The sequence below is a fragment of the Triturus cristatus genome, chromosome 7, assembly GCF_964204655.1.
Source record: "Triturus cristatus chromosome 7, aTriCri1.1, whole genome shotgun sequence".
Classification (NCBI taxonomy): domain Eukaryota; kingdom Metazoa; phylum Chordata; class Amphibia; order Caudata; family Salamandridae; genus Triturus; species Triturus cristatus.
Genome location: NC_140590.1, coordinates 478,509,695 through 478,653,873, shown reverse-complemented (window position 1 = coordinate 478,653,873; position 144,179 = coordinate 478,509,695). Strand labels below are relative to the sequence as shown.

General features: G+C 45.8%; 1 protein-coding gene across 2 annotated transcripts; it reads left to right on the top strand.

The window, feature by feature from the left end:
• The first annotated feature begins 33,007 nt into the window (after window positions 1-33,007).
• PMP22 (peripheral myelin protein 22) lies at window positions 33,008-126,014 on the top strand. Of its 2 annotated transcripts, XM_085616804.1 has the most exons (5): window positions 33,008-33,403; window positions 67,603-67,703; window positions 69,186-69,279; window positions 115,199-115,339; window positions 125,506-126,014. In XM_085616804.1, the coding sequence occupies exons 2-5, from the start codon at window positions 67,626-67,628 to the stop codon at window positions 125,673-125,675; spliced, it is 483 nt and encodes a 160-aa protein (XP_085472930.1). In that variant the 5' UTR covers window positions 33,008-33,403; window positions 67,603-67,625; the 3' UTR covers window positions 125,676-126,014. The 2 variants fall into 2 exon arrangements, with proteins under 2 accessions (XP_085472930.1, XP_085472931.1); XM_085616805.1 differs by lacking the exon at window positions 33,008-33,403 and having other exon boundaries at window positions 67,062-67,703.
• The last annotated feature ends 18,165 nt before the right edge of the window (window positions 126,015-144,179 follow it).

Genomic DNA, 144,179 nt, shown 5'->3' with positions numbered 1-144,179 from the left:
GCTTTCATTCCACCCCTCGCTGCTGATTGGTTAAGGAGCAAAACCAAAGGTGATGATGGACGGAGTGTTGAACATTGCAAGCACTCACCCACAGTCAACTGATCTGGGTTTAATCCATCATCATTCTTTAGCTCACTCCGCTACCCCAGTTCAGACATGGCCATATGCAAATCAGTCTGACCCTGTGCCTCATGGGAACCGTCCAGCCCGAACTGCCAAACCATGTCTTTCCTGGACCGCAAACAAGCATCCTGGGACGGGTTTCTGATGGATACAGATACATCTGCCAGTGGATTCCTCACCTTGTGAATATCCCCTGCGCCAGCATTCCACTGAACTTTTTTCCCCAGCTCTCTACGCCGACGTGGACGTCAGAATACCTCGACTCCGCTCGCGACTCCGTATGACGTCACCGGAGCCATAAGAGAGCCACGTCGGCGTGATGACGTCAGTTCCCTTTTTTACGCGCCGTCGACGCGTATCGGTTTTCCAGCATTCTCCTGCTACTCTGTTGTCTTGCAGTGGGTTACTGTTTCTGGATAAGCCATGTCTTCAACGAGAAAGTCAGGTTTTAAACCTTGTAGGGAATGTGGGGTCCACATGTCCATTACTGACCCCCACGAAGATTGTTTATGGTGCCTTTCATCTGACCATGATGTGGATGACTGCTCCTGTTGTAGAAATATGAACCCCAAGGCCCTGAAGGGGAGAGAGGCAAAACTCTTCATGGCCAAGGCGAAGAAGGAAAGAAGAAGTAGGAAAAAGGAGAAGTCGAGGCCGGAGTCATCGACTTCGCACTCTTCGAAGTCGAAGAAACATCGTAAGAAGAGGAAGCACAGCTGAACCTGCGGCGCCAGTGGAGGACACTTCGGCTCCGGTTCCTGATACTCCTCGACCGGATCCAGGGTCAAACTCATACCCGCAATTTCCCACTCCGGCTGCAGATCCAACGCATTTCCTCAATGCGATGTATGGGGTTTTTCAAAGGGCTGCCTTCCCATCCGGCGCCCCATCTGGTCCCGTGGGTCCAATGGCATACACCTTGGGAGTGCCGCAGCATTATGCTCAAGCTCCTTTTATGCCCTTCTTGACGATGGCTCCTTCATGGCAGTTCCGGCGCCGTCTGGAGATCCATCCCGACTTCGTCTGGATCGTTTGCCTTCGGAGCCTCCCTCGACGCTGTTGCCGACTCCATCTGCTCCACGCCCGGCGCCGCCTACTCCTCCGGCGCCGCCGACTCCACGTTCGGTGCCGCCGACTCCGCGTACGGCACCGCCGACGCCAGGTCCTCGGATCCGTTCTCGAAGAGAGGCTCAGAGGATTTTGGAGGATCAGCGTTATAGAGAGGAAGTGGAGGTTGGTGATGCAACTGATGAGTTTGAAGGCATTCAGGATGCTAGTGGACTTGATACTACTCCAGAATGGGAGCATTCTTCTACTAGTCCTTCTCCTCCACAAGAGTTGGCTCCTTATCATTCGGTCATCAGAAAGGCTGCAGAGTTACAGTTGCCCTCTGCGGAATATAAACCAAACCTTTTAACTGAAGTCCTACATTCTCCATTGTCTATTGTAGAGCCCTTGTTGCCCTTTAATGAGGCTATTTTAGAGCCAGTGATGGACGTTTGGCGCAAGCCTCTTTCTTCGCCTGCAGTATCCAGACAAGTGGCAAGGAGATACAGGGTGGCTCCAGGGGACCCGAGCTTCCTTTCTTCTCACCCTTCACCAGAGAGCCAGTGATGCAAGCTTCCTGCTCGAAGCAATCGTCAGGCGCCTTTCCTCAAGCACCAGCGGATAGGGATTCTAAAAAGACCAAACAAACAGCCAAAAAGGTCTTTTCATCTGGAAGCATGGCTCTTAAATCGACTAATACCACTTGCTTATTGGGGCGTTATGTTCATGCCCTGATGAACTCGATGAAGCTATTAGCCCCTAAGCTGCCTGAAGAAGAGAAGGCCTCTTTTATGGAGGTTGTTATGGACACTCAAGCTGCCGCAAGGCAGGTTATTCAGTCGGGTCTAGACACGGCTGATTCTGTGGCCAGAATTATGGGGTTTTCGATAGCAACTAGGAGGCAAGCTTGGCTTCATTCTTCCGGCTTTTTTGCGGATGTTCAGGCTACGTTAGTTGACTTGCCTTTTGATGGAGTAAAACTGTTTGGGGAGAAAGTCGATTCCGCCTTACAGAGGTTTAAAGATAGCAGGGTTACTGCGAAGTCTTTGGGTTTACAGACTCCGGCTAAGGGATTTGGCTTCAGAAAGTATAGAGGATTTGGGAGGTCTTCATTTCGTACCTTCCGTCAACCTCAACAACAGCAGCAGCAGAATCCTCTCTATAGGTCATATAGAGGAAGACAAAGGGGTCGGAGTGGTTCTGGCCGCAACCCATCTTCATTTTCTGCCTCCTCTGCTGCCAATGAAGCTTCAGGGAAGCAGCCCTAGATCCCCCATCCTAGATCATGTGAGACCTGTGGGGGGTCAGGTGTCCTACTTTCTGCGAGGTTGGAAATCGGTCACGACGGACCTTTGGGTTTTAAACCTCGTAGAGAATGGGTACGCCCTTCCCTTTCGGGAGTTTCCTCCCCCTTACCCTCCTTGCCAAGGTTTTTGCTCAGAGGACCATGTGCTTCTTCTGCAAAAGGAGGTTCTCGCATTGCTACAAAAAGGTGCGATAGAGGTGGTTCCAGAGCAGGAAAGGGGTCAGGGATGCTACTCCCGGTATTTCCTGATTCCCAAAAAGGACGTCAGATTGCGTCCAATCCTGGACCTCAGAGTCTTGAATTTTTACCTGAAGCAGGAGAAATTCAAGATGCTGACCCTTGCACAGGTTCTTCAAGCGTTGCAGCAAGGAGACTGGATGGTGTCGATCGACTTGCAGGATGCGTATTTTCACATCCCAATCCTGAAGTCACACAGGAAGTATCTCCGTTTTACGGTTGGGTCGCAACACTACCAGTTTGCGGTCCTCCCGTTTGGTCTTACTACCGCACCTCGAGTCTTCACAAAGGTGATGGCAGTGGTGGCTGCACATCTCAGGAGGTCGGGGATTCCGGTTTTCCCCTACCTGGACGACTGGCTTCTGAAAGCAGAGTCCCCAGAGATGGTGCAACATCATCTGCATGTAACATCTCAACTGTTATTCGACTTGGGTTTTTCGATCAATGTGCCCAAATCTCACCTGGTGCCCTCTCAGTGCAACCTGTTCATAGGGGCAGTACTGGACACTACTGTGTGCCGAGCATTTCCTCCTCCTCAAAGAATTCTCAACATTCTGGAAATGGTTCCTTTATTCCACATTGGAGCGGTTGTTCCAGTTCTGAAGGTCCTTCGCCTGCTCGGTCTGTTCGCCTCCTGCATTCTGTTGGTCAACCATGCACGCTGGCACATGAGGGCACTCCAGTGGTGCCTCCGCAGGCAGTGGTATCAGCACAACGGAGATCTCAGGCAGTCAATCAGGATCTCCAGAGAAGCTGCAGCGGATCTGTCTTGGTGGAGCATAATGGGGGAAATCTGTCTCAAGGAAAGCCCTTTCATCTTCCTCCATCGGTGGCCACAGTGATAACGGATGCCTCCACCCTAGGGTGGGGTGCTCATCTGGGGGATCTGGAGATCAAGGGTCTTTGGTCTCCGGAGGAAAGATTGTCTCATATCAATCTTCTGGAATTGCGGGCGATACGTTTGGCGCTCAAGGCCTTTCTCCCTTCCCTTCGCGGTGAGTCGGTTCAAGTCCTGACGGACAACACTACCGCGATGTGGTATGTCAACAAGCAGGGAGGAGTAGGGTCGTATCGTCTCTGCAGAGAAGCGTTACGGCTCTGGTCCTGGGCTCAGGATCATCGGATTTGCTTGATGGCGAATCATCTGGCCGGGGTGCTGAGCGTACGTGAGGACAGTCTCAGTTGGCAGTTCTCTGCCGACCACAAGTGGAGGCTTCATCCGGAGGTGGTTTGTCATGTCTTTCGGACGTGGGGGACTCCTCGGATAGACCTATTTGCCACCCACGAGAACGCACACTGCCCATCATTCTGCAGTCTCCAGTTTCCGTTTTCAAGGGACGTTGGGGGACGCGTTTCAGTTGAGTTGGAGCTCACATCTCCTTTACGTGTTTCCTCCCATACCCTTGATTCCTCGGGTTCTGAGGAAAATTCGCCAAGACCAGGCTCGGGATTGGCCAAGAAGGGTGTGGTACACAGATCTACTTCACCTTTCATCGCACCCTCCGCTCCGTCTCCCTCTCAGGGTAGACCTCCTCTCGCAGTCAGAGTGGCAGGTTCTTCATCGCCACCTCCGGAGCCTCCACCTTCATGCCTGGAGATTGAACGGGGCAACCTGAGTTCCTTCTCTCTCCCACGTGATGTGGTGGATGTTATTTTATCGGCCAGGCGACACTTCACCAAGTCCATTTACTCATATAGGTGGTCTAAGTTTGTTAAATGGTGTGGAGAGAGGTCCATTGACCCTTTAAAAGCCCATCTTTCTAATGTGCTTCAGTTTGCTCTTTCCTTGGCTCAGCAAGGCTGTGCTGTGGCCACGGTTAAGGGCTATTTATCAGCCTTATCGGCTTTTCTCTGTCTCCCAGATCAGCCATCTTTATTTAAATCTCCTATTGCTCTAAGATTTATCAAAGGCCTTACTAACAAGTTTCCACCTACTCCTTTCCTAATGCCGCAGTGGGACTTTAATCTTGTTCTGACTTTTTTGATGGGGTCTCCTTTTGAGCCCCTTCATAGCTGTCCTTTGAGGTTATTTTCCTTTAAAACAGTCTTTCTTGTAGCCATAACCTCGGCAAGGAGGGTGAATGAGCCTCAAGCTCTTAGTTCAAAACCCCCGTTTTTACCCTTACATGCTGAAAGGATGGTTCTTAGGACCAGGGATGCTTTCCTACCTAAGGTAGTTACTCCATTTCATCTGGGGCAGTCCATTACTCTCCCTGTGTTTTATCCACCTCCTCATCCTTCCAAGGAGGAGGAAAGACTTCACCGATTGGACCCAAAAGAGCTGTGAGCTTTTATTTGGACAGAACAAAGGACTTTCGTTTGGACGATCAGCTCTTCGTGGGCTATGTTGGACAGTCTAGAGGCAAAGCTGTGCACAAGCGCACTCTGTCCAGATGGATCATCCTGGCCATCAAGATCTGCTACGCCCTTGCTGGTAAGGTCCCTCCGGAGGGTATTAGGGCTCATTCAACTAGGGCCAAATCGTCTACTTCTGCCTTGGCCAGGGGTGTTCCTGTGGCAGACATTTGTAAAGCCGCGACTTGGGCCTCCCTCCATACTTTCGCAAAGCATTATTGCTTAGACTCTGAGATGAGGAGGGAGGGCCACTTTGCGCGCTCTGTCTTGCAGGACTTTTTGGTATAAGTAGGTAGACACCCTCCTCCAGGAGTGGGACTGCTGTGGGAATCTATTCACAAGGTGAGGAATCCACTGGCAGATGTATCCATCAGAAGAACAAGTTACTTACCTTCGGTAACGCTTTTTCTGGTGGATACAGTATCTGCCTGTGGATTCCTCACTGGCCCACCCGCCTCCCCGTTGTCCACCTTTGTATACTTTAAAGGATGCCTTGCTTGACATGTAGTTTTATCTGGTACACTTATAGGAAATGCTTTTGTTCCTTAGCTTTCCTTTTTGTATATGTACTATGTATATTTGTTTGAATATTGTATACTGTGTATACTTTGAATCTGTCGTTGGTCCACCTGTTCGCCTCGGAGGCACGAAAAAAATGGGTGGAACTGACGTCATCATGCCGACGTGGCTCTCTTATGGCTCCGGTGACGTCATATGGAGTCGCAAGCGGAGCCGAGGTATTATGACGTCCACCTCGGCGTAGAGAGCTGGGGAAAAAAGTTCAGTGGAATGCTGGCGCAGGGGATATTCACAAGGTGAGGAATCCACAGGCAGATACTGTATCCACCAGAAAAAGCGTTACCGAAGGTAAGTAACTTGTTCTTCGGGTTCCTAACCCTCATTAGCCAGGCTATCTTGAATCCAGTGGCAAAGTGAGCAAGGAACCCACGTCTGGGCATACCCTGCCAACATGGGGCAAACGAAGCAAAATCAAAGGGGATGATGGACGGAGTGTTGAACATTGCAAGCACTCACTCCCAGTCAACTGATCTGGGTTTAATCCATCATCATTCTTTAGCTCACTCCACCACCCCAGTTCAGACATGACCATATGCAAATCAGTCTGACCCTGTGCCTCATGGGAACAGTCGAGCCCGAACTGCCAAGCCATGTCTTCCCTGGACCGGAAACAAGCATCCTGGGACCGGTTTCGTGTTCATAACCCTCATCAGCCAGGCTATCTTGAATCCAGTGGCAAAGTGAGCAAGGGACCCTTGTCTGGGCATACCGTGCCAACATAGGGCGAACAAAGCAAAAACAAAAGGGTTGATGGACGGAGTGTTGAACATTGCAAGCACTCATCCCCAGTCAACTGATCTGGGTTTAATTCATCATCATTCTTTAGCTCACTCCGCCACCTCAGTTTGGTTAAGGAAGGCTTCACTCTCAAAAGCTTGCTTCTCAGTTGTGTTTTTACCTTCTATGTCCCACTTTCTCGTATCTTCTTCCTCCCCTGTTTTTTTGGCCTATTACGGGTATCCTTTCAAAAAAGTGTTTTTCCCTTTGTGTTTGCACACTCTTTAAGTTAAGGTTACTAGTTTGGGCTGGTTTGCCTCAGCTTGTGTTAAGTGTTGTGTTTACTTTGACCCACCCTGGGCACCGTGCTGGAGGTTTCAGCACGGCGCTCGCTATTGTGCATGCTCTCCTCTTCCACGACCATTTCTCCATGTCCTTACTACAACAATAACATTTTGCACTCAATGTGATGTGCTTTATTTACAATAGAAATCGATGGCTGTGTCATGTTTTAATTCATTTAATTCATTATTATGTATTTAAATACCACAGGCTGCATTCCAACATGACTGTGTTATACTGGTTAGATTTTGTTTTTTTCTCGCTGCCTTGGAGTCGGAGCTCCCACTAGAGATCACTCAGCCAATAGGAGGGCGTGTTTCAAAAGCCTCTGCAACCCGTAGCATCTGAAAAGCCTTTGGTCCTTCTAGTATGGTTACTCCCACTTTTGGTGCAGTCAGTATGTTTTTTTTTTTACTAGTCTGGCTGGGATCCTGCTAATCAGGACCCCAGCCACTGTGCTTCCTCCCTAAATTTGTCATGGTATGTACTTTGGCACCTCCACAATTGGCTACTGGTGTAGCCATATAAGTCCCTTGGCCTAATGGCTAGGGCGGTCGACCTCGAATCTGGGGAACTGGGTTCGAGTCTCGGCAATGACGCTGAACATCCTGTGATTCTGAGCAAATCACTTAATCTTCCCGTGCCTAACAAAAAAAATGAATGTGTCCTAATGTAACGCAACTGGTGCTATGTAAAGCGCTCTGATACCCGATTCGGGTCAAGTTCGCGCTATATAAAATTCTATAAAAAAAATAGTACTAAGGTACCTGGGGCATAGGTACACGAGGGGTCGCCCATGGGCTGCAGCATGTATTATACCACCCATGAGAGACCACTCACTCTGTGACTGCAGGCCTGCCATTGCAGCCTGTGTAAGCTGGTGCTAGCACCACTTGCAACAGATATAGGTTTCCTTATATCTGAAGTCATACAACAAAAACAGCTCAGCACACTTATAAATATAAAATGTAAACAATCCACAGTGAGATAAGTTCATAACACAGTTGTTTTCCCAAGCAGAGTCGATATGGTCTTTTGATTTTTGAAATTCATCCTTTATTCACATATTTTTTGCAACCGCCAACGCGTTTCGTCCACAATCGGACTTCTTCAGGGCTACAAAGAGTACATAAAAATACTATTTACAACATTGAACACACATTTTAAAATATAAGAACCAGATCGCTTTTTATTCACCCAATATCAACATGATTTATTCATTTATTATACTGGGAAAACATTTTGCATGTAGAGGGCGTACAAGGAATACATACAGTCCAAGTACCTTGTTCCCTTAATTAATGGATGGAGGAACAACCATATGTAAAAGAAAAAAGAAATAATATTTTGGTTTTATCATTTTGTTTGATTCTCATTCTTCCATAATGCTATTTCGAATATTAACATATCATACGGACCAGGCCAACGCTTAAATATATTACATCATCATAGACCACACCATGTACAAACATACACATACCTCACAATGTAAGCTTTATGTATTTTCATATATCCGTTGCCAATGCGTTTTACCAATTGATCTGTAAGAGTCAAGATATATGGACATTCATGTTTACTGGTCTTATGTGTGAACATACTATAATTGTACACACAGACACTTATTTTAGGTATAGCCAGCATTTGCAAAAGAAAAAATAACCTAGACACATTATGCGGCAGAGATACTATCCATATAGTAGGGAGAATTTGTTTAAATAACTTTCATTAAGACCAGTTATTATTGAACAACTTACTTGGAGATATGTGTATCCAAACACTGTATATGTACTTATTGCAAAGGCTCAAATATAAGTGTGTCCTAAAAAGGAATGTATACACAAGCAACGTGTCAGAGACCGCTCTAACCAAATATAATTTGTTCACAAAGACCCAACGTTTGGTCATTAGTCTTTGCATATATACATTCTATATCACTTGCATTTGTATTAGCATAGCAAACATCTTATGTGACCTGTAGCAATGCCTGTCACATTTAAACAGTACCCATGAACTGTGTTCTTCCCCTAATTAATAACATGTCTTGCTATAATAACCAAGAGGGGTCTTCATATAGCTTTTATTTTGACAAAATACTGGTAAAAGAGGCACCAAAAGCATGTGGTATGGTAACTATCTTATTCCATGTAAATCGTCAGACAAAACGAAGGGACAACAATTTCTTCCTTCTTCTTATAACCTACATTCCTTACAGGCAATCGTAGCAGTACGAGTTTGTATTTTGTTACCAAGTAAGTCAAAAATTCATAGTCTAAAAATACACGATCGTATACTGAGCCCGAGCTGCTTTATCATGCCCGGCCATTCAGGCACATAGCCACAACTTCAATGTATTCATTGAAGCCGTTTTGTCCGCCATCTTAGTAAAGTTTGAACCCCCGAATTAAAATAGAGAGGTTAGGTAAACAATGTTTAGTTCCCTCTTGCGAAACCTCCATACTGGCTACTCAAAATTAGTTATAAGGTACCCCACGTACTCACGGTGAGTAAATGCATCCGTCTCTGCGCGATCGTCTGGCTCGAAAGGAAATTCTCACAATGTCCCCACAGCCATGCCTCTTTATAGGTCACACAATTGGTAAATTAGCCAATTAGTGAAACATTAGTAGATTCAGTATTCTAATTTACGTCAAAAAAGTCACGTAAGTGTAGAGTCAGAAAAACAGTAAGTGCCATCTTGGAACGGGGCTATCGATCCCTCACACAGATATTCAAAGTCGCACAGCATATATATCATATCCAAAACATTTTTCGGGTAGTTTAAAAAAAAAACTCAGTTTTGTTCACGTTTGTAAATTTATTTAAAAATCAGATTAAAAAACATCCCGGCGCATCTTGTTGCGATTAGTGTCAAAACAGTAAACACAATGAACATATTGCCTATACATTGTTCCCAATTTGTGTAAGCATTTTATTGGTATACCTATGATCGTGTTTTTTTGGCATATCGGTCTATTATAAAAAAAACGATACTCCGCCACAAGTCACATGGTAAATGATGTCACCACCATATTGTGTTGAGAAAACAATAAGCGCCCTCTTGGAATGGGCTGTCGATCCTTACAAAAAATAATCAGGATCGTGCAGCATGTATGCTATATCCACCGCATTTTTCACATATTTTTTTTAAAAAACTTAATTTCATTTACGATATCTCAATTATTTTAAAAAGAATCCAAAATAGAAAAAATCGCTCAGCACATCATGTTTCGATGAAAAACAATAAACTCAACGATCATATAATTTAAACAGTATTCCTAATTTGTTTTATTGTTTTGTTGATGTACCTATAATCATGTTTTTTGGCATATCTCTTTGTTTTTTAATAACTGATTTTCCTCCATAAATCGCATGATAACTGATGGCACCATCATATTATATTGGACCCCCATTTTGTAATAGACTTCTTGACATCATAAGAGGCAGTCCAATGATACAGACTGTATGTAATACACACAATTAAAACCTACAGCAATATATAGTGTTATTTATAGACATATTCCAAAAAATACGCGTCATGTTTTTATATAGTGCTCACAAAAATAAATAAATAAAGTCACAACCTGTGACCCTACCATTTTATACTCAGCGTGATCAAAGGAATGCGTAATATGTAACGCATCCGGGCTTACAGCCAAGATGGATTTCTTTAGTATCTGTCGTATTTTCCTCCGAATACTCACAAACTTTGTTCTGAGCATGTGACCTCTACTCATGATGTTTAGTCACATAAGATTCATTACTTTTATTTGCGGTTTCCGTCATATCTGAATCGTTGTGTCCACATATTCAATTTGCAGATGTAACACACACTCGTGTACTGAATCCAATGCTAACCTCCCTGTGGACTTGGCATACACAAAAGGTCTCCTATAAATGTGGATTCGTGAGAGTACTAAAATTTAGATAACCCCCGATTTTAAACACTATGATTCAGTTAGCCCATATAACAATAATAGGAGGCCTCCTTTTGCCGTACTCTAGACACATTTTTGGGTGTTTTGTCTATTACACATACTTAAGTGTTAAAGATTATGCAGAAGAGCCTTGTAAAAAATAATGAAATTCATTATTAACATTCAGCCCTAATGTTACACATCGTAATTTACAGATCCACCGTGCCTCCATCTGCCTGAGTTGCAACGTCCGGTTTCCCCCTCTAACATTAATACCAATGCAGTCTTGCATGAAATGTAGTGTCCCTGTTGTTAGGGTGGACATCAACAATATGTTGTGCTACCGGATTCTTCACATCCCCATTCTTTATACATCTTACATGTTCTTGAATACGGGTTTTAAGACTCCTAATACTGCTTCCCACAGAGATATTATCACATGCACATATGATTACGTGTACGACATGTGTTGTTTTGCAGTTAATGAAGGACATAACTTGATGTTTCCTAAGACCATTGTATCGAAAAGATTTATTTTTGTTTAGTCCATACTTGCAAATCGAGCAGCCTCCACAGATATGGAAACCTTTTGGTTTTTCAGGCAACCAAGTTGACACTGATGTCTTAGGTGCCTTTACATGGCTCAGGCATAGAATATTCTTTATTGTGGACCCTTTTCGATAAATCACTTTGGGTTTCTTTGTAACAAAGTCAGATGGAAGAGTGTCTGTTTTGAGCCAATGCCAGTTTTTCCTAAGTATGTTGAAAATGTAATTGCTGTATGTCCCATACTCTGTTACAAAAGCACACTGGCCTAGAGTAGCATTGTTAACATCGTGTCTCTTATGCATCAGAGTATCTTTTCTTTTGCATTGTCTGATCTTACTTTCAGCTTTGTTGAGGCAATTAACATCATAGCCTCGAGCTAGTTACGTTTGGCCTTACAGATATTATTCTCAAAATTGACATCCTCACTACAATTTTGACGGATACGCACCATCTCACCATATGGTATGGCAGCAATCGTTGTTTTGGGGTGACAGCTAGCGGCATGTAGTACATTATTACAGGCAGTTGGTTTTCTGTACAAATCACTGTGGATCACCCGATCCTTCACATAGAGCCTGAGATCCAACAAAGTAATCTCCTCTTTGGAGCTACTTACGGTTAGTTTGATGTTACACATATTGTCATTAAGATAAAGAAAGTAATCACTGAGCTCAACAGAACTCCCTTTCCATATCAAAAAGATGTCATCTATATATCGTGTATAAAAGAGGATATTGTCAACCCAGTTTTTCGTGCCTGGGCCCCAGGCATGCTCCATCTCGTACAACCCCATAAAGAGGTTAGCATAAGATGGGGCAAACCTGGAGCCCATGGCTGTTACCTGTTTTGGAGGAACCAATCTTCCCCATGCATGAAGGCATTCTGAGTCAAAACCATTTCTGACATCACCAACAGCATCTGAGTGTGTTCCAGATGGCATGCATTACGTTTGAATAAGAAGTGTTTTAAGGCCTTCAGCCCATCTTCCAGCCCTATACATGTGTTATAAACTCTCCACATCCATAGTTACGAAAGTGAAGATACCATCTTCCCACCCAAAGTCTTCTAACTTACAAAGAAGTTCTCTGCTGTCCTTGAGATAGGATGGGAGTTTCTGTACCAAGGGCTGCAGAAAGGTGTCCACATACTAGGCCAGATGTTCAGTTGGGCCACCATTACCCGATATTATTGGGTCTGCCTGGTCATAATGAAAGTTGTTTAAACGAATCCTCCCTACTATAGGATAGTATCTCTGCCGCATAATGTGTCTAGGTTATTATTTTTTCTTTTGCAAATGCTGGCTATACCTAAAGTGTCTGTGTGTACAATTATAGTATGTTCACACATAAGACCAGTAAACATGAATGTCCATATATCTTGACTCTTACAGATCAATTGGTAAAACGCATTGGCAACGGATATATGAAAATACATAAAGCTTACATTGTCAGGTATGTGTATGTGTGTACATGCTGTGGTCTATGATGATGTAATATATTTAAGCGTTGGCCTGGTCCTTATGATATGTTAATATTCGAAATAGCATTATGGAAGAATGAGAATCAAACAAAATGATAAAACCAAAATATTATTTCTTTTTTCTTTTACATATGGTTGCTCCTCCATCCATTAATTAAAGGAAAAAGGTACTTGGACTGTATATATTCCTTGTACGCCCTCTACATGCAAAATGTTTTCCCAGTATAATAAATTAATAAATCTACTTGATATTGGGTGAATAAAAAGCGATCTGGTTCTTATATTTTAAAATGTATGTGTTCAATGTTGTAAATAGTATTTTTTTATGTACTCTTTGTAGCCCTGAAGAAGTCCGATTGTGGACGAAATGCATTGGCGGTTCCAAAAAATATGTGAATCAAGGATGAATTTCAAAAATCAAAAGACCATATCAACACTTCTTGGGAAAACAACTGTGTTATGAACTTATCTCACTGCGGATTGTTTACATTTGATATTTATACGTGTGCTGAGCTGTTTTCGTTGTATGGTGCTAGAGGAACCATTTAGGTTTCTTCTGGTTTCTCTATATTGGAACCTAGGGGATTGTGTCCCGAGCTCTTTGCACCTTGTTTTGTGTTTAAACCATAGGGACGTTAAGACTGGTGCAGGCATCTTTGCTTTGATCCCCATTCTCTTGCACTTTATATCTGAAGTCACTACGCTTAAAATCTATATGCCCCCCCTAAGGCAGGCCTTTCAATCCTCAAGGCAGGGGGAGGGTGCCCTGAATGAGCAGGACATTCCCTACAAACCCGGAGTCGATTCTCCAGGCTTTGTAAGTGTGGTCAGCCATTTTGATACATATAGTGGCCATGCGTCATTACGCGATGCCTAGCTATATATTGACTGTGCCAAACCTGGGCATGTTTGGTATCACACATGTTGGAATCATACCCCATCACCCTTACCAGTGTGGGAGGTATAATTCCATGCACAGGGGGACTCGTCCAGGAAGCCCCCAGTACTCCCGTTAACAGCCTTCATCAGCCCTGTGCTTTAAAAAGCCAGTCCATCAACCCATTCTTTGTACCTCAGGGCCTTACTTCACCCTCCACCCCATCAGCTCATCCTGAGGATCAACGACCCCCTACCCCGCCCAGATCTGTTGAAAGTAGCATTAACAATTCCCATCAGCTCTGTGCCTTAAAAAGCCTGTCCATCAACCAAACAAGGGTACCTCAGGACCCAACTTCTCCCTCCACCCTATCTGCACCTCAGGAAGATCTACGACCATTGCTTCATCCTAGATCTGCTGAAGAAAGCGTCAACAACCATCCTCCCTTTTCACTCACTACAGCGACTGCCTCTTCCAGAATTAGCAACGTTACACCACAACACCCTCCAATACCTAGCCCAAAAACTTTCCTTATCTGGAGGAAACAGACACTCAAGGAGCGCAAACAATCTACTTCTGAAACCTGCACGTTTCAAAAAGACTAAAACTTCCAACAGAGCATTCTCCGGGGCAGCACCAAGAATTTGGAACTTGCTGCCACCATACATCAGAAAAATCCCCGCTACGCCTCTCTTCAAAAAGGAAGCAAAATTATTCCGGATGAGCAAATTCCTACCTTAATTCCGCACAACCACTCAGAACAATTCCTCGCAATGTTGTTACTTTTTGTTACTTTCAGATTTTGTCTCTTTATACGAATCGTTCACCCTTTGAATGTGTTCACCATTCGCCTTATGTAAAGCGCTCTGATACCCTAACTTGGGTCTGGTTCGCGCTCTATAAAACTATAAAAATAAATAAATAAATAAGCCTTCCAAGGTCCGCCAGCAAGCTAGTTCTGCCGCCAACCCCAGACGCTATTCTGCTCTCCTGCTGCTGAGCTGGCCTTGAGCAGGTGAAAGTAGAACAATAGGTTTCCTGTCACATGTAATTACCTCCCAGACAGGACTTAGTGTATTGGGCTGTGGTGGGGACGCTTGCCAGATCCACCAGACTGCTTTGAAGGGCATGTTTTGTGCCTTACTTGCATACTCTAGTTAGAACCAGTTCTGGGAGCCCGTGGCTCCCACTCTGGTGTGAAACTGGAGAAAGAACATGGGAGTATCCTCCCCTCTGTCCATTCCCTCCTCTGGGAGTGACCCCTGAGTCATTCTAGCCCCTTTCTTAGGGTATAAAAGGGCTTACATGTGGGTGGGTCCTAAGATTCATCATGGGACAAGACTCAAGCCTGAAACCACGTCACTCTTTTCGACCATCTGAACACTTGGACTAAGCTAGACTGCATGAAGGGAGACACCTGCTGCTCTTGGTTTTACTGTTCTGCAAGTCTTCATCATCTGTGTTTGTGCTTCATCCAGGATCTTCAACAGACCTATGGGCATCAAGGACACCCGAAGTAATCTCCCTTGGAGTGAAGGAGTCACTCCCCTGCATCTGCAGGCACCTTAGTGAAGGTGACTGGTCTGCTGCTCCTGACGTCCCACGGACTTTGAAAGGCCCAGCAACACAGGTGGTGGTTATGCAACTCTCTTGAGGCCTGGCCTGTCCTCTCTCCAGTTTTGAGGCCAATATCCCTCGTTGGAACCGCTGAGAGCGAACCCCTGTGCACCATGTCGACTTGCCATTGCCAAGGTTAGTTGGCTCTGCACTAGAGAGATCTTTGGGCTACAAGAAGCTCCAACATCTCTTCCTGCCAAGATGTTTGTCCTCATCACATTCTCTGCACCGTGGGCCTTCATCTTTGGTGAGCTGCTCGAGGACCTTTTGTGATTCCTGTACCTTTGGCCAGTGGGTCCTCTTCAAGGGTCTTGCTTCAGTGGGCTCCCTGCTTGCTTGGGACCTGCTCTGACTCTCCTGCACCTTGTGAGTCCCTTGGACATTGCTGGTCCCAAAGTTGCTCCTTCATCGTTTTCCACAGCTGTTGCTGCTACCAATGCTTGTTGATGCTCCCACCGGACAGCTCGTGAAGGGCTCCTGGTCTTCCACAACGTAATCTGGTCCTCAGATCTGCAACAACATGGTCACTTACCTCACTCCTGCATCTTCCCTCAGCAGTGGTCATTGTTGTTCCGTGCCTCCTAGTCACCTCCAAGTGGCATAGACTCTGTCCCCTCCGCTTGCAGGTTCTTCTCTTCAAGAATCCACCCTTGGATTCCAGAAGACTCTTGCACAGTCTTCGCCAGCAGCATTATTTCTGAAGTCCTCTGTTGTGGTCTACAGAGGTTTCTGACATCACTTCGCACCTATGCACCCTGCTTCCCTGGTGTAGGGGGGTATCCACAAGTGGAGTGGGTCTCCAACCTTCCGGCTTCCACGGGGTTTCTTCAGGGTCCAGTGGGAGGGGTCCTTCCTCTTTAAAACTGCAACCACGACTTTCCCATTGACTTGCATTGATTACGATGCTGTGAGTCCACTCTGCACAAAGCCTCTGTGGGGTTCCTGGGTGCTTACCTTGGGCGGTTCCTTGTGTGCCCAGCACTTCTGAGTCTCCTGGTCCAAGTCCCGACTTCGGTCGCAGTTTGCATTCCACTTTCTTAGTATATGGTTTGGTCTCCCCCTGGAGACCACTGTGTATTGTGCTTACTTACCTCTATACAATTGAAGTATTGTGTGTATTTGTGTGGATATCTCCGGGTAGGAGATATACCAATGTGTTAGTGAGTGTTGTATAATAAATAGACATATTTTTATAAATACACTGTGTGGTTCTTTTTCATTTAATCTACACTTAATGATTAAATCTGATAACACAAGCTGCTTAACACTCCTTCTGGACTAAGCCTGAAGGCTGCTCTCCACAACCACCTCTTGAGAACTTTTTATGGTTGTCTAAGACCCCTAACATCACCATATGGGTTGTCTGGATTAATGCAAGGTGCTACACTTCAACAAGTGAGAATCATGTACTAAGCCAGCCTCCTACATCCGTGCACTCAGGCACTCCCCTCCTTCACAGCTAGTTGGTTTCCCTTCCACTGACGTCCAGGGTGTGAGTCGCTCACTCACACCCTGGACTCTTGTGTCCTGCCAGTGCGCCAGGTCCAGGAGATCCAAGGGCACCAAAGACTGAAGATACAAAAGTGATGGCAACAAAGCCAGTGAGTAGTTGAAGAACACCCAGGACCACTTTTTAACCTGCTGTTTTTTTACTTTTTAATTGCAACACAATGGTAATACGTGCTGTTTCCGGTGCTTGTTTCCGGTTCAGGGAAGACCTGGCTTGGCAGTTTGGGCTGGACTGCTCCCATGAGGCACAGGGTCAAGACTGATTTGCATATAGCTGGGTCTGAACTGAGGAGGCGAAGTGAGATAAAGAATGGTGATGGATTCAACCCAGATCTGTGACTGGGTGAGTGTCTGAAAAGTTTCAGCACTCTGTCCATCATTTACTTGTGTTTGCTTTGTTCACCCTAAGTTGGCAAGCTATGCCCAGAATTGGGTCCCTTCCTCACCTTGTATACAAAAGGACCTGTTCACAATGTGAACGATTATTTAATACATCCGTTTCAGTTGTCATAGGTTTTAGACACTCTTTTCAGCTTGCGATTATTTCGTCTAAGCTATTCAACGGTGTAGTTCACTCAAAAGAAGAAAGAAAGAGAGAAAATTTTTTTTGCATACGAGGTAAGTCAAAATGACTGTCAATGTTTCTAAAACTTATGTCTCCAACCCCCGAATATGGTGAAAAAAGAGTGAGGAGGAGTGTTGGTGCCTCACGGTAGCGCCACCAAGGAGGGTTAAGCAGGATGGTACTCGCCTGCTACCTCAAATTCTCATCATCAGCTACCAACACTCCAAAAGCAAGAAAATTGTGTAAAGAAACCGTTGATTAACTGTACAGGTGCTAAGGTGTGTGATAAAAGAAAACAGAACAAAGAACTGTGCTATAGTGTGTGCACCGTATCGAACCCCTTAGTGATATACACTGATATCGAAAAATTGAGCTAAATCACACTGGCTTGCATATTTTATTCTAAGCTGCGTGATTGCTCATATGTTCAAAATGCCGACATGTTTCATTGCCACTGGACAAAACTCACGGCAACTTCTTCAGGGCGTGGGGTCTGTTCGTTTCACCCTGCACCTCTGTTTGTCAATTAAAAACAGTTCAGGATATTGCCCACCATGGGCATACCTTTACCCTTGAGTCCTTGCGGTTATGTATACGCGTTCAAGGGTCCACTTATTCCACTCCACTCGTGAGTCGTGAAAGTGTTCGTGACTGGCGCACGCCAGTCACGAACACTTTCACGACTCACGAGTGGAGTGGAATAAGTGGAGCCTTGAACGCGTATACATAACCGCAAGGACTCAAGGGTAAAGGTATGCCCATGGTGGGCAATATCCTGAACTGTTTTTAATTGACAAACAGAGGTGCAGGGTGAAACGAACAGACCCCACGCCCTGAAGAAGTTGCCGTGAGTTTTGTCCAGTGGCAATGAAACATGTCGGCATTTTGAACATATGAGCAATCACGCAGCTTAGAATAAAATATGCAAGCCAGTGTGATTTAGCTCAATTTTTCGATATCAGTGTATATCACTAAGGGGTTCGATACGGTGCACACACTATAGCACAGTTCTTTGTTCTGTTTTCTTTTATCACACACCTTAGCACCTGTACAGTTAATCAACGGTTTCTTTACACAATTTTCTTGCTTTTGGAGTGTTGGTAGCTGATGATGAGAATTTGAGGTAGCAGGCGAGTACCATCCTGCTTAACCCTCCTTGGTGGCGCTACCGTGAGGCACCAACACTCCTCCTCACTCTTTTTTCACCATATTCGGGGGTTGGAGACATAAGTTTTAGAAACATTGACAGTCATTTTGACTTACCTCGTATGCAAAAAAAAATTTCTTTCTTCTTTTGAGTGAACTACACCGTTGAATAGCTTAGACGAAATAATCGCAAGCTGAAAAGAGTGTCTAAAACCTATGACAACTGAAACGGATGTATTAAATAATCGTTCACATTGTGAACAGGTCCTTTTGTATACAGTGTATTGAGTGGGGGATGACCTGTTCTCTGCCCCTTTAGCTCCTTATTGTAGACTGGCCTCCCTTCCTCAAGTAAATACAAAACGGTCTGCTATACCTACAATCTTTTAATTGTTGCATCTAAGTCAACTTTTGAAAACAGAAAAACCACTCTATCTAGACCATGCATAAATCATGATATAAAGCAATTAAGGATATTTATCTTTTTTTATTATTTTATTTTTCAACTTAATTGGAAGAAACTTGCTTGATAAGTACACAAATTAATATTATAAAGACAGTTTAACGTATGAAGGACAAGATGGTCCTACAAATCAATAATGCCCATGGGAAACCTAAGATATAAAATAGTTCAAAACTCTCATTCATACTCAATCATACCATACATCCTAGAGGGTAAAAAAGTGAACAATCTAATGGCCCTACGTGGTAACCTAATCTTATAAGGCGTAAACACACAGATGATCAATTAGATATGAATATTATACAATCAAGAATATCCAAACATGGAAAGAAGAATGGAAAAAACAAGGGACTGTTTTTTGAAAGATTGTAGAATCTTAATAAGTCTGTGTGAAGAAGAACAATTCAATTCAAAACGCCGACGCGCGTTTCGGTGTGACACCCCCTTTCCTGGGGTAACACCTTCTTCAGGGCATAAATTATTCAGATACGGTTTCCATGGGACCTATCAAATAATAAACATATAAATTATTACATTTAAGTTGAATAAGCACTGGTCTATACAGTTGAGTGGTTGAAAACCGAATACATGGTTTATGTTAGAAAGTTGCACACATCATACAGATCAATGGAGAAAATGAAAATTGAGAAATATAGAAGGTGGGATTTGTGAAAAAAACAATAAGAAAACAGTTTATGACAGATGTCAAAGAGTAATAAAATTCTTATTCCTATACACAAGGTAAATAACTCGGGGAAAGGCTACAAATGTGTGCTCATCAGAGGACATGCGGAAAATGTCCTCAGATTAAGTAGGACAAGTTCAGAGTTTCTTGCCAGGGGCATGAGTAGCAATAGGGTGAAATTCGTTCTCAAAAAGAGTTGATGGATCTAAGAATAAATAAAGGGGGGGATGATTGGTTCAGTAGTAGGGCCTGCTTGGAACTGATACTACATAACATAAGCCACAAGAAATAGGATAAATCTACCTGAGGCCAGCGAGTCAAAAAGTATCTTTAGTGGGTGCTTCTAGGCAGGTGAGAATTCAGAGTCTAAAAAAGGAAATACAAACAATGTCGTTGAGTCGTTCTGAATAAGACTCCAGATGGCAAACAAACTTGATTGTTTGGGTGAGCCACCTACTTGATAAACAAAGGAAAGGACTTGACTCCGCTGCTTAGGCCAGCCGTTGTATTGGGGTGAATGATGAGTAATATCGATGTTCCTTCGAGATCTGGGAGTCATAAAAACAAACAATTGGTGTTTAAAAAGAAAATAGAAAAGAGAAACATGAGTTTTAGAGGCACCTCTACTTGCATAATGCCTCCGGTTTAGAAACTTGCTCACCATAGGGACTCGATGGTTCGAGGGAAAACACCACGCTGCTCGAATGAAATATGTGGATTGAAATAATCACGCGGACTCGCCGTTAGCCGCGAATTCTAAAAATGAACAAACACAAAAAATGTTGGCGTTTATGGAAAGCGCGGAAGTTTCGAAAGCGCTTTAACTAGCACAATTGCACCATTCTTTAGTAAACGCTTACCGTAAAGACGTTTCTTGATAAGATGAAAAACCGGTCTCGACTCACTCGAGCAGCGCAGACAATGAAAGGCGCTTTATCCTCAAGGCTGGCACCTCGTAAAGGAAACAGCCACGTAGCTCTAGTCGGACAGGTGAGTCAGGCAGTAAAGCGGGCTTGCCGCGAGTTCTGAGCGTGAACAAAAAGCAATTGGTTTTAGCGGTTACGAGAAGTGCAAGGGATTTGAGAAAGCTTAAACTAGAAAGCTGCCACCGATTTTTAAAGCCGCTTACCGAGAATAATTCTTAGCCAGGTGATCACTCGTCTAAACTCGCTCGAACAACACAAACTGTTAAAGGTGCTCCTCCCTCAAAAAGACTCTCTCCGAGGAAAGAGAAACGAACAGCTTGAAGGTACTCAGCTGTTTAAGTACCATTGAGGGGAGTGCCCAAACTACGTCAAAGTGTGAGATGTAAGAGATGGCTATGGATTACACCAAAGAGGTCGGAACGGATTTTTCAAACTTAGTGTCAGCGGCTGATCACTTAAACGTATACTGACTATTATATTATGGTGCGTATGCTCAGAGTGTGACGAGTCAGGTCACAACGTTGGTAAAGAAGGAGTTCAACAAGTCAAACAAATATCGCTCAAATTGACAATATTAATTAAAAATCTGAATAAAATTTGACATGGTCCTACGACAATATAACAATATAGGATTAGTAAATCAAAGTGCGAAACAGATATAGCGTACAAACCACGATCACGACAAGACAGAGTTACGAAGCTTAATCTTCAGGAAGGCAGATAATTCACTATATCAAGAAGGTTATATGATTGCGTTTTCCCAAGGTAAGTCCTCGTTTAATCCCCGCGCTTTAGAGTCCAGAAGAAAAATCCAAAACACTTCTCGCTTCTTTCGAATGCGAGCGCTGTCGGTGCCCTTTTGCGTTCTAACCTTCTCTAGGATGGTCCAACGTAGTTCCTTGTCCGTATGTTTGGACTCCATCCAGTGTTTGACCAATGGGGCCGTGAGGTTGTTACGCCTGATGTTGGATTTATGTTCCCCTATGCGTATTTTGCATTCTCTGCCGGTCTCTCCCACATAGGGGATATCACAGGGGCATAAGATGACGTATATACAATTAGATGTTTTACAGTTTGTCATCTCTTTAGAGTTGATTGTCCTACCATTAATTACGAGACTGTCACCAACAATGGCATTCGGACATGCCTGGCAGCCACCACATTGATAGTGCCCTACAATGGGAGTGCTGCCAGTTATGGATCTCTGTGTCGCAATATTCCGTTCTGGTAGTTTAGCCCTCACCAGCATATTTTTGAGGTTTTTGTTTCGTCGGAATGCGAAAAGAGGTTTCGGGATCCTAGTTGTCTGGTTGTCTAGATTGAGCAGATGCCATTGGGAGTTGACAATTTGACGTATTTTGTGGTTTATGGGAGAGTGTTTGGTAACACATACCAGTTTTTCCATTTCATTTTCCTTCATTTTGGGGATGAACAACGTGTCCCGATTGTAGTATCTCGCTCTCTTTAGAGAATCCCTAACAAGCCTGTTGGGGTATCCTCTTAGTAAGAATTTCTGTTTCATAAGTTCTGAATGAAAGAGATAATCTTTGACTGAAGTACAGTTTCTACGGAGTCGTAGAAACTGACTGAATGGTATACTTGATTTTTGGCTGTTGGGATGAAAGCTCTTAAAGTGGAGCAAGGTATTCCTAGCGGTTGGTTTCGTGAAAAGTGATACCTGAAGTTGGTGGTCTTCATGTTTGACATAAACATCCAGGAATTCTAGTTTTTCCACACTCCTTTGTGCTGTAAAACGCAGGTTGGAATCTGCTAAATTAATCCAAGAAATGAATTCGTTAAGGGATTCTTGGTCACCGCTCCAGACGAAGAATATATCGTCAATGAAGCGTGACCAGTGACGGATGTTCTCGTAGAAGGGGGCGACTTCGTTGTAGATGTTACGGTCCTCGAAGTGCCCCATGTATAGACAGGCGACACTAGGCGCACAGGCCGCCCCCATGCTAACTCCCTGTATTTGGTGATAGAAATCACCATCAAACTCAAAAAAGTTTTCTTCTAGAACAATCTCCAAACATTGAATCAGGAATTTTTTGTTGTGTAGTGATGTCTCTGATTCAATTTTGTCTTTAACTGTTCTCAGAGCATCCCCTTGTGGGATATTCGAGTATAAGGACTCGATATCCATGGTAACTAGAATTTCTCGTTCAGGATCATATTGTAGACCCTCTATTTTAGAGATAAAGTGTCCTGTGTCCTTGACATAGGATTGGAGCGAAGTAACCAAAGGTTGTAGAAACCGATCAATATATTTTGAAAGTGGTTCTGTCGCCGATCCTATAGTGGATACAATGGGTCTCATTGGGGGGTCCTTCTGATTTTTATGAGTTTTAGGAACTCCATAAATAATCGGGATCCGGGTATGGGTGGGGGTAAGATATTCTGCTTCTTTTTCGCATATTTCACCCCTCTCTACTGCTGATACGACAACCTGAAGGATTCTACGTTTCAGTCTTGGTTCCGGATTGATGTTGATTTTTGAATAATGTCTAGGTGCCCCCAAAAGTGCATGCATTCTATCCTTGTAGTCACAAGTGTCAAAAATTACTATGCCTCCCCCTTTATCACATGGTTTCAATGTGATGTCCTTGTTGTTTTTCATGGTGGAGAGGGCATTGTTTTCTTCCCTAGTGATATTATTGGTGGGAAGAGGTACAAACGTGGTTATTTTTTCAATTTTGCTGAGGACGGCTTTCTCAAAGAGCTCTACTTCTTTACCGATTTGATCAATAGTGGGCGTAAAATTCGATGGTGGTTTGAGGCCCGAACGGTTACCATTGTCATTATGTGCATCTCTGTTCTGAAAAAAAATTTTGAGTCTGATTTTACGGAAGAACGCATGCATGTCCGTCATGAGTTCAAATTTGTTCATCTTAACTGAAGGGACAAAGGATAAACCTTTTGTAAGTAAAGCTTCAGTGGGATCATCCACCGTGTATGATGATAAATTAAACACTGGAATTTTCTCTATGTTCGCCAGTATTGGTTCTGGCGGGTCCTGATATATCTTTCTGGCTGAGCTGGTTCCTGGTATCTCTGTTGTTGGACTGGTTCCTGATACTGACTTCTCTGATGCGTGCCCTGATATTGATTGCGGTATTGGTTCTGAAATCGTGGGCGGAATCCGCCCCTTCGGTTCCCTAAAAAACGATTCTCAATCTGATGTCTCTCTGCGTCTGGTCTATATTGGGGGGTTTGATAAGATGGCCCCTCACTGTCTGAGTCAGTGGTATCTGAAAATGTTATAATGCGTTTGTTGCTCCACTGGGGGTTGGGGTTACCAGTCAGACTGTCATTTGTTGAAGAATAGAAGTTTTCAGATAGGTAAGGATAAGCCTTTTCCTGGGAGAACAGTCTGATATCCTTTCTTAGCTTCTCTGTTTTTCTTTTTAGTAGATATTCGCTGAATGAATCTAACTCTATCACTATCTCTTCTAATTTCTTCTTACCTTCCTCGAGGCCGCTTGATGCTTTGAGTTTGTCTTCTAGGTCCTGGATCTCCTTATTTAATAACTGGATTACCTCCCTTGCAGTTTCGACAATCAGGATCATCCAGTCCCTAGAGCATCTATTAGAAATCAGGGCCCATTTTTCAAGGAATTGCCTGATCTCCACAAATAAGCCTGGTATATTCCTAACTCTAAGGCCAATGGGAATAGTACCCGCTTTCAGATACTCCAACATAAAGTTGGCATGTGACTCAGTACGTTTTGTTTTTTTCTTTAAGTTGAATAGTTTGGTCCAATCCTCATTGGGGCCTTTAGAGAGTGAGAAAGGTCTATCTGGGTTAGGTGTTTGACCTATAAGGCGTGCATAGTCTTCGTCAGAAAATCCGAAGGTTTTGATACTGTCCATATGAAATTAGGGATAATAAACCGTTGGTTGAAGTAGGGGCAGATAGAAATAATAAAGAAAGGGTGAAGAAAGACTAAGAAAGAATAATCAGGCAAGTTCGGCGGGCTGAACTGGAGTTAGAATAGAGATAAAAGAAGTGTGTGCAACAATCAAAGACAATTTCAACAATACAATACTTCGAAAAAACCCCACAGCAAACAAGGCTGGGAAGGAAAAACCACTACAAAAGGGGAACCCCTAAAACAATAGAGGTAAAGCAGCAGGGGATAAATCACAAGTAAATACAAAACGGTCTGCTATACCTACAATCTTTTAATTGTTGCATCTAAGTCAACTTTTGAAAACAGAAAAACCACTCTATCTAGACCATGCATAAATCATGATATAAAGCAATTAAGGATATTTATCTTTTTTTATTATTTTATTTTTCAACTTAATTGGAAGAAACTTGCTTGATAAGTACACAAATTAATATTATAAAGACAGTTTAACGTATGAAGGACAAGATGGTCCTACAAATCAATAATGCCCATGGGAAACCTAAGATATAAAATAGTTCAAAACTCTCATTCATACTCAATCATACCATACATCCTAGAGGGTAAAAAAGTGAACAATCTAATGGCCCTACGTGGTAACCTAATCTTATAAGGCGTAAACACACAGATGATCAATTAGATATGAATATTATACAATCAAGAATATCCAAACATGGAAAGAAGAATGGAAAAAACAAGGGACTGTTTTTTGAAAGATTGTAGAATCTTAATAAGTCTTTGTGAAGAAGAACAATTCAATTCAAAACGCCGACGCGCGTTTCGGTGTGACACCCCCTTTCCTGGGGTAACACCTTCTTCAGGGCATAAAATTATTCAGATACGGTTTCCATGGGACCTATCAAATAATAAACATATAAATTATTACATTTAAGTTGAATAAGCACTGGTCTATACAGTTGAGTGGTTGAAAACCGAATACATGGTTTATGTTAGAAAGTTGCACACATCATACAGATCAATGGAGAAAATGAAAATTGAGAAACATAGAAGGTGGGATTTGTGAAAAAAACAATAAGAAAACAGTTTATGACAGATGTCAAAGAGTAATAAAATTCTTATTCCTATACACAAGGTAAATAACTCGGGGAAAGGCTACAAATGTGTGCTCATCAGAGGACATGCGGAAAATGTCTCCCTTCCTCACCTTGCCACTGGTTTCACGCTAGCCTGGCTGATGAAGGGTGTTACCCAGAAACCGGTCCCAGGATGCTTGTTTCTGGTTCAGGGAAGGCCTGGCTTGGCAGATCGGGCTGGACTGTTTTTTTTTTTTTAAATTATTGATAACGTAAAATAAAACAGAGACATAGCATTCTTGTTGTTACAGATACAATACACGAAAATCCACACTGCAAGACAGGTCTAGCAGCCTATAGTGCTCCGTATCCATATAATCACTAGACAGTTCACATCCATAGACTTATCATTACAGTTCAATGTTTTCCCCACCTAGTACTTAAACTGAGTTTGCAGCATCAACATAGGGCTCTTAAGCCAGGTCCCCCATTCAATCCTACTCCTAGCCACATATCTTGCATATCGTTCATCCGCATTATGCTTCAGGACAATTGGCACTGTGTGAGTTGTTTTTAAGTCTATTGCGGGGAGGTAATAACTCGCTGTAGTGTTCAGCTTGCGTGCTACTGTACGTCATGTCGTGGGTCCATCCCGTCAGGGTGGGGGTCGGGCCTCGGGACCAGCAGATCGCCACTCTACGTCTAGCCATAAGAAGCCCCATATCTACCAGGCACCAGATTCCCTTAGTTAAATTTTTGGAGTACCCCAGTAGAACGAGCATAGGGTCCAGGTCAAGTGGAGTATCAGTGACCTTGCCAAGTGTCTTTAAGATCAGTTCCCAGAAAGACGCTATCCTAGGACATAGCCAGGCCAGGTGATAAAAATTGGCCAGGTCCACTCCACAGTGTTCACACGCCTCAGAGTCACGTAACCCATATCTGCAGAGCCTCTCAGGCGTGTAATATACCCTAATTAAAAATGTGAAGTGTATCAGGCTGTGACGCCCGTTTGACGAGGTACGTTTCGTATTCTCGCGGCACTACTTCCAAGTTGTGTCGTCAATTGCTCGGTTCAGGTCTGTCTGCCATGCCAGTCAAGCCTTGGTATAGTGGTTGGTTCTATAGCCCTGCCCTATATAATAAATTCTTGAGACAATACGTACAGGCGATACAGCTTTGGTCAGATATGTGAGTGGAGCAACTTCAGGTGGTTCTTCCATTTCAGGACCCAGTATGCCCCTCAGTGAGTGTCTTACCCTGTGAAATTGAAATTGGGTCAGTGTAGTTGTCGTCCGCCCCTCCATACTCACATCCTCCCATGATATTGCTTTGCCTTCATCAAACAACTCCCCTATTGTGTGAATGTTGATAGCTTTCAGAGCCCTAATCACCCCTTTTTCCCTACACGGGGGTAACCAGTTGCACCAATCAAGCGGTGTCGCAGGAGAGTAAAGTATAGCGCCAGCTTGTAATTTCAGAAGGCAATGCCAGGCATGTGTTGTCGCATTAATGGAGTCAAGTATCCCTGTTCTACGATCATGAGGCTTGAACAAGAGCACCGGCAATGAAGTCGGGCCACTACCACCTTCTCGATCTGGGAATGTGGGGCATCTGTGGGACCGTGTATCCAGTGATGGGAATGAGCACTCTGCACAGCTCTATAGTACAGGTCTAGATCCGGCGCTCCCAGTCCATCCATGCTGTATGGGAGTATGAGAATCTCCCACTTGACTCTAGCATGTTTCCCAGCCCAAGCTAACCGCACCATCAGAGATGTCAGTACCCGAAAAAAGGAACTCTGGTGAACAATAGGAATGTTAGTGAATCAGAATAGTAACCGTGGTAGTACCACTATTTTCATAATAGAGATTCTACCCACAAGGGATAGGGGTAACTGTATCCACCTGTCCACATTATCTCCCAGTTTAGATATTGCTGTCCCGTAATTTTCTTTAAAAACCACTTCCTAGTCAGTATGCACTTTGATGCCCAAGTACCTAACTGGTTCTGTTGTCCAACCCAGGGGGTAGTCAGGTGTGAATTGGACTGTTTCTGCCGTAAGCGGAAAAATTAGCGATTTATTCCAATTCACCTTGAGGCCTGATCTGGTCCCAAACAGAATCACTTTGCGTAGCACCGTCGATAGATTCTGTTCAGGGTTTCTGACATATAATAAAGTATCGTCCGCATACGTGGATATGATCAGATTGTATGTTGGAAATCGTATGCCCCTGTGGCTGTGATATTCCCGCATCGCACATGCAAGGGGTTCGGCGACTAAGGCATATAACAATGGTGAGAGTGGGCACCCCTGTCTTGTGCCTCTAGTGATAGAAATAGGGTCCGTGACTAGATCTCCAATTTTAATCCAGGCTGTATGGGAGTTGTAAAACACACCCATCATTTGCAAAAAGATACTCCCGAGCGCCATTCTGGTCAGTACATGCTTCATGAATTTCCACTCCACGGAGTCAAGCACCTTCTTCATATCGAGGAAGACCGCCACAGCTTGAGTATCCCGTCGGGTATGTTGTGTAGCCCCAAATACGGTTCTAAGGTTATAAGTGAGGTTTCTCCCAGGGACAAAGCCAGCTTGTTCTGGTGATATCAGCAGTGGCACTAGGGGAGATAACCTTGTCACTAAGACCTTTGCGTAACTTTTAGTGTCTACATTGATGAGCGATAGTGGCCGGTAGGAGCTGCAGGCGGTTGGGGGTTTCCCAGGTTTTAGGATAGCAACAATTAGTGCTTCCCGCATAGTAGGAGGCAGTACGCCTGTTTCAATGATTTCCTCAAACAGAGTCTGTAGGTGCGGGACCAGTAGGTCCTTGAACTCTTTGTAGAATGAGACAGTAAGGCCATCTACCCCGGTAGGACTATTGGATTTCATTCCAGCTAGGACAGCAGTTATTTCTTCTACTTCTAGTGTGTGCATGAGGTATTCCCTGTGCCCATTCAACAGCCAGGGTAATTCGGGCTGGACTGTTCCCATGAGGCACAGGGTCAAGACTGATTTGCATATAGCTGGGTCTGAACTGAGGTGGCGAAGTGAGCTAAAGAATGGTGATGGATTCAACCTAGATCTGTGACTGAGGGTGAGTGTCTGAACAGTTTCAGCGTTCCGTCCATCATCTCCCTGTGTTTGTTTTGTTTGGAGTAGACAGCAGATCCACCAGTTCTCAGTCAACAGCTCACTGCTCCTTTCGGTAGCAGGATAGATGACTTCCCCAGGCCCGGCACCCAGTGTGACAATCTTTTTTGGTGCCTCCCCACCATGAACTCCCAACAAAAGGGCCCCTGATCGCTCCATAGCCCCTCTCTCCTATACATCTCATTTGTTTTAAAGCACTGGCAAAGGCTGGCTTTACTAATCCGCTCAGCTATCCACTTTAAATACAGATTTGTTCCTTGCAGCAGGCATATTAATCTGCACTACTTTATGGTGAGCCAAAACTGCCAGTAGACAAAAATCTGATCTCTCTCTAGCAGATTGTAGGAAGCTGGCTCTGTATATACTATACCAAAATAAGGTATAGTGTGCACAAATTCCAGTGGAACCCCACAGGTAGGCAGAGGTAAAAGTAGATCGCACCTTACTCTCTATTTGTGGCAGTTGTTGTACACACTCAATCAGCACATGATTCCACACACTCAAAGACTGAACTCAGACCAATTTTGTTTGTATGAACGTTTTGTTTAGTTATTTTATTTCTAGAACCAAGCCCCCAAACCTGGCACAGGTAAGTTAAAGAAATGCTTTGCAATATATAATGCAGTGTTTACAAGAGAATGCAAGTTCAAATGCAGTTGTTTGAAATACAGGTAAGTCAAGGTATTGAAATTACTGTACAGATTACTTTTTAGATTACTTTTTCTACTAAGTATGATATGCGTTGATATCACACTGGGACATTTCCTAGAGAAAACGTAAGTAAAATCAGTTTTGCACGATTGTTATTTTTCAGTTTTCCATACAAATCAACTCCACACTTATAACATTTTTCAGATAAAAACAGTCAATAGGTTCCTATGAAGAGAAATGAAGTTAACGGTTACCAGGGAAGTAATTTCTTTGGGGTTGAGATTCTGGGTTAGAACAAGGGTTCCCCCAGGGTCATGGATGCACTCTTGTTGCACCCTCAGCAGCACTAGGGTGGCATGGTGCAGAGTGTTGATGCCCGTGTTCGCCAATGGGGGATAGAGCACCTCTAGTTGGTGGCTGCTTATGAGCAGGCCACTGGGTTGTGGGAGCAGAGCTCCTGGTGTTAGGCTCAGGGCAAAGGGGGCTCCTGTTTAGCACAAAAAGTGCACCCGCAGCGGCTCAGGGGCGACTTGGTGCAGAGTGCTGTTTTGGCGGCTGGTGCCCTGTTGGTTTCAATGGGGAGTCTCAGGTTTCAAACAAGACTGCAGACTCGGGGACAGAGATCTTCTGGAGATGACCACTGGTTGGAGAGGTAATTTGGGATGCCTGGGGATGCTGGGACACCGTTGGTTGGGCCACCCAAGGCCATGGGGCTTCGGGTGCAGGGGTGTCTTTAGGCATCAGGTTTCTCATACCAGCTCCGGTTGCGGGTCGGGGGATCCTCCGGAAAGAGGCTGCAGGCTTCACTGGGAGATTAGAGGCAGGTCAGAGATCACCTGATCTTGGGTCAGAATGAAGGGAAAACCTCCTCGTGGTGTTGGGCCACTCGAACTCGGGCCGTGGGCGACGGGTGCAGAGTGGAGCTGACTCACGGATTTGGCCAGAGTCTGTGGGTGAACAAATCCGGTGTTCACAGGAGACAAAACCTTTTCTTTGGAAGGCATGACAGGTCCTCGGGGTTCTTGAGGTTGCTGGCTGCAGGACACATCGGAGTTTCGCTTCTGCAGTTTTGAGGTGGGGACAAGTCGGTAGGGCTGGGGCCAAGTCAGTGGGCATCCTCCTCTTCTTAGCTTCGGCACGGCTGTTCGGTTCTTCTTCTTCTCTTCTTGGTTGTTGCTTGTCTGAGGAGGCAAGGTTCAGGGGTGCCCCTGAATACTAGATTTAGGGGTGTTACAGGTAAGAAAAAGGTTGGGACCAATGGGTCCCTTCCTCGGGGTGGGTACACCCCCTATTATGCAACCCTCCTCACTCTGGTTGGCTGGGTCCCCCATTTGCAAGATGGTGGGTACTGAGAGTTGTGCTTCACCTCGCCTCCCCTACCTGAAGGGTGGGGTGGGGATGGCAAAGGTGGGCACACCTCCCTTTCTCATTTGGTTTTCCCACCTGTTCTCCCGCCCAAAGTGGGGGTCAGAACCGGTGGGGACCAGTTCCTGGAACCGGTGGGGACCAGTTCCTGGAAGCAGTAAAAGGCCTGGGGAAGCTCACAAAGGTGGCAAGCCTTTGAAGCTTCCCCTTCATGGACCCTGCCCATCCTGGGGGAGGATGCTTGGCACCTCGTCCCAGGATGTGCATTGTTTCAGGCCCCCGAGAGTAGCAGGCTTTCTACCCAGGGGTCCAGAAACATGTCTGGTGGTGGCAGCTGGGGAGCAACCACTCAACCTGGACACTAGAGTTAGGTCATTATTCAGGGGCCATATCAAAGATGCCCTCTGTGTGCAGGTTTCATTAAATCCCACACTGCCATCAGTGTGGGTTTAATGTGCTGAGAACTTTGATACCAAACTTCTCTGTATTCAGTAAAGCCTTTATGGTACTGTAGAGTTTGAAATGATGAACTCCCAACACCATATACTCTTAATGGCATTACTGCACTTAAAATCTCTAAGAATTGGCTTAGACACTTTAGGGGTACAGGGTTCACGCACCTGTACCCTCACCACTGTTATAGTGCCCCCAGCTAGAGGCGTGGCTCATCTATGCCACGGCAGTTGGTTGTAGGCATGGCACAGAGACATGTGTGCCATGTTGCCTCTTCACTTTGTTCTGCACCAAAACACGCAGCTTGCAAAGACAGTGTGTGAGTGTAAAGGTACAGGGCCTCTAAGGGTGGCACAATAAGTGGGTGGCACACTAAGTGCTGCAGCCTTTAGAGGCCTTCCCTGGTCACAGTGCCCTGGGTACCTTTAGTACCATTTACCAGGGACGGACCTGTGGCCAGAGAGTGACAATTGGGTTTGGTCTTCAATGCAGTTTTAGGGAAGGAACATAGGCCCTGGGTACCTGATTGGCAGGAGCCCAAGGCACACTCAAAGAACATCAACAGTTCAGCAAAAAGTTGGTGCAAACATGCAGAAAGAGGCACTTTCTCACACAGATACATTGATCTCAAGAGTTATCTTAACATTTTTATTGCTGCTTTTAAATCGTAAGGTATTGCTGAAACACAGCGCCTCCGCCTGATGTCAGCGTCCCCCCTTCAGGTCAACGTCCAGTGCGGCCGCACTGGTCGTACTGCCCTAAAGCCACCCCTGAACACCCCTCACGATACTTCAGCGCGTCGATGTCGATTTGCCTTGCTCTGTCGTAAATGCAGTGGGCCCTCAACCCATTTCCGATCGTCGATAAAATGTAAACACACGAATTCCAATGTTCATAAATAAGTCACCTTTATTTAGCAAGCATAAAGTAAGAACCGGGAGAGGATGTCGTCCGTCGGCTGCGCTGCCGCCTCTGGTGCAGGAAACCAGGGTTCGAGCCTCGAGGTCGCGTCCACATCCTGTGATTCTGGGCAAATCACTTAATCTCCCCGTGCCTGAATGTGTAATGTAAATACGGTGCTATGTAAAGCGCTCCAATACCTTCGGGTCGAGTTTGCGCTATATAAATATGCAACAAAAAAAAACATAGATGTTGCAGCACCCAGGATATTGTGCGGCATGGCTAAATACTTATAAGATCCCACAGGCGAGACTGATTGCATTGCAAATGCTTGTTTTCATTACAAAAGATTTCGCAAGCGCTATACAGGTGAATACTAAAAATGGACTACCACTTAGAAAAATGCAACAGCTGTGGGAAACAACTTTACTTGTTCATGAAAACTGGTAAGAGTATTGTGTTAGCAGAGCAAAGTTTTCATACATGCCATTTGCATCCCCACCCCCAATTTTGGTAATTTCCTTGATTCCCGTCAGAAGAAACCACGAACCAGGGGTATCTTTAGAATCCCCAAGATGTGGGGGAAAATGATGAAAATCTGTCCTGGATACCTTTGGTGGAAAAAGGTTATAAAGGGTTAAGCGTAAAATGGCTCAAACCTCAAAAAGGGCTCAACGACTGGGGGATGGTTAAAAGTCTCACCAGCTAAGGCGCCACAGTCGCATCAGGCGCTTCTGTCCAAGTATATTTTAGGTACACATCTTCATTTATCAATCACTGGCTCTGTTCGCAGTTGCTGTGGGGTTCCTTCTTGGAGCATGCGGTGCGTTCGTTAACTGCGTGTGCCATTCACATAATCGCGTAGTTTATGTGTACCAGACGTTCCATAAATAGTTTGAGGAGGAAGCTGTCGAATGCGGCGAGATATGGAGGAAGACTGCTCGGGGCCAGCATGCAGATGTTGTCAGATGATGCGCACAGTTAGGAAGCAGCATGGGCTGAACCACGTGGGCAGAGAGGGAAACACCGCCGTGCTGTTTTTGTGTGTCACCTCCGGGTTGCCATGCGCACAGCCTGGCAGCGATCAGAGCTAAGGAAGTCACATTCCAGAGCGTGATTTCATGCAGCCAGTGAGTCAAACATCAGAGTGAGTGAAAAATAACTTTTCTGTGTGGTGCAGCCTGACTGCTTTTTCCCGGCGGTTATTTATAGCAGCACAGTGTCCCCCCGCGCCTCCAGTTTTATACAGAGGACACACCCAACCGTCGGCGTCACCGGGGCGTCGTCCCCGACTGGCAAAGACGAACCGTATAACTCCTCAGCCTCTCACAGCCCAGGGAGCTCACTTTTGGATTGGCACTTGGACGGCGCGCACCCTGCCGCTTGGATCGAACCGGCCATTTGAATCGCCTTATCACCTCCAGTTCTCTGTGAGATTCGATTGCGCTCTTTGTGGGAAAGGAAGGATCGCGTTCCCAGTTGCAGGAGTCTCGCCGTGCACAGTAAGTCGGACCTCTATACTTCGCTCTCATTTTACCGACAGGGGCAATGTTGCGCTCACATCTGCTGAGAAAAGTTCTTGTGTGGTCCCGAAAGCTGATACACGACCACCAACCCCTAGGGCTTCGTTTCATAAAAGTTATCACTCCCTAAAAAAGAATAAAGAAATAATTTACCGACTGATACAGCGGCAGGCATTCCTTTTGGCATTAGAGTGCCTTGAACATGACAACATATGCGATTAATTACTTAGGCCACCTTGTGTAGCGCCTACCCCTAAATATTATCTTCAATGTGAGGTGTTAGCGGCTCGCTGGTTCGCATAGGATTGGCACTGCACTTCGCAACAGGACTTCTGTTCACTGAGCCTGCGCCCGCACTTCACAGTAACATTTTAAAATAAAGGGACGATATCGGCACTTCTCAGCAGAACTGCAGCACTTCCAATGGGGCAATAGTAGTGCTTTCTGCCCAGCGGTTATGTACTGCAGTGCTTTCAGTGAGGGCAATAGCATTGCTTTCTGCCCAGCGGGACTGTAGTGCAGCTCTTTCAGTGGGGGCAAAAGCAGTGCGTTCTGTCCAGCGGGGCTGTACTGCAGCGCTTTCAGTGGGGGCAATAGCAGTGCGTTCGCCCAGCGGGGCTGTACTGCAGCGCTTTCAGTGGGGGCAATAGCAGTGCTTTCCGCCCAGCGGGGCTGTACTGCAGCGCTTTCAGTGGGGGCAATAGCAGTGCTTTCCGCCCAGCTGGACTTTAGTGCAGCGCTTTCAGTGGGGGCAATAGCAGTGCTTTCCGCCCAGCGGGGCTCTAGTGCAGCGCTTTCAGTGGGGGCAATAGCAGTGCTTTCCGCCCAGCGGGGCTGTAGTGCAGCGCTTTCAGTGGGGGCAATAGCAGTGCGTTCTGCCCAGCGGGGCTGTACTGCAGCGCTTTCAGTGGGGGCAATAACAGTGCGTTCGCCCAGCGGGACTGTACTGCAGCGCTTTCAGTGGGGGCAATAGCAGTGCTTTCCGCCCAGCTGGACTGTAGTGCAGCGCTTTCAGTGGGGGCAATAGCAGTGCTTTCCGCCCAGTAGGACTGTAGTGCAGCGCTTTCAGTGGGGGCAATAGCAGTGATTTCCGCCCAGTAGGACTGTAGTGCAGTGCTTTCAGTGGGGCAATAGCAGTGCTTTCTGCCCTGCGGGACTGTTCTGCAGCTCTTTCATTGAGGGCAATAGCAGTGCTTTCCGCCCAGCTGTACTGTACCAAAGCGCTTTCAGCGGGGCAATAGTAGTGCTTCCCACCCAGCAGTAATGCAGCACTTTCAGTGGGGCAATAGCAGTGCTTTCCACCCATTGGTATTGTAGCGCTTTCAGAGGGGGCAGTAGCAGTGCTTTCTGCCCAGCGGAACTGTACTGCAGCTCTTTCAGTGGGGGCAATAGCAGTGCTTTCTGCCCAGCGGAACTGTACTGCAGCTCTTTCAGTGAGGGCAATAGCAGTGCGTTCTGTCCAGCGGGGCTGTACTGCAGCGCTTTCAGTGGGGGCAATAGCAGTGCTTTCCGCCCAGTAGGACTGTAGTGCAGCGCTTTCAGTGGGGGCAATAGCAGTGATTTCCGCCCAGTAGGACTGTAGTGCAGTGCTTTCAGTGGGGGCAATAGCAGTGCTTTCTGCCCTGCGGGACTGTTCTGCAGCTCTTTCATTGAGGGCAATAGCAGTGCTTTCCGCCCAGCTGTACTGTACCAAAGCGCTTTCAGCGGGGCAATAGTAGTGCTTCCCACCCAGCAGTAATGCAGCACTTTCAGTGGGGCAATAGCAGTGCTTTCCACCCATTGGTATTGTAGCGCTTTCAGAGGGGGCAGTAGCAGTGCTTTCTGCCCAGCGGAACTGTACTGCAGCTCTTTCAGTGGGGGCAATAGCAGTGCTTTCTGCCCAGCGGAACTGTACTGCAGCTCTTTCAGTGAGGGCAATAGCAGTGCGTTCTGTCCAGGGGGGCTGTACTGCAGCGCTTTCAGTGGGGGCAATAGCAGTGCTTTCTGCCCAGCGGAACTGTACTGCAGCTCTTTCAGTGAGGGCAATAGCAGTGCTTTCTGCCCAGCTGTAGTGTACTGAAGCGCTTTCTGCGGGGGCAATAGTAGTGCTTCCCACCCAGCAGTAATGCAGCAGTTTCATTGGGGCAGTAGCAGTGCTTTCCACCCCGTGGTACACTATCACTGGGCCAATAGCAGTGCTTTCCACCCATCGGTACTGCAGCGCTTTCAGAGGGGGCAATAGTAGTGCTTTCCGCCCAGCAGTACGGTTGCACTTTTAATGGGGCAACAGCAGTGCTTCCTACTCAGTGGGACTGCAGCCCTTTCAAAGGGGGAATAGCAGTGCCCCCCGCCCTGCGGGACTGCAGTCTTTCCAAGGGGCAAAAGCAGTGCTTTCCACCCCGTGGTACACTATCAGTGGGCCAACAGCAGTGCTTTCCAACCAGCAGAAATGCAGCATGTTCGGGAGTCAGTGGCAGTACTTTCCACTCAGCAGTAATGTAGCACTTTCAGTGGGGCAATAGCAGTGCTTCCCACCCAGCAGTTATGCAGCACTTTAAGGGGTCAACAGCAGTGCTTCACACCCAGCGGTAATGCAGCACTTTCAGGGGTCAACGGCAGTGCTTCACACCCAGCGGTAATGCAGCACTTTCAGGGGTCAACAGCAGTGCTCTCCATCGAGCTGGAACGCAGCACTTTCAGTGGGATAAGAGCAGCTGTGGCACTTCCCACCCAGAGGGACCGCAGAAAGAATGCTGGACAGTGCTGGCATTTCTTAACCGGAATGTGACGTTTGTTATGGGGCAGAGCTCACACTTCTGTCCAGAACTGCAGTGCTGGTCACTGTACGCCCGGCCACATCTTGTCAGAAGGACAGTGCACTGGGAAAAGACCGCCATTTGCCAGCATTCATTCAATATCGAGGCGCTCGGCTTTTCAGTGGGGTAGGGCCAGCCATTGTCAACAGCACCAACGTTCTTTAAATGGTCCACGAGTGCCCCTTCCTACACTGGGGCAGGACTGGCGTCTCTTCGAAGGGCTGCAGTACCGAAGCAGTGCGCGGTCTTGTGCTAGTCTCCGCCCTCCCGGTGCTTTTCATTGGATGATAAGCATGATTATCGACATGGCTGCAATGCGTTCAGTAGGGCAGAACCAACATTCCCCAGCACAACAGTACGTTACTCCTTGTCCGGCCCACTCCTAGAGTGCTCTCATTTTAATAGGGCTTTGAATGTATTTTAGGCGGACTGCGGTACTTTGAACCGGGCGCTGCGCACACCGCCAAGCAGGACTACGCCCTTGATTTGGACAGGAGTCCACCTCAGAAGATGGCGGCATTTTAAGGAGATAAGACAGCACAACAAGTGCCCACAGGACTACCGCACTCTTAAACAGGACCACGTAACACCTCTCGGCCGGTCTGCAATTGTATTGTATTGTAGGAATTGCACAGCGCTTACTGTCCCTATGGGGAACGCTATGATCGTGCCAGGACATCACAGATTCCATTTTAGAACCCGCAGCGCTTTAAATGGAAGTGCACCGACACCTCTGAGCAAGATTGTGCATTTGAGGCAGTAAAGACCTCTCTGGGCATGACTGCAGTACTTTCAACGGTCTAGTGCATACATTTCTGAGCACGATTGTAGCGCTTCGAAACGGACATTACAGACACTTAGGAGCAGAGCTGCAGCACTTTAGAGAGGACCAGAGAGCGACATCTCTCAGCAGGACTGCTTTAGCTTTCCTAGGAGACAGGCCTGGTTCTAGCGGGTGGGCCAAGTGGGCCAGGCCCACCCAAACATGAGCCTGGCCCACTCAAGAACCTTAGCCCTCGCAGCTGAGACAGCTTCCCGGGCACCCACACCGCCGCACCCCAGCACTTCACAGGTTTTCTAAAAAAGACCATTTATGTATTAATGAGGCTTTGTTTTTTTTCACCCCTTCTTAGAGCCCCTGCAGCTCCACTCTGCATATTGCTGGAAGAATCAGCCGCCCCCCCCCCCCCCCTCCGAAATTTGGCTCTAGTTGCGCCTCTGTAGCAGAGATACTCTGCTGTTTAAAATGCGGGAAGCAGTTATTTACCCGCATTTGGTGAGGACATTTTCCTCAAGGTGGGAAGTGGCGTATTTTCAGAAGATGCTTAAGATCTTCTCGAGGACTTTCTTTTAATTAAGAACCGTGGTTTGTGCCCACACTGCTGTAGCAAATGCTCATCTCTTAATGACGTTTAATAAACAGACTTGCTTTATTTAATTACAGCCAATCACTCGGTGAAAAGTGGAATAGTCTGTGATCTGTGTGTGGAAACCAAAACTGAATGTGTTCTCGTTGTGTAAAGTAACTGGTGCTCAGGCAAAGCACTCCAATAATATGGCAACATTAAACGTGAAATGTAGCAGACAGCGCCTTATAAATCAGATCACTCAAGATTCCAGGCACCTGTCCTTTGGATCGAGTCGCACCAGCAGCGCTATGTGTTTATGCCACAATTGAGAGCTCTGGAGCTGAGACTGAGGCCACTGCACTTTTCTCATAGTGCCTGCAGTCAGTCAAAAACGTGTTCAGAATACATGGCCATCCATCCTTGGCTTCTCGGCAGAGAGCACAAAGTGGTCACATACTCCTGTTGTAATTGCGAGTCTGTTGACATGGGCGTGATGGGACCCTTTTGAAGGGGCTACACAGTCTTCAAAATAATAAGGCTAAAGTAGAGTAAAATAAAAATGCAGTGCTTGCTTGCTACTTAAGACATCCCTAACTTTACGCCTCACCACTATGAAATGTCACTAGCTGCCACTGGCAGCGACATTAAGAAGGCCAACAGAAAATGGCCACTGAAATTTAAAACATTCCTCTGAACGTTATTTTTCTTCTTCTAGGAGTTGCGTGATTGGGACTGGGCTCTTTCTCACAGCCCCTCCCCCCCAATCACGCATCTCATTTAGAAAGGTGGGCTGTGTCCCTGCCCACTTGTGCAGGTAGAATAGGGGCATGGCGAAGGGGACAAATACTTTCTTTGACACAACTGCAAGACAACAGTAAAAATGTCCAGATAACTCTGGTGATCAATGATCCTGCTGGAGAGCAATCCTTTGTATGTTGGTAGTTTTGAAATGCAGATAAACTGTAGTTTATGTGGATAGCTCAGTAGGTTACTGCCTTGGTTACAGAGGTCCTTTTGTTACTTGCAGTTCAGAAGTTACAATCCTAACAGGACAGTGACCTATGAACTGTCATCAAAGAGCCGCATACAGACCTGAAAGGTATAATTAGAACTTATTTTTTTGTGTAGTTATTATTTCTCCTTTCTTTCATTATTCTAATGTTGCTATAAAGAGTTTGTTAGGGCAGACATACATTTTAATCAGTAAATCCCCCCCTCGCCCCCACACCACCACTGGCATATGCCTTATATCCTGTGTTTGTGCTTTTCCAGACCAAACTCTCTTAAAACATACTGCCCACCAGTATGGATGATATGTGATTCCTACTCCTGGTAATCCTAATTGGCTTATGTGAAATACCCTATAGGCTGATTTACATACTTGTATGATTGATTGTCTCTGCATAATCTGGGCACGATGTAAAGTACTGTGACACCCTACACTATGAGTAGCGCTATACAGCTAATGAAGTGCATATGAGAGAGGGGCTACGGAGATATGAGGGGCACTGGAGAGTGAGGGAGTCTGAGGATGTCATGAGGGGGAGAGGCTACAGAGAGATGAGGGCACTGGTGGAGGGAGGTAGGGAGGGAGTCTGAGGAGTAGGTCATGAGTTAGAGAGGCTATGGAGAGATGAGGGGCACTGGTGGAGCGTGGCAGTGAGGGCATCTGAGGAGGGGGTCATGGGGTGTAGGGGGGATACAGAGAGATGAGGGGCACTAGTGGAGGGTGGTAGTGAGGGAGTCTGAGGAGAAGGTCATGAGGGGGAGAGGCTATAGAGAGATATGGGGCACTGGTGGAGCATGGCAGTGAGGGCATCCGAGGAGGGGATTATAGGGGGAGGGGTTCTGGAGCAATAAGGAGCACTGGTGGAGGGTGGCAATGACTGAATCCAAGGAGGTGGTCATGGGGTATAGGGGGCTACAGAGAGATGAGGGGCACTGGTGGAGGGTGGTAGTGAGGGAGCCTGAGGAGGAGGTCTTGAGGGGGAGAGGCTACAGAGAGATGAGGTGCACTGTTGGAGGGTAGTAGTGAGGGAATCCGAGGAGGGGGAAATGGGGGGAGGGGCTATGGAGCGATGAGGGGCAATGGTGGAGGGTGGTAGTGATGGAATCCTGTGGCTTAGATTCTTTGTGCAGATGAAGCACTATTATAGTAGACTAAATCAAACAGAAAATGTGTTTTTAAATAAACTCTGTGTTGGGTGATAGGGGCCCGTGTGATGTTGGCGCTCACTCTTAGTGGTATTATCCTAATTCGTAAATAGTTGCTATGGTGCTCAAGGGAGGGGGAAATCACCCACACCCCGATATGTGACCCCTAGGGATCTACCTTACAAGTGACAACAAGCCCGAGCACTCATACATCAAATGATGTATGAGTGCTCGGGCTTGTTCTCACAGAAAATGTGTTTTGTACAGTGCACATCTAGTACACATGTATTTGAAGGTGCCCTCTTATGTGATGATGAATAAAGGAGGCTCAGGGAAATAAAGGTTTGGCTAGGATCACACAATTTGGTCAAGCATAGAAGCTAGAATTGATCCCAGGATTTCTAGTTTCACATTGTGCAGTTCAGCACCTAGATGGGTGTCTCATTCTCCTGTATTACTATTGCATTACAGATTGATGATTTATCTTTCATAATCTAACTATTTTAGCACATGAGAAAGGAGCTCACGGAAACCTATGTATGGATGAGTTTATAAGGGAGTTTTCAAAGAATAATAGAAGGCTACCTCTATGACTGGACTGATAGTTTTGAAATGGTCGGTGTGAAAACTGCTGGCAGTTTTCATAGAATACTAATTTCTCTTTTTTCAAATGCGTTACTGTTTTTCAAGAATTTGTAGCTTTGAAAATACATCGCAAAAGACTGACAAGAAAGTAAAATGTATCAAGTTAAATTTATGCAGAGAAGTAAGCGTTGGATAAATTGAAACAAGTAAATATCCAGCCTTTCTAATACGATGATGTCAAGGCTTTCGTGTGGTAATAGGGACTTCCTTAATCTTGAACTATTATAATATGCTTGGTATTCAAGTACTTGTATTGAAGCCTGGCCTGCTGAAATTCGAGGGTTTGCAGTAAGGTCCAGACATTGCTCTTACTTTCAAATAACTCTCCACATGCTCTGTATACACACAGAATCAATCTGTGGTATCATGGTGACTGTTTGCAAGTAGATATGATGTTATCTAGGGCTTGTAGACTACCTCTAGAAGCAACAAATTGGGCCCGCAGTGCAGGGGCGGCTCCTACACTAGGGCGGAGGAGCGTTGCCCCACGGATTTCTCACAGTGCAAGAAGCAGAAACATAAAAGGTAATAACTTTCAGTTATTACCATTTTATGTTTGGTTGCGGGTGGGCGGGGCTGCTCTTTGAGCAGGGCAGGGGAGGAGTGGTATGCCCACTTCTGAGAGCGTAAAGACTATTTGGTCGGCGCTCTGTGACCGCCCAAACCAGTCATGCACACTCTGTCCTTCTCCATGCTGATTAATTATAATTAATATTATTAAATTAAACCCCAGCGCGACACCCCCCAGCCCACCACCCCTCCCCCGTCATGCCGGCTGTGACTGCTGCAGTGGCCTCCCGAAAGCACCCTTGGCCTATCCAAATAAAAATTCCTGGAGCCGGGCCTGCTAGGAGAGCAGATATACCTCTTGGGAGCAGCAGCACTTCAAGCGGAGCAGCGCAGGCTTCTCTGGGCGGGACTGTTCGCCTGGAGTAGGACAGAGCAAGCACTTCTGGGCTCGAAGGGAGTGCTTTGAATCGGACAGCACAGGTACCTCTATGTAGGCCTCCGGTGCGTGAAAATACATTTCTGCTCAGGACTGCATTGCCAGGAAGAGCCCTGTGCAGACGTCTCCAAGCAGGACTTTCAACAGAACAGGCCTTTCCCCTAGTTTGATTTGATCTTGATTTGATTTAGGCATTTATAAAGTGCGACTATCTCTCCGAAGGAGCATCCTGGCGCTATGGGGAAGATAGGGTAGGCGGGAGTACCCATTATATGAGTGATGAACAAACTTCATCTCAGGATCTAAAGATCCAAGTCTTCAAGGCCTTTCTGAACTCGGTTTCTGTTTTCATCAGCCTTAAGTGCGTGGGCATAGGGTTTCTGGCTCTGGGTCCCAACGCTGCTACAGATTTTCCTCCTTTGGTTTTACACCTAAAGGAAGGGGACTTGGGAAGATTTGCAGAAGAGGATCTGAGTGTCCTGGCAGTGGTGTAGAGGGTGAACCTGGCTGAGAGAGATGTTGGCCCTAAATTCATGGATGCTCTGAAGGTGATTATAAATACCATGAATAAGATTATCTTGTGCATGGGCAGCCAGTGTAGGGTTTTCAGGGGTTAGCACTAAGCAAGCTGCAGCATGCTGTACTACTTGTAGTCTCTTGAGTACATATTTGTTTACTCCTGCGAGTAGGCTGTTGCAGTAGTCTAGTCTTGACAGGATGAGTGCCACTGCAACTGTCTTCCTTGCAGAGAGTAGCATAAAATTAAATAATTTTTTGAGGGTTTTAATTATGTAGAAACATGCCCCAGCCACCGTCAGGTCATTGAACAGTGGCACATTGTAGCACTGTGAAGAGTACAGTTCAGCCATCCATCTACTCGAATGCTCACTTGAATATGACAGTACCGACAGAAGGAATAAGGTATTTTTGAAGATTAGGACAGCACACACACCCATCAGCAGTACTACACTGTTTCAGATAGGACTAACGAAACACCTGAGTACAATACTCTTGTTAGAAGGGCACACCTACCTTTGTTTACAGCTGCAGTATTTTAACCTGGACAATACAGACACCCCCGAGCAATGCGTACTGATGACTTTCATTAGAACAGCCATACACCCCTGGGCGTGACTGTAGCACTTTAAATAGGACAGACCACATAGCTCTGAGCATGACTGCAGAACTTGGAATATGGAGATGCAGACACCTACCAGAGGGCCTGTGGTACTTGGAATATGATACCGGTGACACCTGTGAGCAGGACTGCAGTAATTGGAATATGACACATGTGATACTTGTGAGCAGGGCTGGAGTGCCTAGAAAATTACAGTGTTGACACCTCTGAGTGGGACTGCAGTGCATGTGAAAGTGTAGGTTCCTCAGAGTGGGACTGTGGTACCTGGAATATGACAGAGCAGGACTGTGGTACTTGGAATATGACACTGGGGACACCTGTGAGTAGGACTTCAGTATTTGTAATGTGATAATGCAAACACCTGTGAGCGGGACTGTGCTACTTGGAATATGAGACTGGTGACACCTCTTAGTAGGACTGTAGTACTCGAAATATGATGATGCAGACACCTGTGAGCGGGACTGTGCTACTTGGAATATGAGACTGGTGACACCTCTTAGTAGGACTGTAGTACTCGAAATATGATGATGCAGACACCTGTGAGCGGGACTGTGCTACTTGGAATGTGACACTGGGGACACCTCTGAGCAAGGCTGCAGTACTTGGAATATGACAATGCATACACCTGTGAGCGGGACTGTCGTATTTGGAATATGACACTGAGGACACCTGTGAGTAGGACCTCAGTACTTGTAATATGATGATTCAGACACCTGTGAGCGGGACTGCGCTACTTGGAATATGACACTGGGGACACCTGTGAGTAGGACGTCAGTACTTGTAATATGATGATTCAGACACCTGTGAGCGGGACTGCGCTACTTGGAATATGACACTGGGGACACCTGTGAGTAGGACGTCAGTACTTGTAATATGATGATTCAGACCACTGTGAGCGGAACTGTGGTACTTGGAACATGACAATGCACACTCTTGTGAGCAGGACTGCGGTACTTGGAATATGACACTGGGGACACCTGTGAGTAGGACGTCAGTACTTGTAATATGATGATTCAGACACCTGTGAGCGGGACTGCGCTACTTGGAATATGACACTGGGGACACCTGTGAGTAGGACGTCAGTACTTGTAATATGATGATTCAGACCACTGTGAGCAGGACTGTGGTACTTGGAACATGACAATGCATACACCTGTGAGTAGGACTTCAGTACTTGTAATATGATGATGCAGGCACCTGTGAGTGGGACTGTGGTATTTGGAATATGACACTGGGGACACCTGTGAGTAGGACTTCAGTACTTGTAATATGATGATTCAGACCACTGTGAGCGGAACTGTGGTACTTGGAACATGACAATGCACACACCTGTGAGCAGGACTGCGGTACTTGGAACATGACAATGCATACACCTGTGAGTAGGACTTCAGTACTTGTAATATGATGATGTAGGCACCTGTGAGTAGGACTGTGGTATTTGGAATATGACACTGGGGACACCTGTGAGTAGGACTTCAGTACTTGTAATATGATGATGCAGACACCTGTAAGCAGGACTGCGCTACTTGGAATATGACACTGGGGACACCTGTGAGTAGGAGTCAGTACTTGTAATATGATGATTCAGACCACTGTGAGCGGAACTACGGTACTTGGAACATGACAATGCACACACCTGTGAGCAGGACTGTGCTACTTGGAATATGACACTGGGGACACCTGTGAGTAGGACTTCAGTACTTGTAATATGATGATGCAGACACCTGTGAGCGGGACTGCGCTACTTGGAATATGACACTGGGGAGACCTGTGAGTAGGACTTCAGTAATTGTAATATGACAATGCATACACCCATGAGTAGGACTTCAGTACTTGTAATATGATGATGCATACACCTGTGAGTGGGACTGTGGTATTTGGAATATGATACTGGGGACACCTGTGAGTAGGACTTCAGTACTTGTAATGTGATGATGCAGACACCTGTGAGCAGAACTGCGGTACTTGGAACATGACAATGCATACACCCGTGAGCGGGACTGCGGTACTTGGAATATGAATATGCAGACAACTGTGAGAAGAACTGTGGTACTTGGAATATGACAATGCAGACACCTGTGAGAAGAACTGTGGTACTTGGAATATGACAATGCAGACACCTGTGAGAAGAACTGTGGTACTTGGAATATGACGATGCACACACCTGTGAGAAGAACTGTGGTACTTGGAATATGACGATGCAGACACCTGTGAGCAGGACTGCGGTACTTGGAATATGATGATGCAGACACCTGTGAGTTGGACTGTGGTACTTGGAATATGACGATGCAGACACCTCTGAGTAGGACTGCGGTACTTGGAATATGACGATGCAGGCACCTGTGAGCGGATCTGCGGTACTTGGAATATGGTGATGCAGACACCTGTGAGCGGGACTGTGGTACTTGGACTATGACACTGAGGACAACTCTGAGTAGGACTGCGGTCTTTGGAATATGAAGATGCAGACTTCTGTGAGCAGGACTGTGGTACTTGGAATATGACGATGCAGACACCAGTTAGCTAGACTGTGGTACTTGGACTATATCACTGAGGAAACCTCTGAGTAGGACTGCAGTACATGGAATATGTTGATGCAGACACCTGTGAGCGGGACTGTCGTATTTGGAATATGACACTGGGGACACCTGTGAGTAGGACTTCAGTACTTGTTATGTGATGATGCAAGCACCTGTGAGTGGGACTGTGCTACTTGGAATATGAGACTGGTGACACCTCTTAGAAGGACTGTAGTACTCGAAATATGAGGATGCAGACACCTGTGAGCGGGACTGTGCTACTTGGAATGTGACACTGGGGACACCTCTGAGTAGGACTGCAATACTTGGAATATGACAATGCATACACCTCTGAGCAGACCTGCAGACTTGGATTATGACATTGGTGAAGCCTCCGAGCAGGACTCCAGTATTTGGAATATGACACTGGTGACACCTCTGAGCGGGACTACTGTGCAAATGACTGTGCAGACTATTGTTAACTGGGTTGTGGTACTTGGAATATGATGATGCAGCCACCTCTGAGAAGGACTGCAGTACCAGGAATATGACAGTGATGACACTTCTCAGCAGGACTGTGGTACATAGGACAGTGCAGACACCTCTGAGCAGGGCTGCAGTACTTGGAAAATGAAACTGGGGCCAACTCTGAGCGGGACTGTCGTATTTGGAATATGACGATGCATACACCTGTGAGCAGGACTGTCGTACTTGGAATATGACACTGGGGACTCTTGTGTGTAGGACGTCAGTACTTGTAATATGATGATTCAGACACCTGTGAGCGGAACTGTGGTACTTGTAATATGATGATGCAGACACATGTGAGCAGGACTGCGCTACTTGGAACATGACAATGCATACACCTGTGAGTAGGACTTCAGTACTTGTAATGTGATGATGCAGACACCTGTGAGCGGGAATGTGGTATTTGGAATATGACACTGGGGACTCTTGTGTGTAGGACTTCAGTACTTGGAATATGATGATGCAGACACATGTGAGCAGGACTGCGCTACTTGGAATATGACACTGGGGACACCTCTGAGCAAGGCTGCAGTACTTGGAATATGACAATGCATACACCTGTGAGCGGGACTGTGGTACTTGGACTATGACACTGAGGACAACTCTGAGTAGGACTGCGGTCTTTGGAATATGAAGACACATACACCTGTGAGCAGGACTGTGGTACTTGGAATATGACGATGCAGACACCTGTGAGCTGTACTGTGGTACTTGGACTATATCACTGAGGACACCTCTGAGTAGGACTGCAGTACATGGAATATGTTGATGCAGACACCTGTGAGAAGGACTGCGGTACTTCCTATGACACTGGGAACACCTCTGAGTAGGAATGCAATACTTGGAATATGACAAAGCATAATTGGATTATGACATTGGTGAAGCCTCCGAGCAGGACTCCAGTATTTGGAATATGACAGTGGTGACACCTCTGAGCGGGACTGTGATACTTGGAAGATGATGATGTAGAAACCTCTGAGAAGGACTGCGGTACTTGGAATATGTCAGTAGCGACACTACTAAGCAGTACTGTGGTACATAGGACAGCGCAGGCACCTGTGAGCAGGACTGCAATACTTGGAATATGATGATTCAGACAACTCTGAGCAGAACCATAGTACTCTGCAAGGTAAAGTGCATGCATATTGTGGAGGCATGTAGAAATTGGATTTGGACTGAAACTCAGTGTGAACTGCAAGGTACTCATGGGCAAAACTGTACGACTTTGAATGCAACAGTGCAGACATTTTTGGGCAGAACTGCAATAATTTGGACAGGGCAGTAGGGAAACCTATGGGCATGAATAACGTTCCTTTGAACAAGTCTCCGATATAGCCTTAACCAGGCCTATTTGAGTTTGAATGGGACAGTAGAGGCATATTTGAGCTGAGCTGCAGTGCTTTGAATAGGACTGTAAGGAAACGTATATTCAGGATAGAACTGGGTAGAAACCTTTGGAAGGACTGAGTACTTTCAAGGGGTCAGTACTGAAAAGGGCAGTAACTCAATCTGTGTGCAGGAATGCAGAACTGTCAAACGGACAGCATAGATAGCACAGGGTCGGCTTTGGAACTAGACAGGGTAATTAGAACTGAACAGTTTACATTCATCTTGGCAGAATTTTAGTACTTAGAATAATACTTTAAAACCTTTCTGTGTACCTTTCCAAGTTTTGACTGAAGTAATTAGAAAAGCATTGGCAATGCCAAGTAGTCTGGCTTATAAATGCACTGTCAAGTCAAACCTAAAATCCATGCACGTTAATGACGACCATGCTCCCATCTGTAATGCTGCCAGAGAAAAACGCCATAAATGACCTAGTTATCTAAGACATTTTAATAGCATTACAATGGCATGGGTGTGCCGCTGAGAATTCAATCTCAGGAATCTGGATAAATAAACAGTGTGGAGGACAAGTACTTTTTTTGTTGAAGTACACAGCCTCTGCCCAATCAAAAGATGTACTCCTGGCTTCCAACATGTGGGCAGAGCCAAATCCTCTCTCCTGGTGATTCTCACATAATTGTCTGGTGACAGTTGTACTATCAAGCCAGAGCATAAAACAGCCAGTCCTGGTATCTTTAAACTGGACTGTATTTCTTTCAATGGGACAATACAAATGCCACTGAACAGAACTGCAGCACTTGGAACATTATTATTATTTATAAGTCTTAAAAAGTGCGCAGCTACTAAAGAAGGATTTCCTGCTGCTGAGCCAAGGAGAAGATTCATAGATTAATAGCATTAAACAGCCAGGTCTTTAGGCCTTTTTGTCAGACCAAATGTTACACTAGTCCCTTTCATGTAAAGCTCTCTGATACCCATTAGCCACACAAAACTTTATATAAATAAAATAAATGCAAGTAAGGAAGTACAATTTCTCAGAAGCATTGGGAGGAAGTTCTATACTTTTGGACCCAAAACATAGAAGGAGCTCCCTCCCATACAAGTAACTGCATCTCTGAGCAGGACTGCACAAATTAGGTCAGTGCTCATACCGCTGGGCAGAAAAGCAGTAAGTAAACATACCTTTAGTACCCATACCATTTACAGGTCTGCAGTAATTGACCAGTAGTAATTAGAACAGTTGTCTCCAGTGATACACCTCCTATCTGGTCCCAAATTCATATAATGTTCACAGGGATTTTGTGATTCCCTTGAAGAATTCACAACACTGAATTACTCTGGTCGTCTGCTAGATATCGGTGCCATCGCAAAATACTCTAAGAAACCATTGCCTATAAACTCTATGAGCCACAGAATCCCAACTCGTCATTAGGACCACTAACCAACATGGGATTATGTTGGATTATAATGAGTATTCAAACCTGACAGTCATATATGATTGTCCAACCCACCCAGAGACACACTGGATCCAGTGGGGACACAAAAAAAGGCCCACTCCAGTGGGGACACAAAAAATAATGCACACTCCACAGATCACCAAAGCTAAAATGCTCCCCGTAAAACAGTGTAACTCACCCCGACGCAAATAAAACACCAGAATAGAACTGCTGGGAACAGACCGTTCATACACAACGAGAGGTCAACACAGGACTGCAGGATAATGAAGGAACCTCTAGGCAGCTGGGACAACTTAGGGTAAACATCCCTGTACTTATAGGGCCACCGTTGCCACCCCAGGCCCCCAAACTAGTTTGTTCTATAGTATATACTGCCCTGCTGCAGGAAAGTGAAATGGAAAGCACTGACCTTAGTGGCCTGTGTGCGAGATGACAAAGCGGCTTTTCATCAGGAAGAGATGTGCTCTGGTGGTTGAGAAGTGAATTGTGCCATCCCACCCCAAAATCCTGGGTCCTATACACTTCCTCCCCAGATGATCAAACTGTATGATTCAATCAATCAATCAATGACACTTATAAAGCGCGCTACATACCCGTAGGGTCTCAAGGCGCTGGGGGGGGGGGGGGGGTGCCGCTACTGCTCGAATAGCCAGGTCTTCAGCTTCTTCCTGAAGGAGAGGTGGTCTTGGGTCAGGCGCAGGTCGGTCGGGAGGGAGTTCCAGTTCTTGGCGGCCAGGTAGGAGAAGGACCTTCCTCCTGTAGTCGCTCTTCGGATGCGGGGGACGGCGGCGATTCATGATTCATATGATTGTATATCATATAATAGCATTCGATGCCACATTATAAGATATAGCATATAACAGTACACCATTAGGTAAAATACTGTAACATAACATAGCACCCTTTATGACACGCTAACATACCATATCATTCCACGTGGTGTAGGGAGTGAGAAATATCCAGTAAAGGACAAGCCCTACAATTGTTTGTGCTCCAAGAGACCGATAAATGTGAACACCGATTCCAGCTCTCTGAAGGACTATCTGGAAACATGCAGCACTATGCAAAACTCCCATTAAAAACCCTTTCCTTACTAGCCACATATGAGAGGTTTCGGAAACAGATTAAACATAGCAGTGGTCTCGCTGTATGTAGGCCGACCCTGGGGACGAGCCACCCTAGAAAGTTAGGTTTTATCCTTAGCATCTGACCCACTAGAACTTCTCCGTGAAAGGCTCATTCATTTTGTACCGTGAGCTCCAGTTGTGTGTTATCAAGTGTGTTTGTGTGGCTTTTCCTCTGTGCTAACGCCACATTGCATGAGATTATCGCTGGGTTTCCAGCGATAATCTCACGTTAGGCAGTTAGCGTGAGGATTTTTATCGCTTTTTAGATAAGCGTTGCTAATAGCACGCTATCTCAGCGATAAAAATCCACACTAGCCGGCGATAATTATCCTAGCGCTAAATGCGCTTAGCGATAATTATCGCCGGTTGTTGCTGATATGCCCCAATATCTTTATTTCCTATTGACCAACCCGTCACTATGGGGCATTTCAGCAACACCCGGTGATAATTATCGCTCAGCGCTCTTAGCGTGAGGATAATTATTGCCGGGTAACATGGATTTTTATCGCTGAGATAGCGTGCTATTAGCAACGCTTATCTCCTCAGCGATAAAAATCCTCACGCTAACTACCTAACATGAGATTATCGCTGGAAACCCAGCGATAATCTCACGCAATGTGGCGTTAGCTTGCTGATAGGGACTCACAAACTTAGCAATGATATCCACCTTCCATAGGATATCATGGCTAAGTCAGTCCTGAAGCAGGCGTAAGGAAAGTAGCGATAACAGGCGTTATCGCTACTTTTCCTGACGCTATGCTTCATAGCGTGGGGCTTGATGATAGGAGAAATGTCACTTAGCGACATTTCTCCTGTCATGTTAGGTCAGGAACGCCCACTTTGCCTCTCATTAGAGATGCAAAGCTGGGCGTTAGGAATCCTGACTTTAAAGCAAGGTTTCACGCGTTAGCGTGGCCTTGCTAATTAGGCGATAAAATTATCGCCGCTTTTCGGCCGAAAACGGCCGCAAAAGCGGTGATAACTTTTTATCGCCTGCTTGTAAATATGCCCCCAAGTTTTTGCCTAGCACCCTAATATCAAAGTTGTCTCAGTCTGCTAAAATGAACACACAGCCCCAAAATGGCGATCCGAGCCATGAGTCAATGCCAACCCCGAAATCCTGCAATCAGCAGCAGTTCACAACCGTTCTCTGAATCCGTCTTACACCTTGAGACACAGCCTCCCTCTGTGAATTAGAGTCACACACCTTGAAGCACAGCCTCCTTCTGTGAATTCGAGTCACACACTTTGAAGCACAGCATCCTTCTGTGAATTCGAGTCTCACACCTTGAAACACAGCCTCCCTCTGTGAATTAGTCTCACACCTTGAAGCACAGCCTCCTTCTGTGAATTAGAGTCTCTCACACCTTGAAGCACAGTCTCCCTCTGTTAATTAGAATCACACACCTTAAAGCACAGCCCCTCTGTGTGAATTAGAGTCTCACACCTTTAAGCACATCCCCTCTGTGTGAATTAGAGTCACACACCTTAAAGCACAGCCCCTCTGTGTGAATTAAAGTCACACACCTTAAAGCACAGCCCCTCTGTGTGAATTAGAGTCTCACACCTTTACGCACAGCCCCTCTGTGAGAATTAGTGTCTCACACCTTGAATCACAGCCTCCTTCTGTGAATTAGTCACACACCTTGAAGCACAGCCCCTCTGTGTGAATTAGAGTCTCACACCTTGAAGCACAGCCTCCCTCTGTGAATTAGAATGATACACCTTGAAGCACAGGACTAGCAGAGTGCGGCCAATCGGATTTTTGTTTACATTCAGGCTCCCTTGAGCCGGTGGGTCTGACGAGCCCATGGCTACGCACCTGCGCGCCGTGAGTGGTACTTTACCTGAGAATATGTTTTGGCAGCCTACGCAGCAACCCTACACACATACCTACTCCCTGCTGACGAGAGGCAACTACCTCGAAACACGTGTCCAGGGATGGCTAACGCGACACTTATTTTCATTTTAAACTTTTGGCATAGGCGTACCCGCCGACGCTACTTCATGGACCACAATTCTTTGGGGTAACACGCTGGTAGGACTAGCAGAGTGCGGCCAATCGGATTTTTGTTCACAGCCTCGCTCTGTTAATTAGAGTCTCACACCTTGAAGCACAGCCCCTCTGTGAGATTTAGAGTCTCACACCTTGAAGCACAGCCTCCTTCTGTGAATTAGAGTCACACGTCTTGAAGCACAGCCTCCCTCTGTGAATTAGAGTCTCACACCTTGAAGCAAAGCCTCCTTCTGTGAATTAGAGTCTCACACCTTGAAGCACAGCCTCCCTCTCTTAATTAGAATCACACACCTTAAAGCACAGACCCTCTGTGTGAATTCGAGTCACACACCTTGAAGCACAGCCTCCTTCTGTGAATTAGAGTCTCACACCTTGAAGCACAGCCCGTCTGTGTGAATTAGAGTCACACACCTTGAAGCACAGCCTCCTTCTGTGAATTAGAGTCACACACCTTGAAGCACAGCCTTCTTCTGTGAATTCGAGTCACACACTTTGAAGCACAGCCTCCTTCTGTGAATTAGAGTCTCACACCTTGAACACAGCCTCCTTCTGTGAATTCACGTCACACACCTCGAAGCACAGCCTCCTTCTGTGAATTAGAGTCTCACAACTTGAAGCACAGCCTCCTTCTGTGAATTATAGTCTCACACCTTGAAGCACAGCCCCTCTGTGTGAATTATAGTCTCACACCTTGAAGCACAGCCCCTCTGTGTGAAGTAGAGTCTCACACCTTGAAGCACAGCCTCCTTCTGTGAATTCGAGTCTCACACCTTGAAGCACAGCCTTCCTCTGTGAATTAGAGTCACACACCTTGAAGCACAGCCTCCTTCTGTGAATTCGAGTCACACACTTTGAAGCACAGCCTCCTTCTCTGAATTAGAGTCTCACACCTTGAAACACAGCCTCCCTCTGTGAATTAGAATCACACACCTTGAAGCACAGCCTACCTCTGTGAATTAGTCTCACACCTTGAAGCACAGCCTCCTTCTGTGAATTAGAGTCTCTCACACCTTGAAGCACAGGCTCCCTCTGTTAATTAGAATCACACACCTTGAAGCACAGCCTCCTTCTGTGAATTAGAGTCTCTCACACCTTGAAGCACAGCCTCCCTCTGTTAATTAGAATCACACACCTTAAAGCACAGCCCCTCTGTGTGCATTAGAGTCTCACACCTTTAAGCATCGCCCCTCTGTGAGAATTAGAGTCACAAACCTTAAAGCACAGCTCCTTTATGTGAATTAGAGTCTCACACCTTTAAGCACAGCCCCTCTGTGTGAATTAGTGTCTCACACCTTGAATCACAGCCTCCTTCTGTGAATTAGTCACACATCTTGAAGCACAGCCCCTCTATGTGAATTAGAGTCTCACACCCTGAAGCACAGCCTCCTTCTGTGAATTAGAGTGACACACCTTGAAGCACAGCATCCCTCTGTTAATTAGAGTCTCACACCTTGAAGCACAGCCCCTCTGTGTGAATTAGAGTCTCACACCTTGAAGCACAGCCTCCTTCTGATGGATACATCTGCCAGTGGATTCCTCACCTTGTGAATATCCCCTGCGCCAGCATTCCACGGAACTTTTCTTCCCCAGCATTCCACGTCGACGTGGGCGACGTCACAATACATCGGCTCCGCACGCGACTCCGTACGACGTCATCGGAGCCATAAGAAGCCCACGTCGGCGTGGTGACGTCAGTTCCCTTTTTTCCGCGCCGTCGACGCGCAACGGTTTTTTCCCAGTGCTCTCTAGATACTTTGTAATCTAGTGGTGTATTCTTGTTAAAATCGGAATGTCTTCGACGAGGAAGTCGGGCTTTAAGCCCTGTAGGGAGTGCGGAGGCCTGATGTCCATGACGGATCCGCATCAGAATTGTTTATGGTGTCTCTCTTCTGATCATGATGTGGATGAGTGCGGGTGCTGTAGGAGCATGAATCCTAAAGCACTGAAGGAGAGGAAGACCAAACTCTTCATGAAGAAGATCGGTGAGGAGAAGAGAGGGAGGAAAAAGGAGAAGTCCAGGCGGGAGTCTTCGACTTCGAGGTCGTCGAAGTCGAAGAAGCACCATAAGAAGAGGAAGCATTCTTCTCGGCGTCGGTCCTCGAAGTCTAAGAGGTCGAGGTCGGCTTCGCCTCGTCGTCGTCAGAGCAAGATCTTGTCTCCTTCGCCTTCTCCGGATAAGTCTTCGAAGTCTCCCTCTCCGAAGCGGACTCCGGCTCGTTCCCCGACGCCGTCTCCGGCGCCGTCCAAGGCTTCGACTCCTGGTCGGGTGGAATCTGATGTGGAGCAGGAGCAGGAAGAGTCTGTCCCGGTGCCTGATGACTCCGTGGTTCCGGTGGAGGATTCGGAGGAGCCGACGCCGGTGGCTCCACAGGAGGATACAGGGGCAGTTCCTTATCCCCAATTCCCGGCTCCAGGTACGGATCCTTCGGGATTTCTGAATGCCATGTATGGCATTTTTCAGAGAGCATCCTTCCCATCCGGAGCACCAGCAGGTCCCGTGGGTCCGATGGCGTTTTCTCTGGGAGTGCCGCAGCAATATGCTCAGGCTCCTTTTATGCCTTTTATGCCGATGGCGCCTTCTTGGCAGTTTCCGGCGCCGGTTGGGAATCCGGCTCGACCTCGGATGGATGGTCAATCTTCGGAGCCTTCTTTGACGCCGAGGCCGACTCCATCGACGCCGCATCCGGCGCCGCCGACTCCACCTGTAGCGCCTCCGACGCCGATGCCTTTGGCTCCACCGACGCCGCGTACGACGTCGACGACGCCGGCTCCCCGGAATCGATCGAGGCGTGAAGCCCAAAGGGTTTTGGAGGAGGAAAGATTTCGTGCTGAGGTGGAAGAAGGTGAGGTCGACTCTTCTTCGGACGAGTTTGGAGGTATAGAGGTAGCAAGTGGTTTGGATACCACCCCGGAGTGGGAGCATGCTTCTGCAAGGTCTTCTCCACCACAGGAATTGGCGCCCTACCATGTTGTGATCAAGAAGGCCGCGGAGTTGTTAGATCTGCAGCTGCCCTCTGTGGAATACAAGTCCAATCTGCTCACAGAGGTGTTGCACTCCCCGACGTCGGCTTCTGAGCCTTTGCTTCCTTTCAATGAGGCTCTCTTGGAACCAGTATTGGAGGTGTGGAAGAAGCCTCTGTCAGCTCCAGCAGTTTGCAGGCAGGTGGCAAGGAGATACAGGGTTGCGCCAGGAGACCCGGATTTTTTATCCACGCATCCTTCTCCGGAGAGCCTAGTGGTGCAGGCTTCATGTTCTAAACATGCTTCGGGTGCTTTCCCCCAATCTCCTGCTGATAGGGAGTCGAAGAAAGTTGATCAGGCGGCCAAAAAGTCTTTCTCCTCAGGAAGTATGGCATTGAAGTCATCAAATGCTACGTGCCTGCTGGGGCGTTATGTTCATGCCCTGATGGACTCTATAAAGACTCTGGCCCCTAAGTTACCTGAGGGGGATAAGTCGTCCTTCATGGAGGTTGTGGCGGACACTCAGGCAGCTGCCAGGCAGGTGATCCAGTCTGGGCTGGATACGGCGGACTCTGTGGCGAGAATTATGGGGTCGTCCATTGCCGCAAGGAGACAAGCTTGGCTCCGTTCCTCAGGGTTTTCTGCGGATGTCCAGGCCACGCTGGTGGATCTGCCCTTTGATGGACAAAAGTTGTTTGGGGAGAAGGCAGATTCTGCTCTTCAACGTTTTAAGGACAGTAGGTTAACGGCGAAGTCCTTGGGTCTGCAGGTTCCTGTGAGAGGTTCAACTTTCCGTAAGGTTAGGGGATTCGGAAGGTCATCCTTTCGCTCCTTCCGACAGCCACAACAACAGCAGCAACAACAGCAGCAGAATCCCCTCTATCGCTCCTATAGAGGGAAGCAAAGGGGTCGGAGAGGTTCTGGTCGTAACCCCTCTTCTTCCTCCTCCTCCTCTGCTCCAAATGAGGCTTCAGGGAAGCAGCCCTAGATCCCCCATCCCGGATCATGTAAGACCTGTGGGGGGTCGGGTGTCCTACTTTCTACGGGGTTGGAAATCTGTTACAACCGACCTTTGGGTTTTGAACCTCGTAGAGACTGGGTACGCCCTTCCCTTTCGGGAGTTTCCTCCCCCTTACCCTCCTTGCCAAGGTTATTGCTCGGAGGACCACCTGCTTCTCCTGCAGAAAGAAGTTCTGGCCTTGTTTCAGAAGGGCGCAATAGAGGTGGTTCCGGAGCAGGAAAGGGGTCAGGGATGCTACTCCCGGTATTTCCTGATCCCCAAGAAGGACGGCAGATTGCGTCCGATTCTGGACCTCAGAATCTTGAATTTTTACCTGAAACAGGAGAAGTTCAAGATGCTGACCCTTGCGCAGGTTCTTCAAGCGTTGCAGCAAGGAGACTGGATGGTGTCGCTCGACTTGCAGGACGCGTACTTCCATGTCCCAATCCTGAAGTCGCACAGGAAGTATCTCCGTTTTACGGTTGGGTCGCAACATTATCAGTTTGCGGTCCTCCCGTTTGGTCTTACTACTGCACCTCGAGTCTTCACAAAGGTGATGGCAGTGGTGGCTGCTCATCTCAGGAGGTCGGGGATTCCGGTTTTCCCCTACCTGGACGACTGGCTTCTGAAGGCAGAGTCCCCAGAGATGGTGCAGCGTCATCTGCAGGTGACAACTCAGCTGTTATTCGACTTGGGTTTTTCGATCAATGTGCCCAAGTCTCACCTGGTGCCCTCTCAACGCAACCTGTTTATAGGGGCAGTACTGGACACTACTGTGTGTCGAGCATTCCCTCCTCCTCAAAGGATTCTCGACATTCAGGAGATGGTCCCTTTATTCCACAGTGGAGCGGTTGTTCCAGTTCTGAAGGTCCTTCGCCTGCTCGGTCTGTTCGCTTCCTGCATTCTGTTGGTCAACCATGCACGCTGGCACATGAGGGCGCTCCAGTGGTGCCTCCGCAAGCAGTGGTATCAGCACAACGGGGATCTCGGGGAGTCGATCAAGATCTCCGGAGAAGCTGCAGCGGATCTGTCTTGGTGGAGCGTGGAGGGCAATCTGTCCCAAGGAAAGCCTTTCCATCTACCTCCATCGGTGGCCACAGTGATAACGGATGCCTCCACCCTAGGGTGGGGTGCTCATCTGGGGGATCTGGAGATCAAGGGTCTTTGGTCTCCAGAGGAGAGGTTGTTTCATATCAACCTTCTGGAGTTGCGGGCGATTCGTTTGGCACTCAAGGCCTTTCTCCCTTCCCTTCGCGGTCGGTCAGTTCAAGTCCTGACGGACAACACGACCGCGATGTGGTATATAAACAAACAGGGAGGAGTAGGGTCTCTTTGTCTCTGCAGAGAGGCCCTGCGGCTGTGGTCCTGGGCTCAGGACCATCAGATTTGTCTGATGGCAAATCATCTGGCCGGGGTGCTGAATGTGCGTGCGGACAGTCTCAGTCGGCAGTTCTCCGCCGACCACGAGTGGAGGCTCCATCCGGAGGTGGTTCGTCACGTCTTTCGGACGTGGGGGACTCCTCGGGTGGACCTGTTTGCCACCCGAGAGAACGCGCACTGCCCGTCATTCTGCAGTCTCCAGTTTCCGATGCAGGGGGCGTTGGGGGACGCGTTTCAGTTGAGTTGGGGTTCACGACTCCTTTACGCGTTTCCTCCCATACCCTTGATTCCTCGGGTTCTGAGGAAAATTCGCCAAGACCGGGCCCAAGTCATTTTGGTCGCCCCGGACTGGCCAAGAAGGGTGTGGTACACAGATCTTCTCCACCTCTCCTCGTGCCCTCCGCTCCGTCTCCCTCTGAGGGCAGACCTCCTCTCGCAGTCGGAGGGGCAGGTTCTTCACCCCCACCTCCAGAGCTTACACCTTCATGCCTGGAGATTGAACGGGGCAACCTGAGTTCCTTCTCTCTCCCACCTGATGTGGTGGACGTTATTTTATCGGCCAGGCGACACTCCACCAAGTCCATATACTCCTACAGGTGGTCTAAGTTTGTAAAGTGGTGTGGAGAGAGATCCATTGACCCTTTAAAGGCTCATCTTTCTGATGTGCTTCAGTTTGCTCTTTCCTTGGCTCAGCAGGGCTGTGCTGTGGCCACGGTCAAGGGCTACCTTTCGGCCTTATCGGCATTTCTGTGCCTTCCAGATCAACCTTCGTTATTTAAATCTCCGGTTGTTCTGAGGTTCATCAAGGGCCTTACAAACATGTTTCCTCCTACTCCATTTGTAATGCCTCAGTGGGACCTTAATCTTGTCTTAACCTTTTTAATGGGGTCCCCATTTGAGCCTCTTCATAATTGTCCTTTGAGGCTGTTGTCCTTTAAGGTGGTTTTTCTTGTAGCCATAACCTCGGCAAGGAGGGTAAGTGAGCTTCAAGCTCTTAGTTCCAAACCTCCTTTTCTTACCTTACATGCTGAAAGGATGGTTCTCAGGACCAGGGCTGCTTTCCTGCCAAAAGTTGTTACTCCTTTCCATTTGGGGCAGTCTATTACCCTCCCTGTTTTTTATCCACCCCCTCATCCTTCCAAAGAGGAAGAAAGACTCCATCGCCTTGACCCGAAGAGGGCTATGAGTTTTTATTTGGACAGGACCAAGGACTTTCGTGTTGATGACCAGCTTTTTATTGGCTACGTTGGTCGTTCTAAAGGTAAAGCGGTGCACAAGCGCACGCTGTCAAGATGGATAATACTGACCATCAAGATCTGCTACGCCCTGGCTGGTAAGACTCCTCCTGAGGGTATTCGTGCTCACTCTACTAGAGCTAAGTCTTCAACATCTGCTCTGGCCCGGGGTGTTCCTGTGGCAGATATTTGTAAGGCCGCGACTTGGGCCTCCCTCCATACTTTCGCAAAGCATTATTGCTTGGACTCTGAGATGAGGAGGGAGGGCCACTTCGCGCGCTCTGTCTTGCAGGACTTTCTGGTATAGAAAGGTGGACACCCTCCTCCGGGAGTGGGGACTGCTGTGGGAATCTATTCACAAGGTGAGGAATCCACTGGCAGATGTATCCATCAGAAGAACAAGTTACTTACCTTCGGTAACGATTTTTCTGGTGGATACAGTATCTGCCTGTGGATTCCTCACCAACCCACCCGCCTCCCCGTTGTCCACCTTTTGTATACTATGAAATAGGTCTTGTTTGAAATGCTTATATTTTCTCTTGTACATTTGTAGGTAATGCTTGTTTGATTAGCATTCCTTTGTTTTGTATGCTATGTATATGTATTGGTTTTTCTATATACTGTGTATACTTGGGTTTGTCGTTGGTTCACCTGTTCGCCTCGAAGGCACGGAAAAAATGGGTGGAACTGACGTCACCACGCCGACGTGGGCTTCTTATGGCTCCGATGACGTCGTACGGAGTCGCGTGCGGAGCCGATGTATTGTGACGTCGCCCACGTCGACGTGGAATGCTGGGGAAGAAAAGTTCCGTGGAATGCTGGCGCAGGGGATATTCACAAGGTGAGGAATCCACAGGCAGATACTGTATCCACCAGAAAAATCGTTACCGAAGGTAAGTAACTTGTTCTTCTGTGAATTAGAGTCACACATCTTGAAGCACAGCCTCCCTCTGTGAATTAGTCTCCCACCTTGAATCACTGCCCACTTCTGTGAATTAGAGTCTCACACCTTGAAGCACAGCCTCCCTCTGTTAATTAGAATCACACACCTTAAAGCACAGCCCCTCTGTGTGAATTCGAGTCACACACCTTGAAGCACAGCCTCCTTCTGTGAATTAGAGTCTCACACCTTGAAGCACAGCCTCCTTCTGTGAATTCGAGTCACACACTTTGAAGCACAGCCTCCTTCTGTGAATTAGAGTCTCACACCTTGAACACAGCCTCCTTCTGTGAATTCGAGTCACACACCTTGAAGCACAGCCTCCTTCTGTGAATTAGAGTCTCACACCTTGAAGCACAGCCTCCTTCTGTGAATTAGAGTCTCACACCTTGAAGCACAGCCCCTCTGTGTGAATTATAGTCTCACACCTTGACTCACAGCCCCTCTGTGTGAATGAGTCTCACACCTTGAAGCACAGCCTCCTTCTGTGAATTCGAGTCACACACCTTGAAACACAGCCTCCTTTTGTGAATTAGAGTCACACACCTTGAAGCACAGCCTCCTTCTGTGAATTAGAGTCTCACACCTTGAAGCACAGCCCGTCTGTGTGAATTAGAGTCGCACACCTTGAAGCACAGCCTCCTTCTGTGAATTAGAGTCACACACCTTGAAGCACAGCCTCCTTCTGTGAATTCGAGTCACACACTTTGAAGCACAGCCTCCTTCTGTGAATTAGAGTCTCACACCTTGAACACAGCCTCCTTCTGTGAATTCGCGTCACACACCTCGAAGCACAGCCTCCTTCTGTGAATTAGAGTCTCACAACTTGAAGCACAGCCTCCTTGTGTGAATTAGAGTCTCACACCTTGAAGCACAGCCCCTCTGTGTGAAGTAGAGTCTCGCACCTTGAAGCACAGCCTCCTTCTGTGAATTCGAGTCTCACACCTTGAAGCACAGCCTCCCTCTGTGAATTAGAGTCACACACCTTGAAGCACAGCCTCCTTCTGTGAATTCGAGTCACACACTTTGAAGCACAGCCTCCTTTTCTGAATTAGAGTCTCACACCTTGAAACACAGCCTCCCTCTGTGAATTAGAATCACACACCTTGAAGCACAGCCTACCTCTGTGAATTAGTCTCACACCTTGAAGCACAGCCTCCTTCTGTGAATTAGAGTCTCTCACACCTTGAAGCACAGGCTCCCTCTGTTAATTAGAATCACACACCTTGAATCACAGCCTCCTTCTGTGAATTAGAGTCTCTCACACCTTGAAGCACAGCCTCCCTCTGTTAATTAGAATCACACACCTTAAAGCACAGCCCCTCTGTGTGCATTAGAGTCTCACACCTTTAAGCATCGCCCCTCTGTGAGAATTGGAGTCACAAACCTTAAAGCACTGCTCCTCTATGTGAATTAGAGTCTCACACCTTTAAGCACAGCCCCTCTGTGTGAATTAGTGTCTCACACCTTGAATCACAGCCTCCTTCTGTGAATTAGTCACACACCTTGAAGCACAGCCCCTCTGTGTGAATTAGAGTCTCACACCTTGAAGCACAGCCTCCTTCTGTGAATTAGAGTGACACACCTTGAAGCACAGCCTCCCTCTGTTAATTAGAGTCTCACACCTTGAAGCACAGCCCCTCTGTGTGAATTAGAGTCTCACACCTTGAAGCACAGCCTCCTTCTGTGAATTAGAGTCATACACCTTGAAGCACAGCCTCCCTCTGTTAATTAGAGTCTCACACCTTGAAGCGCAGCCCCTCTGTGTGAATTAGAGTCTCACACCTTGAAGCACAGCCTCCTTCTGTGAATTAGAGTCATACACCTTGAAGCACAGCCTCCCTCTGTGAATTAGTCTCCCACCTTGAATCACTGCCTACTTCTGTGAATTAGAGTCTCACACCTTGAAGCACAGCCTCCCTCTGTTAATTAGAATCACACACCTTAAAGCACAGCCCCTCTGTGTGAATTCGAGTCACACACCTTGAAGCACAGCCTCCTTCTGTGAATTAGAGTCTCACACCTTGAAGCACAGCCTCCTTCTGTGAATTCGAGTCACACACTTTGAAGCACAGCCTCCTTCTGTGAATTAGAGTCTCACACCTTGAACACAGCCTCCTTCGGTGAATTCGAGTCACACACCTTGAAGCACAGCCTCCTTCTGTGAATTAGAGTCTCACACCTTGAAGCACAGCCTCCTTCTGTGAATTAGAGTCTCACACCTTAAAGCACAGCCCCTCTGTGTGAATTATAGTCTCACACCTTGAATCACAGCCCCTCTGTGTGAATTAGAGTCTCACACCTTGAAGCACAGCCTCCTTCTGTGAATTCGAGTCACACACCTTGAAACACAGCCTCCTTTTGTGAATTAGAGTCTCACACCTTGAAGCACAGGCTCCTTCTGTGAATTCGAGTCACACACCTTGAAACACAGCCTCCTTTTGTGAATTAGTCTCACACCTTGAAGCACAGCCTCCTTCTGTGAATTCGAATCACACACCTTAAAACACAGCCTCCTTTTGTGAATTAGAGTCTCACACCTTGAAGCACAGCCCCTCTGTGTGAATTAGAGCCTCACACCTTGAAGCACAGTCTCTGTCTGTTGGTGGAATTCACAGTTTAGAGCGTGGTCTCACTCGGAGTGTGACTCTCATATACTGGAGCACAGCCTCACCCTTTGGTGATGTTCATGCCCTGAAGCACAGTTTTGCTGGTTGTCAGCGTCAGGCCTTAGGGCACAGTATGACTGTCTACTGTGGAGCGCGGCTGCATAGCTCGGTGTGAGTGCCGCATCTTAGAACATAGTAGCCTCGCTCACAGGTTGTGAGTCTCATGCCTTGTATAGCAGTCCAGACACAGAGAGTGGACCAGAGTGGACCCTCGGTGGCTGAGAGTCTCACGCCCTGGAGCACACTCACACTCATTATTAGTGGGCGTCAGTCCTTCAAGCACAGGATGTATGGCTCTGTGCAGTTGTAGTCAAATGTTGATGTCCTTAATTGCACTTTCGTTTACATAAATCACGTTGTACAGCCTACAGCGCTCCGTCTTCAACTGATGCGCTCGACGCTATAGAGAAGTGAAACTGAATCAATCAATAATGCAAGGGAGCCTCCCCAGGGAGAGTTCGGGGGGGCCTCGACAATCTGCGATCCGCTGCATTAGCTGCTTGTGATGTGAACACCTCCGGTGCTTGGACGGGGATCTGCGGTTTTTGTGGGAGGACAGGGGGCGTGTCTCGGGTTCCCCTCTGTTCCAATGATAACACAGTGAGACTCCTGCGGAGAGAATAGCTGTCTTCGTTTTATTTTTATTTTCATGTGCTTTTAGGGTGGGATTTTGATTTCGTTGTCGGTTTCTTACTGACAGGGAGACACACTGTATAGATGAAATCTCGGGCGGTCCCGGACTCCCTGGCACCTATATGGAATATCTTGTAAAAAACACATTAATATGAGAAGCAGGTCGTGGCTGGGTCGTAAGGGATAGTGCGTATTGTAAGGAATACTTACAAAACAACATTTTAAGACCTTTAAAACAGAGGAGAGAGCGAGTGTGTGTGTATGGGTGTGTTTTTGTCTGTGTGTATGTGAAAATCCCAGATGCTATCCAACACAGGCCTCACCATGCTTGACTAAAAGCCCTTGCACCCAACTATTTATTGCAAAATACATTTTTCAGGGGGGTGTAACACCCGAAACACCCCATGAAGCTACGCCCCTGATGGTATAAGATGCCCTAGCTTCACGAACTCATGTCCGTAGGGTGATTCATGAAACGTTATCGGGCCTACATTAGAATTACAAGAGTGAACAACTCTTTCCGGCATCAAACAGGGCAGTGGCGGCTGTAACAGGGGTGACGTGTGCCGAGGTCACTCCGGATTGGTTATTGTTTCAGGTGCGCACCTTGCTGCTGTGCCGGTGACAAGTCTAACAATAGTACATTCCATCCACTTACAATTTAAAAGCAAGTCATTTATTTGCCGTGTGAATACCGGGGACTTCCATTTTTATTGAATTGCTTATATTTTGAGGTCACTGCTTCGCAATCCATTGTGTTTATTGGTTGTTAGTGTGTGCAAGGCCCATCCAGGCCTGGCCCTGATCTGACAGGGGTGCAGGAGCGGATGGTACAGTCAGGGAGAAGAGAGTGCAGCAGGTGCACTGCCTCCTCCCAGGCCGAACTACTGTACACGGCGACGAGACAAACCCAGGACAGGGATCGGACAAACAAGCTCTCAGTAGTAATACTCCAGTAGGCGGGGTGGGGCAGAGCAGGGACGGCTTGGTAAGGTGGGCACTTGGGCAATGGCCGAGGGGCCGGTATCCGAGTTCCAGCTGTGGGCTGCTTTTTTGGGCAGCCTGGGGGGAACGATGTGGATTGTGTCTCTTTTGTTCGGATGCCCCCAGTGGGTGCCTTAGTGGCCTTTCTGGAGGCAGATGGGCGTCCATTTCCTCCCTTTTATCAAGGGGCAGAGGTGTCACTCCTTTTCTCTGGCTGGGCCGGCCTATTAGTGTATGCATATTGAGTGGGGGCAGGAGGCCTGAGCCGAAGTGGCCTCACTTGTTTTCAGGTGCTTCACCAGTGTGAACTAATCCGTGCATTTTTTTTTAATCTAAGTAAAGTTAAGAAAACATGCCTCTGTTAGAGATCCCCCCTCTTCTTTTTATAAAACTTCTCCCAATCCAACCATGGGGCAGAAGTATGGGGAGGAGGGGGTAGCGGCTGAGGTAGAGGGCAGGGGTGTAGCAGACATGTGGGTGGTGTAGGGTAAGGCCGAGGAGGGCTGTGGGGCCTGGTAGGTAGTGTCTGAGGGCGGAGGGGATTCTGGGGTGTGGGAGCAGATGGGTGGTTAGTAAGTGGCTGGCAGGTGAATAGTTTGGCAGTGACTGAGGAGGGAGTGTGGTGGACAGAGTGGTTGGGAAGATTGGGGCAGGGGGGTGAAAGCTGGTGGGTGTAACCGAGGTGGGGCAGGGTTGTACAAGCAGGTGGGCATGGTAGGTAAGGCTGGCAAACTGAGTACAAGGCGGTCAGAGATCAGGTGTTTATTAAATGTGGGTTGGGACAGATGTATGTGGCATGCGGGTTGTGCCTTGAGTGTAGCCAGGAGTGTGGCTGTTGGTTAGGTAGTGATGTTGTGGTGGGGGTAAGGGCACGGGTAGTGTATTAGATGGGGCAGGGGTGGGAGTGGGTGGAACAGCTGAGCAGTGGCTAGGATTGCATCATGGGTGTAAGGAGCGGGTTGTTAGTGAATGGGGCGTGTGCAGAATTGTTGGGTGGGCAGTGCTTTAAATGGGCCGGTACTCACAGGTACTGAGTACTGGCGCTTCTTGTTTTTACCAAGCTGAGTACCGGCCCTTCTCCAGTGCCAAGGAGAGTACCGGTACTCTGATTCATAAGGTGGGCACTGGGCCGATGCCTGAGGGCCAGCTGTGGCCTGTTTATTTGGCAGCATGTTGGCCGTTTTGGGGTCTGTCTGTAACATTCAGCTGGACGGCCTGCTGGAGGCCTGCCGCAGGAGCAAGTGGGCCTCTGCTCCTAGATGGGAGCACTCATTGTCCTCAACCACCCCCTGCTGGGCCTCCATGCTGGGTCGTCTTTTTAGTGTATTGCACATCGGCTGCCAGGGACACGAATGTGTGCAGCCTGAATGGGTGGGAGGGAAGAGAACCTGCAGAAGTGACCGTGCCATTTTAACCGCTTGGCCTCCCACTGAGGCCTGACTCACTTGCTCCTGCAAATCCACCCCCACCCTCCTCCACCTGCTGGGTCATTGGCTGGAATATGGTGGTGCACATGGCCTACACTGCCTGCCTGGTGCCCAGGTGAGGTGGGAGGAGGTCTACTGACCTGCCCATCAGAGGCCAGTATTGTTCTCCCCCTGACCTCTACCCTGCTGGACTCTGTGCATGCTCACGACCCTGCAGTGCTCAATGTCTGCCACTGCAAGCTACCCGGCTGTGTGGCCTTCTGTTGAGAGAAGAGGAAGGAAAAAGTGGTGAAAGAAGGTGAAGGTGAAGAGTGAGGGGGCAGAGATAGAATGAGCAGAGGAGAGTTTAAAGGCGGAAAAAATACAAACAGAAGGGGTAAGCACAGACAGAGATGGGGAAGACATTGAGACAGCTATGGAATGTGTAAGATAGGCACGGAGATGGCAGATTAGAAATAGAAAGAGTGATAGTAGAGGATTATAGGATACCTTTGGGGTAAAGAGAGTGGGGCAGCGAGAGAAATGGATACAAATGGGAGAGAAGTGAGTGGGGGAGGGATCGAGAGATAAGAGATGTGAAGATTCACAGAGAGTATTTGTTTTCTTGTTTGTGTGCATTTGCCTGGTTGTGTGTATGTTTGTGTGTGAGAGAGAAACTAAATCAGAGAGGAAGAAAATTAGGACACCCAGGAGGTATTTGAAATAAATGTGTCTAATGCATTATTATTAATGATGCTATGCCAGTCTCTCTCGTCCTGGTGCACATTGATTCTTAACCTGAAAGTGCTAATAGTACTGTTGAAGGCTTGGCTGCTTTCAAGGATTAGAAGCTCCTTGCATTGTTCTCAGAAGTACTTCACAACACCCTTTATTAGCATATGTACCTGTTAATCTGCACATATGGACAGTTTGAGAGACAACTGTCATGGGCAATGCAAGGGCAAAATGAATACTCATTAGAAGTGTTTTCTATCATGATGTCTCACCCCGCCTCTAACCCCGCCCACTAGCCACGCCCCTAACTCAATCTAATGAGTACCTGCACTTATTTTTTTCCATTTAAAGCACTGGGGATGGGTGGATAAAGACTGTAGGGTGGGCAGGGCTGGAGCAATCTGAGAGGCAACGATGGTCGGGACAGAGGTGTGTGTGGAGCCCAGTGGATATAGATGAGGAGGGTAAAGGAGAGCTGTGGTTAAGATGTGGACAGGTGCATAAAAGGCAGCTGGGAAGAGAGATGTGGGTGGGGGATACACACTGGAGGTGGAGGCCGCGGTGTGAGGGAGGTGGGCCGCTGTTGATGTGGGGCTTGATGTATAGGGGACTACTGACTGATAAGTAAATGAGGTGGGAGGAGAGATGTGGTGGGTAGAGAAATGGTTCACGTTACATTTAGCGTATGGCCAGCTACGTGCGAGGGGCTTTGTGTAGAGTCGTCCAATCAGCTCGTTTGCTCTCAGCCTATTTACGGCTGAGGCCTAACGGTGAAGTTGTTGATTTGCCAGTGTGGAGCCTCCCTCCCCTAACGCAAAAGAACCACCTCACCGTCTGGAACGTCTCAATGGACAAACTGAGGAACTAGGCTCGCATCGCGCCACTACCGCGCCTCCCCGAATAGAACCACCCCCCCTGCCTTATTCCTCGCCCCTCCCCCAGCACCCAAGCGTGGGATCGACATACACCTCTCCATGCTGTGAAGGCCCCGTGGATTCATCCCGTTGCTAAACCGTCAGCACACCCTAGTGGCGCAACGCAAAATGACGCCCTCTGTAGAATGTAACGACTGGCCCTGCGTCTTGGACTGACTGGTGATCCCTAAAGGGCTGTCCCACCCTGCTGCGCAGCAGGGGCATGTGCTATGTATGCCACTGAGCGCCCCCTGTTTATGGCAATATCAGCCCCCTGCACGACCCTAACTACCCCACACGGACATCCAATCCCCCTAACACTGCACCGCCCCCACCTTGCAGAGCGCTCCGTTACTTTACAGCTGACATCGCGGCGGTGAACCAAACTGTAAATGCCATACATAAACATGCTACCGCTCTGTCGTTTTCCAAGCAAGAAGATAGGCGGGAGTAGGGCACCCGCCCTCTCCTCCAGGAATGTGGAATAAATAACACTGAGGACGGGAGCGTTCTGTTAGAGCCCTCCCTACCCAGCTCCACACCAGTGCGCACACAAAACAATGCTTGTATTATATCTCTCTGAGTGCGAATGATTCATATTTCATAACTTTAGAAAATCTTGTTTAAATGCAGTACAGTGTTCATACAGAATCAAGTTTAGTGTGCACCACAAAAAATAAACAATGTGAAATAAGAAATATTCTCCAAATTATCTGAATGGAAAACTTGCTATCTACTTGTACTTGAACATTGAAGATGATTTGTGTTCAGTATGTGTACTGCTTTTCATAATGCTTGTTAGCTCTCCCTAACTTGACAGAAGAGGAGCTGATGAGCACAGTGATTTGCCCAGGATCACACAGTTAGGTCAAGAATGGCATTTGGGGTTAGCAGTAGTACACAGCCCTCCTCATCACTGCAATCACATCTGCTTCACATCTGCTTTCACTCTTCTCCGCTGGATCTCGAATAAACTGCCCAAAGGGATCTCCCTCGCACGCCCACAAACCACCCTGAGAGTAAAGAGCAAACAATGATCTCCGTTAGATCCTGCGCTCTGCAGAGTGCCCATATTCCAGTCTGATGTAATGCAGTCTGCTGATGTGCCTGTCCCATCTCTGCCTACACAGCGCCCCCTGGTGTCCATGTGACTTATGACACAGACCCGTAGACACACCCCATTCTTAATAGCACCCAGCCCAGCCGAGCACGCCCTGTTCCAGTTACTCTCCTCTCAGGACGGCTGAGGAAAAGTGCGTCTGCTTTTGTACACCGATTTCTGTGTCTGCTTCTCCCTAGATTACCCCAGATACTCGTTGAAGATGCTGCTGTTGCTGTTTGGAATCATTGTCCTGCACGTGGCGGTCCTGGTGCTGCTCTTCGTCTCCACCATAGTCAGCGTAAGTACAGAACTGTTCATGCTCGGAGCCTGCGCTCCTGGGGACAGGGTGGGGTGCAGAGAGACTCTGGGCGAGCTGGGGAAAGGGAATGTTCCCTCTGCACGTGCATGCGAGTGTCCTTTCATAGCGCACTGAGGCCAAACCTGATTCTAATCTCTCACGACAATTCAGGGTAATTAACTAATGTGTTTAGGATCACACATTCCCTCTGCGGTTAGCAGAGCTGCTGGAATGATCTCGGGTTTCCTTCCCTAGTCGACTGTGAATTAGTCTGTACGTCAAAATGCCCACTTAAATACCAGATACATAGATCTACTTTTTCTCTGCTCTAAATAAATCGAGTGGTTCCTGGGTGTTTACTGTCATTCAGGTGACATTCTTTATTAATTCGGTCCTATATTGAGTTTGTAGTGCGGTGCGTGTTAGAAATCACGTAAATAATTCATGTAGCGCCAAGGTACCGCCCTGTTGCAACCCTAGTGTCTTTACACGGCGCGCTGTGGGTGTGATCCGCACACACCGAGTCTCTATGAAAAATGGAGTTCTTTGGGCGAGGCTGTGTCCCTGGCAGGGCGGGACAGGGGGCGAGAGGATATGGAATAACCAAACTCTTCCACGGACGCTCTCCCGTCATGTCGATCTGCAAGAGGACCATTTAAAAGCGGATTTACAGGTGCAAATGGGTGGTTTGTGGTCGATTCAGGACAGGAGTCTGAGCATCCAAAGAGTCACCAAGGCAGTTGTTTTGCCCGTGTTATGGGGTGTTTAATGGTTGCAGTTTGGTGTTTTCATGTATCTGGTACAACGTCGCTTGATTGTTCTAATGGGCCTGTACGGGGCAATGTCGACACCCCATATCCTGCCCTGAACCCCGTAGAGAAACTACTTGTTTCTGGAACTTCACGAGAGTGAGGCTAGAAAGGCAGGATTTCTTCGTTTCTGTGTTAATGCAGCAGAGGGGAGATGTTAGCTACCCCTGTAAGGACATTGCGAATGCTCGTTTGTCTATTAGGACTGCGTTCGTACGAGAACCCCCTGTGCGCCATGAGCCTGTAAGTGGATTACGCAGCGCTATACTGTGCCTCTTTAGAGCTGCGGACCTTGGGGCTGCAACATCAGTATTGCATTCATACGAGAACCCCCTGTGCGCCATGAGCCTGTAAGTGGATTACGCAGCGCTATACTGTGCCTCTTTAGAGCTGCGGACCATGGGGCTGCAACATCATGCTTGACGCTGCATTTCCAGCCGCCAGGCAGACTCGATGTCTTAAAAAAGTACCTTTGTGTCTGATTGTTAAAGGTCCTCGTCGCAGTCAGTAATAGAACAAGCAAAGCTCACAGCTCCGGGTGTCAGTTCTCGCCTGGCTCAGTGCTGCGTTTCCCCCGCCCCAGGCTACCTCTCCTGTCGGCACCACCCTTCCGACCGGAGGCCTCCTTTCTTTTCATATTTGTTGTATTGATTGTGTTTTTTTTTTTTTACAGAAATGGTTGGTCAGTGACCACTTCTCGGCAGATCTTTGGCAGAACTGCAGCAGCCCTGAAACCACCTGGCACTGTTTGAACTCCTCCGCTAACGGTGAGTGTTTGCGTAAAACGGTAGCTTTTATTGTATAACGCTTCAATTCGTACCAAGGGTTTGTCATTTCTAAACACCGCAAGTAACAGGTGTTACTTGTGCCGAATTGAATGATACTCAGTTTTCAAACCTTTGAAGGATGAAAGGCTGCGTTGGTCTTGTCAGAGCTCGTGATCTGCAGACCACAGCAGGCAGCGCTAAACTCTCCGAGATATCTTGGTGGATAAGAGCATGAGGGCATTTGTGGCTCTGCAGCGCTTTTTATTAGATTCAAACTTAATCCATGCACCAAGAGATATATTTATTTGAGGAGTATTGCCCTAGTAGTGCAACTGTACCACACGAAGTGCATGGGTTGTGCTTCACAGGGCCTTGGCAAGGGCCTCGAAGCACTTCACAGGCTCGCAACAAGAGAGGTTTTAGAACTATAGCATACACTACATTTGTTGGCAATATCGTTTTCAGGGGTTCTTCACAAACACACAGCAAAACATGCATTTACCAAAAGTAGGGGGAGAGCATCTTATAAAGGTGCAGCAGACATTAGATTTGTTTCCAGTGAGTGCTTGTCCAGGTGCTTACACACATGTACCACACTGAACATCGTTGGCAGCGGAGCCTTATTTCAGAGATTCTGAGGCATCCCTAGAGCACACCCCGTTTTTGAACAATTGGAAGACTTTGCAGAGATGTCCCGGACATGTTTGTGAATAGTTGGCCTTTTTGTTGAACTCTGCAAACCTGAAACTGCAAAATAGCTCATTTGGTAACCCGGAAATGTACAAAAGAACTTTTAAAACGTGGCACACGAGGCACACTGTATGTATTTTTTTAATTTAAAGTTGGAGGTTTATAGGAACGCTTTCCAGACTTGCAGAGCACTGCACATTTGTTAGCAGTGCCCTTACAAACAGTACTGTAATATATACAGCCTATTGTTTATGCTTTTAATGAGTGTTTTACAGTGATGTAGCAAATAGTATACTGGTTGAAAGCTAGCCATTTGTAGGAGTGCTTTAAGTACGTGTATTTGCTGCATGGTATATGTAAATGAGAGTACATTTGTTAGCAATATGAGGTGGAATGCCACTATTCAGGCACGTAGCTCACACATTTGCTAACAGTCTGGGCTCGATTCCCAGAGGTAAGCTTAGACCTAATCTCTAAATTTAGCCCTGCAGTCTAGGGGCCGAGTCACACTGGTAAACCTAGACTTTAGGTCTAAGTTTTTTACCTTTGTGAATTAGGCCCTCAGACTTCAGGTTATATTTGTTTACAGCTGGATGTGTACAAACTTGCTAGTTACATGTGTTAAAAGCAGGATGTTTACAGGGTTGCTTCACAAGCATGTAGAACACTCACATTTGTTAACAGCAGGATGTTTACAGGGTTGCTTTACAAGCTGTAGCACACTTACATTTGTGAACAGCTGCATGTTTACACGGTTGCTTTACAAGCATGTAGCACACTTACATTTGTTAACAGCAGGATGTTTACAATGTTGCTTTACAAGCATGTAGCGCACTTACATTTGCTAACGGCGGTATGTTTACAGGTGTTTTTTTACACGCATGTAGCGCACTCACATGTGTTAACAGCAGGATGTTCACAGAAGCGTTTGTCAGAACATGTATGTAATCAATATTCGTGTAACATGCAACTCACTGGAGTCGCTTGGTAGCACACTTTGAAACGTTGTATGCACACACTTATCCACAAACACACACACGTGTAGTTTCGGTCTCAAGTGAGGCAGATTCCCCAGCCAAGAAGCTTGCATTTTTAAAACATTGCCTCATAGCCAAAAAAAGTAGAAGGGCGAACGGCCAACGTTTGTGTCTTTACAAACCTGGCGTAAACACAGCTGTTAAAGTCTGATTACCCTTCGGAATTCTCCGAGGGCTATTTCTGATGCACACCTGGCGAGTCACATCATTGCAGGTTTTAGTGGCCACCAGTTGCGATTGTAAGTAACCCTGTTAAAAATAGTGGCCAAGCCCCCTTGCTTCTCTGCGAGAGGGTCGTGTTTCTAAAGCGGCGGACTTTGTAACAGAGTGGCTTGATGGAGACATCTAGTGGCCACTGCTTGTGCTGCACTGCTTGGCACTGCCTCAGGGCAGAACTTTCACGAGCTTTATCCCCAGCTTAATCTGTGTAGTGGCTTGCACCACTTCCCTGAGGCAGCCGTGGAAAGACACTTCGGATACACCGGAGGACAAGGAAGTCTTGGGCAGGAAATGTTATTAACATACATAAAAAGAGAAAAGCCATTCAAACGTGGAAATACTTGATTTGCGTCATTGCTCTCGCACTGTGACCCTACTGCACCCGACAGTGTCTTTTCCAAGCTTCTTGGATGTATTTGTATCCACCGCCTAGAGGGTGGTTCCATGCACTTACCTTTCTAAAGTTTCCAGTACCTGGGCTGCAGCGGCGCACTTTAACATTAACAAATGTATGAGCACATTGACTACTACACTGAAAGATTTCAAGCGACATGCTTGTCAAGAGCAGATGTTGGGGGGTGGACATGGAACTATGTGGCTAAATTGTTAGTGGGAAAAATGTAGTTATTGGGAAAGTAGATCAGCAGGAGGTGGCGAATAACTAGAGGCAATGGGCACATAGGACCACATGTTCATTATGATTTTGTAACGTGGATAGGATGTGCTCTTCTGAATGTTTATAAAGCTCTCTGTTACCCTGGGAGGCAAAGCTTGTGCCAAGTAAAGTCCACAGAACATAAACAAGCGAGCACATGTTCACCCGCGCACCCGCAGCTACACTCTCTCCTGTAGGTAGGAAAGCATACGCATCTCCGCCTGCCTTTAAACCTTTTTCGCAATGAGTAACAACAATGCACTGGGCTCGGGGGCGTCACTAAGGCCCCCGCAGCTCCCGCAGTGTGTGTAGGTGGAAAGGGGGGCAGGCTTACCCATACTGGAGGGGGCTCCCTCAGCCCTTACTGATGGGCGTTTGAGGGGCCACTTCAGCTTATCTTGCAGGAGGGAAAGGGGGTGTGCTCATGTTTTGTTATGCCACTGCTGTGCTGTTCAAAGGAACCATTCTCTTTGAACTTCTACAGACGGCAGAGAGAAGATCTGCCCCACAGTAAGGTGACCAGATCTTCAAAATTAAAAACTGGGACAGGCAGGGACACGGAAGTAGGACTACAAAATGGCAGCATTAGCATAGCGCATGGTAGTATTAGCTCAGCGTTACAGTACGTAGGACAGATGTAACATGCAGCGCAAGAGCTTGATAGACAGAATGCAGAACAATGTCATACATTCACCCCAGTACAGCGATCTGGGCCTAAATCCATCGTTTTTTTGCTCATCATGCCATTCCAGTTTGGACCCAGCCATATGCAAATCAGTCTTGACCCTGCGCCCAATGGAACTGCCAAGCCAGGTTCTCCCTGGACTGGAAACATGCATCCTAGGACCGGTTTCAGGCTTTCAGCCCTCATCAGCCAGGATAGCTTGACTCCAGTGACATGGAGAGCACGGAACCCACGTCTCGGCATACCCGTCCCACTTGGGGTGACAAATGCAAAAACAACAATTGATGGACAGAATGCAGAACAATGTCATACATTCACCCCAGTACAGAGATCTGGGCCTAAATCAATAGTTCTTTTTACTCACCATGCCATTCCAGTTTGAACCCAGCCATATGCAAATGAGTCTTGACCCTGTGCCTCATGGGAACAGTCCAGCCTGAACTTCCAAGACAGGTCCTCCCTGGACTGGAAACAAGCATCCTAGGACCGGTTTCCCAGTGGCATGGAGAGCACAGACCTACCCGTCCCACTCGGGGTGACAAATACAAAAACAACGGTTGATGGACAGAATGCAGAGCAATGTCATACATTCACCCCAGTACAGAGATCTGGGCCTAAATCCATCATTTTTTTTGCTCACCATGCCATTCCAGTTTGGACCCAGCCAATTTGCAAATCAGTCTTGACCCTGCGCCCAATGGGAACAGTCCAGCCCGAACTGCCAGGCCAGGTCCTCCCTGGACTGGAAACATGCAACCTAGGACCGGTTTCGGGCTTTCAGCCCTCATCAGCCAGGATAGCTTGACTCCAGTGGCATGGAGAGCAGGGGACCCACCACTGGGCATACCAGTCCCACTCGGGGTGACAAATGCAAAAACAACAATTGATGGACAGAATGCAGAACTATATCATACATTCACCCCAGTACTGAGATCTGGGCCTAAATCCATCGTTTTTTTGTTCACCATGCCATTCCAGTTTGGACCCAGCCATATGCAAATCAGTCTTGACCCTGCGCCCAATGGGAACAGTCCAGCCCGAACTGCCAGGCCAGGTTCTCCCTGGACTGGAAACATGCATCCTAGGACCGGTTTCAGGCTTTCAGCCCTCATCAGCCAGGATAGCTTGACTCCAGTGACATGGAGAGCACGGGACCCACGTCTCAGCATGCCCGTCCCACTTGGGGTGACAAATGCAAAAACAACAATTGATGGACAGAATGCAGAACAATGTCATACATTCACCCCAGAACAGAGATCTGGGCCTAAAGCCATCATGTTTTTTGCTCACCATGCCAGCAGCTCTACCACATGTTTATTTTTATTGTGGTAAAAATGTTGGGGTGCCCGGAGCATCAGTAAACATCTGGGAGTGCCTGCGGAAGTCTGGGGCTTCAGGCCACCTCACCCTAGAGCCAAGGCAGAGCAGGACAGTGTGGGCGTGGCCATCGGAATGGTGTGGCGAACAAAGGAGCCGCAGATCCCCCACCATGGCATCTTCACTCATATTTGTGAAAGGTAAAATATCGCTGTGCGTGCATGAGACCCAGGAATACATAAAAAAAGTCACATTTTCCAAATTAAATGAAATACATAGAAAACCTGCCCACAAATGCACTTATTTACTGTCATTTTTATATTATTACAGACAATAAGCCAAAGTGCAAACTAGCAGTAGAAGTGGCTGAAACACCGCTAGGGTATTGAGCAAAAGGAAAAGTAGGAAGTGATGTCCTGATGTAAGCCACTGTAAAACGACGCAAGGGCCCCTGCCCCTTTAAGAACTTTGGAAACCTGCACCACTCGTCATGCCCAGCAGGGAGTTGTTTTATTCGTTCGGAAGCATAGGGAATGTGGGGGCTGTGGATTTTAGGAATTTAGAGAGAATACCCATGGTGGTGAACTAGGGTTTTAAACAAAGACCAATTCCTTCTGCCAATATTCAGCTTGCTGCCTGCTGCTGAAAACAACCCTTAGGGGCAGATTTACAAGCCCTTTGCACCTTTTTGCGCCGCCTTTGCGTCACTTTTTTTTACGCAACGGTGGCGCAAACAATGCGGCATATTTACAACGTGAAGCATCTAGGGAGATGCGTCACGTTGTAAAGTCCTGTGTCACATTATACCTGCGTCAGGTATAATGTGTGCAGGGAGGGCGTTCCCATGCAGGAAGGCCTCGTAAAAGTGGCGCATTGAAATCTACAAGATTTCACTGCTCCACTTTTAGGACGCTACTGCGTCATAACCTTATGCCTGTTTGACGCAGACGTAAGGAGTGACTAAGTATAGTGGGGCAGATTTACAAGGAACTGACGCATCTGCAGAGATGCGTCAGTTTCCTTGCGTCAGCGGCAAATGTCCTTGCGCCGCCATGGATGCGCTGTATTTACAATACAGTGCTCCATGGCGCAAGGATTAACAGATGCGTCAGAAATTCTGATGCATCTGTTGGCCCACACGTCACGCATTGTTGGAGTTGTGTCGCAAGCACGACGCACCTCCAGCAATGTATTTTAGGGCACATTTTTCAAGCCCCTTGCGCCACTTTTGCGTCACTTTTCCCATGTTAAAAGTGACGCATAAGTGGAGCAAGGGATTTGTAAATCTGCCCCTTTGAGGACTATACATACTGTACTGAGTCACTCCTTACGCCTGCTTCAAGCAGGCCTAAGGTTATGACGTAGAGGCGTCCTAAATGTGGCACAGTGAAATCTTGTAGATTTCACTGCGCCACTTTTACGAGGCCTTCCTGCATGAGAATGCTCTCCCTGCATACATTATACCTGACACAGGTATAATGTGACGCAGGGCTTTACAACGTGACGCATCTCCCTAGATGTGTCACGTTCTAAATAGGCCGCATTGTTTGCTCCACCGTTGCATCAAAAAAAGTGATGCAATGGCGGCGCAAGGAGGTGCAAAGGGCATGTAAATCTGCCCCAGTAAGAATAGGCCTCAAAGGGGCAGATTTACAAGCCCCTTGCACCACTTCTGCGTCACTTTTAACATGGTAAAAGTGACACAAAAGTGGCGCAAGGGACTTGTAAATCTGCCCCAAAATACATTGCTGGAGTTGCGTCGTGCTTGCGATACAACTACAGCAATGCGTAACTTTTGGGCTAACAGATGCGTCAGAATTTCTGACGCATCTGTTAATCCTTGCGCCATGGATCACTGTATTGTAGATACAGTGCATCCAAAGTGGTGCAAGGACATTTGCCGCTGACTCAAAGAAACTGACACATCTATGCAGATGCGTCAGTCCCTTGTAAATCTGCCCCTTAGTTTTCCACTTTCATGTATATGTCAGATACCCCAGCATCCTCTTTCATGCAAGACTGCCCAGCTTTTTGGCCAGTCTCATTGGCCATTCCACGACTATATAAACAGTCTGACATGCCCTGGTCATTTCAGTCAGTGTCATTGATGAAGAGGTGGCTAAAGTGCCGTAATGCTACCACAGATTAGAGAGCTAGTGGATGTTGCACAGGGGCTTATGCCAACTTAATACTATGGGGAAGATTTACAAGCCCCTTGCGTGACTTTTGTGCCGCCGTTGTGTCACTTTTGTGACTTACCGCAGCGTAAATTTTGTGGCCCATTTACGACGTGACGCATCTAGGGAGATTACACATGTGTCAGGTATAATGTGTGCAGGTGGGCGTTCCCACGCAAAAAGCCATGTGTAACTGACGCAGTGAAAGCTACAAGATTTCACTGCGTCACTCTACGCCTTCACTGCGTCAAAATCCCTACGCCTGCTCTGACCAGGGGTAAGGAATGATGCAGGTTTTTTTTATGGGACTCACCCATCTTTTGTGGCTCATTGCTGGAGTTGCGTCACTTTCATGAGCAACACCAGCAATGCATCACTTTTGCGCCAACAGATGCGTCAGAATGTCTGACGCATCTGTTAATCCTTGTGCCATGGAGCACTGTATTGTAAAGGACATTCAGCGCTGACGCAAGAAACTGACGCATCTATGCAGATGCGTCAGTTCCTTGTAAATCTGCCCCTGTGTGTTTTGCATATGATGGACATCTGTATTAGGGGCAGAAGAGCTGCCTGGTTAGTTGCTCTGCAGCAGACCACCCATCTTTTAGTTTGAATAAAATCCACAAATAGGTCAGAATTATGGCATCAACAGTTGTGGTCACATTAAACTCCACTTAGAGACACCTCTCTCAAAGGTCAGTGGAGCATAGACGTGAGGCCACAGCATCAAGCAAACAACCCAGACCTCGTACATTCACAGCAAAACCATTAGACTACATTTTCCTTAGAAGAAGGGGAAAGGATTGTTTTTTCCCCCAAAGAAGATGCATGCACTGGTCATATTTTCAAAGAGACGCACATGGATTATAGAAACTGTCCAGAATTCTTATGCAGTGTTTGCTAGTTTCCCACATGAGTTATACAGATGTCGTAGGCTGTTCAAGGACACCCCCCACAGCTTCATCAGCCTGCAGTGAATGTGCAGAATTTAACAGCGTTCCTGGCAGAGCTGCTCACATCTTGGTTCCCATATATGTACAATATTCGTCCATAAAAGCACAAAGAATTCTCACAGGAGTGATATGAGATTCCGTTCTGTTGCTGAGGTCAAGGGTCGAGGCTCATAATCAGGGACTGCTTTGCCAAGAGGCTACTTTAAGATATTTTTTGGAGTTATTAGTGCAGTCTGTCTTCTGAAGGGGAATGTTTATCCCAATGACAAAATTACTTAACATTACAACTTCTTAGGACTTTTGTTCATGTGGAAATTTCCAAAACTATTTGATGTAATCCTGTGGTGGATCAGCCACAGTGGTTGGCTGGACTTCACTTAGGACACAGCGTATCAGCATATGGGCACTCTAGAAGGAATGATCGCTCGATGGCTAGTTGGAACTATACCCTAGATTGGGTCCCTGGAGCCCAGAATGCCTGTGGTCAAGTCATGCTTATTTCTGACTTGGCTTGTAAAGTTACTTACCACATGAAGTCCTGTTTTCCAAAGATATCCAGGCCTAAGAATGACAGATAATTTCCTGATGGCCAGATGAAGTTAATTGGTACATGAAGAACCACGTGTCCAAGATAGTTGTTCTCAGGACTAGCTGATCTCTAGGTATCAAGCTGTTGTTTCGTCACACTTGAAGTACCAGATAAGATGGCAACAACTGGGATGGGAAAGTCCCTAAATAGCGAGTTGGGGCTGTGTGGTAAAGTAAGAACTAGCGTGCTAGGTTTGGGTGATCCTTAGCTTACCATCTGGTCAGCATCCAGGTTAGGAGAATCCCCGTCTAGCAACTAGAGTTTTCGTCATACAAACTTGTTGCCTGAGACGCAAGATGGAGTGATGTGATACAGAAAATCTTTTCTGCCTAATATGGCAGCGCACAGCATATACTGATATGCGGTGGCCAAACAAAACAACATTAGGCAAGACATTCCAGCGGCACAAGATGGTGTCTCACAGAAGATGCTTATCCCTGGCTAGTGAACTGGCACTGTGCTATATAAGAAGTCCAAGCTGGCTAAGATGGTGTCGAAAGCCAAGCCTACATCATTCATGCAAGATGGCATCATTCAGAATACGCTGATTTTTAGCTGGGTTGATAATGATCTGTGACATGCCAAGGATATTTCATGCTCAAAGCCCTCTTATTTAAGATGCCAGCTCCCAGCATGGCCTGATTTCCAAGTTGAAGCTGCATGGCTCACTCATGTAATGTGACATGCTTCATCATTTGGCACCTCGTCCCACCCGTGGTGAGATATTACTACCAGGGCGGACTCAATCTCAGAATGGGGCTTTTCTGAGGGAGTTCTTAGAAATTTCTATTCTTTCAGGACAATGCTTTCGGTCCAGATCCTACATTTAAAAAACATGAGGATAAACCACTAAAGTATCCTTAAATTTGGTGGTATCCCTGGTTAGTTAAAAAGATTACCAGGGGGTAAACAGAGGAGTCACACTAAGGTATAATGGCCTGTATGCGTCACTGTACAGTATTTATGCCAAAAAAGCCCCATTCTGAGGTTGAGTCGTCCCTGGTAGTAATATCTCACCAGGGTGGGACAAGGTGGCAAATGATGAAGCATGTCACATTACATGAGTGAGCCATCCTCGTCCAATTCTTGGAATTGCCTTGAATTTAGATAAAGAACAACTAGCAGCACACAGAGAGCCCGTTGGGTCTCTGTCAATGACCTGCTGACCTGTTGACTACACAGATAGCAGTTTTCTGAGGGTATCACACCAATTTTTGTGTTTGTTTGAGCTAGTGAGGGCAGGTGTGTGCCCCATAACGCCCTTCTTCTTCATGTGATATTATAACTCAGCAGACATAGCAGCTTCTTTCTAGAATGTAGGGATTTTCCTTCAGTCTTAAGATAATACACTTTTTCGGAGCCTACAAAATTGATGGCAGTGGCAGACATGGCCCTCCAGGCCCAGTGATGCCTGATATGCCTCAGTGGATTAACATCTTCAGCCATATCCTCCGTCTGGGTATGCCCTTTAAATTTGGATATTTCTCTCCTCCGTCACTTGAAGGCTTTCTAGCGTCCTTCACCTGTGTTGTACGGTCTTGCTAATATATTTTCAGCTTTCTCTTCCATTATTGTTCAGTTCTCTAGTCAGTGCAATCAGTGTTGTATTGTGTGACCTATGGAATCCAGGTTTAAAGGGATCCATTCATGTGGGATTAAAGTTTACAAACAGCTTAAGGTCCTTACCTTTGTTACCTCATTTTAGCTCGTTTTATTTTTATGAGCCCTGGTTAAAGTTCAAAAGGCAGACTGAAAGAGCTTCACTGCAACTATCAAAGCAGTTCCACTTGCAAATGGCAATCATTTGAGCTGTTGTATAGTGAACAGGATTTTCCCAAGCTTTACTAACACACAATCATAGACTGAGCAGGGCAGGCTTTTTTAACGCAAGACCTGGCCAAGCCAATTGGTCTCGCCTTTCTAATGCGAAACCCAAGGTATTGGCTTTTCCAATGGTTGTTGGTAAATCATTCTTTAAAAAGTAAAAACTATCAAAATACTGGCAGAAAAGTAAAAATATCTTACGGTATTCAAAACTGTACGTTGAATTTAGTATTGTAAATCATTATAAAATGGTGCGCTTTATTTTTCATATACTTTTTACTTAGGGAACTCTGAACATAATTTAGAAAGAGTAAGGCGGTGTCAACATTTAAAGGAAAATGCTTGGCAAGGCCTAATTTACTATACACAGTACTCAGAAATGAAGCATGACCCTCCATTTGCTCCTCTGCTATATGGTCACTCAGCAGATTTATGGCCCTTCAGAAGAGACAGCTCATTTTCAGTAATGCTAAGTACACCTTTTGTGTAAACGCCAGCAGAGTGCAGCAGACAGCCCTTTCCCCAGAACCATAAAAGCCCTTATTTGACCATGCCTGTGCTTTCATGCAATATGTGGAATGCAGGAGATAAAATAAAAACAACCATTAAAATTAAAGTGTTCTTTAGTCATAGCCTGAACAAATTATACCTCTTGCAGTGTTTTTACAGGCAAGTTGGTAGGAGCTGGGAGCAACCCTGAGAGCATGATATGGAGAGGGTATTTGGGGGGAGGGAGGAGCATGAGTGAGTGAGCGAGCCATTAAACACATGCACCCTCATGGAACGCTGAATGAAAACGAAAAAAGTAGATCCCTGAAGGTAAGCAGTGTAAAGATACAAGTCATCTAGCCAAAAGGATGGCAAAGCGCCTATGCTCCAGGAGAAGGACAGACACAAGAAGAGGAGGATCTAATAGGACATAGGCAAATAAGTTTGACAAGAAAGGCCACTATTGGCAAGCAACAGGTCGGCTCCAAGCCCACTGAAAGGTGTTGGTATCCACAAGAACTTGTTCGAGTCTGTAGGTGAGACGTACCAAAAATCTGTTTCACAGAAGGTGGCGCAGCTGAAGTGCTAGGCAAACTTTCACAACAGAACAGGTAACAGCTGTGCATGCATCCTCATACACTGAATAGGGACATCACGCAGCAGCAGTACTTGTTTCACAAGGCTGTGTGCATATAGGTCTTGCTGGGCATAAACATCTAGTGCATACGTAATTCTAGCATTTACACTGATGTAGGGGATTTGCTTATTTAAACCAATTGGTGCAGGATACTATTTCAAGCAGCTGTAGGCAGTTAATTACTTTTAAAATACTTGGAATTTTTGCTCATGGCTCCCTCCCTGTGGGAGCTCATTGGTGCCTTTTTTTATTGCTGTTTTTTGGAACAGGAAACTTTCCTTTCTAGAAGCTCTGTACGCGTCCCAAGAAGACGCCATGTTGGAATAACATTCTGCCACCTTACAATCATTATCTTGATTGTCATTGCCATTGCATAATGAAGGTATTCAGATCTATGTGGCTTTAGTTGTGTTTTGTTATGTTTTATTACTGGGTTTCTGTATAGCACAGTTCTTCTACTGTTACAGCCCAATTAAAACAATCCCAGAGTTTATGGCACCTTTAGGGTACTAGATGTTTATTGGGCCTAGAAATGGAAACCAACAAATCATTTACCTTGTGGCTCAGTGTTACGCTATGGGTGGGATAAGGAAATCCAGGAAAGGGTCTGTTCTCTTGTCACGAATGACCTATGTTCATCAATTCATCTTGGATATATGACTTTGGCCTCACTTGATTAGGACGCATATGCTCTCCGATGCATCATCACACTCAAGGTTCTTTACGTGGGCAGTTGCTGCTTGGGGTGGAAAGTTGGTGGCTTATATATGCACTTCTCTTTAACAAACTAATATAACACTTCTAGTTGAACATTCGCCCGTTTTCAATCTGGCTATGCTTTTGAGGAATACTGGGTTTTCTTTTGCTATGGTCTAGTCAGTGAATGCTATAATCATCTCTGTTGTCTTACCTCTGGACCGGATTCATAGAAAGCAAAGAAGGAATTTTCCAAGGCAACTCAATGAGTTGAACCCAAGTTGTGGAAATCATCACCAAACTAAAACCCTAAGTGTATCAAAATCAAAGGTGGATGAAATGGTTGATGTGGGCCGGAGATGTGCACCACTTGGAATGGTCAGTTCAGTATCTGTTGCCCCAGAACCTATGGGTTCCTGATAGTGTTCACATCCGAGGGAACAGAATCATTTGTGTGATACTGACTGATCTCAGGTAGTCTGTGAATACCCAGTTGAATTGATCTTTTGCATTCAGATCTGAAGAGACCGAAGGTGTATTGTTAATGGGACACCAAATACTTGAGCAGATGTAACTTGAGATTAGAGGGTTGTTGGGACTTGTTTCTGATAGAACCCAAAGCAGGATGGACAGGACAAATCAAAAGATAAAACACCAAACTTCCTTAGAAATGGGGGCATCCTCTAGGCCAGCAGCAATTAGGTATGGGATCCGTCCATTAAGGTCTGGGGCTTAGCAGAAAAAGAAGAGGTAAATGCTGCTATGTCCACATCTTAACAAAAAGAAAATCACGGGTACAAGCATACCTTAGACTCGATGCCTTGCTGGTACAAGAGGTGTGTCAAAAAGTCACTAAAGAAATATTTACTCTAAAACGTCACTGTCACACCTTGAGTCTTTGCATTGTCAGCTAAGCTGTGACTCTTGCTGATTCGCTCACAGGTTGGTACGAGCTTCACAACTGTCTTGTCACTGCGAGTTAAGGCTTTCTGCTAGATTTTGAGGCATGGTCCATTGTAGGAAGGTTAGATAAGGGTTCTGTTCCTGGCAATCACAATGTCTCTACTAGCCCCTAGAGTTTCTTTTCTGAAGTCTAGAATAATAACAAGTACTGTTTCCTGAGCCCCATAAGTGTTCAGTTTTGGTGAAATTATGGGAAAACAGTCCTTCATCAAGTGGCACGCCACCCACAACTACAGACATCTGGGAAAACGTTGAGTGCCACGCTTGACCAGCCGAACCTAGCACCGTTCTTGGAAGCACTCGAACATAGAGCTGGTCTCAGCACATTCAAATATCCAACACCACCTCGTTGAAACAATGCATGACACACAAATTAACCAAAATAGTTAGGATGATGCTTTTGACCCAACAGTGTGGGGACTTTCGTCCTCACAAATGGGAAAAGAGCACAGCCTGCAGAGGTGTGACTTTAGAACCTAAGGTTCATGAGATACAACTCTTCATATTCAAAAACAATGATCTTCTTAACCTAAAGGGTAGTAAATGCTGCAAAGTTGTTTTCATCAGAAGCAGCAGTACTAACGTAAAAAGAGCCCCATTTATGAAAAGTGTTGCATCGCTGCGAGAAAACAGCGATGCAACACTATTCAGTGCAACACCATGGATGCGCCGTATTTACATGTCGCAAGGATTTACCGATAAGTCAGTATTCCTGACGTATTTGTAGGTGCAAAAGTGGCACATTGCTGGGGTGTGTCTGAAAACTAACGCAACTCCTGCAATGTGTCCTTTCGGGCCTGCGTCACTCCTTGTACCTGCTGTGAGGCAAGCTAAGGATTCAACACAGTGGCGTTCTAGATGTGTCGCTGTGAAATCGAATAGATTTCACTGCAACACTTTTAAAAGCCTCTTCTGCACCGGAACACCCACTCTGCATACATTATATCTGTCGCAGGTATAATGTAGCGCAGGGGTTTACAAAGTGATGCATCTGCGTAGATGCGTCACTTTGTAAATATGGCGGCGTGTGGTGCATTTTGTACGCTGCAGCAGCGTCACAAAAAGTGACGCAACGGCAGGCAGCGTAAGGCCCGAAATGTATTGCTAAAATGTGTAACTCCCACAAGGCCATAGTTGCAGTGTGGGTGTAAAGACAGGGCAGGAGAGAGAGCCGCACAAGGATTAGGAGGCAGACTAGATAGTACTGGTGCACCTTCTCTCGCGACAGCATACATTTGCCGCTGCTTCTTCCCAAATGTTGTATGAGCCCTGCTCGTGTGAGCCGGATTTGTATCCATGTACATTATTTGTACCATAATTGAGAAGCTGTAAAGAGATGACAGATGGGCCCCAACTGACGGCTCACAGCTCTGGCACAGACAGAGCAAGAAGCAGATGTGCAGGGGCTGGAATAATCCCCACCAGTGGTGGTAGGCACACGACAGGCCACCTTACGTGCGCTTTTGGAACAACAGTTGACAGAAGCGTAAGCAGGAATAGTTTAAAGTTTTAATTTTGAGATCACATCTTTTTTGTGGACAGCGGGTCTGTACAAGAGCCCCCGAAAACCTCGCCCCAACTGATTATCCGATGTAATATAAGGTAAAATGTAACAAGCTTTAAGAATGGTTCAGCATGTGTTGCTTAAACTGTCTGTGGTTCATTCTCTTCTCGAATGATGAAAGGCTGCCTTTGGGAGGGCAAAGAGGTGTTCATTATTAAATGAGCGGCGCCAGGGTGCAAGGCTGCAATTCCGTGCTGAGTCCGGGTTGCTGTTTTCGCACACTCTGTACCGTATCTCAGCAAGTAAACGGAAGTACACCCCGACGGTCCGTATTGTGTTTCCTCGTGTGCCGACATGCCTGGAGGGCGTGTGGTATTTGGAGAGGTGCAAGTGGGTGGTATTTAGAGAGGTATATGGTCTTTTATATTAGCACCATTCACCCGGGCATTCCTCCTCTGCCCCCACACGTCTGCTTGCGCACACATCAGCTTATCTTGAAAAGGTGTGGTGCTAATGTGATTTCTTGCCTTTGAGGTGAAACACAGTTGTAGCCTTGGAGGTAGGAGGGGGCAGAGTGTTACCTTTAACACCAGCCCCCTCTGTTACCACTTTTTAACTTATCCTCATTGTGATATTGTTTTTATTAAAGAGGGACTGCACAGGCGGTACCCAGTTATGGTATGATGTCACAGGTCAAAGGTTATCATTTGACATTTTTAGTGGTTGGTCCTTAGCTGTGCATGAATGAAACAGAACATTTAAGAAAATAAACTCCAGGCTTTGTAAGACTAAGTTGTTGAGGGGCTTTACAATGGGAGTGTTACTGAAGGTTTTATTAGAATAAGTATGTAGAACTATGGTGGGCTTTTGTTTAATGTTTTTTATTTACTTGTTTTAAAGAGTGGTTGTTACCTTCAAAGGACACCTGAGCGGGGTAAACAAGGGATAAAAATACAGAAAATTAGAAATACAGAAAATAAGAAATACATTGCACAAAGGCTGCCCGGTTAATTAAGTCTTCAAATTTTTGTTCAATCAATATGTCCTTAAGTATCTTAAATCCTTAAAAAAGAAGGAATATTTTATGTGGCTGAGTAATACTATACGTTTTCGAGATCCTCTCACGCTCTGCTGTAATCTGTTCTTTCAGCTTGCTAAAGGACATCGCTTTGACTTTGACTTTCTTGAGCAAATCCTCTGTGATTTCGATCGCGACAGTTCATGCTACTGTGAAAGGGTCCTAGTATGTGAGTTTGCTTGGGGCCTTTCCTTGAAAGATTGTTTGGGGCTGGGAATAGGCTGATAAAAGCAGTGACTGTATCATCACTAAGGTTTTTTTAGGCATGGGAAAAAGTTTGTAAATTCACAACATTTTCTAAAATTTCACAGTATTCAATTTTGTGACATACAAGCCAGATACTGGTTCAAGCAGGAAATGTTTCGCTAAGAAACATTTTCGGCTAAAACCAGTCTCCTGCCAATATCTTATGTGTTATTTTTGTTTTACACCTTTGGGTGATATAACGTGATACAAGATACCAGCAAAACACATTTTTGTAACAAAAGTGTAATTTTTCAATTTTTTTATTGAATTCCGAGGAATTTAGCAAGAAAAAATGTTGCGGTTTTGCACATCTACATTTTTTCTATTTTCTCTAGTAATTGCAGGCAGTTTCTCTTTAAGCCACCTCTTTATGGTTTGTGCCTCACCTAGTGATCAACACTCTTAAGGCTTTTGCTTTCAGTTTCTTGCTCCACTATTGGGTCATCATGCTGCATAAAGAACTCCTAATTTTAGGAAAGTCGTCTCACTGCTTTGAGTTATGCGATTCTAATTGATTCTATTAGTGGGCCTGACTGATAAAACTAGCATATCCATTTTAAGTTTCCTCCTTTTCTCAACTCCTACTAAACTTGGAAAATAATTTAACCTGAGACAAAAGTATTTTTGGGAAACTTTAGCATGAATCTAGTGATTTTTTATCACTGCCTAGATATGTCATGGGTAAAAATAATATTCTCGAGTATTAGATCTTTCATAGATTGACGCGTCATCGAGCTGGGAGCACATAGCGCGCAGTGCAATGTTAAACGTAGTCTAGAAAAGTTTAACATGGTCACAAGTAGAGATATTGCCATGTCAGATAGGGATCAGCCAATATCTTCACTCTAGGCCCCCTCCTCGGCCGATCCCGGGAGAGCTCCACCACCCAAGCAAAACCTCTGCACCTGCAGGTGCCGGGCCGAGAATTCAGCGAGTGGGAGAATTGAAGAGTTAGTGGTCCCAGGATCTGTAGTTGTCTTCACACCCACTATACTCCTTGCTCATGTAACAGACCCGTCCACTTTTACCCTGAACAGCCCCACCAGAACCCCAAGAAGGGAGTCAGAGAGGCTCTGCCACCCAAGTAAAGCCCCTTTGTTAGTATCAGGATTGATTGTTTCAAATATCTGCCTTCTGCCATGGCCGCAGGTATTGCTAAATTGCTGCCTTAACCCTGCACAAGTGGTACACCAGCTGTGCTCCCAATATTCTGGGTGACCGGCCATAGGAGGCTCAACAAAAAGATCCTGGGGCTGGGGTAGTAGGGGGCAGAGCACACTCACTACCAGAGTCAAGCACCACAGGTCGAGGTAGAAGAACACTGCCGCCGACCACCTCAATCCCTCTAGGGCACCAAGTCAGCTCATACGTAGCCCTGTCTCCGCACCCGCATCAGGCCCTAGCGTGTCTCCAACTGTCCTTTGTTGGCTGAGGTTGAAAGTCGGGTCTCAGGCCACGTCAGCTCCTGCTTCTCCACCACTGTACTGATATTTCAGGGGTCAATTGAGATGAGGTGCAGGATAATTGAGGATAATTTTGGGGCACAGGGCTGAACTCACTTAGATTACGCTTGTCATCTTTGTGATCCAGTAGAGTATATTACAGACACAATATTTTTTGGCAGATGATATTCTGAAATTAATATTCTGATGCTGCACAATTCTAACACCCCGCTATTCTTCAAATTTCCGGGTGCAGCAACCTATCAGGTCCATATGTAACCCACCGCCCTATGAACAGAGGAAATCTGCTATACATTTGCGAATTGAGCAGACATAACATTACAAATAGAAATGTTGGAAAAAGGAAAAGTAATACTACATACCACTATGGAAAGATGAAATTGTTAACCTAGAAAACGAGAGAAATTGTAGTATGTGCTCACGCTGCCACTGCATGCATATTGACAGTAAATATGGACAACCATATGCTGTAAATGTATCATGTAGGTGTATGCATGGAGAGTGAAACGTGGCGGCCTATTTCTCTCACCTTCATCATGACAGCTAAATTTCCAGACTTTCGACGCCAGCTCATGATTCCCTTCAAGTTCTTTTTATGCACTCACATGCCAATGCAGGCAACAACGATGCCTGCAGTCCCCAAGGATGCTATTTTGGCTTGTGTATGTACAGCGAATCATGTGCCCAGCCTGGCTGGCATGCAGGTATTGACTGGGTGCTTTCTGATGGGATGCCTGGTTCTTGGAAGGCTCCATGCCATGCACACATTCTGCTACAAAATGCCACTTCCATGGCCTAGAGGAAAAGGCTTTTATTCTGTACACAGCTGTTTGCTGCACAGAGAGTTTTGCTGTGAATTCAAACTTCACTCTTGAACTCCTAACAGCGTCTGTTGCTGTTCAGCGCAGTGGACAGGGCGGGAGACTGCATCTCAGCTCTGGTCTGAAGGGAAAGATGGCGTGCACCCAAGGAGAAGGGTATACTGCACTGATAAGAACCATATCAAACCCACAGTCTCCATCACACCATACCAACAGTCTGGCAGTCACAGGCTTGCCACCCTACCAACACGACCGCCACTCACACATACATCATCGATCTATACAAGCATCTCTTGGCTCAAGGAAAACTACAAAAAAACAACAGCGAGGACAATTAATTGCCATGGGCACCGCCATGGGATTCATGAAGGCTCAGATTCATAGTATGAATACAAAGTTTTTAGTGCCTCCTGAACTGTGACTGGTTTAACTTTTGTTTCTTATCCTCTGGTAATGAGCTCCATATTCAAGGGCCTATGACGGAAAATGGTCGATTTCCCTTGTTCGAGTGCAACTCTGTACTTGGAAATTCCGAGAGCATCTGACTGACCTCATGGTCCGCCTTGGGGTATACCTATATTGTATACACATGTAAAAAAAATCGTACTAGCTTACAACCACCGTCACATCACATCACAAACATACACCGTTTCAGTATCCTACACTCACTATGAGACACACAAACACATCATCATCTCATATTATCTCAGTACCACACACTAGCACACAATCTCAAACACACCCTAACACACACTGCGGCAAGCTCTGACAGTTGCTTCCCTTACTGTATGTGTAGAAGCGTCCACTGCTGCAGCCGGATCAGTACCTGCAGCATTTATGCAGAAAAAGCTTGCACTGGTGCTGGACACTTTACTACATGTGTTTGAAGAAGTGGACACTACTCCAGCCTGTGTTGGAACTGCTTTGTTTGTGGCGCAAAAACCTGCACTGCTGTTGGACCTATAGCTTTGTGTGTGTGTGAAGACGTGTGCACTGTTGTAGCGTGTGCTGCAACTGGTCTCTTTATGCGGGAAAGGCTTGTACTGCTGCTTGTCGTGTTCTCTGTGTGTGAGGAAGTGTGTACTGTTTTGTCTGTGTATGGGAGGGAAGCTTGCACTGCTACTGTGTGTGTGTGTGTGTGGGTGTGCGCGCATATATTTAACCCACACTCTGTTGGCTGGACCAGTTGTTAGTGTTGTGCATTCCTCTTGAAAAAAACCTGTCTATACAACAGCCAAATACATTGTTCATTGCCGTAGCGTGTAGTCATGTAGCCACATACCTTTGCTCACGTAGTCATGTAGCCTCCATGTTTTTGTCATTTTTAAGAGCCAACTGCATTGGGATATTTACGGAAGCATAGAGCAGATTTGCGTCCTTGTTTAGAAACCAAGCTATCCTGTTGTGAGACTGTGCTTCCTGTTAGAGTGTGGGGTGATGGGAGTTTGCGTAGGTGCTCTGTGCCCCCACTAAATCACCTATTATTGTGCTCTAAAGGAGAAAGGGTTCCTTCTGTGGAGACCAGCACTGCCTCATCAATCACCATTGCAACTGGAGCACCCCCGCACTTTAAGACATTATGGTGGTGTTCAGCTGGGTTTTTTGAAGTAGTGTCAGAAATAAATATCGACCCTAAGGACCGCCATAAAAAGTCCAGTGGAAGGCTGTATGGCAGACTCATATTTTCTGAAAGTCCATTTAGTTGATTTTTTTCATATATTCATTGAATAAAGACTCCCTCTGAGAAAAGGGCCTGATATTCCGAGTTCAAATACTTCTAGTCTGTGGCAGCAATATACATCTGTATAGATGCTTTAAAGGTAGCTCACGGCCTTTCAAATGCATACTTCCTTGTTCGGGCAGAAAGAAAAACCCTACAGATAATCACACAAAGCTTTAGGTTTCATAGTAACTGTCTCCTAGGACAAGAACTTAAAGACACTTCTTCAGGAAGTCCCCTGAGCCAAACTCTTGAAAGAGTCTTGGAGGCTGCAGTCACTCTGGCCATCTTCTGTTTTATTACTTAGTCCTGATTTTGAGCTGTTCTTGTCATGCTTGTCATTGTTATTTACATCCATTCGAGAGTCTCTCAGCCTCTAACTGCCTCAAATAGGTCTTAAGTGCACTTGGACCATCAATTGTAAACATTTGCTCCTTTCCGTCCGGCAATTGTCAAGGGACAACTGTGTGTGCACTGTATCACTGCCAAGGAAATACCCAGGTTGTCTTTTTTGTTATAGAAACAGCATGATCGAGCCAGGGCGAGGTCACAGCGGTTGGAAGCTATGAAAGCAATGCTTGATTATCATAGGGTGTGGTATTGACCCAGCTGATCCTCGCAATGACTCTGAGTAACCTGAATAACATCAACTGTATTCATATAGATGCCAGTGATTATATTGCTGCCTCATGGGGACCTCAATACTTTATTGGCACTCACAGTGTTCATCTGAGCAACTGTTTCTTAAGCAGAAGACGGATACCGATATATCTCCAATCCAGAGTAGAAGGCAACTTCTGACAATTCAAGTCAGAGACCTACCAGGAGGTGTTTATATGCGCACCTAAGACTCAAGTTCACATGAGCTCCATTTAAGTGCAGGTTTTGTCAACATGGACCAAATGTAAGGACACAAAAAGGTGTTTTTTGTTGAATGGTCCTGTTTTGAATTGAATTTAAGATCATTAAAGTTTATCTATTCACCATTACCACGGTGACTCCTTGTGGAAATGGGTGAAGTCAGGGGTGGTAAATTTGGAAGAAGTAATGGATCCTTTGCTTATCAATTAGGCCAAATCCCTTGGTCATTCATATGCCTTCAGCTGATCTGCTGTTGTTGGCAAAGCACACAGTATAAGTGACAATGCTGTTGGATTGTATTATGCATGTTTCTGGCGACATCATGGTATAGTGACAGCCACACTGGGCATCCAGGTGAACAATCCATAAGAGGGCGACTAGGCGAGCCACACTTTCTGATCATCCTCAGCCATATTGTTATTTTTGACCTTATGAGTGATAAAAGCCACTTGGTGACTGGCAGTGAGGATGTTGTGAATAGGACTTCTTTGGTTTGATTCTTGCGGAGAGGACCAGATACTCAGTGGTAAACCATATAGAAATATGTACAACATAGATAACTGTTGCTGAATTGTACTGTTGCTGAATTTTTCAAGATTCTTTACCTGCCTTGATGAATGGTCAGGGCTCACATACATACAGCAGTAGCTTGCAGATGCAGTTGTGGCTCTTGATGAACCACCTCAGCCCACGGTGCACTGTGCTGGAATAGGTATATGGTTTACCAATTAAAGTTTTGGTTCTAAGCTCCCATCCCACAAAAAACAAGTAATGGCAAAGCCAACAGGTCTTTTACTGGCTGACAGCTTTTTGGTTTTGTCAGTCATAGTTTTTTAAAATCTTTTTTACTAAAGGAGCCGGTGAGCCCATGCTCATACAATATGAATATATTGTATACAAGCAAAAAAGAAAATGTGTTCCTCTCAAAAAATAATCTCTGGCACTGAAGGAAAATACTTTGTGTGTGGCTTGCTTCTTGAGAAAGCAAAATGTTGACAATCCCAGTGAAGTTAGCCGATGAATGGAGTTTGCTGACTCATTCCCCCATGCTGTATGCTGTAGTTGGTGGAAGAAATTATGAATGACTCAACAACCGGCCAATGGATGAAGAGGGTAGGCTAAAAGGCATATACGCAATGATATATACACAAACACACATATATATTTTCTTGTACAATGAGTAAAAAACACATCAGACACATACAGCCATGTAAATGCTTCTCGACTTTTTTGTACATCTGTCCCCAAAAGACCAGTAGTGCAGTTTCCCGCACAACAGTGACGCCTTTTACCTTCGAATCGGAATTTCCCTGATTCTGGTAAAGTCGTCCTCAGACTCCAGTTGTGTTCTTGCTCTAGGCCCCACTGTCTGTCCAGGGTCTTTTTGAATCCAGTTTGTCTCTACTGGATTTCCTTTGGTTTGTGCTTTTTTCCGTGTTTTCCTTTATTTATATTTGCCGTATTTTGTGTTAGTATATGGTTCTGTGACAAACCACAGAGAAGTAAGTGACCTGTTTCCTTCAGATTCAAAACAGGAGCTATGAACTATCAGAGCTGGACCTTTAAAGACGTAACTGCACCTACTTCTCCTCAGGGCGAAATAAGAAACCAGACACAATAGGGGCCAGTGTTCTTTGACTTTGCTCTGCCAACTAAATTATTGAATAAGGAGTGTTTTTTCAGTGGAGATGCTTGTTCGAGTTCCGAGAAGCTCTGTACCCTTAGCAGAGTTTCTTTAGCTGTGCAAGAGGATATCCGTCTGCAGACATTACCTGTGGGAGGCACGTGTGCCAAGGCTGATTGTTGTGACACGTCGGTCTATACTTAAAAGAAGCCATTAGAAGCCGCTGAGCCGTAGTGCAGGCTCGAACGTGGCATTGCCGTGTGACGTTTTTTCCTCTGTGAGAAGTGTGCTCATATATTCCTAGTATAGCAGTCTCAAATCCTTGGAGGGGAACATCGGCCCAAATTACTTTTTGGGAGGTTTCCTCGGTGAGGAGTTTTTCCATTACAAAAAGCTTCGATCATGGAACTATTTGGTGCCGGGATTCTGTGGAGGGTTTCTTAATGCAAGTCGCTCAAACAACATTGCGGGGGGAGGGGAGGGGAGGGGGGGAGGGGAGGGGGGGGGGCGGGGATTATAGCAAGCTGTTTACCGAGTCGGATGTGGCGAAGGTGGGAACCCTTAATGCATTCCTGCTAGTGACCTCGTGGTACAACATCACAGCAGTAAATGCATTTGTAGTCGACGCCATTTAAAATAAATTTGCTTGGTTCAGAAAAAACATTTTAATTCTGAGTTAATATACATTTTCTGGAGAACCCCATGTAATCCTCAAAGCTCCACACTCATTCCATTTCCCCTTCATTTTACCTTCTGCTGTCGCAGTAGCGACTGCTACCGACCAGTGGTGGTTTGAGGGGCAACGAGGGAGGGGGGGATGATAATAAAAAAATAAAAAGCACTTACCTCATTACCGCCGGCCGCTGCCATTTCTTTCTCCGTTCTCCTGTCAGGAAGCACACAGCCTCCCAGAATCCCCTGACCAATCACAACGCTGCATTAGCAGACAGGGGCTAATAGGCTGTGCATGTTCTCCACCTAGGCTGTAAGGAGAGCAAGCAGAGTGCGCATGGCGCGTTAATCGGCCCGAGCTGGCCAACCAAAGCGACATGCGCACTTTAGGTGCTGCCACAACTCCTCCCCTGTGACAAGGGGAGCCAAGCCCTGCCCACTGGGCTTCAACTGCAAACTGAAAACAAAACCAAAATGATAATAACAAACGTTATCATAATTTTTTTATTTGTATTTAGCTTGCAGTTGAAGCACTGGGGAAACGCTCCTCCACACTAGCGGAAGAGCCGCCACTGTGCTGGTCCCTCTTTTCTGTCTCCATCCCCCAGTGCTTTATGGTAGCCTTGTGGCTACATAAAGCACTTTACACTTAAGCTACATAATATGCATGTGTAATGTACATCTGTTTAGCTATCCACAGAAATTTTCTGTTGTTTGAAGTATATCTTCTATACATGTCTGCATCAAAGTCAACTCTTTATATTCCGCTTAAGACTCAACTAGGGTGAATGTGTGTCCCTGTGGGAACTTCTTACATGCAGAATCTTCTATCGCTGAAATTCTCTCTTTCAAGCCAGCCACTGCTTTTCTTCCCTCTAACTGCTTTTATTCTTTTTTGTCCTTCTCATCTTATTTCACCTAATGCACCTAATATTGGTGATGTCTTCTACTTGTCCGTTTCTTTCTTATCTCACGCGTGTACTCCATACACATAAGAAACATTATCCAAGGGGGATGGCAATGCCAGGTAGAAATTGAGCAGGGTAGAGTCCAGTGCTTAATTTGTAAAAATATAAGTGCCGGGCCCTCTTCAGGAGGCCACTTCAGCTTACACCGCGCTTTGCCCTTGCCAACGCTGTAAACTGCAGTAGCATCACAACTACTAACAACAAGAACTGTTGGTATGCTTTTTTCTAAATTAGACAAACACAGCCACCATGTGTCAGACTGCCATGAGTACCGGCGTTGATAATTAAGTGCTGGTGCCGAGCACCGGAAACTACTGGCTCAAATTAAGCACTCGTATGGTTACGCGGCCTAATGCTCAGGTAATAAATGCCTGTGCGTCCCAATGCGCAGGTAATAAATACCCTCCCTCTTGGATATTTTTTATTTATTTTTATTTATTTCGTGTTTTCTATAGCGCGAACATGACCCTGCGTAGGGTATCAGAGCGCTTTACAGAAGCATTTCAACAAACAAAACCTTATACGTTACCAAGTCTTTAGAGATTTACCAAGATTAGAACAAAACATTAGGCTTCAAGGATAAGATATACACATATATATAAGTCAACAGTATGATTACCATGAATAGTTTAAAACATTAGGCTACATGGTGAACATATATACAAGCCCATATAAGGTTAATGAGCGGCTAGCGGGAGCATGGACAGTCATTAGAGGTTTGTAGACAGTGACAGAGGTAAAGTCTCAAAAATCTTTGTAGATGGTGTGTTTTTCATGGTACTATTTAGGCAGAAAGTTACATGAAGCAAACGTGTTGTATTTGTTTTAATGATAAGGCTCCACCTTTTTCCTCCTTTTAAAACACATGGAAATGTCAGGTTTTGAGCTTCAAAATATGGAGCATATAAAAAAGGCGATAACTATCTTAAGTCACACTGTAATTCATTAATTGGTAGCGCCATACGAATTTTAGGAATTAAGGTGAGTTCTAAGGTGCATTCACGCCATGAAAAATCATGTTACGCTATTGGGATTTGCTTAACCATGTTTGAGAGAAAACTGTTTTCCCCCACGAGTTTTTCATAAAAGTTTGATTAGAGAGGTAGAACATAAAATCACGTTTTTTATAAATTCACAGCTATATACCTTGATCACATGAGGAGACAAAGTTTGACCTAATAAGTAAAACACGTACCTCCATTAGCAGTACCAAACTGTTCCTTAGTATTCTACTACAACTTCACCCCAGAGTTCTAATTAAAAACTAAAGCGCAAATTTCTATATGCATGATAATGTGAAGTACCCCTGTACGCCATATTGCTGTAATAGGGGCTATTAAATGTAACCCCTTTGCTATGGAGCAGGCTAAAGTAAATTGAGAGGTTAATGCAGATACGAAACCTGCAGGTTCAAAAAATGTGATGTGACGTACGTTTTTTGTCATCTATAGAATGATATATTATTTAATGGATAAACACCATTACCTAAGTGCAGCACCCCCTTTCCTAGTCTGTTTCCTCAGAATATTAATCCATCCTCTCTGTCGCTTAATAATCTGTGCCCCCTTTTCCATGTAGGATTAGTTGTGTTGGGCTTGTGCTCTTGAGATCTCATGCATTTACTCTAGTGTTTTGAAAAGGGATAGGGGAATTGAACATTAGGGAGAAAATCAAGGGGAAAATAATGAGTAAAATAAACCAGAACACTCACATGCTGCTGGTGAGAAAACAAGGACTGAAAAATAGATAATAGTGCAGATTTAAATCAGGATTTCAAGGCAGAAATCCGGAAATTAAACTTTAAGATTTTTTTTTTTAAATGTCAGATACTTGGTTTATTCTCATTTATTGAGAGTTAAAGAGGTCTTACATTGAATTTCATAAGTGTTTTTTGTAAATTTGACTTTCTGATAGTTTAGACCGTTACATGATTTATCAGTCCAAGTTGCCTTGTATCTCAATCATTCTTCCTAAAAAAATAAGAGGTGGGCCAAAGACTAAGGTATGATCTAGAGTTTACAGTACAATTTGTGAACATGGTGGAGGACATTACATACGCCACCCTGACAAAGTAGTATCCGCCAAATTTAAAGATCAATATCAGTGCAGAGGTGATCTCTGTACCTTGATAGCAACCTCCGTCATGACGTTTCCATCATGGAAAATAGTTTGGTGGATTGCTGAGCTTTTTTTTTACTGCTGTTTACCAAACCTTACTAGGTTACTTGTTTTGTTTTTCAAACTCAATTATGCCAAGACTTTCTGGTCTTCTTTTTTATCTCTTGTCCTTTTTAACGCTACTGCAGATAATGTCTCCTACATAAAAGTTCTTGGGTCTGGAGATGCATTTGCTGGTATTTGCACAGTAACACACATGGTTATTAAAGGCAATTATTAGATCATTAACAGACCACATCTAAAGTTCCCAAATGTATAAACCTTATGTCATGAGATCTTTACCCTTATTAATATTCTTAAATCTGTTTGGGTCTTGACGCACACTAACCTCATTTGCAGATTGCCACAAACCACAGAACATAGTACAGGGAATAAAACCTAGTAAAATGTGAACGCTTGGCAAAACACTTTTAGAAATCAAGATTAGACCATATGCCTGCACCGTCACTTGTGGAAATCTGTGTGGCCAGACATATACTGTACCTAGCCCCCTAGTAGGAATTCAGTTTTCTATATGAAATAGTCTGTGCTCTTTAGGAGTTTAAACAAATTAAAATGAGAGTTACCTCTCAAGAATGTAAACAAATTCAAAGACAACTGGCTGTTCTGTTCAAAATTCAACCAACGTTGTCCAAATCTCAGATATATTTCTGGGTGTGACTGAAGTCTGAACCATTTTCAGTGTAGCATTGTAGCATGCTTTAACATTTATTTTGCTTCTTGGTACTTTCTTTGTGCTTTATATTTTATTTATCATCCTGTGACTCATCTTAATAGTATCTTATATCCTGCCTTTCACACAAAGTCAGTGTCATAGAATCATCCTCTATTTGGTATGTATGGCAATGATCTCTTAGTCTTTTCTCATAGTGAATGGGCACTGTGACCTGGTCTCCGGATACCACATTTACTGCACTCAATCAATATGTCTCAAAGATAACATTTTCATTATTTTGTTTCCAAACCATATTTATTGTTCTTTGTTTTTTTTAATCAGAAGTCTCAATAGATAATGCAACTTTTTAGAATCATTACACATCTTGTTCCATGCCTTACATAAACAACAGGTTTTGATAAACAGTAAAACACGAACTTAACCAAAATACAATTGAGTGGAAAAGCAAAGCAGTGACAAATTAATGATTTCCTGGCTGGGGCATTGGATTCTGTTTCTGTATGGTACTCTGTTGAGTGAACTATGAAAAGTCCATCGGCCACAAATAGAAGGCTGTTGGGGGGCTTAAGGTGGTACAACATATCCATCCTTTTTATGTTACTGAGAATAAGGTCTGCATGTAACAAGATCAAAAGTGATCAATACTAGTCACTACTAAGTCAGGAAACAGACCATTAATTTTGCTCTGCTAATATGTACACAAGAATAACTGCTTTACCTCCACTCCCTAAGTGGAGCTAACAAACATTCGAAGAATAATATCTTTCCAAAAATAATTTTTCTGATGGATACTTCTGCCTGTGGATTCCTCACCTTTAGAATATCCCCTGCGCCAGCATTCCGCGGGAAAATTCTTTCCTAGCTCTCCCACGTCGACGAGGACGTCAAAATAGCACGGCTCCGCACGCGGCACCGTATGATGTGGTCGGAGCTACATAAAGACCTCGTCGGCGTGCTGACGTCAGTTCCCTTGTTTCCCGTGCCGTCGACGCTCAACGTTTTTTTCAGGGCTCTCCATTTTCATCGTGAAAAACTATGTATCTCGTAGTTTGTCAGAATGGCTACTTCTAGGAAGACCGGATTCAAACCCTGCAGAGAGTGTGGCAGACACATGTCTATCACGGATCCTCATGATGACTGCCTGTGGTGTTTATCCTCGGACCACGACGTCGAGGAATGCAGGAGCTGCAGGAAAATGAATCCTAAGGCTATCAAAGAACGTGAAGCCAAATTGTTTATGGCGAAAGCCAAGAAGGAAATGAGAGGTAGGAAGAGGGCGAAGTCTTCGTCTTCTCACACCTCGAGGTCAAAGAAGCACAAAAAATCCAAGAGGAGACATACCCCTCGACATCGATCTTCGAAAGCCAGGGCCTCGAGGTCGAGATTGAGGTCGCCGACTCCAGCTGAGCGACCTCAGAGAAGGGACTTCATCTCTCCTACTCCTTCTCCTCAAGCGACGCCTGTACCATCTTCGGCTGCGGCGTCGCAGATTTCAGAGGCCTCTTCGCTTCATGAATAATCACCAGCTCCAGCGATGTCACCGGCGCCGGGTGGGGCTTCACCTGAGCGGGCACCGTCCCCGGCTCCGCAGGCTCCAGTGCGACCTCAGGTGACTCCCCTACAGGGAGGTATGGATCCATATCCTCCTTTTCCTGCTCCTGGGGCTGACTCTTTGCATTTCCTCAATGCGATGTTTGGTTTATTTACAAGAGCCTCAACTCCATCCGGTGCGCCTTCAGGCCCCGTGGGTCCTCTGGCTTTCAACGTGGGTGTGCCTCAGTTCTATCCCCAGGCACCCTTCATGCCTTTTATGCCGTCGACTCCGGCTTTTGCATTTCCCAGCGCCGAGATTGTCCACTCCGGCTCACCGGACTCCTTCAGCTGCTGAGTCTGCTCCACCTCGGATTCGATCGACGTCGAGATTTGATGTCGAGGTTCCTCCATCGACACCACTGGTGCCTTCTCCGGTGCCGCGTATGGCTCCACCGACGCCGTTGCCTAAGCAACGCACCAGGAGAGAGGCTCAGAGATTGCTGGAGGAGGAGGAGTATTTGCAAGAACAGGAGGAAGGAGAAATTGTGGACTCTGTGGATGAGTTTGAAGGCCTTCAAGAAGCTAGTGGCCTAGATACTTCCCCTGAGTATGACTTACCATCTGCAAGTGGATGTGTTGTGCAGGACGTTGCACCTTACCATGTTGTCATAAGGATGGCGGCTGATTTATTGAGCCTTAAACTTCCCTCTGCTGAGATTAAGTCCAATATACTGACGGAAGTTTTGAATACTTCTTCATCAACTTCTGAGCCTCTACTTCCATTCACAGATGCCTTAACAGATCCAACTCTGGAGGTGTGGCAGAAGCTTTTGTCTGCTCCGGCTGTATCTCGTTCTATCTCGAGAAGATACAAGCCTGCCCCTGGTGATCCAGCTTTTTTGTCATCACATCCGACACCGGAGAGTCTAGTTGTTCAAGCTTCTTGCTCAAAACAGTCTTCTGGTGCTTTTCCTACCATTTTGGGTGACAGGGACTCAAAAAAGACGGAGCAAGCTGTGAAGAAAGTGTTTTCATCTGCGAGTATGGCTCTAAAGTTAACTAATGCGACTTGCCTTCTTGGACGATATATACATGCATTGATGGACTCTGTTGTTCAATTGGCTCCTAAGTTGCCTGAGGAGGATCGTGCCAACTTCTTGCAAGTCCTTTTAGATTCACAGGCCGCAGCACGACAAGTCATTCAGACAGGCATGGACACTGCTGACTCTGTGGCTCTTGTTATGGGGCCTTCTGTGGCTACAAGGAGACAGGTTTGGCTCAAGTCTTCAGGTTTTTCGGCTGATGCGCAGGCGACCTTGTTGGATTTGCCCTTTGATGGGTCAAGGCTCTTTGGTTCTAAGGCGGACTCAGCCTTAGAACGTTTCAAAGACAGTAGAGCTACCGCAAGATCATTTAGGCCTCCAGATGCAGTCTAGAGGTTATGGGTACAAGAGATATTGGGGCTTTGGTAGATCTACTTCCTTTTGTGGCCACCAACAATTTCAGCAGAGCCATCAACAGCAACATCCGTTGTACAAATCATACGGAGGGTAGAATAAGAGGTGCAAATCGTCAACAGACCTCCTCCTCTTCCTCTACCTCCCCTCCTGCCACCATTGGTACATCAGGAAAGCAGTTCTAGATTCCCGATCTTAGAACATGTTGATCCAGTTGGAGGTCGGGTGTCCCACTTTCTATAAGATTGGAGACTGATCACATCGGATCGTTGGGTCTTGAATCTTGTAGAGAATGGGTACGCCCTTCCATTTTTGGAGTTTCCTCCTCCTTACCCTCCTCGCCAGGGTGGTTGTTCAGAAGATCACTTGCTGCTTTTGCAGCAGGAGGTTCTTACATTACTCCAAAAAGGTGCCAAAGAGGTGGTTCCGGAGCAGGAAAGGGGTCAAGGTTTTTACTCCCGATATTTCCTGATCCCCAAAAAGGATGGTCGTTTGAGACCAATCTTGGACCTCAGGATTTGAACCATTACCTCAGGCAGGAAAAGTTCAAAATGTTGACCTTGGCTCAGGTTCTCCTTGCGCTGCAACAGGAAGACTGGATGGTGTCCATCGATCTGCAGGATGCGTATTTTCATCTTCCCATCCTGAAGTCGCATCGGAAGTATCTCCGGTTCACGGTGGGATCGCAACATTACCAGTTTGCGGTTCTTCCGTTCGGTCTCACTTCTGCGCCTCGAGTCTTTACAAAGGTGATGGCGGTGGTAGCGGCTCATCTCAGAAGGTCAGAGGTTCCTGTTTTCACCTTCCTGGACGACTGGCTGTTGAAAGTGGAGTCTTCAGAGTTGGTTTCGCTCCACTTGCAAGTGACAACGCAACTGTTGTTCAAGTTGGGTTTTTTGATAAATGTACCCAAATCTCACCTGGTGCCTTCTCAGCGCAGCCTGTTCATAGGGGCAATATTGGACACTTCTGTGTGTCGGGCATTCCCGCCTCCGCAGAGCATTCTCGACATACAGGAAATGATTCCTTTATTTCACGATGGAGCGGTTGTTCCAGTCCTGAAGGTTCTTCACCTGCTCGGTCTGTTCGCTTCCTGCATTCTGTTGGTCAACCATGCACGCTGGCACATGAGGGTACTCCAGTGGTGCCTCCGCAGGCAGTGGTATCAGCACAACGGAGATCTCGGGGAGAATATCAGAATCTCCAGAGAAGCTGCAGCGGAGCTGTCTTGGTGGAGTGTGCAGGGCAACCTGTTTCAAGGAAAGCTCTTTCAGCCTCCTCCGCCGATGGCCACAGTGATGACGGATGCCTGCACTCTAGGGTGGGGTGCTCATCTGGGGGGTCTGGAGGTCAAAGGACTTTGGTCTCCAGAGGAAAGGTTGCTTCACATCAACCTTCTGAAATTGCGGGCGACACGTTTGGCACTGAAGGCTTTTCTCCCTTCCCTTCGCGGTCAGTCGGTTCAGGTCCTGACAGACAACACTACCGCGATGTGGTACATCAACAAACAGGGAGGTGTAGGGTCGTATCGCCTCTGTCGAGAGGCTCTGCGGCTCTGGTCCTGGGCTCAGGGCCAATGGATTTGTGTATTTGCAAATCATCTGGCCGGTGTGCTGAATGTTCGTGCGGACAGTCTCAGTCGGCGTTACTCGGACGATCACGAGTGGTGGCTTCATCCGGAGGTGGTCCATTGCATCTTTCAGATGTGGGGATCTCCTCGGTTGGACCTGTTTGCCACACTCGAGAACGTGCACTGTCCGTTATTCTGCAGTTTCCAGTTTCCGATGCAGGGAGCTTTGGGGGATGCGTTTCAGATGGATTGGAGCTCACAACTTCTTTACGCGTTTCCTCCCATACCCTTGATTCCTCGGGTTTTGAGGAAGATTCCCCAAGACCGGGCCCAAGTTATATTTATTGCCCCGGATTGGCCAAGAAGGGTGTGGTACACAGACCTACTTCACCTCTCGTCGCACCCTCCACTCCATCTCCCTCTCAGGGCAGACCTCCTCTCGCAGTTGTAGGGGCAGGTTCTACACCCCCACCTCCTGAGCTTGCACCTTCATGCCTGGAGATTGAACGGGGCAACCTGAGTTCCTTCTCTCTCCCGCCAGAGATAGTGGATGTTATTTTATCATCCAGGCGACACTCCACTAAGTCTGTTTACTCTTCTAGATGGTCCAGATTTCTTAAGTCGTGCGGAGAGAGATACATTGACCCTTTGAAGGCTTGTTTGTCTAATATGTTGGAGTTTTCTCTATCTTTAGCACAGCAAAGTTGTGCTGTAGCCACTGTTAAGGGCTATTTATCGGCTTTGTCGACCTTTTTATGTTTGCCGGACCAGCCATCTTTATTGAAGTCCCCCATTGTCATGAGGTTCATTAAGGGCCTTACAAATAAGTTTCCTCCCACACCTTTCATTATGCCTCAGGGGGATTTGAATCTCGTACTCACTTTTTTAATGGGTTCTCCGTTTGAGCCTCTTCACTCTTGCCAGTTGAGGCTTCTTTCTTTTAAAACGGTTTTCTTGATTGCCATTACCTCGGCCAGGAGGGTAAGCGTGCTTCAAGCTCTTAGTTCGAAACCTCCTTTCCTGACCATTCATGCGGATAAGTTGGTCCTAAGGACCAGGGCTGCTTTCCTTCCCAAGGTGGTTACCCCTTTTCATATGGGACAATCCATCACTTTACCTACCTTTTATCCTCCCCCTCACCCTTCCAAGGAGGAAGATAGACTGCATTGGTTGGACCCTAAGAGGGCTGGCAGCTTTTATTTGGATCGGACTAGAGATCTGAGGCTGGACGATCAGCTCTTTGTGGGCTACGTTGGGAAAATGAAAGGCAAGGCAGTGCACAAGAGGACGTTTTCCAGGTGGATTATCTTGTGCATCAAGATTTGCTATGCCCTGGCCAAGAAGGAACCGCCTGAAGGTATCAGAGCTCATTCCATCAGAGCTAAGTCTACTTCTTCTGCTTTGGCTAGAGGTGTTCCTGTTCTTGATATCTGTAAGGTAGCAACTTGGGCCTCCCTCCACACCTTTGCAAAGCATTATTGCTTGGACTCTGAGGTTAGGAGGGATGGCCATTTTGCTCGCTCTCTTTTGCAGGACTTTTGGGTCTAATCAGGTGGACACCCTCCTCCGGGAGAGGTACGGCTTTGGGAATCTATTCTAAAGGTGAGGAATCCACAGAAGTATCCATCAGAAGAACAAGTTACCTACCTTCGGTAACGCTTTTTCTGGTGGATACAATATCTCCCTGTGGATTCCTCACGCTCCCACCCGCCTCCCCGTTGTCCACCTGTTTCTACCAAATTTATTTTTATTTTAATATGTCTTAATCATGTTTATATTTTAATATTGAGAAATGCTTTTTCTGTGGCTATTTCTCTATGTATTTCTTGATTATGCATTTGTGAATTTATATATATGTATATATTTGATGTGCTATGTGTGCATTTGAAAATGTGTCGGTCCGCCTGTTTGCCTCGGTGGCACGGAAAAAATGGGTAGAACTGACATCAGCACGCCGACGAGGTCTTTATGTGGCTCTGATGTCGTCATATGGTGCCACGTGCGGAGCCGTGCTATTTTGACGTCCTCGTCGACGTGGGAGAGCTAGGAGCTATCTTTGACCCTGTCCTCAGGTAGGTCGCCCCCCCAGCCGCCACACGGTCCTCCTGTGACGCTGCCCCCGCAATCTGCTGTCGCCTTGCCCCTGCCGCTGCCTGTTGTTGCGTGAGTCTCCTCTGGTCTTGCCCCTCGTTTTTCACTTGTTGCCTTGGATTTTATTTTTTTGTATTTTGTACTCCCCACTTGACATCTGCTGTGCCCTTCTGTGCCCCCTTCCCCCGTATTGCCTCTGTGTCCTTCTCCCGTTTTTTTCCCCGGCTTCCTTCTGTTTCCCTGGTTTCACTTGTTGCCTTTGGATTTTGTGGTTCAGTGACTAAATATCGAGGGACAAAATATCGACTACACAAAAAATCGACACCAAAATATAGAAGGACAGAATATCGACTCCCTATCTACAAACAGGTAAGGACTAAAATATCGATTCCAAAAAATAGACTGTCAAAATATAGTTAGCCAAAATATCGAATTTTTTAAATGTATTAAAAATAATATAAAATTAATTAAATATTAAAAACAATTAAATAAAACATACATAATACAATATAAAAAAGCTTAAAATGTAAACATAATATAAGTAATTTTAAAAAGTCGAGATTTTGTTGGATACTGAGAGCGTAAAAATTACTATTCCCACTCCAGTGAGTGCAACAGTAGGGAAAGCGTTGGATAGCGTAGGGGTAAAAATTACTATTCCCACTCCAGTGAGTGCAACAGTAGGGAAAACGTTGGATAGCGTAGGGGTAAAAATTACTATTCCAACTCCAAACAGTGCAACAGTAGGGAAAGCGTTGGATAGCGTAGAGGTAAAAATTACTATTCCCACTCCAGAGAGTGCAACAGTAGGGAAAGCGTTGGATAGCGGGAGGGTAACAATTACTATTCCCACTCCAGAGAGTGCAATACTAGGGAAAGCGTTGGATAGCGCAGGGGTAAAAATTACTATTCCCACTCCAGTGAGTGCAACAGTAGGGAAAGAGTTGGATAGCGAGAGGGTAACAATTACTATTCCCACTCCAGTGAGTGCAACACTAGGGAAAAGCGTTGGATAGCGGGAGGGTAACAATTACTATTCCCACTCCAGAGAGTGCAACAGTAGGGAAAGCGTTGGATAGCGGGAGGGTAACAATTACTATTCCCACTCCAGAGAGTGCAACACTAGGGAAAGCGTTGGATAGCGCAGGGGTAAAAATTACTATTCCCACTCCAGTGAGTGCAACAGTAGGGAAAGAGTTGGATAGCGGGAGGGTAACAATTACTATTCCCACTCCAGTGAGTGCAGCACTAGGGAAAGCGTTGGATAGCGGGAGGGTAACAATTACTATTCCCACTCCAGAGAGTGCAACACTAGGGAAAGCGTTGGCTAGCGGGAGGGTAACAATTACTATTCCCACTCCAGAGAGTGCAACAGTAGGGAAAGTGTTGGATATCGGGAGGGTAACAATTACTATTCCCACTCCAGACAGTGCAACAGTAGGGAAAGCATTGGATAGCGTAGGGGTAAAAAATGCTATTCCCACTCCAAAGAGTGCAACAGTAGGGAAAGCATTGGATAGCAGGAGGGTAAAAATTACTATTCCCACTCCAGTGAGAGCAACAGTAGAGAAAGAGTTGGATAGCGGAGGGTAAAAAATACTATTCCCACAACTGAGAGTGCAAAAGTAGGGAAAGTAATGATTTAAATTTAAAATAAGATTACATTAATTATCAATACCGATAAAAAGTTAATTAAAAATAATTACCAATTAATAACAATTAATTACCATTTAAAAATATTAATTATCAATTGATAAATATGTATTACCAATTAATAATAATTAATTACCAATTAAAAATTAATTATCAATTATCAATACACATAAATAAAAAAATTAATATTTACTTTATTACAATTAATTTACTTCCCACTCATTTCCCCTATAAACCCACAACCCACTCCCAATAATAAAACATACAATTAACATTATTATCAATTAATCAATTAATCCAAATAATTTTGCAAATAATAAAAATTATTTAGCAATTCATACAAATTATTTACCCATTAAAACAAATTAATTACCAATTATTAATTAATTATCAATTAATTATCAATACACATAAATAAAAAATTAATTATTTACTTTATTACAATTAATTTACTTCCCACCCAATTCAACTACAAACCCACAACCCGCTCCTAATAATAACAAATACAATTAACATAATTATCAATTAATCAATTAATATTAATTATTTAAATTAATTACCAATTAATAATTAATTATCAATTAATTAATTATCAAAACATATAAATATAATTAACATTTAACTAACCATAATTAAATTACTTCCCACCCTATTCCCCTATAAACCCACAACCCGCTACGGAATTAAATTACGCAATAATTAAATTACATAACATTCATTTGTTGAAATAAATTAAACATACATTACAAAAATAATACATCATTTTAACACATATACTACCAGACATAACACAATTTTTTTTTCGATATTATGGTAATCTATATTTTAAAATTCGATATTATGGTATTCTATATTTTTATAATCTATATTTTGGAAATCGATATTTTGTACCCCAATTTCGATATTCTGACCTATCTATATTTTGATAATTCGATATTCTGTCCACTCTATATTTTAACTTCGATATTCTGGGCAGTCGATATTTTGGAATCGATATTTTGGGTGTTTACCGGATTTTGTTTCTGTATTTTGTACTCCCCATTTGACATCTGCTGTGGCCTTTTGTATCCCCTTTCCCCCCTTTTGCCTTCTGTGCCCCCTTTCCCCTGTATTGCCTTCTGTGTCCTCTCCCCGCTTTTCCCCGGTTTCCCTCTGCGCCACCTTTCCCGCCACTGTGTCCCTGCGGCCCGCCCCCCGCTGTTCCCATTCGCCGCCCCACTCCCGCCTCCCAGCTGCTCCTCCCTCCCACAGCCTCTCATATGGAGGCCGCACAGCGGCTGCGCAGCGGGCGCGCCAAAGGCAAGCCCGTCTGCGCCCGTCCGCACCTGGACCGCGCCCAGCGCCAGAACTCCTGGCCCCGCAGGAGCCAGGGCACACGACTAAGATATGACACCGCCACCCTCAAAGCACTCAACACCGGACGCTCACCCGCCTGCTACCGCGCCACCCTGAAACGAACCCACGGACCCTTCGCCTGCCAAACCTGCAAATTCACATGCCTCCGAACCTGCACCCCGCCCACCGAACAAAGCAACAACAACAACAACAACAACAACAACAACCTCAAGTGCATCCTCCTCAACGCCCGCTCCGTCCACAAACAAGCCATCAAACTCTGGGACCTCCTCGATACTACAGTACCTGACGTCGCCTTCCTCACGGAAACCTGAACGCCTCCTCGGCCCCCGACATCGCCATAGCCATCCCGGACGGCTACAAAATCACCCGGAAGGACCGCATCAACCAAAACGGAGGAGGAATCGCCATTATCTACAGGAACACCATCAGTGTCACAACCAACGCCGAAGACACAATCTCTGCCGTCGAACACCTACACTTCCAGATCCACACCAACCCCAAGACCACACTCAGAGGAACCCTCATCTACAGACCCCGGGCCCGCGCACACAATTCAGCAAAACCTTTGCCGACTTCATCACCCCGCACGCCCTAGCATCACCCGAATACATCCTCCTAGGGGACCTGAACTTCCACCTGGAGAACAACAACGACAGCAACACCACCACCCTGCTCGACAACCTCGCCAACCTCGGACTCAAGCAACTGGTGAACACCCCCACCATATACGCCGGCCACACGCTCGACCCCATCTTCTCCGCAAGCAACCACGTCTCCTTCAGCCACACCACCGGACTACACTGGACAGACTACAGCTGCATCCACTTCACTTTCAAGAAGACTACATCCCACCACCACACGCAACAGATCCCCCGCAGATGCTGGAGCAAAGTCACCACAGACCAGCTAACCACATCGCTGAGCCAGAACTCTCCAGTCGACACCCCTGACACCAACAACGCAGCCCAGAACCTCGCACAATGGATCACCAACAGCGCCGACGACCTCGCTCCTCTCAAGAACCTCCCAGGCAAGACCAGCAACAGGAAAACCACGTGGTTCACTGACGCCCTCAAAGCCTCAAAGAAATCATGCCGAACCCTCGAAAAAACCTGGCGCCACGAACGGACCACAGAAAACATGACAGCCCTCAAGAACGCCACTCACGAACACCACCAGCTGATCCGCACCACCAAAAGGACATCGTTCAAAGATCGGCTGGACAACAACACCCACAACAACAAGGAACTCTTCAACATCATAAAAGAACTCTCCAACCCCAGGGCCAGCAACAACGACATCGCACCGTCGCAAGACCTCTGCAACTCCCTCGCCACGTTCTTCTACTGCAAGATCGCAGACATACACGACAGCTTCAGCACCCAAACCCCGCCTCCAGCCACCGAACCAACAATCACACCCACCACCCTCAGTGCCTGGACCCCCGTCAGCACTGAAGACACCACCCACGCCGTGAACACCATCCACTCCGGCTCTCCCTCTGACCCATGCCCTCACAACATCTTCAACAAAGCTGACGCCATCATCGCACCCCACCTCCGGAACATCATAAACAACTCCTTCGCGTCAGCCACCTTCCCAGAAAGCTGCAAGCACGCAGAGATCAACGCCCTACTGAAGAAACCCACAGCCAACCCAAAAGACCTCAAGAACTTCCGCCCCATCTCTCTCCTTCCCTTCCTGGCTAAAGTCATCGAGAAGACCGTCAACTAACAACTGACTGCATTCCTCGAAGCAAGCAACTCGCTCGACCCATCCCAGTCCGGATTCCGAGCCAACCATAGCACCAAGACCGCCCTCATCGCAGCCACAACGAAATCAGGACCCTGATGGACAGCGGGGATACAACCGCTCTCATCCTCCTAGACCTCTCGGCCGCCTTCGATACCGTCTGCCACCGCACCCTAATAACCTGCCTCCACAACACTGGGATCCAAGGAAAAGCCCTGGACTGGATCACCTCGTTCCTCTCCGACAGAACCCAGAGAGTCCGCCTCCCTCCCCTCCGCTCCACGGCCACCAAGATCATCTGCGGCGTACCCCAAGGCTCCTCGCTCATCCCAACCCTCTTCAATATCTACATGAGCCCTCTTGCCGCCATCGCTCGCAATCACAACCTCAACATCATCTCCTACGCCAACGACACCCAGCTGATACTCTCCCTCACCAAAGACCCAGCCACCACCAAAACCAACCTCCAGGAAGGAATGAAAGACGTCGCGGAATGGATAAAGCTCAGCCGTCTCAAACTCAACTCAGACAAGACGGAGATCCTTATCCTCGGACAATCCCCATCCGCCTGGGATGACTCCTGGTGGCCCATGGCGCTGGGCACTGTACCGACACCCACGGACCACGCTCGCAACCTGGGATTCATCCTGGACTCCTCCCTCACAATCACCAAACAAGTCAACGCCATCTCATCTTCATGCTTCAACACCCTGCGCATGCTCCGAAAGATCTTCCGGTGGATCCCCACCGAAACCAGAAAGACAGTCACCCAGGCCCTCGTCACCAGCCGACTGGACTACGGGAACGCCCTGTACGCAGGAACCACACCCAAACTTCAGAAACGACTTCAGCACATAAAAAACGCCTCCGCACGACTCATCCTCGACATCCCTCGCCGCAGCCACATAACATCCCACCTGAGAAACCTGCACTGGCTCCCCGTCAACAAGTGGATCACGTTCAGGCTCCACACCCACGCACACAAAGCGCTCCACGACATGGGCCCCGATTACCTCAACAACCGCCTCTCGTTCTACACTCCCACCTGCCAGCTCCGCTCTGCCTGCCTCGCCCTCGCCATCGTCCCACGGATCCGCAGAACCACAACCGGAGGAAGATCGATCTCCTACCTGGCCACCAAGACATGGAACTCCCTCCCCGCACACCTACGACTGACCCAGGACCATCTCACCTTCAGGAAGCACCTCAAGACCTGGCTATTCGAGCAGTAACAGCACCCCCCTCCCTTCAGCGCCTTGAGACCCTCACGGGTGAGTAGTGCGCTCTATAAATGTATTGATTGATTGATTGATTGAGGAAAGAATTTTCCCACGGTATGCTGGCGCAGGGGTGATTCTAAAGGTGAGGAATCCACAGGCAGGTATTGTATCCACCAGAAAAAGCGTTACCGAAGGTAAGTAACTTGTTCATTACCACCCTTCAGTGATCCAGTGTATTAGAAATTACATCAACCATTGTTCAAGAAGAAGTCAGATCATCACAACATATACAACTGCAGTTGTGATTAATGTGAGAAACGCTATTCATTGTGAAGGACAATGACAGGAAAGGCAATATTGCTTATATAACCAATAGAATTGCAATAAGATGGGCCAAGGAAAGGTGGAAGGAATATTGTTCCGTTAGAGTCCCAGTTCAAGGCACAGCTATTCCGAAGCTGCTTTCAAAACTAATTTTAACGGTACTATTTCCCCAATATCAATGTCGTTCAGTCCCCTTTGATGTATCATTGTGTTAGAAGCTGGTTCTGACACTATGGGCCGCCCGGATTTTTCGCTTTTTGAGCACCTAATTGTTGCGCTTTTACTGTGGGGGAGCCTCATAAGTTGGGACTCACCCACAGTGAACTCAGGATGTAAGAGACTGCATGGGGATTTTACTGGTGTTCCCCTGGCTTGACCAGGCCACTGCGCAGCAGCTGGAGTAAGGGACACCGGGCTGGTTACATGCAGACACATTTGTACATGCGTGTGCACACGTGTACGGGCTGCGCCCGGGAGATTCCTAGCGTGCGCAGTCCAGGAGCAGCTACAAAGTGAATGGTGTGGCAGGACTTATGCAGTATTGGGTGGTGACATGGAATAGGCTTTATACGCTGGAAAGAAACATGCCAGGGAAAGTCAGTGTGTTTTTCTGTGTTTTCACTTCATTATTCCCCTAAGGGAATGTGGGGCCCATGGCTAGATTAACTTCCACAAGGCCTACAGTTTCCAGACACGCACTAAAGTCCATTGTACTGGAGGTGAAAAGAAGTATTCTGCAGAGTCCAAAGTCATATTTGTACTGCTTTTGGGTCGTCCAGAAATGTCATATTTCTCTGAGTCTCTGGCTGGGGTCTGGCCCTGGCAGGTTAGATTAATGCCCTTTCTTCCCTGAGCAAAGATTTTCCCTCCAAGGAAGGGAGATAGGTGGAGCTACAAGCCAATCCATCAACCGCTGTCGGTGGGTGCCAGGCACCAAGCTGAACCCAGGTGAAGGCAGCACTGGGGGAAGGGGAGCATGTGGCCAGAGACATTGGACGACGCCATGTTTGAACAAACCCAGAGGCTGGACAAGAAGGAGGGAGCAGGGGCAGGGACGGGATGTGTCGCTGTTTGATAGGACCAACAGAGACTTCCTGCCAGCCCCCTACTCAACTGCTTGCACAGGAAGAGAAGCTCTCTCTGGGGTGTGGTCGGCTGAGGCTGAAGGTGCTGGAGCCTGGCGCAATGGGCAGTTGGAAGGAGAGACCCCCTGACTGCCCCCAGGACCCTATCAGCACCAGAAGAAGAGCCCATGACTGGTGCACAGAAGCAGGGGCCTCTGCGCACGGAGAAGAGAGGCCCAGAAGGAGAGCCTGGCGAAAGGCTGGCGCAGGGAGCCAGTGAAGACAGCACACTGCTGAATCTACCCTCTCAGAGACCCAGAGGACAGAGGAGAGTGTTCCCAGTGGCTGGGGCTGGTAAAGAGGAGCATGAAGCGCCCCATAATGCCTCGCCAGGCATTTGGAAATCTGCCGTTTTGGTGCTTTGTGGCCCCCAGAGGAGGGGGGTCACCCTCACTTGTGAAAAGGTGCTGGGGGAGCTGCTAGAGAGGTCCAGTCTTCCCCGCCCCCCCAGCATGAAGAAATCTGCCATTTTGGTGCCTGGTGGCCCCCAGAGGAGGGGTTCACCCTCATGTGTGAAAAGGGGTGCAGGGGGGCTGCAGGAGCACCACAGCCTCCCCCAGCATTAGGAAGAACAGTCCACCCATAAGTTTCACGGGGCATCTGAAAGAATAACCCCTCAAGGGCTCAGCCAGCCTTTAACACCTTCTAGGCTGGAACTTATGTTCTACAGCTGAGGGTATACTATGAAGTGCATCATGGAGTGAAGGGCTGAGTTGGGGATGTCTGGAGAAGGGCATCCCCTGGAGGTGAAGTGGTGTAATTGCACCGAAATGCATTTACTATTGGTTATTTCTTTTTAGGTGGACTGAAAGTCACATGTGTAAAGTGAAGTACCTGTGTAAGGTGATGTTAAGCTAAATGGAGTTATGTTGCTGGACCTTCCTGCTAGGGGGTCTGGCTGTATTTACGTAATCCCATGCTTTTACCTGTGATTTCTTTTAAAGTGAAGAGGCGCACTGCAGGACAAGTGTAGTTGCCCGGAGTACTTCTTTTGAAGGGACTGTAAGTCACATGTGTAAGGTGATGTTAAGCTAAATGGAGTTATGTTGCTGGACCTTCCTGCTAGGGGGTCTGGCTGTATTTACGTAATCCCTTGCTTTTACCTGTGATTCCTTTTAAAGTGAAGAGGCACACTGCAGGAGAAGTGTAGTTGCCAGGAGTACTTCTTTTGAAGGGACTGTAAGTCACATGTGTAAGGAGATGTCATAAGCCAAGTGGGGCTATGTTGCCAGACAATCCTGCTAGGGTGTCTGGCTGTATATGCGCAATCCTGTGATTTCATCTGTGATGCCTTTAGGGGCTGTAATTGCAATGCATTCAAATGATCAACCAAGGTGATGAGTACTGTCATTCTAAAGTGTGCGTAAACATGGATTCTTGCTGCTGCGCTTAGGTGAAGACCCCAGACTGCTAACCCTTAAGATATAGAGGTGCATACTTTATGGTCAGTAGGAGATGCTCAGTCAGGGTCATGTGTCACCAAGGCAGGTTTACCCCTTTTTAATGCTTGTTGAGGTAATGGGGTGGGTCGCCACTGGGATGGTGCCAGTGCGCATGGCCGTCGCTTCAAGTTATGTTCAACTATCTGCATTGGGGCCAAGTTGATGTGCATACATGGGAGTGGTGGTACTAGACCCCACCCCCATACAATAAATGTACTCTTACTTTTATAAAGCAAAGTACAGACTGGACAATCAATTATTGAGTGTTATTTTTGCGCACCTGCAAATGGCGATTACTAGCCCACACCACATCCCTTGAGTAAGCCTCAGACTGCTCTGCAACGCTACCCTCTGAAAGTCAGGCGCTACAATTGGGTGTTTGGTTCCCAGTGAAGGACAAATGTAGTCATGTTATTTGTGCAGGCCTCACAGATGCTGCCTCGTTTTCCAACACATTGTTATTGTTGAACTCTATTTGTGAGGAACTCCTGTATGAATAAAATATTTACAGTTAATAATATTGGTAATCAAAATGTTTCATAATAAATCCATTATCATGTGAGATCAAAGCATGCTTCCCAGTAGCGGCCCGTGGAGGGAGTTCCGTGAGGCGGGGCAGGGTGGGGGGTAGTAAACACCGGATTATGGATGAACGGAGGTAAGTAAACAATTAAATAAATCAAACGAATTTCGTTGCTTGCGCTGCATCGTATTTTGCGATGCATGGCGCGCAATGAAATTCGTTGTATTTATTTAATTGTTTACTTACCTCCATTCATCCATATTCCGGTGTATACTACCCCCCGCCCTGCCTCACTGCCCCACGGAACTCTCTCCACAGGCCGCTACTGATGCTTCCCATCAATTTGGTTATCCCCAATTTTACCGAAAAGCGCTTCTGTCACTGAAGTTGTGATATTCCAGTGTTAAAAGGACCTGTGGTTGAGCTTACCAATTCACTTCAGGTGGCCTGACTTTGGAATACTCTCACCGACAACTTCATTACATGACATCCTTTGTGCACAGAAGATTCACATTTTCCCAGACCACAGGTTTTGCTAGGCTATTATATCTATGCTGAGAATTTACCAGAGATTGGAAGCATTCAGGAGAAGATGGAAGTGTTCCTCGTGCAGTCAGATAGCATATTGCTGAATGCGGTCTCAGAGCATGGTTAAGCATCATCCCATCTAGAACGCACTGGCATGTCCATGCTCGCAGGCACTGACATGGATGTTCCACGAGTGGCAATGAGCATTGAGCAAGAAGGGCAGCCACAGAACTGTGAAGTTCAGAGCTGGGCAAAGGATGGCAAACTTAGACTCATTCTTTTTGTACTGAACCATCTCCATGAGTTTTAGGAAAGGGGCATGGACAAGCTATTTCCAAGACTGTGGCCTGGTCAAATAATTCTACATGAGGGTCCCAATCGAAGATGAAGCATTCTTTTCCTGTGATATCAGCTGATATGAATGATATGATCAGTGATGGATACATCTGTGTAAGCTGTGATCATACATACACACCGGCATACCAAGGCCTACTATTTTTTTGTGATTTATTCCCAGAATATTTAAAGATTTTATTTTTGAAATTTTTTCATATGGCTAGAAGTGTGTCTGTGGACAGCATACAACTTCTGAAAAATGTATTCCTAAATTATATCTTTATCACCGTATGCTGTACAGAACAGTGACACCACTAGCAGGTAATACTTCTATATACAAGTAAAGAAATAAAGGCAAGGGTGCTTGCTGCATTAAGATTATGGTCCACTGTAACAATTACATTTCAAGATAGCTACTCCATGTCTAACATCAAGATCAGGTGAAAGTAATATTAGCTGCGATTGCCCCAATGCAATGCATGAAATAAATTGATGTTACAGATATTTGTACAAGTAGTCCAGACTTGAGACATCAATTGCAGATTTTTAGTAAACATCACAAGTTCTTTAAGGTGACATACAATTCCAATCTTTCTTCCGCAGCAATAATTTCACTCCGAAAAGACTCATTGTCAGACAGAAATACAATTATTACCCCACATTTACATGGCTGCTTACTTTGAAATCCCAATGTTGTTTTTTAAAATAATTTAATTGTGATATTGTGACTGTACAATTCAAATCTGGATCTTGTGGTTCCCGAACAGCTGATCAAACCGTTAGATCTGACAGACTCATTGAGCTTTCTTTAAAAATATTATCCTTATAGTTATGCATGTTTTTGCTCCTCCATAATTTGTTTATTTCAAAAAGTAATTATTATTTTTAAAAAAAGGAAAAAATTCCAGAGCGATGACAATATGGAATTCTTATCATAACTTAAAATAAATAAACATGAAGGAACACATATAAAGCAACTGAAATATGTTTGCACCGTTGTCATGTGCTTTATAACACCTTTCATGTCGCGTTACTCCTCTTTACTTTTTCAACCCCTAGCCTTGAGCCCTACTCTCAAGCAACTTCATAAATAATTCACTTTATTGTGAAATGAAAAAAATAATCGACTTAATCCTTTTGGGGGCCTAAATCAATTTTCCTAATTTCAAATGACTCCAAAGCCAGTTACAACATTTTCTGGATCCATTGACAGCTACTATTTGTTATGACTCAAATTAATGGCAAAGAAATAATGAAATACTTATAGAGGGGCATTCCCTCACCCTTCCTCTCAAAATGCGTTCGGTTATAGACTCTTAAAGGTGGGGCTAAAATAAAATATGCAAATTGGCCAATGCTATGCCTTAGAATGCAAATTCTACTTAGTGCTCCGAAGAGACACCATTGGAGGTTTTCAGTTAGGCATAATTGTACCATACGTGCATGATAGTTGGGTGCAAAAAGATGTCTTCACAGAAAGTCAAACGCATTATTAAAGTGGGTCACTGTAAATTATTTTCATACCATGAAATTGTTGTCTTTTTCAAGTATTTGTTCACCCATTTAAGGAATACATGGGGAAAAAAAGTCACTTCCACTCCCTCCCTTTCTTCAGTTTATTGCACGAATTAACAAAATCTACACCAAACTCAGAGTGAATAGAGGGGTCGAACTCCAAGGAGCTATGTATCGCCCTTTGTACTTTTTAACATTTTTATTTTATATGTGTTGCAGCTCTTACGTGCAATAGAGCACTTAACAGAGAACATCTTTATTTTAGAAACAGCATCTCAAACTCGGTGCCATATGCAAGACAGTGCGGGGGTCAAACTGAGACTAGATGAATGAAACATGAAAGTGATGAGGATTGGCTACTATCTGTAATTGAAGCATACATTATATTGTTGATTTTCACATCAATACATTATCACAAGTACAGTTGGAGACACTGGGAGATAAAGCGATGTATTCAGAACCACACAAGGATTTGATCAAGTGCTTAAGAAGTTATCACATACTAAAATCTGAGGTTGCACCTCAGCATCTTGGCCGCTATACCATTTGTCCTCTCCATAACTTTCTTAGCATTTATTTACGTTTTTAGGAAAATGTTTCCAACAACTCAAAAAGTGTGTTAAAATAAAAGCTGTATTCCAACCCCCCCCCCCCCCCTATGTAGTGACATGAAAGACACAATATTGTGAGTTGCGGAAGTTCTCTATTTGTATATTTTTTAATCTGTTTCTTTTTTGTGTTTCCTCACAGAATGGCTGCAGGCAGTCCAGGCAATGATGATTCTCTCCATCATTTTTAGCGTCATTGCTTTATTCATGTTTTTCTGCCAGCTGTTTACACTCACCAAGGGCGGAAGGTTTTTCCTCACTGGATTCTTTCAGATCCTTGCTGGTAAGCTGAGCGACGTAATTTGATGTTTTTGATTCGGAAGTGTGTCAGAGCTTTCAGCAAAGTGTTTTTTCTTCTTCTTAGTACTATGTTTTTGTGATTGAGTTGCCAGGGAAATGGCTTACATGCTTAGAGGCATAGAGCACTTTGCCAGCTGTCTCAACTGGAGTTCAGTTCTCCTGCTAACACAAAGGCTGTTGCCTAATCAAATGCGATTGCCTAATAAAATGAGATTTGTAGATGTTTTTCAAGAATATTTAATATCAGAAATTATCAAAGTAACAAATCTTTAGGATTTTAAAGTGTTAATGGTTTTACTAACAAGAAATAAATGAAAAGAGAAATAAGAAATGACACGTTTAATTTGGTAATTGGAGTGCATTATAAGCAATTAATGTGGTGAATAAAGCTTCGCTAAAATATATTAACTCAGACGTGAGACAGTCATGAGTTTTAGTGTTGTGTGTGAGGTTTTGATGTTACGGTTGCACAGAGGGTACATGACTCACAAGTTATTTAGGTCTCGGCTAGAGGGCGCATGGGATGTCTCTTTGAAACATGTTTACAATCAGTGGGCTACAGCCGACATCTCAGTATATGGTCGCCCGCATCGTGGCACACAAAATAGCGGTACGACATGGCCCGCACTAGCTACATAAAATCGCTTTTTTCTGTGACCTTCAGCCATGCTGAACTAGATGTGCTGCTATACAATATGGCTAAAAGACATTCACATTGAAAACACCAATAGCTCGGGCATTGGCGAGACATACTGCCTTTGCCAATGTTTGTTTTAAATTCTCATCCACATCCACACATCATTTAAGAACATCCATTGCCCTTTAGTGGCAAATTTAAGATAGTTGGATAGTTATCAATTGACCTGTTCTCATTAGGTTAGCCGATCGCTGTTCCAATCAGTAATTAGTATTGGCATAGTTGCCAGACCGAATATTGAACAGATCAGGAAGAATAGAGTACAGCTAGTTATTAAATCAGTCACCAATGAGTCTAGATGCCACTGGACAATATCAGCTAGTGTCATATCAGCCAATAGGCATTAAGAACCTTGAAAGGGGGATTACACCAGCCTCTTGTGATGAATGGCCCAGGACTGTTAGATAACATCTTTAGGTTGGTGTTCACCATGGAAGGGCATGCAAAACCTGCAAAAAATATCATGAACAAGGAATAACATTTTATTGAGAAAAATTTTGTAATAATATGGAAATTAATCTATTCCCCCTCTGTTAAAACCCATGTATAAATTCACAATATTGTTCCCAATCGAGTTTCTTGCAGAACGCTTTCTGGACCTTTAGTGCGTAGCTTCCTTCACATCCACATATTCCTTACTGTGAGAGCCTACCCTACAGTCATTTTCAGAAGAATTTCCTTTGACTTTTATTATTAACAGCAAATGTTTATTTGCACTCGCACCCCTGGCACTGCCTAAGTGCAACAAACGTATGGTTCATATCTACTTTCTTCGTATTTGCAATTTCATGTGACTGAACTCAAAGATCGCAGGTCACCAGGCAAGAATAGAATACAGCAACCCATACTAATCAACATCTTCTGCATGGAACTGCTTTTGTTGAAAATGTATTCATTTTTCATTGATTAATTTAGATACTTTAAACAGTATTTCTTCCTTTGAAATTTAGATGCATAATTCTTTACTTTGAAAATTCATTAGAAATCCACAATTTCTGCTTGGTATTATCTTCATTAATAGTCATAAAATCTTAAATAATTCCCTTCTGTGTGTGCGGATCCTGGAACACCTTTTTGCAGTTTTCTTCGATGTAAACGGTATTACAGAATATCTTTGTGCATGAGTTCATATTTAGTTTCTGAATGTTCAAAATAACACTCTAGATTAACATCATACACCTGCAGTGCAGCTTTCAAGTGCAGAAAAACCCCTTCAAGCAGTGAACATAATGGTACACATGCAGCCTGAAAGGAAGATGGAGAGAAAAAGGTTTGTCCCTTTAAGAACCTGGGAAGCTCCTCGTCCCAGAATGTATTGTACTGGCAGTTGCCACCCAGGGCCAGTTTTTTTCAGCTTGAGAGAGAATGATCTCAGAACATCCCTGAGGTTCTGTACATCAAAATAGCTTCTTTTGTCCTGTTAAGAACATATTTTTACCTTATTCAGTTGACATCATTTACCACTTGATGTCGAATGTAACATTGTTTGTGACTGACTTCATTTTCCCGTCAGAATGCCATTGCTCTTCTCTAAATGCCCCTCATATGGGAGAAATAAAGCAGCCACAGAAACCCACAAAGTATGTGTGCTTTGTCTTCTTGCCCTCATACTCTGTTATTGAATGTGACATCTGTAGTAAGATGTAAAAAAAGAACCTTAAAAGGTAGAGATGGCATAAGACTAAGTGGCATGTTGGAACAGATGAGGGCCGAAGAGGAGAAAAAGAAAAAGAGAAGGCCAGACAGGTCTGTCTCTTAGCCTGTCCTGATGCCCTTAGCACATCCTGAGAATGAATGTATATATAAAGGGGACCCCCTGCACTAATAAAAAAGTTCATAAGGCAGGGTAAATACAGCTATACTGTAATTCATTAGGCTACCTAGCTGCTAATCCAAATGTATAAATATTGCATGATTAACAGCAATCATGAACACACTGAAATAACCAAGATACACAATTATTTATTTTCAATATTGCAGAATATGCAGCTATAAAAACACCATAGCAATCATGTCTATGAAAATTGAAGGATTATTATTGAGAAATTGAGCCAATCATTGATTGAGCTGTATTTTCGGATTGTTTTTTACATTTATGTTTAAGTTACATGTAGGCACAATACTTAAATATTGAAAATAAAAAAATTGTATTTTGGTTATTTCAGTGTGTTCATGAGCTCTGTTAATTATGCAATATTTGTACACGTGAATTAGCAGATAGGTAGCCTAACGATTTACAGTATAGTCACATCCTGAGAATGAGCACCAAAAAGGAAGGTCTTAATCGAGTGGCAAGGAAAAATACTACCCTCATTACCAATGCCACAAGAGACTGATGTCCAAACCATAACCTCACCATCGAGAGTCTCAGTGTCAACTTATTTGTCGTCGAAAGATTGCTCAGTGGATACACACCAATGACAGAGAACCTGATCTGCCATTGATGTCAAAAATATTTGAGATTGACGTTGAATAGACTTTCACTGCTGTTGACGAAATACACATCAAAGGTGAAGAGGCACAGATCGTTGTTGACATTTAAGAAAAAAAAACATGACTAGATTATCATCACATATGTCATAAGTGTGGTCAACATCACCTTCAGCTGTTCACTCTATCCATTCAACAACTCCACAATCTAGAATGGCTTCTTCAAAGGAGCAAGACCAAGCTCCTCCTAAAAATAAACAAGCTCCATTCCTTTTGGCCATTCGAAGAAAGCATCATATCTGGGCCCTGCACCTTTGCCTTATCGCCCCATTAGGCCAACCCTTTTTAAGATCCAGTGGCTACACATTTTAGGCCCCAAGATCTTTCTCCATCTAGGAAGATTTAAAGGACAACAGAAAAATGAAAACCATAATCACCACTAGAATCCCAAAGAAGCATAATTGAATCATAAATCTAACCTATTCGTAGAGGATGCAGATCATACACCCAGTCTCGCTCTCCTTGTTCAGATTCATCTTAACACACTCGTCATTCACACCCACATCTACAGCACAATCTCTGTCTGTCTTCAGTGGATGATATCCTTACTTTCTGTGAGGTACTTGCAAGAGGAACGACAAAACTTAATATTTTATAGGCGACTCCACCAGCAGCGTTCTCCATATTATTGGAGCCTCTTCATCCAAGAGCAGCTCCCAAACATGTATTACCTCTGGTTCTGCATCTTCTATAGATAGCTGAAGTTAAAATGCTCCAGCCACAGTGAAGGCAGTAACACCATATTTATGGAAAAAAATGTAGACCACCTCAAGAAGACTCAGAGTTCCTATGGGTAGATCCGTTGCTTGACTCTGTTAGTGTAACTGCGGTGAGACGTAAGCACACATCAGCATCGAAGAACACCAGTGTAACAGCATTGTTTGGATGGTATCACCAAGAATAGTGAAATGGCATGAAATCATTCATTTTACTTTTACCAAAACACAGCTAAAAGGATTTCAGAGAGATGCTGAAGGAAGAGTCTCTGGTAGTAAACTCTACAGTGCCTCTGCCAGACTTGTCGTAACCCTTGAAGTGGTAAGCTAGAGTAACAAAATACGTTCTTCTGGCAATACAGGCCTAAAGAGCACCTTTTTCTATCAGAGTGTTCAGGCCCTCAGATGGTCCTATAAGATGCAACACCAACAAAAGCAAGGCCGACAACATCAATATCAGAGGAGATAAAAAAATGGAAATCAACTCAGCTGAAGATGTCACACTTCGGGAAAAGTAATTCCTCTGCTAATACGCATACAGGTCCCAACAATTTCCTTCCTGTTATCCACTCCTGTAAGGGTAACAGAGATGTCTCAACCATAGATGGATGAGTATTGAGCATCAGAAGACAAGGCTATTTGATTTGCTTAAAGGTAATGGTATCACTTATTCCATTAAAATGAATGGCAAATCACCTTCTACTGCACTGAAAGAGTAATCTCAGCTCCTATTAGCCAGTCTGGCAGTAGAAAGATTACCATCAGAGCATAAAAAAACAAGCGTACTCCAGGTACTTCTTAGTATTGTAAAAGGGTCAAACACACCAGTAATGTCTCATATTAGATATGCAATTTTGTCAGCAGGGTCATTCTCAAAGAGAAATTCAGATGCCAGGCCTTCATCAATTTTTTCCAAATATCTATGGGAAAAATTGGCTCTGTTTGATAGATATGGAAGCTACACATTTTCACATCCTAATTGCCAATCACTGGATATTTCCTGTCAGAGACGTTCACTAATTATGATCCTCCCATTTGGACTAAAATCTGTTGCTAGGTCTTTCTAAAAGTTCACGGCAGTTGCCTCAGCCCATCTAAGAAGGAAAAAAATATTTGTTTATCTATTCTTAGACAAATGGCTCATAAAGACAGGCTAAGAACAAAAGGTAACTTTGGAACCACAGCCAGGCTGCTAAAGGGACCAGACTTGATTAGTAACTTGGACAAGTCTACTTGGACAAGTCAATTCCAACACCTGTTCATGTCTTACGTACTCGAGAGAGCAAATAGGTACAAAGAGCAAAAAATTGCATCCTACATGAGACAGAGTTACATCAGTACTGAACAAATACTTGGAATTGAGGCAAAACACCAATCCTGCGGTTCACCAGGTTGCTTCCAATGGTGGCTCCTCCACAGTGGCGGAGGAGCGATGCCCCATTTCCTGGCTCAGAGCCAGCAAATGAAAAATAAAATGATGTTCTAGTATTGTTTTTTTTTCATTTGCTGGCTCTGAGCCAGCTGTGTAGGGAGGGGCGGGGCATGGGGAGGAGGAGTGCTATGTGCACTCCCTAAGTGTGCATATGTGTTTAGCCGGCCGTGTCAGGCAGCCAAACACACATGCGCACTTAGGTTTTTCCAGCCGGGCTGCTTCGAACAGCCGGGCTCTAGAAACCACATAGCCTCCCGGGTCTGAGCTGAGAGTCGTTTCAGCCCGATTAGGCAAATCGCCACACTGCTCTCATACTATGAGAGCAGTGCGGGGATTGCACAGGAAGTCTGTGAGGCAGCCCCAGTGCCTTTTGAGACCAGGAAGGACGAGGCGTGACCCAAGGGGTGGCCGGCAGCTCCAGGTAAGTGTTTTTTAGTTTTTTTATTATTAAACCCCCCCATGCATGCTCCCCCTCCCGCACTCCCACACTCCCCCATACCACCACCACCCACCACTTCTTCATTGTGGCGGGTGCTTTCCTAGGACCCATGCCATCTTGCAGTTACATAGTCCCAAATGCAAGAATGTTTATTAGACCCCTGCAGCAAGGATCAGTGGGCACAGAAGAAAGGCAATTGGGAGAACATTCTAATCCTCACAACCCATGTTGCAGAATCTCTATCATGGTAGTGCAACGATCAGAATCTCCAGAAAGAGGCATTCTTCCAAAAGAAGATTGCAAAACCAACCATAATGAAGGATGCTTAATTGTCAGGATGGAGAGCCCATCTGAGTTAGTTGACAGGGTCTTTGATCAGCCAAGGAGAAGGCATACCATATCAAACTATTTGAACTGAAGGTGGTGCGCCTTGCTCGCAAATCTTTTCTGCCATCGTTGGAATCAAAAACATGATGACTCAAACATACAACACCACCCCCTTGCAGTAGGAAATGGAGGAGCACAATCAAGACAGTTGTCTCTTCATGAACCAACCATGTGGCGCTGAGTGTTTTCCAGAGGAATCACATTGGCAGAGATACACATTCATGAGCTGAGAACCAGGAAGTGGGTTTTCGACATCTTGAGAAAAACTATGACTGGGTCTTGAACTGAAAAGGTTCCCAAAACGTTTTCCACATTGTATTGCAGCGTTGTTATTGGCTTTTGGGAAGTGAGCCTGGCTGCCTGCTTCCTGTTCCTAGAGTCCGAGGCAGGAGAGCAGGAGCAGAGACGCGGGACCCTGCGGCAAGGTTTTTATTTTGCTCACGGTCCAATGGCATTAGAGCGATTGTTCCGTCCTCCATCTTGCCATACTGCTAACACCAGCCAATGGTATTGGAGCACTTTCAGTGCACATCAGTTACATTACACAATGACACATTCATTGTCGTAGGCCGGGGGAAGCGTAAGTGATTTGCCCAGAATCACAAATTGTTCAGCAGACCTCAATATTCAAACATGGTTCCCCAGTTCCTCTGTCGGCAGCTCTGGCCATTAACGCCGCATCTTCACTTGAGAGCTCCTCAACTGTTTTTCACTATCACTTCCACATTTGCTCAGCAATACTCTGTTAACACGGAACGAGCATCGGCAAAGCCAATAGATCTCAACAATGTCTGAGCTATTGGCCTTGTCCATGTGAATGTCTTTTAGCCATGTTGTCTATCAGCACATTTAGTGTTCAGCATTTCTCAAAATCACTGAAAAAAGCACTATGATGTGGCCAGCGCATGCCACGTCATAGCGTTGTGTTAGGAGGGGCAGAACAATAAACTCAAAATGGGAGGACAAAGAGACTCTGTGTCGGCATAACATCCTGTGATTGGGGGCTTTCAGTAACTTTCAGCCATGCTGAACAGCAGATGTGCTGCTAGACAACATGGCTAAAAGACAAGGCCAATAGCTCAGGCATTGCCAAGACCTATTGGCTTTGCTAATGCTTGTTACCGCCATGTTCACTGCTTAAATGGGATTTCTCTGCTCTTCAGTACAGCAATGCAATTGTCTGATTTTAATCTGGAGTGTTATTTCCAACATCCAGAAAAAAAATGAAGCCTTTGTTAGGCTTCCATTTCATAGAACTAAATATGAACTCATGGACTAAGAAATTCTGTAATGCTGTTTCCATGGAAGAAACCTTTTCTGCGATCTTTGATATGTTCTGTTGGAAACTGAGTGTTTCTCCAAATTAAAGGGTATTTTGTGAGTTCAGTTGTTTTATAGTATGACTGAACACAGTATTGAGAGAATCGGGGTTTCATTTAGGTTTACAGTTCCATCAAGAGTGGCTGCTACGCTGCTGATTTGGAGGTTACCGGTGTAAAGAATGATTCTGCTGTATTCTTTGGGGTTGATGGTGTGAGGAAGACATGCACTCCACTAGGCCTGGGCGGTAAAATCCGTTCCGCTCGCGGAATTTGCGTAATTTGCGTAATTTCGCGTTCCGCGGAGAACGCGAAATTGCTCAAAAGTCTGCTTTCCGCGATTTCGCGAAATTTTTTGCTTGTTCGCGTTCTCAAAATGCGTGTTCGTGAGATATTTCTCCCCGAGCACGCAAACAGCAATTGTGAACAGGAAAAAACCATCGCGTACAACCAATTCCGCGTGTTCGCGGAATTTCTGCGTGTTCGCGGAGATTTTTTACCGTTTCGCGGAGATTTGCGTAACGCAATTACGCAAATTCCGCCCACCCCTACACTCCACTGCTATGTTTGAGGCTAGTTGTATCAGGTAGAAGGACATTTCTGGTTACTGGTGTCAAGAGGGGAGGCAATCCTCAGTTAGGTTGGAGTTCCAGTTGTTAAAATACGATGAGTTGCCTGCCATTTTGTTTGAGGTAACAGGTGTTTAAACTTATTGACTGGCCACTCAGCTTGCCTTTTACAAACATTGCTCTGTGCTGCATCATTTGAAAAAACTGCACCTTTTGGGCATATATATATCACGTTCTTCACTCTTTATCATTTTTATTCATCATAAAAAAGATGGACACAACCATATATATATATACGCTAAAAAAACAACGTTGGAGGGACATTTTAGTTTGCAAATGGAACTAAAAAAACATAGAAATTCACAGAAAAAAACAAAGGTTACAGGGACGTTATAGTTAGGCTCAGATTTCACTCGTTCAAAACTAGTGAAATTTATCAGTTATAGTTATCTGAGCTAACTATAACTTACGCCCCCGCAATGCACTGCTTATGACCTTTCACATTACATCACTCATGACATGGTCAGCAGCCTGGACATGGAGGTAGGCAGAATTGGCCATACACTGGCAGTTAATGAAATGGTTATTCCACATCTAGAACAAATAGGGTTCTCGTCAGACCACACAATCAATAGTGGATTGAAACCAGTGAGTAAATTCACACCGCAATTGCCAAAAGGTAACCTGGTGGATGTATTTCATAAACTGTTAATAGAGGATATCAATAAGCTGAGGGCTGCAGCGCTCCAAAAGCAGCATACCAGTTTTCACCAGAGGATTGGTGCTAGCTGAATGCATTAAGGAACAATAAGTCTATTATCTTGAAATCCTCAAATAAAGGAGAGAACATCATTGTCATGAGCACCAACCAGTATACCAGAGATATGACCAGGCAACTGGGTCAAAGAACACTATTTGGGATTGAAAAGCAATCCTATTTTTGACCATCAGAATGAATACCATGCTATGTTAAAGGGCTGGACTGACTTGGGGCTATTGCCAACTGAGGAAAATCAATATCTGAAGATCGATCACACTAAGATACCAGTCATTTACTGCCTCCCGAAAGTGAATAAAAGCTTACACAATCTACCACGGATACTCATTGTCACAATTACAGCGTCTCTACTATGGAATAGCTTCAGGTTTGTAGATCTGTTCTTATGCAACTATGTCACGAGCTTACCATACAGGATACAAATGACTTTCTATGCAAGATCAATAATATTGCCTGGCACGGCAGCTATTTAATAATAACTATGCATGTCTGCTCTCTTTATATGTCCAATTCTCACGAGTATGGGATTGAGGCTTGCCGCTACTTTTTAAGATCGAGAACACTGAATCTTGCCCAACACACTATGATGTTCCTCAAGATGCTCTTGTTTTGCCTCATGTACAATGTCTTTCTCTTCGACAAGAAGATGTACCTCCAGAAACAAGGCACAGCAAAGGGTGCAGAATCTGCCCCCACATACGATAGCATCTTTTTGGGTTGGTCGGAGAAACAGGTGGTGTGGGCTGACTGTAATGCGCACCACATTAATAAGTTTGTTATTTGGGTGTGCTTCATAGATGAGGTTTTCCTCTTATGGGATGGAAACAAGACATCATTGAATGAGTATGTAACATCCTGAACATCCCTCATCAGCCAGGATAGAATAGGATAGGATAGCTTGACTCCAGTGACATGGAGAGCATAGGACCCACGTCTGAGCATATCCATCCCACTTGGGGTGACAATTGCAAAAAGAACAATTGATGGACAGAATGCAGAACAATGTCATACAATCCAGCAGTGGCCAACATAAGTCTAGGATGGCCAGATCCTTGACAGGTTTATAGGATATCCATTGAAGTTAAATTTATTTACAGTCAATTTAAGTGGAATTTATTGACATAGTCATTGGTTATGCTGAAAATCAGACATGGATCAAGGTATTTATCCTAGCTCAGAACTTATAATATTACATTCCAAAAATCTGATTCTTGCAAAAGCCCTATTTCTTTCAGCCGTTCAATTATTGAAGATTTTTATGCAAGACTGTGTTTTTTTTGGCATGGATGACATATAACACTTGTTTATCCTGCCCTTTCTAGGTCTTTGTGTGATGACTGGAGCAGCAATATTCACTGTACGACACACGGAATGGGCGCCGGAGAGCAACACAAACCTTGCATTTGGCTATGCCTATGTCCTGGCATGGGTGGCATTCCCCCTGGCAGTTATCAGTGGTATCATCTATGTCATCTTGCGGAAGCGTGAATAAAGCTTTGTGGAAGAGAGTCATCAGTCAGCTCGTTATGAGACATGCATCGAAGGAATTCAAGAACATGAGTGGGGTTGGAGGGAAGTGGATCTCCTCCCAACAGAAAAACAAACAAAAAAGAGTTACTGTGTTAATTGAAGATGTATATAGTATCTATGGTTTAAAACATATTTATAACACTTTTTACTTGTATGTACATAGTATTGTTTGCTTTTTTGACCTCAAGCTTTTGACAGCTAAACAAGTGCCTAAGGATCGTTTTACTTACAACAGTTTAACATATCATATGTGTATATAGCTGCATATATATGCATAAAATAAAACAAATGAACTTATACATATACTCGCACAAACATGGATTCATATGTGTATAGTCAACGTAGGCGGACCCTAAAAGCACATAGCCAAGAAACCATGATTTATTTTCAAAGTGTGTCAAATATGTATATTTTTATATGCCATAGGACAGTCAAACTTTAGTCAACTTTAATCACACTGTAAAAATCAGTTTTCCTTCAGATCACACAGACATGTACATTAAGTCGTGTTAGTGTTAATTTTTTTTCTGTTCCACATCCTTTTTTCCATGGAGCAGTAATTAACGGCGTGAGTATGAATTTTCACAGTGGCTAGTTTTTTTTTTGTACTTTTGTCTGTGCATTGGTGCAGAAATGGGTATAGATGTGTGCTTCATGCTTATCTCCTTTTCCTGTGTCATCCAGGAAAATAAACATGCTCTTTGGAAGCATGTATTAATATATGTATTGTATTACTCTCCACCAATGTTTAAATATATACATGTATGTATATATATATATACATATATATATATATAGATTATTTTTATGTATGTACATGTATATATTTATACATATATTTATATATTTCCATTTTGCCCTGAAAATAAATGATAGTCAGTTTTCAAACATACATATTGACACTGTAAACCGAAATGCATGTTTAAATCTACATCGAACACCTACCACCTTTCACCATTTTTCTTGTTACTTCTGTGTAAAATAAATGAGCTAAAAACCAAAAATGGAGATGGGGTGGGGGGAGGGAGGGGTGGGTCTGAGTGGTGCCTGAAGGAGAGGGATGGGGCAAGGAAGCTAACAAACCACAAGGTAGGGCAGGTGAGTTTGAAGTGTCATTTCTCAAAACGTAGATACAAAAATGAACCAGAGAAAAATAAACATGTAAAAAAACTTGAAAAAATGACAAACGAAAAAAAAAATACCACATATGTGAAATGGTGCTACCTATATACCATTCCTTTTATTAATAACCGTTTAACCCTCTCACTGGAAAATCTGCATTAACAGTTTGTGAACCACAAAAAAACTATGGGAGGATAAATAATTGTGTGTCATTTTAAAGGTCTTGCTACTTTTGTACCTAAAAGTGACATTTTGCTAATACCTTATTTTACTCTTTTTTAAGACGAAATTTGTAACCAAAGTTATTTTATTTTGTTTGGGTTTCTCATGGTCAGAAATCTGTCAGAACAAACCCTCTATTTGGTAGGGCAGATCGGCCCCTACTGTGTAGTCTTCACATCCAGAGATGTGCATTTGACAATGACTTGTGTTGGCAGCAGAAGAACAGTAGCAGTCAATTGGTGCCTCCCAATGTCATGACTCGAGGCTTTAGTTTTGCTTTTCTGATTTTGTATCGACTGCGTGCACTAAGAAGCTATGAAATAAAAGTCAGAATAACTCTCTGGATTCAGTCTTCTTCATTTAAGCAACAATGTTGCTAGTAGAACATGACCACTAAAAGCGCAGTTGCCTTGTCCTAGAGAATCAATGGAAAAGATGCTATGGACCTTGCTATATTTCTGGATTATTTAAATATTTACTAATTTATTGCAAGACCAAGGCCACAGTTTCAAATAAGAAGTTCTGCTGCATAGCATCTTTATTGATAGTCATAAACGTTAGAATGCCTGTCTGCGGGGTATATTTAGATATATTATTTACAAAGAGAGTGAAACACTAGCTTGCCCAATACGACTGAGCACTCTTCAAAGCATATCAAGGCCTAGTTTTCATCCAAAATTAACTTCCCATTCAAGGTACATTGCTGCACTCTGTAAACTAAATTTCTGCCTAAGTGTGTGCACAATAATGACAAAAAGGAGGGTGGGTTGGCATAATTAGAAGAGCTGAAAATACATTAGAAGAGCTGAAAAGGCCACACATGCGTTAAAGAAGTCTTGAGGTTTCGAGTTCCAGAATGCCTTGTAACACCCATGGAACGCCTCCCCAGCGCATAGTAAGGCAACGCAGCAATTTGCGCTGCCTTCCCTTATTCCATACCTATGAGGCCATTCAAAGCCACGCATAGTGGCTTTGTGTGGCCACATAGATGGGTTTGTAATCTGTTGCACCAGAGTGTCACAAAAAGTGATGCTCTGGCGACACAGGAGGCTTGTAAATATTTGTTTTCTAGGCTAACCTCCATGTCAAAGTCGCCTTGTAAAAACTTACCAGCGGTGATACCAGTCATTTACAACTCATCACATACCTTTGTAGGAGGACTAACCACCACGGAAACGAAGCCAGAGAGAACACGTTGAAGGTTGCCTACATGACTATCTGGATGGGACATGGACCCATCACTTCAGAAACAATTATTGTGACCATTTTGGCATCCAAAATTGACTACTGCAATGTGCTATATGTCAATATTCAACAGCGACTGCTAAACAAATTTCAGACTCTTCAAAACGCAGCAGCTTGCCTACTCTTGGGTATCCCTAAGTTCCAGTCCGCCTCCCAAGCAACAGATTTTTTTTAAGGCCCTATGTATTGCCCATAAAGTGCTTCATGATGTTGACCCATTTTCATATGAAGCACAGTTCTAAGTGGTATGCTTCCAACAGAATGCTACGATCCACCTTTACTAAACATGTGCTGGTTCCTAAATTTAAACTGGTATCTTGGGGTGACAAAAGCTTCATCAGGTCCACTTCCAAACTATGGAATAATCTTCCTCTCCATACAAAATGGCACACCAATTTGCTACATTTCAGGAAGGCACTCAAAACCTGTTTATTTTCCAATCTATAATTCACCAGTCTGGTCTTACGGTCTTCCCATGACAGTTAGCTAGCGCCAAGACACCCTTGGGTGTTTTCGCCCTTTATAAAAACATATCATATTATCTGAATGATCACCTTCTTAAAATCACCAACCCAATCAAGCAAAAAAAAAAAAAGCTCTTTAAACCACAATCTCCTTGCTCCATTAACTGTGCCTGCAGATCAGCTACAATGGGTCAACCATTATGCCATTTTGTACCCTTTTTTTTTACGGGGGAGCTACTTCAGACACAAAGCAAGGAAAGGTGTTTCTTTTAGAGGACAGAGTTATCAGAAAAGCAATCTCTTCTTCAAGTCGCCAAACCCAGTGGCCACTAGATTTCACCTCTTCTACTGCTGATGACATTCTGCATTGGTATTGCACCAAATGTAAAACGTCAGCTAATTCTGGAAGACCAATGGAGACAGTGAGAGAACTACAAGAGATGCTGAACTCAAGCAGCCATGCAATCCCTATCCTACTGGTGCAAAGAAAACAACATGATGCAGGGGGCACCATGCCTTTGAAATAATGCAACAGAGACTACTGTAATGGAGGTAATCGATCTTCTAAGCTTGGGCACTCACATAGGAGATCTAACTGAAAGCTTTGTGAAATCCAAATAAGAGCTCATATAACATCATCTTCTTGGAGCTACGGACATGTCAACTAGCTCAGAAGGCACTGTGGCCATCTCTCACAACTGATCAAATTCTAGAACAGGCAGACAACACTAACACAATGCCCTATTTAAACAGGCAAAGTGGCACAAGGTCAACACCTGTCAATCAGAGCACAATTTTCTAGGTTCTGCCCCAACTTCCATTGGAAGTTCACCCTTATCAGTGAACATCCATCATATATGTTTTGACTGTAGTCCCGGGGATTGTTATGCCTGTTCTCTTTTTAACCAATGTGGATGATGGACGGAGTGTTGAACATTGCAAGCACTCACCCCCAGTCAACTGATCTGGGTTTAATCCATCATCATTCTTTAGCTCACTCCACCACCACAGTTCAGATATGGCCGTATGCAAATCAGTCTGACCCTGTGCCTCATGGGAACAGTCCAGCCCAATCTGCCAAGCCATGTCTTCCCTGGACCGGAAACAAGCATCCTGGCACCGGTTTCTGGCTAGTTCTTTTTGCTTTTATGTGCTCTTTTTAAACCAAAGGCTCTATCACACAAGAAAGGTCCCAAGTGCTCACTGGGCAATGACAGATATTGCATGGCTCTCTAAGCTCAAGATGAAGAAGAGAAACACTGCAGATGGAGGCAATGGATTTGCCTGAAAATGATGACGTTAAGGTCGAGGAGGCTCAGGACCAAGAAATCAAGGAAATTCTTCCATTGGTGGTGTTTTCAGATCATCAGAAAGACCCTAACCATACAGTGCCCAAAGCAAGAAGCCTCATTAGCAGTCGAAAAAACAAGTCACCAAAATGGCTGATTAAAACGCAGAAGCCAAAACCTTCAAACGAAAAATCAGAGCACTATAGGCCTAAGCCCTCAATGTTGAAAACGTTCACAATCAAAGGAACTCATGAAATCCCAATTCTCACAGAATCCAAAGAAGGAGCCACTGGTAAGGATCTGCTGAAAGGCATCGGCTGTGACCCCCAAGGGGCTAGAAAGTGTCCAACATCCTTGATGAGAAGAAAAAGACACTTGAGATGGAAATAGAATAGCCAATAAAGAAAAGGACCATTGAGGAATGTAGGCTGCGGCACAACATTTCCTAACCAATAGGAATTCGAACACCTAAGCAAGAGGCAGAAAACATCTTAGAATGACCACAAGCATTTGAGACAGTCACTAATCAGGTTAAAGTTACACACTTCCAAGATTCAAACGCTTCTGACTAGCAATGATGAAGAAACACTCTGGGAGGGTATAGAAGCAGTCTACCCACAGGAGGAAGTTGACACATATCCCTCAAAGCCATAACCACCAGATATCTGTCTGTATCATGGGGTGGTAAAGAAAGAACAGCAGAGGTTTTTGGGTGCAGATGGAAGTATTAAAATTAGACACCTGATTCCTTTTTGAAACTCTGAGCCCCATTTTCAGAAGAAATCTATGCCTACCCATACTACCCAGTAACGTGCAACATAAAAGAGACGTTTTAGGAAACACACCTAATCTAGAGCTGTTACCCATGAATGGAGAAAAATTATAAGATCTCCGCTCATGACCCCTAATATTTACAGTCTTATGTAGCACTAGATTCCCTAATCATTCCATCAGCAAGAAAGAGGGTCTTGTCACTTCCACCTATGGCCCCCTTCCAGATAACGATAGTAAGAACCTGGTGATAGTGGGGAGGAAGATGAAAAGAGCAGGTTGGAGGAAGATGAAAAGGGCAGGAGCGAAGCATTGGCGAATCGCAAACTCGAATGCTGTCCTGAACAGATACACTCACCAAAACTGAGAGGATAGATGACCTTATGGCTCGCCTCCCTAAGGAGTATCAGAAAAGGGCAAAAGATGTCATTGAGGAAGGTAAAAATATTGCAAACTCATACCTAAAATCAGCATTAGATCCCTCTGGCGCAGCTAGTTAGCCTGTTCAAGAAGGCATGTTTGGTTGTGTATCACAGGGTATAAACCAGATCTGAAGACTAATATTGTAGACACACCCCATATGAGCAAAGGTAGATCAATTCCTGAAGTGTATGAAAACAGCCAAGGCTACAGGTGTCCAACAGGTCTTCAGACCTCCCATTAAGAGGGGTGATGCCGAGGACAGAAGATGTCAGGAAAGAGTACTCTGTACCTCACAATTACAAACACCGGGTACAGGTACCCCTTTTACACACCTTAGTGGCAGAACAACAATCCAAACCTTTTTTTCATGGCTGAGGATAGAATAGAGTTGATGCCCCCAAAAGAGCAGCCTCCACGTGACTCACTACTGGGCCTCCCCAGCACACAATACACCTAGAGAGGAGGATAGAACACTTCCTAGGGAACTGGGAAGGGATCTCATCAGAAAAATGTGTAAAAAAAACACTACACAGGTACTGTATAGAGTTGGTGCAAACGCCACCTTCAAGATCATCGAAAAAGTAAATGTACGGAAAAGACCAAGAACAAGTATTCAAGTTGGAGGTACAAGAACTACTGCAAAAGAAGGCAATATAAAGAGCACCCCAGAAAGGGGTAAAGACAGCAGTTTACTCTGTCTACTTCTTAGGACCTAAACAAGACATGACCTTAAGACCAATACTGGACCTGTGGCTCCTTAAAAAGTTAATCAAAATGCAAATGTTCCAGATGACAAAAGAGCAGGAATTGATACCTCTGCTGAAACAGTCAACTATTACAATTTATAACCTAACTGGTTCAACATTCGTTGCATATCCCCTTTAAGTTGAGGGCACGTATAAATGAATACAGAAAATAACAGTAATTAGGAAAAAAAGGGTGCTACAACATCACCTGATTAATTCCCTGCCAACTATGGGCATAGATGTAGCGTAAGTCTCACAGTTAACACCATTAACTAAATAATGAACTGGAATCAAGATGAAACAAGCATTTTCAATGCAATAGGTCTCGCACTTGCAAGAGTCTAAGCTATTGGCATTGTAAATCACAATGCCTTTTATTTATGTGTTTTTAGAAGCAACACAGCCATAAAAGGCATTGTCATTTCTAATGCCAATAGTTCAAACTCTCGCAAATGCGGGGCCACTTTAATGGAGGCCGCATCCCTTTCTATAAACGCTGCTCGCCGTATTCAGGTTACAGTGAGCAGCGTCTAAAGAAAGGGGGGCGGGCAACATTAAAGTGAAAGCGTGGTATGGGGCCCTTTCACCCAAAGAGAAAGAAAAGTTTTGTAGCGCTGCTGCTGAAGTGAAAGCGGGCCGTGCTGTAAATTAAAGAAATAATTATGCGTAGCCACTAAAGTGAAAGCGGACCTTCCTACACATAAACAATGATCCCCATGATGCAGGCACCCTTGCACTGTGGTGGTAGCTAATTGTGTGCCAGCCCATGGGAGAGCAAAGAGATCCATCATATCCTTGTAGATATGACGCATTCTGTGCTTTGAAAGTGCCACAGCATGGCGCAGCTAAATGGCTTGCGGTGCCTCGCTGCAGCACTTTTTTGTAAATGAGGCCCATCATGTTTTGTCTAAACAAGCGGGGGGAACAGTAGCCTATGGCACTCTCAAAACTAGCACATTCCACATGCAAATAGGCAATAGTAAGAGACAATGGATAGGAAACCAGTTTTGTTAAATACAAATCACACAAATGAGCTCAGCAGACAAACCTGTGCTTGACACAAACGGGAATTAAAGCAAGACTTGGTAAATAAATCTTTTCAGCAGTGGAGAATACTGCATGTAGACCTACTTGCAATAGCATTACACAGAAAAGGCCAGTCGTTTACATGCAGGCATTGCCCTCTTACGTTTATAGAGAATGCACTATTGATATAGTCATACAAGAATGATGTTTGAATACACTTTTCCCCTGTACCTCTGATTCCCATACCACTGGAGAAGTTCGGAGCATCCAACATGACTGATTCTAGTGCCATGCCAACCGTGGTTCTCCTGAATAATGCAGAAGGCGCAGCGCCTTCACTCGAGAATCCCAATAGGCTAAGACACACTTGTGATGCAGGGAGGGAACGTCTTTCACCAGAATGCAGGTGAATTGCAGTTGACAGCCTGTCTCCATAGGTAGCTGAGTTTGGTCATCTAGTCATATTAGAAACAATACAAGACATTATCAAGTAAGCACATAGACTTTCCACCTAGAAGTCCTACACGCTGAAATGGAAAAGACACCTACTCTGATGTGAGAAAATTAACCAAATGTTTGAGGCATAAGAGCTGCAGAATTCACACTCTGTGCATAGATCGCCATCTGGTGTTGGGCTTGGATGCTTGCACCTTGTTGTTGTCTTGGAAGAAGTCTTTTGTAGTCACGAGATAGGAGACTCTTCCCTTGGACGACAGTGCGCATGGGCATCGACACCATCCTCAGATAGTTTTTTTCCACCATCAGGTTCGGATGTAACTTCAGCGCTCCTGTTCGGTACTGTGTTTTCTAAACCTTTCGATGCGCAAATCATCAAAGAAACTCAACGGTATTGTTTTGTTCGCGTGCCCTTCGATGCGCTCATCAAAATACCCGATTCCAGTCGTCGACGCGGGTTGCTGGGCCTATCGACACCTTTCGGGCCTACGGCTAATGGAAAGGACTCCATTTAAAAAATGCCCCCAGTGTGGAGCTAAATTCCCACACAGCGACCAACACAAGGTCTGTAACCTCTGTCTCTTGCCCGAGCACAAGGAGGGTAATTGCCAGTCCTGCGCCTCTTTTCGATCCAAGAAAACTATCTGTGATCGCCAGGCCCGACGACAGGTGATGGCGCAACAAGCAGCTCCGGTGCCGGAGGACATCTGCAGCGAAGGCCCCGATGTCCCAGAGGAGGATTCGGAGGATCTGGAAATCGTTTCCGAGGCAGACGACTCCGACTCAGATGACCACATCACTCCAGGTCAATGAGTGAGTACAACTGCTCCTAATCCAGCCCACCTCAAAAAAAGAAAGCTCCGGTCAAGACTTTACCTGCTGGCCCCAGTCACGACCGAAAGAAAGCTTCAGAAGCCCCGCCCCCAGTACCGGCTCCAAAGACAAAGGAAAAGCCTTCCGGCGGCTCGGCACCGGCCAAACCCCATATCAGTGCCCTATAGACACCATCGGCACCGAAGCCGGGAGCGCACCCAACTCCCGCAGTCCCCAGAAAACAATCGGCACCGAGCACCTCGGCGCCGAAGGAAAAGGCCTCGGACCCGAAACCGAAAAATTCGGAACCGAAAAAGATTTCGACATCAAAGCCCAAGGATCCAAAAACCCCTTCAAAGAATCTAGAGCACAAATCTAAACCCATCGATCCGAAACAAAAAACACTCCAAGTGGACCCCAAAACAGGACAGGTGGTTAATGTTCCCCACAAGAAGAGGAAATTGGACACCCCACACATCCCTGAAAAGAAACTGTGCTACTTCACCTCTACGACCTGTTTTTCCTCCTAAGCCTTTCTCTCCAATACACTCTCCCATAATTCCACCATACTCACCACCACCACAGGATGTTGATGATTTAGGGGGTGGGGGAGGAAACAATGACCCTTTCACTGACCTTGATGATGATACAGATGTACCACAGGACGATTGGGAAGATTATGATGACCCAGTAGGCCCTCCAGGCCTCCCAGACCCTGATCTGTCCCCAACAAAGCCATCCCCCACAGATGACAATATTGGTTTTAGCCAGCTTATAGACAGGGCTGCCCAGTACCATGGTGTTCAAATGTATTCGGACCCCGCAGAGGAGGACTTCCTAATAGACACCTTCGCACAGTCACAAAAAAAACTGTACAAACTTTACCAATGCTAAAAGGCCTCATTAAACACACCCCAGCCCTATTCAAAGACCCTGTAATGGCTAGAATTCTCAACCCCAGAATTGACAAAAAATATAAACCCGCTCCCAATGATCCTACCTACATCAAGAGTCAACTACCTTTGGATTCTCTAGTGGTCACCAACACTAGAAAACGTGCCACCTCCCAAACCTCCGGTGATGCTCCACCTCCGGACAAGGAGTCTAAATTATTAGTTGCTTCGGGCAAACGAGTTGCTGCCCAAGCAGCTAATCACTGGAGGATAGTCACTGTACAAGCATTACTTGCCAGGTATGATAGGGCTCATTACAACCAACTAGAAACCCTATTGCAGCATTTCCCTCATCAATGATTTAATTCAAGAGGGTAAATTAATAACTAATGCATCAATAAAGTGTGCCCTTGATGCAGCAGACATCGCATCCAGGTTCGTTAACACTAGTGTGTTACTGAGAAGACATGCCTGGTTGCGTATCTCTGGCTTCAAACAGGAGGTACAAACAAATATCCTCGATCACCCGTTCAATCATGAACAACTGTTTGGCCCAGCTGTGGATACAGCCTTAGAAAAAATGAAAAAGGACACGGAGACTGCTAAATCAATGGGAGCATTACAGTCTCCATCCACACGAGTTTCCTTTCGGCGCTCATTCTATAGAGGCGCATCCAAAAATATCAGTTCAGACACTGCTTCTTCCTCATACAAAAACCCCACACAAACATCCCCTAACAGAGGATATTTTAGAGGTGGATACAGAGGAAATAACAAGAAAGGAAGAGGCCAAGGTAACAACAACACTTGCGCCTCTCCCTCTAATAAACAGTGACTTCCCTCCACTCCCTCCAGACCATTCCACTCCGGTCGGAGGGAGACTCTCACAGTTCCTACCTGTCTGGAAATCCATCACCACAGACAAGTGGGTAAGACAAATTATCCAGTATGGTTACTGCCTGGAACTTACAGCAACTCCACCCAATATACCACCCAAGCAGCGTCCAATGTCCACGGAACATCTGACACTCCTCAAACAAGAAGTTCTTTCACTGCTTCAAAAGCATGCAATAGAACTAGTCCCCATACAACATCAAGGAACAGGAGGTTAGTCTCTATATTTCCTAATCCCCAATAAGGACGGTACCCTAAGGCCAATATTGGACCTCAGACTGTGGAAATTTAGTTCGTAACTGAACATTATCTGCGCCATCTTGTCTCTCCCCAAACGGCACACGCAGAAAACACGCGACGGCCATTTTAGGCACCATGACCTCATTGCCGATCGCCAGCGCGTCCCCCTGGCGCTGCGAACATCCCCCCGTGCGCTGACCACCCCCGCTCTCTCATACATGGGCCATAAACTCCCTCCTTCTGCGCGACCCTGCCATGGGACCACATCCCGTGCCTGACTGACACCTTCTTTCATCCCATACATGGTCATACATCCCTTTGATAACCCCCCTTCCTCTGCGCCCGATTGTCCGAACCGATCCCAGGCCATCACCTAGCCCTGCGGATGCAGTTTATTGCCCCTACTGTAAGGGAAACACCCCACATCAAAGGGATTACAGTAGATCAAGGCCCCCCACCCCCCTGAGACCCGACCAGTCGCACACACCCCCGGGAATTGGCGGAATGTCCAGCTGTGTGATAGCCATCTCCTACTGTGGGTGGGGTGGGGACTTCCACTGTAGATATGTGTGGGAACGAGCTTGAAGTGGGGGTTCCAAGGATGTCTTTCCGTACATCAAAGTCTCAATAAGAATGTACCACATGTAATAAAGCAAAAAACCTGTGTATAAGAGGCGAGGCCTCAGAGATGTGGAGAGAGCACCTCGAGACGATACTTTGCTGTCCGATCTGATGTGTTCTGCTCCGACGGAATAAAACTTTGTTTCCTGCCTTCCAGTCTCCGGCGCCTGCCTCTTTTGTTGGTTAATCATCGAATGGTGTAAGAGGCGATTACCGCCGGGCAATACTTGAAAGGTTATCGACTGAAACTGCCGCTACCATTTAACAATTGGCATCCCAAGCGTGGGGCCCATCAGCGACACGTGGATCCAGTGGGAGAGGTCCTGACGACAAAGTGAACGACTGCAACGATCGGGAAGAGCTCCTGCCTGATAGACCCTCGTCTGGCAGCCGATCATCCGAACTTCACTGGTTCCGAGCAGACCTCTCTCTCGAGTGATCTACGGTCCTGACTGGGAACCATCAGGAGTGCCGTGGCAAATACGGAGAGTAGAGGACGATCGGGCGCTGGAGGCGGAAGACGAGAAACTGTCCATGCGGTCCGGGTAAGGTCGTATAACACGACAAATTGCGAAACGATTGATTGATTGATTGAAAATACTAGTATTGCTTATTTGATTGTTCTTTTTGAGATATTCGCTGTCTACAAATGGGGATATTCTCTCTCCCTTTGCAGATAGTGAAGGGTAGGTAACGCGGACTTTTGTCCCCCTTTGTAATCTGTCGTGCCTATTATTCTCCCCACTGATTGATTGTCCGAACATTGATTGTTTTTGACGAATAGTGCTTTTTGAGATATTCTCTGTTTGCAAATAACGTAGAATAGAAATATTCTGTCTAGTCTTTGCAGATAGTGAAGGGTAGGTAACGCGGACTTTTGTCCCCCGTTGTAACCCGTCGTGCCTATCTCTTTCTCACCATTGATTGATTGATTGTCCGAACACTGGTTGTTCGATATTGGTACTTTGGAGGTATTCTCTGCTTACAAATAACGTGGAATAGAGATATTCTGTCTAGTCTTTGCAAGCAGTGAAAAGATAGGTAGTGCAGACTTTTGTCCCCGTTGTAACCCGTCATGCCTATCTTCTCCCCACTGATTGATAGTTGGTTCTGCCCGGACCGCTTATTAGAGATGAACCATCCGGCTCCTCTGGAAGGCACCCCTAATAAGGACATGTTTACTAAATATGGACTAGTCGCTGTAGCCTATAGCAAACTATGGCATAAATATACAAAGAAGGACTCCGAAAGTCAGTGGCCACTGATGGGATCCTTTGATGACCATAAAATAGAAATGCTAGAAATAGCTCTACGTAGCAATAAAACGACGCCCACTATGCTCGACAGTTTCGGCATGTGGCGCAAAGAAACAACGCAACGGAAAAAGAGAGAAGAAGTAAAGGCAGAAAAGGAACTACGAAAGGCAGCTCACCTTGTCGCTAGAAAGTTAGAGGAGGAAATAAAGGAGAGAAAGGAAGCTAAACGAAAACAAGAATCTGAAACGTCAGGCCAGTGCCCTGTTAGGACCCCCTCTACGCTCTACCCTGAGTTGCCTTCCAAGCAACGGGCGAACGATGAATTGCTATTAGGTCCTCCGATCATCTACATGCCCCCTCCATACGCTCCCTCTCAACCTATAGTGCAGCACCCACAACCCCCGAATGCAAGCGAAAGCAGTACCAGGGCCTCGGTCCTCACGGCCTCCGCGCCGGCCGAGCCTCTTGTACTGAACACAACGTTAGCAATAACGTTAGATGACCCCGAGACGAGAAAGAAAGATTCCGCCAGAATGAATCGGCTAACAAAGGGTGAACGAGACGGAATCGATAAGGTAGTGAGAACACTAGTAGAACGGAAGGAAAGTGAGGAATATGTGACAGATATGTATAACTCATATGCCGACAACCACAGACGACACCTTGTCGTACGACTTTGTTATCACTCTCTGAATGCCTATGAGGATAGGTACCAGGATAGAGGTCCCGAAGGCTTAGCAACCTTGTATAGAAAGGTTGATATTGGAGAAGGGGGAGAGGGCGATGTGACGGACCTCTTCACATGTACACTCGAAGTCTTCCGACATCTTAAAGAACACAGACAGACGACCAAGACAGAAACCCCCATAGCGACTGAACCCCAGGCAGGAAAAGCTGATACCATGATGCCCATCAAGGAAGCCGCTCCTTACTGGGTCCCCCCACGAGGTCAGGGAACACACGATGACATCAACCACCAAGATGCGAAGGGAAGGGTTGTATATAACTGGATCTATCAGCCGTGGGACCGACAAGACATCCTGACCTTTAGAAAAACCCTACCCGACTTCAGAAAGAACCCGACTGCCTTTTACACAGAACTAGGTACGGCCTTAGGTTCAACTATAATGACCTTGGCGGATATCGATTTGTTCTTCGGGTTATGTCTGCCGGCTGATGTGTGGAAGCAAATCCGGAAAGTCGACCACGCTGAACCGTTCGGATATACCTGGGTGCAACTCGATACCATAGACAAGCAGCGAGAACCTGGACAGAAACCTCTAAAAGCCATATTGGAACTCCCAGACAAGATTGTTCAGAAATTAAAGACCCTAATCCCAGAAAGGAAAGTAGACTGGTCGATAGTGACGGCTTGCCGCCAGAAACCCCAGGAGGATGTATCCGAATACTTCTCTCGATTCGAGACAGTGTTTTCCGATTATAGTGGCCAGGACATGACCACTGCAACCGGACATCACCTCTTTGTCCAGAATTATGTGAAGGGTCTGTCACAGGAAGTCTCCCAGAAGTTACAGACCAGCGAGAGAAGTTGGGCAGCCTCCAAACCCGCGGCTATCCTCCAGATGGCCCAGTACTACGAACACCAAAAGAATGAGAACGATAGGGCGTCCGAGAGAAAGAAAAAGGAGCTGAAGGAAAGGGTAATGATCGCACAGTTGCAAGGGGTGACCATAGGAAGGGAACCTCCCAAGGGAAACTACCAACCGACTGCCCCTAGGAAACCACCCCCTAGAGACCATGCACGCGCACCCTACGTTGGACGCAGGGACTTAGACGAGAATCAGTGTGCGTTCTGTAAAGGGTTCGGACACTGGAAATCCCAGTGCCCGGTCCTTCTGGATATGAACAAGAATAGGGACACAAGAGACATAGCAAACAGCCCCAGAAATAGAGGACAGGGATGAGGGTACACGAACGACACCACCAGTGACAGGCCATATAGACCAAACACCTTCGACCGCCCCCGACAGAACCTGTGCCAGCAGTCCGACTACGAAAACACCCATGACTTTGCATAGGACCGCCAGGGGCAAGGGAGGGGTCCAGTCGAACTCCGTGTTGACCAGCAAGGTCCTTACGTCACCGCTAAGGTCCTGGGCACAAAGTCTCCATTTTTGGTAGACACTGGGGCGACACGTAGTGCGCTATCTAAACGGCTGATCCCAAGGGCACCCTTGTCTGGCTCACACGTAACCTCAATAGGCTTTGATGGAACGCCCTCCACTAATCCCTTGTCCGCACCAATCCCCTTTGACTTGGAAAATAACACCACTGACACGACATTTCTGCTCTCCTCCAACACCCCCGACGCCATTATGGGTCTTGATTTACTAAAACATTTCCGGGCTACCATCAGATGTTCCCCAGACGGAGTCCGAGTCATACTACACGATAACCCAGATCTGTTCAGGCCTTGTCTCACACGACGTATGTTCTCCATAACCGATGCTGACCTGTCCCTACTTGACACGTTACCCACACATCTATGGGCTAAAACCGACTCAGACGTAGGACGCATGGTGATCGACCCTGTACACATAACTGTCCGACCGGACGCAGTGCTCCCAAAGCTTCCACAGTATCGGATATCGCCCGAAGGCGAGAAGGCGTTGGTGGAAATCATCCAGTCCCTAGTCGATGCAGGAGTGGTAGAAGAAGTAGTTAGTAATGTTTGCAACAGCCCCATCCTATCCATTGTTAAGAAGCAAGGCGAGGGAGATGAAAAAGCATACCGCTTCATTGTCGATTTACGAGAGGTTAACAAAGTAGTCATACCTCAGTACCCCGTAGTCTCAGATATCACCACCATCCTCACCCTGATTCCGTCCACTGCCACTACCTTTACCGTTATTGATCTCAAGAACGCATTCTTTTCCATCCCCATCCACCCAGACAGCCGCTACCTTTTCGGCTTCACATTAAAAGCCCGTTCATACAGATTTTGTAGGGCACCACAGGGCTACACTGAGAGTCCCAGCATATATAGCCAGGCCCTCAAGAGACAACTGGATGCAGTTCAACTACCGGATGGAGTGGTGTTAATACAGTATGTCGATGATATTCTTTTGGCGGCCGACACCACTCCGCTCGCAGTCACAGCCACCATCCACCTCCTCCACTTCCTCGCGGAGAACGGTCACAAGGTCTCCAGGAAGAAGCTGCAATTCTGCCAACCCCAAGTGACATACCTAGGCCACCTCCTATCCAAAGATGGGAGGAAGCTTACACCTGACCGAATTCAGACCATCCTAGAAACCCCCGTTCCCAAAACTCAGAAGCAAGTGCGGTCTGTGGTAGGCCTCACCTCCTTCTGTCGACAGTGGTTGCCAAACTTCAGTCTTATTGTAAAACATCTGCTTTTCCTGTTGGCTAAAGATGTCCCCTTCCCCCTCCCCTGGACACCCGAATGCCAATCCGCCTTCAAAGAATTACGAGATGCCCTTTGCTCAGCACCAGTCCTAGGAACCCCAGACTACACTAAACCTTTCTCTCTCTTCACCCACGAAAGGGAGGGATGCGCGTTGTCTGTTCTAACCCAGTCCATAGGTCCCAAGCAACGCCCTTGTGCCTACTTCTCTGCCACTCTTGACCCTGTAGCCAGAGCTTTGCCCGCCTGCCTTCGAGTGGTAGCCGCCGCTGCTGTCTCTATCCGACAAAGTGAGGGGATCGTGCTTTCAAACCTCCTCACCGTGCTAGTACCCCATGCAGTTGACACCCTCCTGAACCAGACTAAGACTCAACACCTGACTAGCGCACGACTGACTGGTTATGAACTAACTCTGCTTGCACCCCACATCACGTTGAAACGATGCACCACTCTGAACCCAGCCACTCTGCTACCTCTCCCTAACAATGACCCCAATGCGTCCCCTATACATGACTGTGTGACCCTCACCGACGAACAGACCAAGAGTAGGGTTGACCTCCGAGATACTGCCTTCCCAGATCCTGACGGAGAGCTGTGGGTAGATGGCTCATGCATCAAGCTCCCCGACGGCACCACCTCAGCCGCCTATGCAGTCACCACGGCCCGAACAGTTGTTGAGACAGCCCGCATCACACAGCGATCCGCACAGGCGGCTGAACTGATTGCTCTCACACGAGCATGCATCCTAGCAGCGGGGACAACCGCAAACATTTACACCGACAGCCAGTACGCCTTCGGGGTGGTTCACCACTTTGGGCTCCTATGGAAGGAGAGGGGATTCCTGACTTCCCATGGCACACCCATCCTACATGGAGATCTAGTCTCCGCTCTGACCGAAGCAGTCCTCCTCCCCACACGGCTAGATGTGATCAAATGCCAGGCACACAAAGAGGTGACGGACATTATAGGACAGGGAAATGCGCTGGCTGACATCACTGCCCGAACCACAGCCGAGAATAGGTCAACAACACGCATGTACGTGACCAGGTCACAAACTGAAAAATGGAAGGATGCTAGGGAAACCATTAGAGACATACAATTGGCCAGCTCACCACACGAATTGACTTAATGGGCACGGGTGGGATTGAAAGATGATGAAGGCTGCTGGCGAACTAGAGACACGAACAAATGGTTGCTACCTGACTCATACCTGATTTCCATGCTGACCATGACACACTCCCCCGCACACATAGGGTCTGCCCCCATGATTGAACTCATCTCCAAAGTCTGGCACAACGACAAAATCCCAGACTCAGCTAAACGCCTAGTCCAACAATGTCTGATATGCCTCCAACACAACCCTGGTAAAGGAACTGCTGTGCCCCGGGGAGGGTTTGGGGTTCCTAGTCACCCCTTTGAGGTCCTACAGATGGACTACATTCAGCTAGAAAGGTGCCAAACCCTGAAGTACGTGCTTGTCGTTGTGTGCGCCTTCAGCAAATGGGTAGAAGCCTACCCAACCCGCGATAACACGGCTATGACTACCGCAAAAGTACTACTGAAAGAATTCTTCCCCCGTTACGGCCTTTGTCGAATTTTATGGAGCGACAACGGCCCCCACTTCGTAGCCGAAGTTATCCAACTCATCTTAAAAGGGTTGGGTGTAAAACAGAAATTTCATGCGGTCTTCCACCCCCAATCTGCAGGCTTGGTTGAGCGACATAATGCCACATTGAAACTCAAACTAGCCAAAATAGTTGCCACCACAGGACTGAAATGGCCAGACGCCCTCCCAATAGCATTGCTATCAATGCGTTCCACTCCTACCAAACACCACTTAACCCCCTACAAGGTCGTCTTCGGGCGACCCATGAACCTTTGGACTGCACCGAAACCAGCATCCATTCACGACGTCCCGGACGTCCTCATGTCTGACTATCTGTACAATCTAACTAAAACGTTGTCTGTTATCCATCAGCAGGTGCTGCAAGCCATTCCCGATGCTTCCAGGGGCCCCGGACACGACATCCAACCCGGCGACTTTGTCCTAGTGCGCAACTTCCAGCGCACCAAGAGTCTGGAGCCCCGGTGGACGGGCCCCCTGCAAGTCCTGATCACCACCCGAACAGCTCTTCGAGTGGAGGGGAAACGTAATTGGCTGCATGCACACCACTGCAAGAAGGTATCATCGACCCTGACGACCACCGACAACATTACCGCCCAAGAGGAACTTCTGGACAAAGACCGACCATCCCTGAGCTGCTGCCCGAATACAGAGACACTTGAATTGACTGAATATCCCGATCCCACTGTGCCATCCAAAGAAGGGTATAACCTACGATGCAAGGAGGGAACTTCGGCTAAGCAGACCACGAACTAAGTTGAAATCTCAGAGCGGTAGCCTAGTCACCTCAAAGGCCTCCAGGAGAGAAACTAAACAAAGTCTGTGGTTCTGCCCGCTACCGAGTCCCTTGAAGGTGATGGAAGCAACCGGACGTCCGAAGATCCACTACAAAAATCCAAAGACTGACAAAATGCACAGCTCAAAGACCATTGCACTTTTTGTTACCCTTCTCCTTTGCCTCCTACTCATGGTC

Excerpts from the sequence above, each read along its gene's own strand:
- PMP22 (XM_085616804.1), top strand. The coding sequence starts at position 67,626 with ATGCTGCTGTTGCTGTTTGGAATCATTGTCCTGCACGTGGCGGTCCTG. Across the intron at positions 67,704-69,185 it reads TCGTCTCCACCATAGTCAGC|AAATGGTTGGTCAGTGACCA; the intron begins GTAAGTACAGAA and ends TTTTTTTTACAG. Across the intron at positions 69,280-115,198 it reads TTTGAACTCCTCCGCTAACG|AATGGCTGCAGGCAGTCCAG; the intron begins GTGAGTGTTTGC and ends GTTTCCTCACAG.